The sequence below is a fragment of the Ruditapes philippinarum genome, unplaced genomic scaffold (genome assembly GCF_026571515.1).
Source record: "Ruditapes philippinarum isolate M1 unplaced genomic scaffold, ASM2657151v2 ctg5421_1_1_1_1, whole genome shotgun sequence".
Lineage (NCBI taxonomy): Eukaryota > Metazoa > Mollusca > Bivalvia > Venerida > Veneridae > Ruditapes > Ruditapes philippinarum.
Window position 1 is genome coordinate 86,866 of NW_026859801.1, and position 121,533 is coordinate 208,398.

General features: G+C 32.4%; 2 protein-coding genes across 2 annotated transcripts; one reads left to right on the forward strand and one right to left on the reverse strand.

Annotated features, from left to right (window-relative positions):
* Positions 1-5,731: 5,731 nt before the first annotated feature.
* LOC132757958 (uncharacterized) lies at positions 5,732-73,192 on the reverse strand. Its single transcript, XM_060749455.1, has 9 exons — positions 73,102-73,192; positions 58,198-58,550; positions 55,513-55,738; positions 9,635-9,732; positions 8,672-8,743; positions 8,400-8,490; positions 7,615-7,715; positions 7,197-7,265; positions 5,732-6,027 (listed from the first exon to the last, which is right to left on the reverse strand). The coding sequence occupies exons 1-9, from the start codon at positions 73,160-73,162 to the stop codon at positions 5,890-5,892; spliced, it is 1,209 nt and encodes a 402-aa protein (XP_060605438.1). The 5' UTR covers positions 73,163-73,192; the 3' UTR covers positions 5,732-5,889.
* Positions 73,193-81,939: 8,747 nt separating this feature from the next.
* Positions 81,940-104,418, forward strand: LOC132757960 (uncharacterized; the record flags this gene model as incomplete). Its single annotated transcript, XM_060749457.1, has 4 exons — positions 81,940-82,053; positions 88,560-88,883; positions 103,852-103,982; positions 104,193-104,418. Coding segments are annotated over exons 1-4 (742 nt in total), but the record flags the coding sequence as incomplete, so codon positions are not given.
* Positions 104,419-121,533: the final 17,115 nt, after the last annotated feature.

Consider the following 121,533-nt stretch of genomic DNA (forward strand, 5'->3'; position numbering starts at 1 on the left):
TAATCAAAATTTGTACTGATAATATGCAGTGTTTGATTATAAAAGTATACATTTCCATATATACTTTGAGAGGAAAATGGTAAACTAAACAACAATGTTAAATAAGAAAAAAAAGTATCTTGAAACATAACTGAACCACTACAGTTAAACTATAACCCCCCTTCTCCGGGTCTCGTATCCCCTTCCCCTATGCTCCTTTATTTTGTAAGCTTGTTAAGCAGTCATTTATGTTTTTTCTTTGTTTTCCTTGTCAGCTTTTATGATTTCTTTTAATGTTTCATTTTAAAATTAGTGATTGACCTGTCCGTGCTTCGCAATTCGCCATGTCCTGTTTTTGTTTGAGGGCCTCCTGGGCTCCTTGTCACCGATTCTTGTTGCTGGGTCGCGTGGGGGTGGCGTTCATTGAACGCCGCCTTTCCTTGTTAATCTTGTTTATCATATTTCATATCCTTAGAACGACCGACACTTTGTCAACCATTTTCATAAAGATTCCCCACCTTACAAAAGTATTTCTATTTCAAGAAAACGTGGTTTTTTTGTGTTTGATCTGAACATGTACGTTAGAGCTATTAATTACAGAAAGTCATAGTAAAATGAACTCGGTAGTAGTGATCCATTTTATGTCCCCCGTGTATTGCATGATTTTGTCTCTGTTCTGATGTTGTCGAATTTGCACGGACACACGTTTTTAAATGTACATAACCGTGTCAAAAATCATGATTTGATTTCTGTGATATTGGTCAGAGGTTCGGCATTTAGGACTGCCCTGACTTTTGCGTCAGCAATTTTGATGCCATCTTTGGACAGTATATGACCCCTGAACTTAAGTTTAGTTTTACAAAACTCACATTTGTCACGGTTCAGAGTAAGATTTTTTTAACGCAACCTTTGTAAGACACGGACAAGGGCTTTATCGTGTTTTTCAACAGAGTCTGCATAAATTATTATGTCATCAGCAATACTTTGTCAATTTGGAATAATTATCTTGGAACAATTGCTGGATGATTCTCTGGTGTGTTTCTGGGGCAATATTAATACCACAATTTAATACTTTGTACTGGTATAAACCCTTGTGACATACAAAAGTGGTAATATATCTTGATTTTTCATCTAGTTCTATCTGGTGAAAAGATTGTTTTAGATCTAATTTTGCAAATATTACAGATCCATTCATCTGCATCAAAAGCTCCTCTATATTTGAAATATAGGAAATCTTTCCCTCAATATAGCTTTATTTGCCACTCTCATTTCAACGCAAAGTCTTACATCATTATTTTGTTTTGGGATGGGAACTAAATTGGACACCCAGGAAGTCGGACCCTCTACCTTTTCAATAATATCAAGTTTTTTCTAATTCGTCTATCTTTTTCTCAACTATTTGTGTCATTTTATATGGAATTCTTCTGACATTTTGTGCTACTGGCTGAACAGATTCATCTATATAAAGTTTCAATTTAAAACCTTTAATTCTTCCCAATCCTTGAAATCTATCATTAAATTCAGACAAAATAGATTCTGTTGTTTGCTGTTGACCTAATTTAATTTGTGCTGGTTCAAGAGAATGAAATTTTCTAGGCGGCAATGGGCCAATATGAAGTAAACCCAACTTTAAAGCAGTGTCATGGCCTAAAAGTGGTTTGCCTGTACCTTTGAGAATTCGAAACTCTACACTGTGTGTTTCATTATTTACCCTTATGTTGAGATATGCCATACCAATAAGTTTTATTGGTGTTTTGATACCATAAGGATATACCTTAGAACTTGTGGGAAGTAAGCTAGTGTGTTTATGTTTAAGTTTACTAAACAAATGTTCATCAATGATATTGACAGATGACCCACTATCAATTAAAACATCAAATGTTTTATTTTCAAGGACAATTTGAGTGGCAGCATTCTTACCAGAAATTGTGAAATTGTGTATATTTCCTCACTGCTTTATCCATCAAAATTATCTTTTTCTAAAACATTTACACTTTTACTTTTACACTGTTTTGCAAAATGGTTCTGTTTTCCACATTTGAAACATGTTACACCTACAGACTTTTTACACTGTTGACCATAATGTCCGATATCCCCACACCTGTAACACTTTGCTGTGCTAATGTCATATTTCTTCCTTTGTTGATGATAGTTTTGTTGGTGGTGTTGTCGTCTTGACTGTATTTCAAAACTCGAGGCTGTGCTTGTCTTCTTGATCTAGAGCGCAATTTGTTAACTTCTACTTCGTCGACTAAATCATCTTTCTTGTTTAACATTAACTTCGCTTGGGTGTCAGATAATTCTAAGGTTCTTGCTACTTCTTGGAGTCTTTCTCATGTTAAGGTTTTTGTTGTTAAAAATTTTTTTCACAAATCGTCAGATACACAAGATTCTAAAACATGATCCCGAATTTGGTTGGGTTTGGTCAATAAACTCACAGGACACTGCCTATTTCGGCAAACGAACAACATAGTTATCAATTGTTTCACCACACATTTGATTTGATTGATTAAACACATGCCTTTCGTATTGAATATTCTTTTTGGATTTGAAATAATTGGATAGATTGTCAGCTGCATCCTTATATGTAGTTCCAGGGCTGCCTAAGCTATCAAAGACATCTTCGTTCATTCAACGCTGCCTTCCCTTGTTGATCTTGTGTATAATATTTTGTATTTTTGACCCACCGACATGCAGTAACAATGCTCTATTTTGAGAATCTTTAGTAACTCCAGCTGCTTGGATATATATTTCAAATCGTTTTTCGTATTGTTCCCAAGCTTTTGATAAATTTGTTTGCTCCCCAACTACTATAAATGGTCCTGGTGTTGATAGTTCAAATTTGGCTGCCATCAGTTTATTTCATGTAGACACTGTTTTAATTGTTTTCTTTGCTTATGTATTTAAATTGTTTCACTCAGATTTTTGTTTTAAATTAATCTGCTTAATTCCACATTTATTGTTTTGGCTTGCATTTTTTTATTGAACTGTTTAACATGAACTATTGTTTTACACTTTTATTGTTTTTAAAACACTATTATTGTTGTTTTTTCACACTTAAATTGTTTTCAATTCCATTTGTTTGAAGGAATTAAAATTGATTTATTCCAACTGTTTCAAGATCAGAATATTTGTTTTAATCCTCATTTATTTGTTGTCTTTAAACTTTATCTTCATTCTCGTCGCCAATGTAACATTATGTTTATTTGAGGATTATTAAAAATCAACACCTTAACTTACAATACAGCTTTATTGTTTTACATTCATACATACACAGTAACTCTCTCTAAAATGCATGATATACATAACATATTAAACAGCAATCTAAAAAGCTCCACCGCTTGGGTGTGTACTAAGTGTCAGTCATCACATAACCTGTCACCCGTAGCTGGATTATCCTGTGTGCGATGCTTCATTGCACTTTACATATTGTCATAGGATACTACATTTACTTTTATATTTTGTAAATATTTGTTATAAATATATATCTTGTATATTTACAGGTTGGTTATCTTACATTATTCGGAGTTAACATATAATAGAATGTGAAATTTGTATACTGTAAATCCGGTATTTTTCGCGATGTTTTAATTTTTGCTATATGTATGCAAGTACATTTTGTATATAAAATAAATAAATAAAAAACGTCTCTTATTAACACCATTAACATTGACCTTGTATAAGAGCGACACAGTATAGGATTTACCTTCAACCTACCCTGTTATATTGCGGAAATAAAATTCAAATAATCGCGAATATAAATTTCTGACCCTGCCTTCGCGAATTCATGAATTCGCGAAATAATCTGGGTCGGGGTTTTCGCGAAGTAAAGATCACGTGAATATTAAGCAATTTTCAGTATAGTAAATAAGAGTAAGATAAATAGAGATTAGTTTACTCACCTTTTTGACTTAGGATATGTACATGTAACCTTCATAAGATGTTAGTACTTTATCATATAAACAAACAATTCATAGCAATTGATGTAATTTTCTGTAAATTGCTCCATACATTTTATCAAAGCATATGTACTAGGTTTATTATTATATTTTGTGAATAATTGTTATAAATATCTTTGATATTTACAGGTGTTGCGTCCTTTGTCTTATATACATGAACCAATACAAATAACTGCCGACTGGCCTACGTCGACACTTATGAGTAAACATATTTTTTTTTTAATTATAACTAAATATTTTGCGTTTGATGTCCAGTGACAATGCTTTTCTTATATAGAGAAATACAAATACGTTTAGGGACTTTGAGATAAATCATCTTATCAGATTTGAACGACCCTTTCTACTGGTAGCATATTTGCAATCGTGCAGAAAATACCAGGGATACTCTTTTTATATATTTTTAGATAACTTGTCAAGATTTAAACACAAAAATTACATTTTTACGACCAAGAATAATCCCCCTTTGCTTTAGAAATAATAACAGTGGCAAAATGGCATTTTACAGTTTAGTTATCTTGTTAAGTACCATTCGTTGTTTATGTCGGATCCTTCATATGTGTCAGTTGTTATTATCGAAACTTTGTCTATGGTTTAACTCATTTCTATAACACATTTACGACAAGCGAGGTTTAACGTACGCGTAAAATGGCTGCGAGGGAATGATTGCATTGCATACCTTTAGAACAGTCGTATAAAATGCTACCTAGAAGAATGTCTGTTTAGATCTGCGCAATTGTTGAAATCAAAGGCACGGAATTCCACGCTCGTACTTGTTAAACTCGTTTTATAATGTGACACGACGGGTACTCTTCAGTCAATGTCGTAATGTGCCAGGAATCAGGCAAATTGTGTCTTAATTATATATAGACAATGTTGTAATGATTTATCATAATGCCTTGCACATTAATTAATTACAAATGTATATCCCTATTAAACGATATATAAACTTAAAATAAGCAAATGGCCAACGATAAAACATCAAATTTCAGCATAAACGTAGTATATAAGACATTGCAGACATCAGACCCGTTTACCAAATACAGCACACGTGTGACCTCGATTTACTATAACAAACGCGGCTACCAGAAATAGGTCCGCATAGAACTATCAAAATCATATCAAAAGAGAAAAAAAAAGATAAATTACTTCAAAACGAACATGTTTCCTTGTTTAACAGTTCCTCTTTAGGTGGAGGCAACGTGTTTACGCATGATTTAATTTTAGCCTGGTTATAATAAATTTCGGTAAACTTAACACAGTTGCACAGTGAACGTTTTTATGTACTCGTGTTTTTCTTATTGACGACTCGCAAAAAAATCGTCATTCCGCAGTAAATCATGCGTCTTATTCAAAAGCATATAAGACTCGGCTTCTCTCATTTACATCAATCATTGAACTTTAAGTTGAATACATACCTGTATTTTTTAGTGTAAAAGTATTTTGACATCAGTTAGCAGTCTGTTTCAAATTTGCCTTCACCAATCTATAACATCTATATGGATCGATGTGTAAATGTAAATGCTGTTAAGGTTGGGTAAATCGAGTACATTCAGTCATAAACAACCTTGTTTTCTCAGATTTATTGTACCGCAATCAATGAATTTGTTTTGATAAAAAAGAACTTGAAGAGACCCGTTCATTCAAGAATTAAATCCCTCTTTGAATAATACATCAAAACTAGATTACTATAGGAACTCTAAATCTGTGTTTTGTTATGAGACATGTTAAAAAACTCATCATCAATGATTGATTGAGAAAGTCATTCACCTGCTCACAAAATAAGCAAATAACTATTGAAATTATAGCTGTTTAATAAAATATTAACTTACATATTTTTGTACTATATGTTTGTCAATGGTATTGCTTGTTTTAGCCATACTGAAAATATCATTTTTTAAATGGCCAAAGACAATTTCTTTTGCTAATTTGCAAATTAACTTTGTTTCGTTGCCTATCCAATTATTGTTTGTTGGTTAACTGGTAGATTGTTTGTGCAATTTCGGTTGCAAAAGTCACCGTCGCAACAAGCTCGACAAACTGGTACAGCTCTTGTCTCATGGACTAGTTGTCTACTTTTAGATGAGCAGTGCTAAAATAAAATTTTACATGATAACATTTTTTTTCATGAATAAATGATACATGTCAATTTGCGTAATAAATAAAAAAGATTTCTGGTCGTTTATGCAAAATGATTAAAAAAATATATCAATAATAGTTATACGTTAATAATACTGAGGCCCTAAAAGAATGTTGGTGACCGATCAGACATTTCTCGAACATATTGGTATAAGAAAATTGTATTATACTGAAATTGTAAAATATTTCTTGTGGTTACACGTCGCTTAAATGGAAGCGGTCTATAAGAAAGCAACAAGTTAGATATTTATGCTGCACATCCAATACCGCACCAAAAGATTTGAACAGACACAGGTAATTACAGTTGAATATCCTAAGCAATTATCACGTTTTCTTTGTATGTGCTCGTTGTTTGATAACTTGCATATTTTCGTGAAAAATTTAACCTAATGCAAAAATTCACAAAGTAATGTCATGTCTGAAACTCTGAATAAATAATTGTTTGTCTGTTTCGACAAAGATTGAAGGGATTGCTCAAAGCAAAATAATAAATCGCGTTAAAATTACAAAAATCCGCCGAGCCTTTAGTGTCAAGAAATGCCCTCCACCTTAGGCTTAATGTTTGTACACTGAATTTAAATTATTTAAATCAATCCACTTTTACTTTTAAAAGTAAGTTTACAGTTATTCGTGTTTGTTGTGCTTTGCAGATGCTTTATCTACAATTACTCTTAAATAATAATAAGGAGGCAACAATCGATTGAAAAAAATGCATAACGGTTGTTTAAAGAATTGCGATAAATTATACCCTAATCTCTGGTTCCCTGTCTAAAATTTGATTTCCGTCATAAAATATAGACTGTCTCATTGACACGTTATTAATTAGGTATATAAAAAGGATGAAAATCAAAAGACAATGATAAACATTATCACTTAAGTTTATTTCAGTTGCTTAATGCTTGGTGACATGTTGAACACCAGAAAAGCTATTTTTATTGGAGACTCTGAAAACAGTGTAATTGTTTGTTAAAACAAAGACAAAATGAAAAAAGAAAAACTTAAATGTTCCAAGTTGCTGAATGGGCGAATGCATATCTACTAGTCGCCACGTACAGCCACGTGCACGGGACGTCTAACAAGATTTTCTTCCATATTGCGTTTTAAATATTAAAGCTTACTTACTATCTTGCTTTCACATCCTAAGTGGTACTGGAATGAATCTCCCCATTTCACCTTTTCAATCCTACAGGACTAAGAATGAGTTGACAATTAACCATACAGTTTTTATTTCATTCACATTTTATTCAAAGTAGGCATACTATCTTGGATAAAAAAACCGTAACGATGTATAACATTAAAAAAAATAAGTGTGTATTTCATATATTTAAAGTTCTATAAGGAACATGCCTGCAGACGGAAATGAAATTAAACTTGAAATCTAATGAGAATGTAAGGACAAATGATTAAATCATTATAGCTTGTAAAGAAATAACCCCAACAGCAGATATTATAAGAAACCTGGTTATATATTTCACTGTTTACGTTATCATTGACTTTGTATAAAATATTTAATTTGCTGATTTAAATACAAGCTAAATACCTCGCTCGAAGAACACAATGCTATTTGATCGCAGTCTATTGGCTCGCTAACATGCGCACAATCTAAACAAAGTGGACCTCTTTTCTGTCGAGGTGGGAACGCTTTAAAAATCAATTTATTTGTTAAGTAAAAAGTGTTTTACATTGTAATTAACAGTCAGTTAGAGCCAAACCACATTCCAAACTTAGAACAATAAAAGAATAAAGAAAGTTTAAAGGTTACATTTGTTTATTAATTTATTATAGTAATTAGATCTCCGGATAAAAAAACTATGATTATATATTATGTTAAATGTATCGCATTATTTTATTGGCAGACAAATAATTGAATATATTTAAATGTGTGCATAGTTATAATAATGCAAAGTAATAATAAAACGAAAATTTTATCTATCTTGCGTTTGGAAAATCTTTAAGCTGTATATTTAACACTCCAAATACAGGACTTTAATTTCTCTAATTAGCTTGAATGTCAAACATACGTCCGACAATTAATACTAAAAAACAAAATACCAAAGAACAAATGAAAAATCAAAATCAATTGCATATATTTTGTCAATATCATTTATTTCTTAATTATCGACCACCATGCTAGTTCTTTAGTATATTCGATTTGAATGCTTCAAAGGTCGCACGTGCAATATAATTTCTTCCGATCCGGATCATTAACTCTTATGCATTAATAAATAATGCTATTTAAAGATAAACTCAGCATTCTGGTTACTGTTAACTTTTGTGCATCAAAAATATTCTCGTTTTTTTTTACAATATTTAGAAACATTTTACCTGTGCCACCACAACCTTGTGAATTACAAAAACTTGTCTCACAACATTGCAGACAACTAGATGTCCCATTAAAGGAATGCTGCATACATGTCTAAAATATAAAAAAAAGATTCTCTATTTGAAATGGGCCTGTTATGTAGGTTTTTGTTTTTCTTTCCTATTTATCTTCTTTTTTCACTTTAAGGGTAGTCATATATCCTTTTGATTAGATAGCAACATTGACAATTAAAATAATTGTATGCAAATGATTTAGATAAATTATATGTGTAAACCTGTATATCTTTACATCCAGAACTGTAATGTGTATGACCATTATCCAAGGTATACTTCTCAACAAAACATATCTGAAGTTCATAGAATATACCTTTTGAAATATTTTTGTGCTAATGACCAAAGAAAAATAATTAGATAAAGAAATGAATAAATAAATAAATAAATAAGTAAAATAAGTAAATAAAAAACTAACAAACCATTGTAGATAGTAAATATTTAAATGCAGTGCATATCTGAATTTTATCGATTCTACAGTTTTAAAGATTCAAGATTCCTTATAAAGTAACGTTCACAAGTTATTTTTGTTATACATGGCATAATTAACATAAACGCATGTAACATATGACAAATATAAAAAAGGATATGGATGATTAAACTTACTGAAAATAAATTAAGATAATGAACATATACTAGGGGATAAACTATGATAGATGCTACTAATATAACACAGGCATATTTCACATTACATTTACCCTACATTATCACATATTTAAATTAGAATACTATATGCAACGCGTAAATAAGTTTAGAAATTATATAAACATATACATGGTTACGCGAAACAGCAGCCTTAAATTGAATAATTATTGTTGTTAACAATGCTTTTATCTTATTATAAATGCTTCTCGTATGTGTGTCCATAGTTTAAATACTTCAGAATAGATTTCAATTGCATATGTTCTATAAATTTTCAAACACATGGTCTGTTATAATAGAAATAATATAAGGTTTGGGATATGATTGTATGCTGAACAGATACAAATAAAATGATATTTATCTTTGAGGTCAGCGCTGTTGCAAATCATACAATGTCTTTGGTTTCGTTCAATTTTACTTTTACCATAGCGGCAAGTTTGAATTCGAATAAAAATATCAGGATTGTTCCATAAACATTAAAATCCATTTTTAATATATTTCTAATATTATTATTTTATATATGATTTTGAAATAAAATTGTTTACCTGGTTGCCATGACAGCGGTCAACAGAGTCGCATAATTTCAGATCTATAATGTCATTGCAGGAGAAACATATTTTATCACTGTTACGCGCAATATTCGCTACAAACAAAACAATAAACAAGTTTTGAATCGATTACCTAATATAATAAGTATTACCCTATTCTAAACTTTCTTCTTATATTGTAATATATTTGTTCCATAGTAATGAAGGTTGGACAATCTGATTTTCTACAACTTTTTCTTTTGTGTGTCAATCTTATGAAACATTTGACAGTGAATTAAATTCTTTCTTTTTTTCTTCATAATTTTAAAGTCGACTCTCGAACAATTTGAAACATAGAATGTCTCTATTGTATAACACCTATAAATATTGTGAAAATAAAATGAACCGAAACATATGCTGCTATGTTAAGTACTAGTATCATTTTTACAGTTAAGCATTGATTTCATCAACGCGCCATTCATTTTTAAAGCAGCATGACCATTTTTCCTGAACATTTTTAAGTTTATCTTAAACAATTCACACATTGCAATGACAGTCATATTAATATATTCATTTATGAAGATTTCTTACTGTGAACGAAAAATGTTGCTATATTTGAAATGACAGCTTGAATCTCAGGTTGTGTGTTAAAGGCTTTACAGTTAGCCTGTTTATTATGATCGCTGTTTTGTGGGTTGAATGTAAAGGATATATAGGTTGATCTTTGTTTTTCTTCTGTACTAATATACCATACTATTGAAGCTGCCGATCTGCTTATACTTGTTGCACATGTCAGAGTTTTACTTACACCACTCATAACTCATACTATTTATTCTATCTTTAAGTGTACTATTTGATAGCTGAACTGAATAAAGGAAAGGCCAGTAAGTAAAAATATTTATTTATCTACCGCTATAAGAGGATGTAACATGATCAATTAAACTTACACCACAATAGAAGTAAATACGATGGCACATATAAAACAAGGTACAATGTATCATGATTATATAATATACTCTTTAAAGAATACATTGACTACTTGTAAATTACCGTAAGACAGTTCTCAATCGCGTATCAATTGATAGATCCCTACACTGAACTTTTATGTGAATGACAATAGACAATTTGAATGACACTTTGACAGATATGCTGTGGTAAAATAATAATTGTATCCACTAATTTTATGATTAGAATTAGACAGATCAAGGATCTATGCATAGCAATATCTAATCAAAATACTGTTCGATTATGGATAACAATCATGTTGCTTGCTTCTTTGTATCGGATATGGACCGAGTATGAGGTATTACTGCTGAAGAAAGACCTGGTCGACAATTTAATGTTTCATGAAATAATGTCTTTCTAAAGCAGAAAGACCGATAATCGAAGTCGATATCCAACATACACACCGTCATCCTTTTGGCTTGAGCAATGGCTAATCCGCAGCATTTGATATAATGCACAGATTATTTACACAGCGCATCTACAGTTAAATTCTATTACGTTATGCTTAAGAATAAACCAAATGTTGCATTTAACTCTGTTTTTCTATATAGAAATAACAATCTAAATGCTAAATATGCAATTTGCCAATATTTAAAAGAAAATTGGTCCGTAATATAACTCATTTAAAACAATGAATAGTTATGATGATAGTTCTTTGTGTCCGCATTTACAACAGACCACGAAATATGTACATGTAAGTACGAAAGGCCAGTAGGGTCATTTCAACTTCATGAATTCCCGACTTCATCTTCAAGAATTCAAATTTTTAACTTCGTGAATTCACGTTTTCAACATACGGAATTCACGAATTCACGATTTCAACTTCATGAATTCACGATATTCCACTTCATGAATTCGCGATTTCAACTTCATGAATTCACGATTTCAACTTCATGAATTCACAATTTCAACTTCACGAATCAACTTCGTGAATTCATTATTTCAAATTCACTATTTCAGCTTCATGATTTCACGATTTCAACATCATGAATTCACGACGAATTCGCGATTTCAACTTCACAAATTCATGATTTCAACATAATGAATTCACAATGTTAACTTCAACGTTTATGCCACGTGGCCATGATGTCATTTGTCGCCATATCGAATTGGTAATGGAGTTGCGTGAAAAAAATGTTTAGTGCTCTTTTACTTAAACAGTTTTATCTATCATTATTTTCATTATAAATCTGATTAAAGTATTTGTAGGAAAATTATTCATATAAGTTGGTTTTAAAAGTACATATATGGAGATCTAGAACACATACAACCCGCTATATTCTAAATAAGAAACCGTATCTAAACCAGAAGTTAAAATACTGTTTAAAATATACATCAGGGTTTAATCTCTGTGCATCTGTTTGTCAGAATTGCTTTTTTCATGTACAAGATATAATAGTTTAAGTAATTCTTGTGTTACATCCAATTGCAGACGCTGGTGTAATCTTTCATCATTATTTCTATGGCATTTCCTACATTGGCAACAGGAGAACGTATTGTGAATAAAGAAGCGATGATGGATTAGATAGTTCATTATTTCTCTTTGGGATATATATAAAACAAGATATGAGCTAGTCTTCTGTTTGTTCGTGAAATAAAAGTCGTTTGGATCATTGATGCCAGCACTATAAAGTGTTGATAATTAAGTACCGCTCAAGCCGGTGCTAGGGTGCGTGAGGGATGTTATTCATTATCCCTCGTGTATAAACCGAGTCTGCAATTCTCTTGTAATATCGTCGCTAAAAAAATCATAAAGAGATAAAGAGACTACATTTACATGTGCGAACCATAGAATCAAATAATGAAGATAATGTTTTCGTGCAATACTTGGATAACTATCTTAATGTGGTAAATTGTTTGGTTATAAAGCAATGTGAAAAAGACTTCAACTTCAATATGGTCTAAATGCACATCGGTCAACAGTGATAAGATTCTTGTCGATAGCAGATCAAGATGGCATGAAAGGAAGAAAACGCATGTGGATTTTTCGTAGGAAGTATTCGTGTCCGGGTCCAAACTTCATATGGCACATCGATGGATACGCTCAACTAAAACATTTTTGTTTTTCATGAGCCGGATAGTGTCGTAAAATACGGTGGCTTGAAGTTGGAACCAGTAATAACTAGAACTATCGCTGAATGCGATTCATACCCCAACCAATGTCCTTGACAGACGACGACTAGGAAAGGTGGTTAAGGGGGGAATAACTTAAATGGCACAAATATATATGCATAAAAAGAAATTATCTCTGGTTAAAAAACACAAATTGCACAGGAAGTAGTATAAATATATATTGTCAAATCATGTTCGAAACAATTACAAATAACTTTTCATTTTCCCAATGTACTAAAACAAACAAAAGCAGTGAATTTAAGAAAATAGCATGATTATGTCAAAATGTAATTAAGGGTGGAAAAACTTTGCATACTGAGCTTACTTGTGACCTTTCATATATTATATAGTTTCAAGTGAATATCTGTTCTAGTTTCAGAAACATTTAAGTATTAATGGTTATATCAGAACATTTTCTAAGCCTAAAAAGGGCATTGCTTGTGTCATAATTCACTGAAATTGTAGAATTTTCGTCATCTGAGCTTGCTTGTAACCATTCATATACATGTAAAGTTTCAAGTAAATATCTGTTCTGATTTAAGAAATATTATAGTAAATAAATTCAAAGACATAAAAATGGACTTAACTTTGTCAAAATACAATACAAAGTTATCCCCCCACTTTTTGTAGTTATAAATTTTACCTGCATATCTCACTTGCGACACTTCGTATATATTTGAAGTTTCAAATGATTATCTGTTCTAGTTTTAGAAATACTCAAGTACATGTTAAAATTTAAGAACATTTTCTAAGTCAATTTTTGACCTTCAAGTGTGACCTTGAACTTAAGCCGGCAAAAGGAAATCTTTCAATTAGTGTAGGACTTAAAGAGCGTACGCGACATACTGTCAAATATTTAATTGTTTGATATTTGAAATTCAATTATTACCTTGACCTTTAGCTTACACATGGGCAAAATGGGTTCTGCACATCCCCTTGTTTAGGTGCACAGAGCCAAGTTTGAAGAAAATCCTTCAATTGGTATAGGATTTAGAGCGCGGACACGATAATGGAAACGGACGAACGGACAGACCGACCGACGCGACAAAGCGAATCCATAATAGACCCCAGGACAAACTTCTTGGACACCATAACCAGTTTAGGCGGGATTGTTCTAAGAATTGATCGAGGAACTGAAAATGTCACTGTAGGCCAACTACAAATATTTTCCAGATTAGGACATACCGACGGCAATGCAGCAGACTGAGGTTTTATCGTTGGCAAAAGCACGACTAATTAACGGATCGAGTCATTGTGGATATTAAATCTGTTATAGAATAATTGTATATTACTGTTGCTTGAATTGAACTTTTCTTTTATTATTCATTTATTTCGGTTCATATTACATAATTAATCTTATCATTATATGACTTGCAATTTTGTCTTTTTAAGTAAAAAGCATAAAATGGTAGCCGTTATTATGATCTGGTTTAATAGTTTTTTATCTTTAAAGTTGAATCGTCTTTAATGGGTAAGTTTTCCAGTAGGTGTTTCATATGTATATAAAGACAGCAGTATTATATAACACTTTTGTGTCTCGTCTAAGAACCAGGTCCCTTCTTTGAAGATCTAGGTAACACTTATATTTTGAACGTCCACGCTATGGCAAGTAGAGATTATAGGTTCACATATTCGTGTCCGGACTATTAGTATGTCATGCATTTAAGACATTCTAAATAACTTGGCACACATGTCTACCACATCAAGATGACGTGCTGTGTACCTCCAAGGTCGGGGGCGTCTGTGGCCGAGTGGTTAAGGTCGTTGACTTCAAACCACTTGCCCCTCACCTCTGTGGGTTCGAATCCCGACAGGGACTTTAGATTCTTCCATGTGAGGACGCTTTCCAGCTAGCTTACGGAACGTCGGTGGTTCTACTCAGGTACCCGTTCGTGCCTGAAATAATGCACGGAAGGGCACCTGAGGTCTTCCTACACCAGCAAAGCTGGCACGTCACGATATGACCTATACTGTGTCGATGTGACGTAAAACCAAACACAAACAAACAAAACCTCCAAGGTCAAGATAAATCTAATAAATTCAAGGTACTTGTGCTCATAAGAGGATGTTTCCAAACTGTATATTTCTCTTAATTATACAAATGGTTCAATTTAATTAGCCATGATGAAAACAACTTGTCCAAAGCCAGTGAAATATATTTTACTCTAAATTCAACTGGAATTCATAAATTTGCAAACCATACACCTTTACAGAATAAAAGAACATGTATGTAAAGGCATCAGAATATGATTTTCTAATTGATTTCTTATGATATGATTTAATATTTTCTGTGATTTCACTGTTATTATATTAATAATGATTGATAAGAACGTGTTGTTACGCGTGATCTACGTGTTTGTGTCAAAACGAATGGAATCTGTAAGATAGAGTAGGTCATTTGAATGGTAAATAAAAGCTTTGTCTGTATTTACTTTTGTCTTTTCGAATATTCAGCCGATTGCCAAAACATTTGTATTTTCTTTTCTATTTCTTTAAGAACACTCTATTTGACTATGCTTCATAATGGTTGTTGCAGCTGCCTGTATGATCTAGTATAATATCGGATCGCTGCTTACAAAAACATCAAGTATAAAAATATGTTAAATAACCTCGTTGAAACTGAATTTGTTTTTTCTCCCATGCATATTTTATAACTTTAAACACACACTTTGGTTATGTATTTGGGTGCCAGTTGGTATCTCAAAAACTACTAAAACGAAAGATTGAAACGTATTTGGGACCATTATGTGCTATATACAAGGCCCGTTACACTAAAATGGATTTTGAAAAAACTATGGCCCTTTTTTGATCTTAGAAAATTCCACATTATCACGACTCTTGTTTTCCTACCGAGCACTAAGAATAATCGAGTGCACTGCTCTTGTTCATTGATAAGTAGCTACATAATACATTTTCTTTAAAAAGAACATTTATTGTAATAACTGGTGCTGTAAACAAAAAAATATGCGAGAATTAAAGATATACTATGCTAAAATTTGATATCAGAAAATATTGATAATTGCTACACAGTCTCTTTGTAAATATGAATAAATGTTGAAATGTCATGTTTAAAACTCTGCACTCTATAGGTTGTCACAATATGAATATATAGTGTCGTTAAAAAACTGGCTTGTTTTTTTAGAAAAAGCAAACTTTGTTTGTCCTATAAAAGAGAACGTGACTTCCAATGCATAGTTTATTCCTTATGAATTTCTATGTTTAAATAAATTTCTTTGATTAAAATATTTTACTCAAAGATGAGCATAGTATATCTTTAATGTTTATCATCGCGAAATATTTTACATTTTGATTCTTAAAAGGTTTAAGTCAAAAGGGCGACAGAAGACGTTCAGAAAAAAATAGCATTTCAATAGATGATATATAACTGACACAAACAGGACATCCACTATAATCCACTATAATCCACTATAACTACCGGCCACCATGATCAAAATGACCCATCAAAAATAAGACAAAACTAGAAATGTGTCTATAAAACACAGATGACACACTCATCCAATGCTACTAGATACAGGTATGTGCCTAGAAACTACATTTCTCAAGTGCGTAATTTGTATCTCTCTATTATTTTGTTATAAAAAGATAAACCCAACACTTCAATAGTTCAGTTGTACATACATGAGCTAAAAGAGAGGATAAAAATCATAATGAACCAAAAAAGATAAAAAGTTAATCAAAGATGCAAGTGTGTTAAAAAGGAATTATTAGATAAAATAATGATTTCAGAAAATGTAACTTGTAATTAAAGAGCGAAGGTAAAGATAAAAATACGGAATGGTTGATAAAAATTTGATGTATTACCGAGATGCACATGCTTATCAACATTCCTGTAAACATTTTGATGAGCTCGAGGACCTTTTGAGTTTCATGTGACACAATTAAAAAATTGAAAAAAAATGACATAATTTAAGGACTATATCTCTAACATTTCAATATAAATCTACACTCTAAATTTCTTTGCTTAACATGCTTATCAACATTCATGTGAAGTTTTTTTTACTCTAACTCCAGCAGTTTTATAGAGAAAGGCGACACAAGTTGAAATTTGCAAATTTTGACTAAGTAAGGGGCCATTACTCTAACAATTCTAAATTAATCCACATTTAAAACGCTGGAGTCACAACACCACACGCTGATCAACATTCCTGTAAAGTTTTTTAACTTTAGCTTCAGTACTTCAGAAACAGGCGACACAACATTTTTGGACGGACGGGCAAACAGCTGGACGGACAAGGGAAAATATAAATGCCAATAGTCTGAGAGGCATAATACAGGACAATCACCGAGGTATACGAGGGTTGTTTGGGAAGTTCTGAGAATTGTTTTATAGCACACGTTGTAGTCGGGTTAGCGTAAATATAAATATATACGCATTTTTTTCAAAATATACTGTACAGTATCTGAAAATATCATCATCATACACACAGAAACTAAAACATAATAAAAATAGTAAATAACCATATAACAAACACCCGGAGCACGCCGACGTCATTTGCAACGTTATGCGACGTTAAAGTCGATCGATCGTCGCACCTTTTCAACGTAATCACCTGCAATTTCGATGCATTTCCTGTGTCGGCTGATCCACTTATTGTATGTTCCCACGTTCCAGCTATCGGTAAAGGACGAGACTATAGCTTGCGTATGCTTAACAAGACCGTCAGCTGAGTCAATGCGTTTTCCACGCACCTGTGATTTGAGCTCCGGGAACACACAGAAGTCCATCGGAGCGAGGTACGGGCTGTATCTTCTTTAAAACGAGCATGCCATCTATACACTGTAGCCGGGCTGCATTTCTCGTATTTTCCTGTAGAATTGATCATTTTCATTGTTTCTGTGGAAGATTTTTCCAGCGCAACACAAAATTTCACGATGCTTCGCAATTCAACGTCACCTATCGACGTCATGTTGTTTACTCAATGGCTCTGGGCAACAACTTTAAAACAATGTTGATCCGTTGAAAATTTAAATAACGTTATGATATTTTCAGGAAATGACGTCATGACATTCCGCTGCTGACCAGCGTTTTCGCGCATTTTTTACGTTATCAAAATTACGAAATATTATTAGTGTAGCGCGTTATACCTTTCTTTAGAGTCGGACTGCTCCGGTGCGGCGTTATAGTGTTGCTATGGTTACTGCTATTTCCGGCTATTATTGTCTGATTCTATTTATTTTTAGGAATAGTTCCGTGATATGCTAATCTTAGTATGTGCAAAATATTACGTCTTAGAAACAAAAAATAAAGGAGATATGACAAAATTCCCAGAACTTCCCGAACAACCCTCGTATGTACAATGTTTGATTTACATCAACAATAAATAAAATCTTGGAACAAAATTGAAAAAAGAAAAACATTTCTAGCACAATTATTACAAAGGGGGAACAATTAAAAAGAACAGAGTTATGGTTCTCAGTTTCTCATGAAATTCCTCTGAGTGATATTTATTTCTTTTTTAGTTAAAATTAAGTTCTTTCACCTTTGTCTCGGAGCAGATGAATGGACAATCTGACCAATATGTACACCCTATCTCTATTAGGAGTATAATATACAGTGTCTTTATCCCTTTCTAAATTCTGATTTTGTAAGTGGTCAGGAATTGTTAAAAGATAAGTATCTTGTTCAATAAGATGCACGTTTGTACATGCGTCTATAATAAAGTATAATTTCTTTCGTATTTAATCATTCATGTGACATAATTAATATAAATCATAATTCAAAACTGCCACTGAAGGTGATTCATACTCTCATCCACCACTTTCAACTATTTGATATTGGAGTTTTCTGGAAATTTATCTAAACCTATATTTCATGGTGTTTCATTCGTGAATAATTACCATTAATTGCCTTGCTAAAATAGTATAATAATCGGCTAAACATGATTTTTTGTAAAAACAAAAGGGCAGATAACAAAGAAAACAATAATTTTTCTGACTCAAAATTGAATAAAAAGACATCAAATTTCATTTCGTTCTGTTGTTAACTTACCATACGGAAAATACTCAACCATTACAGTAACACGCAAAACTTAATAAGCGTCTAGATGATCATGATCAAACAGGAAATCAGTATCACAAGACGCTTTTAACTTCAGTTAAATTTTCTGCGCCATTGCAGTCGGACACGTGTTTTGTGGTCTCTTTCCTTTTCATTTTAGTGAACTGTTTTGAGGAATTATTTGTTTTATTTTATAAGTATAATATGGCAGAAGCCGTGTTAGTTCAGGAAAAGGAGAAATTATCTGAAACTGATTCGGAAATTTCGTCTAAAAATAGTACGAAAAAGAAAACATCGTCGAGGGGTAAGTCATCTGCTAAGTCTAAAGACTATGAAAATTTATTGGTTTTCTTAGAGAAGAAATTGAATGACAAGTTTGAGGAGCGTTTTTCTTCTTTTGACTCTAAGTTAGACATGTTGACAAATTTGTTGTCTAATAATATGTCTCAGGAAGGGAACGAGGACACTTGTATTGCTCAGAAAAGTTCCCAGTCTTTACGTACACAGGTCACAGACGAGGCAATTAGTGCTGCTCGCAGACCACTTCTATCCCTAGATAACAGCTTAGAAAGAGATTATGGTATTGCACCTGATAGGGGTGTACATTCACAGATTGCGCCTGATAGACAGACATTCAGTGGCTTTCTTGGGAGAGCAAGTTGATCCAGGTTCTAGCAATCGTAACAGCCGTTTCAGTAAGTATGTGACTTTGACTGAAGAGGAAAGAAATAAATCATTTTTGAATATGTTTGGTGAAGATGAACAAACTAGAAAGTTAAAACCTGATGTAGGACTTTTAGATGACTCTCAAGTGAACATTCTATCTCAATCTTACAGAAGTGAAAACCCTGATAAATTAACAAGTTTTAAAGACAGTTACAGGTATGATTTTCCAGTACATGAAAGTTTCGAAAGTTTTTTTCAAGTACCTAAATTAGATGATACGGTTGAATCATTGTTGATCAAAAAATATGGACACAATGCAGCTTTTGGCCATGCTCCTTCTTTGTTTAGTAAATCTATGCGGTCAATGGAACGATTGGCATTTCATGGATAGATGGCTTCACGCATGTGTATGATTATGTTTTGTTATTTACAGCAGATTTTGTGTTCCCTGTTAAAATGTTTACAACAGAAATATTGTAACTTGGATTTGGCTGTTCAAATGACAAGAGATGTTTTAGCTATTTCAACTAAAACTCTTGATCAGGTGGCTAGAACTGGCGCCTTTAATCATCTTTTGCGAAGAAATGCTGCTCTTCATGATACAGGCTTGAATGATTTGAAAGATTATTCTTCGACAATTAGCACTCTACCTCTCACAGCGGAAGGGGTGTTTGGGTCTACTTTTGATAAGAAGTTGAAAGCCAAACAGGAGCGAAACAAGTAGATTGCTGAGGTATTACCAGATAGTATTTTTAGACAGGCTAAATCACCTTCTGTTTGTATAAGAGGAAGTTCACTCCCAACAAAGAAAGGAGTTCTAAGAAACCAAAATATGAAGAGAAGTCATCCAGTGGACCTCGTAACTATTCTTCATATTCAAGTGGGGGTTTCAAAATCCCACGTTTGGGCTATAACAAGCCAGTGCAGAAATCAAAGGTGAGTTCCTTTCGTAATAGAAAATCATTTTCAAATAAAGCATGACGAGAAAGTAATGATGATGTTTCCCCATTTACCTGTTGGCGGCAGGCTAAAATATTTCATAAATCAGTGGGAAATGATAACAGACGACAAATGGGTGTTGTCAACCATCAGAAATGGCCTCAAACTGGAATTTACTCAAATTCCAAATTTTACAGGTATAGGAATTACAAAGGCACCTCCAGATCAGATGAAACTTATTTACTTGGAGGTGGAAAATCTTTTAAAAAAAGGGCTATAGAAAAAGTTCCATTGCAGGAACTAATGGACGGTTTCTACAGCAAGTTTTTCCTTGCCCCAAAAAAGAATTAGACCAGTAATCAATTTAAAGCCGCTAAACAGATCCAAGGTGAAACACCATTTCAAAATGGACACACTGTCGAAAGTTCTAAATTTAGTCAAGAAAGACCAATTCAGTTTCACTTTAGATCTAAAGGATCCTTATATGCACATTCCAATTCACAAGAATTACAAAGGTACCCTCGTTTTTGCATAAACAATCAATGTTACCAATTCACAGCATTATGTTTCGGTCCAAGTCAGGCTCCACGATCATTCACAAAAGTAATATCAGTAGTTGCAGCATATTTACGAATTTTAAATGTCCACCTAGCCTCGTATCTAGACGATTGGCTAGTAGTGAAATCTCAAAAGATAGCACTGCTGTCAGATCAAAAGACGACAGTCAGTTTGCTCCTCCAGTTAGGTTTCATCATAAATGTAGAGAAATCTTCTCTAGTTCCAAAACAAGTAATCATTTACCTTGGCAGTGTTTTCAATCTAAAGTTAGGTTTAGTGTACCCGACTCTAGAAAGAATCACAAAATTGGAGGAAGCTATCAGGTTATTAATTCAAGGCAAAAACAGTGCCTTCCAGTTTCTGCATGTGTTAGATCTAATGGCCTCATGCATAGAAATAATACCTTTTGCCCGTTTACATATGCGTCCTATTCAGTTGCATCTACTTGCTCATTGGAAACCAGTTTCCAAAGACATGACAAGTCTTTGTTATCTAACATGTGACTTGTGGAATCTGGCAATAAAACACAACTTCACAAGCAGCTTATGTTGCGGGCAAAATGAATTTGTTGGCAGATCATTTGTCGAGGGTCAAAATTCGTCCATCGGAATGGACATTGAACAATCAAATAGTTCAAATGCTGTTCAAACGTTGGAGTACACCGATGATGGACTTGTTTGCCTCAGTTCACAACCACTAAGTCCCAATATTTTGCTCATTGTATCAAAACAGTCAAGCATTAGCAATAGATGCTCAGTGTCATGGGAGAGAATGATAGCATATGTGTTTCCTCCCATTTGCCTAATTCCAAAAGTTCTACAACACATGTCTCAGTTCAATTGTCAAATAATTTTAATAGCACCTCAGTGGCCACGTCGTCACTGGTACACAACTCTACTTCAGTATCTGATTGCACCACCGGTTCGTCTTCCGGTTCTCAGGGAAATGTTGGTTCACCAAAAACAAAGATATATCATCCATCTCCAGAAATTTTCAAACTAACAGCTTGGTTGCTCTCAACAGAAATTTCAAACCAAAAGGCTTTTCTAAGGGAGTTAGAAAATTACTCACAGCCTCATAGAGAATTGGAGCTCAAAAAGACTATGGATGTAAATTCAGTAGCTGGTGTAGTACAAGGAATAAAGATCCCTTTACTGCATCTTTAAATGATTGTGCCGAATTCTTAACTTTCTTATTTCATAAAGGCTTGCAATACAGAACATTTGCTGGTTATCGCTCAATGCTCTCGGCTGTACTACCTCCTGTTGATAATATTCTGATCAGACAGCATCCATATATTATTAGATTACTCAAAGGGGTTTTTAATTTAAGACCGCCTGTTTCTAAATTGGCACCTGAATGGGATTTAGGAAAAGTCCTCAAAATGCTGAAACTTAGTCCTTTTGAACCTTTACATAAAACTTCATTGAAATGTCTAACCTTCAAAACTGTTTATCTTACAGCTACTACAACGTTCAAACGATGCTCGGACCTCCAGTCGTTAAGATTAGGAGAGGGTAATGTGACTGTACATAGTGAGGGAATTATGTTTTTAAGGCAAGGTTTGTCTAAGCAGGACAGGCCACATATGGGAAGAAATATTTGGGTTCCAGCTTTCAAATGTGACAAAAAGTTAGATCCAAAGAGACCTATAGCTATTTACTTGAAGAAAACTGAATCTAAACTTCAAGATGAAACTAGTCTATTCATTTCTTATGTGAAACCACACAAGTTTCTAAACAGACTTTAGCAAAATGGATCGTTCAAACTATTCAGATGGCATACAATACGTCAATTAAAGTGACAGCTCATTCTACTTGGGCAATAGGTACCTCTTGTGCCTTATTTAAAGGTGCTAGTTTATCATCAATTCTGGAAGCAGCAGATTGGAAAAAAGAATCCACATTTATTCGTTTTTATCTGAGAAGAATTAATCCCAGTGTTTTAATGTAGATACATTATTTTCCAGAGGAATGTTAACATCTTCTGCGTGTTGCTGAGAGATAGAAAATGTATGTTAAAGATGTTTCTAGACACAAGATATAGATTAGGAAGAAAATACACCCACCTCCAGCTTTGAGGTAAACTTTGTAATCTATCCTAATGTATTTTCGTATGGTAAGTTAACAACAGAACGAAATGAAATTATAAAATTTGTTTATCAAATTGTAATTTTATGAGTGAAGTTGTTAACTAACCATACAACTACCCACCCTCCTCCCCAGTATTTTCTATTAGGGACTGCAATGTCGCCTAAATATATTTAAGTGAAGTTAATAACGTCTTGTTATACTGATTTCCTGTTTGATCATGATCATCAAGACGCTTATTAAGTTTTGCATGTTACTGTAATGGTTGAGGAGAACTAAATCCTAATGTATTTTCCGTATGGTATGTTAACAACTTCACTCATAAAATTACAATTTGATAAACAAATTTTATAATTTTTTAGACAAAAGATAACTGCATCTTGATAAAAAGGTGATTTATGACGCAAGGTCATTGTAAGTCAACTTGAAAGTCTATCCTGAAAGACTGTTTGTTGTGTCCATGTTTATAGACAAATTCGTTTATGGATAACTTAGCTATCGCCAATTCGGTACATCTTTTGGTGATATTTTCTAACTTAGAAAATTCATATAATTATGTCAAACTTAAACTATCAAAAAAAACTTCACACGCACCCGCCCACGCACGCACGCACACACACGCACGCACGCATGCACACACACACACACTCACAGACGCATTGTAATTTTGTATTGAAATGCCATTTTGTCCAGGTATATATAATTACCATATACTATTGTCAATCATAGCAAACAAAAATGTGGATGTCAGGTCAAAGTTAGTTTGATCTTCATAAATGTTTTGTCTTTAAAGATGTTGAGTCTAAATATGAAGGCAGTCCATTCATAAACTAGAGCTGCCACAGGAGTGACGAATACTCCAACATGATCTCTTTGACACAGCCTATTTGGTAGTAAAATTTATAAAACAAAAATAATTAAATCATTAAAGGTGACCTTGATTCTGCACAGAAATGGTATGGGTTATGCAAATTGCCTTGTTAATGTAAACATTTAAATCAAGTTAAAACATCTTTAAAATAAAAGGATTTCTAAACTAATTGTCTGATAATTGAACTTTGCCTTGAGCCAGCATGACTGTGACAATGCTTAGGTATGTCCAAGTTTCATGGAAATCCATCAAGGGGTAACGGACTTTGAACCAGCAGAGTGGTGGCATGAGTTCTCTTTGTTGCATGGTCGTCGGTATGTCCGTATCTGAAACATGTTTGTAGTTTGTGTATAGCGACATTTTCAGTTCCTAGATCACTCCTTATTATTGTCGGAACGATCCCGCTGGTAATGGTGTCCAAGTAGTATTTTGCAATAACCTGTGGAACATTATTACTGGTTGCAACTTCATCACGCAGACTTTCACATGACTTTCGTTCATTGAACGCCGCCTTTCCTTGTTGATCTTGTTTATCATATTTCACGACTGTATTCGTCAACGGCGGTATGAAGTGCAACCCAAAGGGCTTTTATCGCATCAATCAATGTGGCATACGCGGTTTGGACCCAGACACGAATACTTCCTCTGCAGAAGCCGCTTAAGTTTTCTTCTTTCCATGCCATATTGATCTGCTATCCACATCTATCTTATCACTGTTGAACGATGTATATTCAGGCTATATTTAAGTTTTAAGTCTTTTCCACTTTGCTTTATTACCAATACATTTACCACTCTCAGATAGTTCTCCAATAAATGTACAAAACAATATCTTCATTGTTCGCCTTTGAAAAGTCTCTAAATGATTACTTTTAAGTGACGATAACTAACTTTTATTCCATTAATCAACAGAAGACCAGCTGATATCTCTTTGTATTTATATCCCACCGAGAAATAATGAACTATCAAATCCATAATCGTTTCTTTATTTAAAATACGTTCTCCTATTGCCAATGCAGTCAACGCCATAGAAATAATGATGAAAGATAACACCAGCATCTGCAATTAGATGAAACAAAACAATTACTTACTACATTATACATTATACACGCACATGCAATTCTGACAAACAGATGCAGAGAGATTGAACCCTGTTGTATATTTCAAAGATGATTTTAAAATAAAAACGTCTGGTTTAGACCCCGGTGACTAATTTAGGAAATAGCCAGATTTATGTGTTCTAGATCTCAATATATTTTCTTTGTAAACCAACAAATATGAATTATTTTCCAAATTATTATTTTAACCGATTTATAATGAAAATAATGATATATTTAAAACTTATATAAGTAAAAGAGCACTAACCATTTTTTTCATGCAACTTCTAAGCTATCCAATATGGCGACAAATGATGTCACGGTCACGTGGCATTTACGTTTAAGTTTGAATGGTGAATTCTAAAGATGACATCGTATATTCGTGATGTTGAAAACGTGAATTCATGAAGTTGAAATCGTGAATTTCAGTTTCACTTTCAGTTTATTTCTAGTAATATAGGCCTCAGGCCAAAATTACAAAGTACAACAATACAATCAAACAGTAGAGTGATAAATTGCAAATACATCTGTAACTAGGGGTAATGAATTGAATTTGTAAATAATTATACAGTATTTAGCTCTTTCTTTCTTACATTCATTGGATAATATATATATTCAGCAATAGATATTACTTCATTTGTTATTGTTGATGACATGAGAGAATAAAATAAATGGTGGGAATATTGATGTAACCTTGTATCTTTTAAATAGACAGCTCTGATATCGTTATATAGTGAACATTCAAAGAAAAAATGATATTCATCCGCAATAACATACATAGTTGTCTTTAGGCAATGAAAGCAATATCTTAAATCTCTATCTATTTCAATCTCTATCATAAGATTATGACATGAACAGAAGCTCTTCTCTACTTATATGCTAAATCTAAACTTAATTATCGTTCAATATTAAGTAACGTCTTTGTAATGAAATGCTATTTGAGAAGAATCAACTGCATTATGCCAGTTTTGTGAATAACAATCAAATAAGTGTTGCTAAAACATATTAATGAAATTTAAGTCATCACCGATATCATGGGAGATCCGTACGTATCCAAAACCAAATTGAAATGGCATATCTTTAATGTTGCCAGCCCATGTTTTCCGTCCAGATTCGTGTAGTCGTTTTAACATCAAACAAGGTTAGCTTTTAAAAAAGCTAGTAGCGACTTGCTTCGTAATTTATTTATAGGGGTGTGTTTAAATGTAAAAATGACAGTTCAGTTAGCTGAAGAGACTTCAGCGAACATCAAAAGAAAAGTGACATATAAAGTTGTGTCAATAAAACCGACTATAACAAATGTTATGTTCAGATGCCAAAACATGATCATTAATAAACGATAAATTATTTACAGAAACGCATTTATCAAAATTTTTATTCACCGATCGGTGTATGATTAAATACATCAATTTTTGTATTATGTACCAATTTGTGCATCATGCACTAACCTGGCAATATACTAGACCTGATAAAGTTATGGAAGCCTGTTCTCTCAGTTTAACAAATAGGAATATGACTATATATGAAGATGCATGTAAACAGATAGAATGAAGTCCCTATGTCTATTCACATTTAATTTATGGCCTGTTGACCTTGACCCAAAAATGTTAGATAGGTAGAATTCATAAAGATGTCTCTTTATACGAAAAGACACAAGTCCTAAAGTAAACACAGATTGTCAATCAATTCAGCGAGAAAGGCCGGGATCGTATTTAAAAAATATAGGGATCCCGGAAATTGACCTGTCTCAGAAGATGTTTTCAGATAAGCCGGGATCGTATTAAAACATATAAGAATCCCGGGAATTGACCAGTTCAAGAATATAGTTTTCAAAAAAGCAGGGATCGTATTAAAAATATATAGAGATCCCAGGAATTGGCAAGTTCAAGAATATAGTTTTCGAAAAGCTGGGATCGTATTAAAACATAAAGGGGTCCCGGGATTTGACCAATTCAAGAATATAGTCTTTGATTTTTCCAATTAATTAGGCATATAATTATAAGTATTGTGATTTCCGCATTTTCCATTTTCACCGAGAGCAAAATAGTTTGTTGTATTTTAACTTGTACAGATTCAATCTTACCAACATAATTATAACCCAAGATTTTCTGAGGCATAACACAATATAGGTTTTACAATTGAATCACAAATTTTGAACATATCAATAGGATCAATGTAACCAAATTGTCTTTGAAAATTGAATATACAAGCAGAAGCTCTTAATTCCTTGTAGTGCAAGCATCTCTTGTGTTTTAGATCACACTAACTTTGGATGTGAAAAATACACCTAAATATTTGTAAAATGGAACAACTTCAATAGGTTCATTATTAAACAACCATTCTTTAGTTTGTTTCAAAACACCCGCTATTTCTAAAAAATAATGATTTTCGTTTTACTTAAGTTTATCTTCATCTTAACAGATTTACAATAATCTTCAATATAATTTGATTTGCTGCTGTAGATTAACAACGGTGTCAAAAAAGCTAGACTCATCATCAGCAAACATAAGAGCAATTAACTCTTCAATGTCATTGGATACGAAAATACCTCTGTTACATTTGTCATGCAGAAAAAGTAACTAGATCATTAATGAAAAGTGAAAATATTATCGGACACAGCACAGCCTGCCTTGTTCCATTATTACATGAGAAGAAGCTTGTAAGTTTGTCATCAACTTTAACACATGATTTAAGTTTTGCATACATAGATTTTATTATCATTAAAAAATTTTCAATTGATCTTATTTCTAGAAAAAAGCGTCCCATAATTTTTGATGCTGAAAAACTGCCAGAAGCTTTGATAAAATCTATGTACACTGCGAAAAATATACTGATATCTCGACGGAATATACTCAGAGGTCCAGTATTTTTTGACATTAATACGGTGCGTGTACGGGATGTATTTTTGTCGAAATAACGGACAAGCTATTATACGAGTCCAGTATATAGAACACCGGGTATACGGGAAGTTCCGTATATGCATCAGGCATATACGGAATTCCGTTATTTGCCCCATATACATGTACGTATATTTGTTCGTACTTTTGAAGATATAACGTAGAATAAAATCCCGTAGCGGAATTTATCAAGGTTGTTATTTCCTAATTATACAATAAAATATCCAGGGATATAACGGATCGTATTTTCTACATATACAGAGGAGTATACGGACTCGTATTTTCTACGTTATACAGAGGATATACGGAACCTTTATATTTCTACATATACAGAGGATATTACGGAATCGTATTTTCCACATATACAGATGATATACGGAATCGTATATTTCTGCATATACAAAAGATATACGGAATCGTATTTTCTACATATAAAGGCGAAATATACGGAATCGTATTTTCTAACATATACAGAAAGATATACGGAATTGGTATTTTCTACAGTTATACAGGGAATATACGGGAATTCGTATTTTCAATATATACTTGGGATATACGGAATTGCATTTTTAGTTTTACACAGGGTATACAGAACTGTATTTTCGGAGATAAAAGAAGGTACAGATAATATTCAAAAGCATGCATTAACATATAAGTGACAACCTATACATGACCGAAATGCAGGCTTGTACAATAGAACATGTTTGATTACACATTGTGAATGGGAACTGTAAAGTCATATTTGCGTAAGAACTTTATTCTTCACAATTGGAGTATTTCAAATAATAAAGTTAAAAACCAAATCGAGTCACTCTTTAAATATTTATTATTTCTTAAACATATATTCAATATGTATACATATATAAACAATAAATAACATGTCTTCAACAGTCATATATTGTTGTAAGCCTTATTCTAGAGGGGACACATTTAATGTCAGGCCTTGCAACGGAATAGCGATATACCGGTATTGTTGCGATACAGAGTCATGTAATACGTACACAGTGCAACCAACATCCTCACCGCTCGATATTTTCTTTAAAGATCGAATTATACATGTACATGTTTCGATATTTTCAAAGCCGTAACCTTTTATGAATTGCATGTTGTTTAATCTAGAACAAACTATACCAAACTTTGAAGTTCTTTTCTGTTTATCTTAACAATGATTTTTATGAGCCACTTATATTTACACCCATAAAACATTTTAAAAGATATTAATATCATTTTTTTTCGTTGTTAACATTCACATATTATTTTAGGAAAATGAGTCTCATAATACACAAATTGATTTTATAACAGTTAAAGTTTTATTATAATAACCATCAAAACTAAAAATCCGTATTCACTGAAATTCGACATTCAAAACACTGTTCTTAAAAAGGCCACTTAAAAATATAATCAATCATCTATAATAGGAATGTTAGTAGACCAGTGTTAACGGTGTCTATTTCTTGACGAAGGAAATATGTTTCTCCAGATATTACAATCATCTTCAGCATGTGTGTAATCTGAAAATAGAGACGTTTAATCCTGTTTTAAACAGTGTCATGAAAATAGTCATTATTGCACAACTTTTCAAAAAGGGACTATAACACAAGCATTTTATTTAAGCGTATACATATATACATTTTTCTTTCTTACGCAAATTCAAAATTATTTCATATTATTTAGTGATAAGATGTCATTTTATTAAGCGACAATTAACACAGGACTTTAAATGAAATGATTAATTCTAATGACGGATGATAATATTATATTTTATGATATAAAACACTTTCGAATCTATATATAAATTTCACACATTTTATATGATTAGTACTAAATTATATTTAGTACAAAAATTTAATCATTGTTATTGGGAAAGTGCTGACATCCCTAATTATTTTTTGGTATTAAGTTAATTAATTCATATTTAAAGATGCATTGTAGTGCGATATGATAATAGAGAATCATTTAGTTCTCTGAAAAAATACAAGGTTGTAACTGAATATGATAACTCGAGGATGATAGCTCGTAAAGTTACCATAACTAGTTATAAACTAGCATGAACTCCAGATCGATAAGATTCCGAGATATGGACAAACAATAGATCATTCAAGCTCTTTATATGTTAAAATTGCGGGAATACCACAGTTTATAACCTCTCTGCGATTAATATAAAAAACGTAAATTTCTTAACCAAATTTGGCCTGTTATTTTGTTTGTTTTCCAGTTTCCAATTATTTAAAAAACTTCATCTTCATCACAACTTTCCACACGACAACGACCTATATTGAATACCCTTCTAATATTTAACAATAATAGTGTGTTTATAGTTTATTAATTATGTTTTGTTAAGACCTGTTAATTAACTTATGGTTAGTTTGACTCAATCCTGAGAATCTCTTACAGTGTGACATCACTTAAAAAAGTTTGATAATTCTCAACAAAATAATCAAAATAATCCTCCCTTGCCCTCGCTCACCCGCGTGTTAAATCCTTTGGTAAGTATGAAATCCAAATTTCCAGAATTAATAATATATATACGTATCAGTAGTGTTGACAATCGCATAAAATAACATAGGAAATATTTTGTGAGTTTAATTAACATAATGCCTCAATGACTCGGAAAAGTATTACGTGCGACGATTGATAACCATTTACCCATTATACAATCGCCAATAAGATATTCGACAGTGACGCACAAAAATTAATCTGTTGCTTTTAGTATATATAATTAAGTGACGAGGTGGTTTCAAGTTCCACTATCCAGGTGTAAAACACAATCTATTCATATTTTGCCTCGTCCGTTTATTAATAAATTCATAAATGCTACGCTATTTTTGGTTATAATTAATTTAAGTGCAAACTTATACGAATGCCATAGATACTTGCTTTGCCAGGACTGGTTTCAAACCTAGTTTACCAAAAGATTTGCAGCGAATTAAATCTCTCTTCACTTTTTGTGGGCAAAAGTACTAATGACATAACTTTCATTTACTTACACAGGGAAGGGGTGGGTGGGACGGGTGGGGGGGTCCTGTTTACTGCACACTCGTTCTTTACCTTCGTTTTTGGGGCGGGCGGTCCCCGGCGTGAAAATTTTCGCTGTTTCAATCCTCCGCTGCGGAGAGACATTAAGAGAATTAATTCCTCCAATCTTTTGTTTTTAATTTTTTCTATGCTTTTGATTATAAATTTAATGTATCATGCGTAAATTATTACATGTTATATTCTAATGTTGAACGATCAGTATTTAACGCATTTGACCTTTCAAATAAGCTAACAGTGTCTATTGGCGGCCTGCATAGGTTTTTATCGCCCCATTTACGCCACACTCCCGGTAAAAATAAAAACTCTTCCCTGACTGTTATCGACTGTTAAAGAAAAAATGGTTGTCTATACAAGGGTAAAAATCACTTATCACTCTGTACATGTATATTAAATTATCAAATTTGCCATACAAACAAAACTGCCTTTATATCCCAATTCAATTTTTCTACATGGTTAAAAATAAAAAAAAAAATAATGGAAAAGACAAATGCCAACAAAAGTGAGCTCGAAAACTTTGATTAAATTTAATGTGTATGCACATTTCTAATGATCTTTACTAACTTTGCATCAAAGGACATTTTTCAAATCTGTTTCTAATCTTACCATTATATTCGCTTCTGAAAACCTGTTTTACATATTCAGACCAAAGGTGTGGTTTAACTTTAGTGTACATGTACCAAAAAGAAAATTGTAAACGTCACTCTTCACATTATTCTAAAGGCGGGGCGCCACTTACTCGCTTACGTTCCACCATTTTGAATAGATAAAAAAAATACAATATCATTAATCATTATTGAGCCGCTTGTCTCGAAGGCGGATCTACCAATGTGGTATGAACTCATTAGCATAGTGGGTTTTTTGGCGTGACCAACATGTGATCCATTACCAAACCTGCCTCAATTCCGCCGGCAGTCTGATCAGATCCATGCTGTTCACATTACAGGACCCTATTAACAAGTAAATTAAAACTAATAGCGAAACAGCATGGAATCCTGACCAGACTGGCGCGGATGCGCAGGCTGGTCGGGATCCATGCTGTCGGCGAACCCAAATATATGTTGGTTTGTTCTATGACAAGCAGCCTCATATAAAGTTAAGATTTAAACATGTAAGAAAGTACAAATTTATCTTTTTTGATACAGTAATTATGTTTTAGAAATGAAAACTATTCTACATAAACAATGGCTTTGCACACCGGCTGACAATCTTTATTATTAAAACCATCTCTCGTGCGTTGGAAGTTGTTAATCTAAGATTTAAAATACTTGATTATATGCATATAATAAGTTAATGGATGGTTTTAGCATTTTTCAATCATGCCGAAGGCGCCAGCAAAATGGCTTAAAATGCCTAATTGACGTCATTTGATGAAAGCGTGTGTAACATCATATCCACCTTAAAAATATTGATTGATTAAGATATAAAATTCAATAAGAGAGGAACCAATGTATTTATAATTTTAACCCCATTTATTCATGTTCAAAATAAATTGCGTGTTAATTAAGGAAATTGACTTTTGCCTTTCCTGGAGGAAAAGAATAAACACATCTGTCAGTATCGGATCGGGAATATATGGAGTCTGGGTAACTCTTCTTTACAGACTCAGTACCTCGCTTTATTGTCTTATTTTATTCACAAAGTACAACACATGAATTATACGTGAACTTACAATCTTATATAACTTGCTTACCCATTCGTCGGATACCCACGTCCGAACCATAAACATTATTATGTTATGGTGACATGTTTATCAAATCGTGTGGGTATTCGCACGATGTTGCTTACCATTACTTTGCTTCATCTATAATTGTCTTGTAAAGATGGCACAGTTTCATTTCCTGGAAGATTTTAAACACCGCTTACTCACTGTTTCCCTGAAAAAATCATTTTAAATATTACTTATACACAAAAATATAATTATTAATAAAAAAATAAATAAGTTCACATTGAAAAATATTTTCATTAATTGCTATCACATGTTGCGAATAGTGTTATATACTGTAGAAAACATTGTTTTCATTTTTTTTTGTGCATGGTAAGTTTTGTGTTTTGTTTAAAAAATGTTTTCAGTTGCGTGCGTGGGCGTGTGTTAACAATTATTCGCTTTATGTAAAATATAAGATCAAAAATATGGAAATGTCGAAAATTTTGTGATGTTACAAAGGCTCAATTACAGTTTAAATTTATGTGTAAACGAAATATTAAATTAACTGTAACTCCTCATACAGGCGCTTTGTTTAGGTGACTGACTCGTGCTATACACCTTATAGCGTAATGTTTATCTTAAAAAACTAAACAAGAAAGTTTTATAATGTAATAATATAATAAAAAAAATATTCAAATTTTTAAATATGGGTCCAATTAAAAAAATCAAAATTGTAATGTTGAAAAAAACTTCAGTTCTAAGGTATGGGCGCGAATTTAAAAATACTGGAAAGGATATATCCTGATGAACCCGTAGACTATAATAACCCAAGAATTATCCGAAATGGAAACCCCAAGAGTTCTGTCGTTTCACTTTGATATTGCCGAATATGATCCCATCTATTCTTTTTTCCGGGTGAATGCTAACAAGTGAGCGAAAACAAAAACCCAGTTTAAAACTTTCTAGTCGGTTGCGATATTTTATATTCATCGAGTTAAAATTCTTAACACCGACGAGGAGAGCAGGGCTCCGTGAATCTTAGCTTAGTATCTCAATTATAAAATAATACTACTGTCTATTTTGTACGGAAACGTTTAGCGACCACCCCTATATGTTACTTAAATCACCACAAATTAATTTTTTTGACAAAATTTCTATTTTATACATATTTACTATACCTCCAACCACTTTTCAGCAAACTTATCTTCTCGATCTGAGATTTAATATTAACATTCTAGTAATATTACAAGACCCTCTGGCATCGCTCCTGCTATATAAAACTAAGATATGTGTAAAGACAAATTCTTATTGGTAACATACGATACCTTATATATTTGGAGTTTATTTTGAATCTTTGATAATTATCTCTTACATCATTTACTCAATCTTGCTGTTTAATTATGGCGTGCGATTCACCAAAATTTTATGTGACATTTTTCTGTTTCATTTATATGTTATATTGTTATATTATAGTGAGGTTTTGTACCTTCCGGCATACCTCTATCATATAATCAAATATAATATATAACATTTATTTTAACATATGCACATATACTATTTTTGGATAATGAGGACTCTCATAAAAAAACTCTCTCACCACCAGCTTAGAAAGCCCTTTTTTTATAAAGATATATATAAAAACTTTTGTTTGAGGCTGCCTTTTGAGATAATTCTCTCCCTTAGATGTGGATTGTATAATCTGTAATAACCTTGTTGCTTCAGGCGATAGTGTTTACAATGCTCAAATTAAAGATTATCATAAAAGGACGCAAACCTTTCCGTGGTTTTTAAGATAACATATTGATAATGCATAACCGAAGGTGCTAGTGAGAGTTAGTAACTGATGTAAAATTTAGGTTATCATAGAAAACCATTATATTCTTTGTAAGATATATTGAATATATATTACTTATAGGCTTAAAACTACAACTTCTGACAAATTTACCATTTTTGAAATGTATGTACAGAGTTAATGATACATTGATAACAAATATTATTAAAAGATTACTCACTTATTGTTAATTATGAGACCATAGATCCCAAAGCTTAATGTCTCGATATTTGTCTTATTTACGATGTGTGGACACGAGAAAAAGTCAATAAGACCTCATTTGTTATTTTAACTAAAATAAGTGTATGAAGTCAATTGAATTCGAGTAATATTGTAAATCATATTTTACGATACTTGTTTTAATAATGCTTAATTTCGTCACGTTTCTCTTTATCTTTTTTGGTTTATCAGAGATCATATTTTAACCATGTGTATTACATGCCAATTATATAAACTACTTTTAACTTTTTTTTTGATCAAAAGTGGATACAACATAAAGAAACAGCATTGCACTTTCTCAATATTAAATAAACCTTTAGTAATTTTCCATGCGCAATACATATTAATGACAAAACTATAACAAATATCATACTATAAAAAAAAGTCATTTTTGATATATAATGATCAATTATAGAGGTTGATTGTGATCGTCTATGGACGCTTGTCTCGCTCCGTGTAAAACATTTTAGACTATCCAGGAAGAAAGATAGTGGGGGGGGGTATTAACAAGTTTTAATTATGAATAAAATACTTACCACTGTCGGCTATCTGTATAGACATTTGCCTTAACTATACGAGATATGATAAAGTGCTAAGTCATAATGGCTTTGTATTAAACTGTAAATAAACCACATTCTGACAAATATTTTTCAAGTTTTTTTCATCACATCTTATTGTATAATGATTTAATGAAAACACTAAATATTTGTTTGCTTTTTTTCAGATTTTTATATCAATTTTAAGAGACTAGGTTAATAATAAATCTAAGAAATATTTATAAAACAAAAACATTGTGTTACAGAAACTTTAAAAAAGCTGTAATAAAAAATTAAAAAGCACGGCGGAGTCTTTAAAAAACTCACTTATGTTTGCATCAAAATAATTGGGGATTTTATATTTTGGGAATATTAAAAAACAAGTATTCTGCACGGTTGAAATAATTATTCAATAGGACTGAGAAAGACAAAATTTTATCTAAAAAATTTTATAAACATATTTCTTTAGAAGTACTAAGCAAATGTTCTTTTAAAATATGTTAATTTGTTCAAATCTGATAATTGTTCTTATTATTAATTGTTTATTATTATAAATTTAAATTACAAAAACAACTACCCTCATTTTGCGTGTATCAAAATTTCTTTACCATCAAAATAAAGTAAAATACATCCTTACGGCTGTTGTTCTTGTCCGGATACTATCGCATCATTCTGTCCGCACCCCTGTATTTTATGGTGATAATTGAGATCGCATCCAAGATTATTAAATGTCCAATCAGTTTGGGGTTCTGGGGGGTGGAGTGTCGGGGTGATGGTGTGGGCGAGTGGGGGACCAAATCATTAGCATAAGATTAGGTCGTGTCACACATTGCAATCGGGTATTAATACCATTGATCATCCGAATCCATTTCCATGGCGCCTCCTCGTGATTTACTTCTTCCGAATAAAATCATTGATATGGTTGAATTAGCCAGAAATCTTATGTGTTCTCATTACTCAGAGATATCCTTTCATCCACTTTAATTTAATACATCCTTCAACAATAAAGTGCTTTCTCAATTTTTTTCATCTGGGGTTATTAATTATTATCATATAGATAATCCTCCGTTGTTTGTGTGAACGTTAGTATGTGTGTCTTCTCTTCTTACCCTAAAGGAAGTTATTTTGTGCACTTAACAAATTAAGAATGCCCTTTCATTTTTTTGCATTTTTTAACACAAAATTATTAATAAATAACAGAGAGTACAGTGTATGATAAATCACTAGCTATTCATAAATACATCGTACACTGCTCCTTCCTCTCAGTCTAAATTAGGGAGTGAGTCAATACTCATCTGGCTTTAATTTATCGTTGAACCTCATCGCAAAACAAGTGCTGATCATAAAAAACTAGTCCCTTGTGAAATTGTTAATTTTACCTTTTACGCTTAGTTTGCCCATTGTTTTCTCGGTTTTAAGACACCCACAAACTCAGTGTTTCGAACATTTTTCCTAGAAACGAGAGACAAATCAGCTGTTAAGCACCATGTAAATAAGCCGCGCTCTGATCTCGACACAACATATTCTCTCTACACGCCTTATTCTAGAATCGCATGGTGATCTTACCAATTCTCAGATTTAATATTATAAAATATAATTTAAAACTCTGCGTCCACATTATCGTTTTTCTGGACGCCAAATTAGTCTAGATATAGTCTGCTGGAGATACTGAATAATTTCCATCATTTCTAATTACGTGTTTTCATATTAATTCTGTTGATTTTACATCTTTTTCGCGCCGCGCTATTCTCTGACTTGGTTTGTATGTGGAATTTGTTATTTCTCAAATACTGCCCCATTAAACAGTTGAGTAACAAAACCCAACTCTTCATTCTCATTTGGGTTGTTTTTGAAAACGCTAGTGTGATTTACCGCGCTTTCGTTGTAATAATAGCACCTTCTCAATCATTAGTATAATGCCATCAGAGAAATATTAAAATTCGCGTTTCCATAGTGCTTAATCGGGCGTGTGTTAGGAAACTAGCATACTAAGACCCTTTAATAGTTACCCTAAATTAAGACAATTTAATTGCTTATATTATTCATAATTTCAAAATCACACAATCACCTGTAATCCCCGATACATAAATGGATTAACTTTGCATATGGTATTATAATATAATGCATTTTGATACATTTTGGTCGATAGTGACTAAATAATAACTTTTATTCTCATGCTTAATCGGTTATTTATTTTCATATAATAATAATAATAATAATAATAACTTAATAATAATAATAATAATAATAATAATAATAATAATAATAATAATAATTAATAATAATAATTATAATAATAATAATAATAATAATAATAAAAGACGTTTAAGAAGCGCATAAAAAAGACGTTTAAGAAGCGTTAAGAAATATTAAGAAATATTCATGATTTACACAAATTTTTGTAACAACAATAAGCGGGTAAAACATGAAAATAAAAAATAACTTCTCTAGAGAATGTACTTTTTATATTTCTTTATTTTTTAGTCGAATTGTCAAAATTCTAAAATATTAAATTGTTTTAATAAAGGATTGATAATTAATAGTAAAATTTATCATATATCTTAGTTTGACAACTGTAATTAAATAAATGTATGTGTGTTGAAAGCTCAGTACTTATGTGGTGCGGGTTTTTTTCGGGATGGGGTACTGGAGGGGGGAGGTATGTTCCGTATCCATGATATTCTGTCAGAAATAATTATATCTGAGCCGTAATGTTCTCTGTTTTATAATAATATTCCGTTGACTTGAAATAGTCACTCATCTTAATTCGGTATTTATTTAAAGATCCTTTAGTTATCATAAACACAAAACTCAGTAAGTCCATTTTTCTATTTTTAATATAGTTTCCATTTATTTTCATATTCTGACCGGTCAAAATAACAAATATATATGTACATGTACATTAAAATGCACCGCAGAAAACTGCGGACTTAAACCGTCACATGTTAAGTGTCTGACTGCCTGAATCCCTCTATATCAAAAAATTCATCTCATTTTATTTATTAATACAAAAATAATTGTACAAAGGTTTCAATAATTAACCAATGAAAAAATGACCCTTAAACAGGAAAATATTAACCAATGAAAATACATTTTATCAAATATGAAATTAAAGATTTGACCAATAAAAATGGTTCGATTAAGACTGATTAACACGCCAGATGTCAAAAGTCAGCGGCCTGTTAATTCCTTTCTTTAAGTCAAACAGATAATCAGATAAGAAAACTTCAAATAAATGTTGTAGATAAAATTAATGATAATAATACATGTTGTCATACATGTGACGTAAAGATAAATGTGTCAGACACGTAAATTGCAATAAACATGTCAGAGATCTGGCTAATTGATAATTTACATATTTCTGAATTTCAATAATTTAAAAACTTTTTATAACATAAACAAGAAAATAAAATAATTTTACGAAAAGAATTTTGAAAGAATCAAATGAGAAAAATACAGCATAACACTTATATTAGAAAAAACTTTTTATTCATTACCTGCTCTTATGGAATAACTGTTCTGTTTGGGACTTTATTCATATTATGTCCTAGTTTCTATTATGCAGTAGACACTTCATTTCATTCAAATATGCTTTAAAGCCAATGAGGACACTTATTACTTTATGTAAATATTTTATGTTTATTGGAGGTGACTTATAGGCCCATTGGGCCGGGTGTATTTAATATGTTGTAAAATTAGATTTGTAAAATATGTTTACACACGTCACTAAAATAAATAAATTACTTACTTACTTATACACAGAATAAAAAAAATTAAAGATCCCTTCACATTATCTGCGGATTTCATAATTGAAATAAAATTTTACCAGTATAAGAATATGTGGAATATCGGTTACAATTCAAAAGTCCAATTTGAAAAATGATTTTACTATCAATATATAATTTATTATGTTCTTAACTTGATTTTTTTACAACAAATTGCGACAATTTTTATTTTTTAAACAAAAAATTACTTATACAAAAACTGTTTCCAAGATACATAGTTTATTATAACCAGGGTACAAATGTTTAATTTACATAGTACGGCCATGTTCCCCTGTCCTGAACAATGTTCAAGTCACCGAATTATGCAGAAACACGGCTGATGGGAGATGAGAAAACTCGGGAGATGATGATGATATTTTTCAAGAAATGCTATTTCGAATAATTTGACATCATCTATCAACAATACACGTACATACACCGCAGTGATATTCATCTGATTCTAGCTTTTTAACTTAGATATAATTGGACCTGGCGGCAGTGTACTTCAGAATTTACTTTAAGATATAACTTAATTGTGTCTTGTTTAAATGACGAAATCCGCCAGATAAAAGGATAACCACAACACGACGCTGCAAAAACATTGGCTATATCTGTTTCATTTTAATATGTCAGGTTAGTCTTTATAATATCTGGCATAAAATCACAAAAAGACTGTTATAAGATCCCAGTTTAATTCCATTCTTTCTTACAAGAAATTAACAGCGAAAATTACCGTTAAGAACTTACATAATCGGAGAAAACCGACACTCGTGATACCCTGCTGCGTTTATGATCAATATCCGGATCAATATCCGGCTTAATCAGTATTGGCTTCGATTATCGCAATACAGCACGTGGCTGTTACGCAATATTATGTCAGAAATGAGACCGCGCGAAAATAATAAAAATTGGGGTATTCGGAACTTCATAAGATTTCTATTCCAAACGTGTGTATAACTTTACATTGATGGTAAGGAATATATTACCCCAGCAACATATTCAAACTAGAGGTGTCATGCAGATTGTCAATTAAACATTTTGGCATGGAATATTAATGGTTTAAAAAGGAAAATTGTTGAAGAACATTTTATTTCATTTTTACAAAAGTATGATTTAATATTTTTGTGTGAAACCTGGTTATCTAAAAGTGATACATTTGACTTTAATATTAGTGAATATAATGTTGAACATTTATATGGTAACAAATCAAAAAATGTGTCTAAAGGACGTTATAGTGGAGGAATTTCTTTTTATTACAAGTCTTATTTGAAGCAATATGTACACATTGTTGAAAAACATGACTATGGTGTAATATGGGTAAAACTTTCACGTGTATTGTTTAATTTTGATCAAGATGTATTTATATGTCATGTTTATATTCCACCAGCTCAGTCTAAGGTACTTAAACATGTAGATTTTGATTTTTTCGAACAGATAGAATATGATATTATAAGATATAATGACCTAGGGAAAGTTTTTGTTTCCGGTGATCTGAATAGTAGGACTTCCGATTTCCCTGATTATTTAGTCTATGATAAGTATTTAGACCAAAATATATCTTTTTTGAATATACGTGATGTGCCTTTAAGAGTAAACAAGGATCATGTGATTGACAGTCATGGGCGGCGCTTAATAGATATATGCCAATCGACAGGGTTATTAATAGCCAACGGCCGAATTTACAATGATCGAAACAGGGGTGACTTTACTTTTTGTGCAAACGGTGGCCTCTCAACTGTAGATTATCTGTTACTGAATTTTGAAGATTTTGATTCGCTCAACGATTTTGATATTCTTGAATTTAATGAATATTCGGATCATGCACCATTGCTGTTTTCGTTTTCAAGAAAAAATGATAATAACATTTTTAACTGTGAAGAGTCAAATATCGAAAACGATACTAAACTGATATGGGACGCGGATAAAGTACCCCTGTTCAGGTCGAATATATTGAATAATAACTATGACGTTATACAGTCATTGAATGAAATTGTGCGCAATGAACCGATAGACCACGTGTTACAGAAATTTACTGATCTATTATTACGTGAAACACGTGCCGTATTTAATAAAGAATTTCATAGGTATACACGCGACACTGGTCATCGATCTAGCCAAAAATGGTTTGATGCTGATTGCGTTATTGCAAAACGCGACTTTAAAAGAAAGCGTAATATCTTTAATAGAGATAAGTCAGATACAAATATGACCCTTTTCGTTAGCGCGAGAACAAACTATAATCGTATTAAACGTAAAGCGATTAAAAAACATAAAATAGCTGAGGGTAAAAAAATTAACCAATTGTCCAAAACTCAGCCAAGAAAATTTTGGAAAATTATTAGAAAAACATTTAAAAAGAAAACGGCGGAAGCTGACGATCTAAATGTCGAGCAACTTCATGACCACTTCAGGTCATTATTTGGAGAACCCCCGGGATTGGATATAAATAACAATAATTTGACCATTGAGAATAATGTACGAAACGATATTTTAGATCGTGATATTTCTGAGGAAGAAATACGTGCGGCTGTATTTTCCCAAAATAACAACAAATCTCCCGGACCCGACATGCTTATATCAGAGGTTTTTAAATCTACTTACGATGTTTTCTCCCCGTTTTTACATAAATTGTATAATAGAATATTTCAATGTGGGGAATACCCACAGTCTTGGGGAGAGGGTATAATTACACCTATTTTTAAAAAGGGTGATACTAATGACCCCCAAAATTACCGCGGCATTACACTCATAAATATCCTGGCAAAAATATATTCCCAAATCCTACTAAATAGGCTCACGAAGTGGTCAGAAGAGAATGATATGATCTGCAAGAACCAATATGGTTTTCAGAAAGGAAAATCTATTGTAGACTGCATATTTATCTTACATTCTATAATATCAAAAGTACTTAACTCTGGTGATAAACTGTATTGCATTTTTATAGATTATGAGAAATGCTTCGATAAGATCGACAGGACATATTTATGGCATAAATTGCTTAAAGAAAACGTAAGTTCTAGACTTGTGAGAGCTCTCAAGTCAATGTATATGACGGTAAAATCGTGTGTTAAATATAAGTCGAATTATTCTGACTTCTTCGAATCGCATATAGGTTTGAAGCAAGGGGACCCGAGTTCCCCTCTGCTGTTTATGTTCTTCGTGAACGACATCTTAAGGTATATTAATACCGACCTAGAAGGTATTTTCTCTATTGATGAACTTCAGCTATTCTTAATACTTTTCGCAGACGACCAAGTATTGTTTGCTAAGTCCCCGCAGAGTTTACAGTCGATGATGTCTGATGTCGAGAGATACTGTAGTCTTTGGGGATTAAAGATAAATACCTCGAAAACAAAAGCAATGATTTTTGAAAAGGGCAGACATACACACCATGACTTTTATGTTAACGACACCCTTATTGAACTGGTGAATTCATTCAAATATTTAGGTATCACTTTGTTAAAGAACGGAAACTGGTATAGAACTCAGAAATATATATCTGAACATGCCTCATTTGCTCTTTATAACGTTTTTACCATATTTAATAATATTGAGTTGTCTGTTTCTCAGAAATGTAAAATATTTGATTCACTTGTCGGCTCAATCCTTAACTTTGGATCAGAAATTTGGGGAATGCATGACGGACGCGATGTTGAAAAAATACATACAAAATTTTTGAGACGACTTTTATGCGTTCGAAAATCAACTAACATCTCGGCGCTATACGGTGAATTAGGCCGTTACCCTTTTTCTGTGATGAGACAAATTAAGATGATTAACTTTTGGGTGAAAATTATTAAGTTTGACGATACAGAGATTGTTAAAAAAGTTTATTCAATGCTTAAGCAAGATGTTGATTCTGGGAATACATATAACTCAAAAAACTGGGCTTTTTGTATTAAAAACATTTTAACAACCCATGGTTTAGCGTATGTATGGATTAACCAGTTTGATATAGATATTCCCTTTGTCATTATCAGACAAAGAATTATAGATACTTTTATACAGATATGGTATACTGATATAAATAACTCTAGTCGCCTGCAAACTTACAGCATTTTTAAACATGATTTTAAATGTGAAAAGTTTTTTTATTTAATCACAGGCAAAAATCATAGAATCGCTCTTACTAAATTTAGAACATCATCACATAGCTTATGTGTAGAATCTGGTCGATATGAAAACATACCAAGATCAGAAAGAATATGTAAATCTTGTTTAATGAGACAACCTGAAACAGACTATAATTTTCTGTTAGTTGCCCACGTTATAGAGAATTGAGGAAAAGGTTTTTTAAACCTTATTATTGTCACTGGCCGTCTGTTATAAAATTCAACAGCCTAATGTCTTCTAATTCTAAGAAAACTATATGTGCTTTATCTAAATTTATTTACTTAGCAAATAGACAACGTATTTCATAGTATCTCTTCTAGTAATATCTGAAAATGTAATATATTCGAACCATAATTTATTGTTTAAGATGTTTGCATTTGCATGTATATCTTTCAAAGGAACTGACTTGCAACAGTGAATATTACGTTTAGTCTGTAGGACTTTAGTGTTCTTCATGTCTTTATATTTTAGAAAATGACAGAATAAGTTAAGTGCAAACTATTCAGGATATTGTAGGTTGGCGTCTGTTTATTTGAAACTTATGCATGCAAGTGCAACATATATATTAAACATGTTAAATATTGAATATTAAACATAATATTCTATGAATCATCCTATGTTTACTGGAAAATCTATGTTTTGATCTCCATACATTGTATATATTACAATTAATACTTGTTATAAAATTCGGTAGCCTAATGTCTTCTAATTCTATGAAAACTATATTGTGCTTTGTCTAAATTTATTTACTTAGCAAATAGACAACGTATTTCATAATATCTCTTCTAGTAATATTTGAAAAATGAAATATATTCGAACCATAACTTATTGTTTAAGATGTTTGCGTTTGCATGTATATCTTTCAAAAGAACTGACTTGCAACAGTGAATATTACTTTTAGTCTAAAGGACTTTAGTGTTCTTCATGTCTTTATATTTTAGAAAATGATAGAATAAGTTAAGTGCAGACTATTCAGGATATTGTAGGTTGGCGTCTGTTTATTTGAAACTTATGCATGCAAGCGCAACATATATATTAAACATGTTAAATATCATATTGAATATTGAACATAATATTCCATGAAACATCTTATGTTTGCTGGAAAAATCCATGTTTTGATCTCCAAACATTGTATATATTACAATTTATACTTGTTATAAGCATTGTACTATGCTTTATACAAATAAACTTTTCGTATTCGTATATTCGCATTCGTATAAAAATGCAAGTCTTTATGTTTCCTGAAATAAATGATTAAATAAATAAATAAATGAATGATTGATTGTTTGATTGGTGGTTGATTGATTGATTGAATGAATGAATGAATGAATGAATAAATGAATGAATGAATGAATGAATGAATGAATGAATGAATGAATGAATGAATGAATGAATGAATGAATGAATGTGAATTAATGAATTAATGAATTAATGAGATATCATTCACATTGTTGTTGTTTTTTACATATGCAAGTACATGTATTAAATTATTTATAGGATATATATAAACGTAAAATTTAAATACTGTGTGTGGACAATCCCGATTTCATCTTCGTGATTACATAATTTTACCTTTCACGATTTCAACTTCACAGGTCCACGATTTTAATATAATTAATTTATGTTTAGAACATCACAATTTTAACTTTATCATTTTCTCATGTTTGGTTTATCATTTTAAATTATTATAATGATAATGATAAAGAAATTACAAAATAACATGATTCACCGTAAATGCAGAATACAAAAAGTACTATCTAATCGTCAATCGCAATTGTAAAGTATTCGCTATTTATGCTAAAAAGCAAACCAAGCGGTATTGAGCTAGAATACCGCGTTGCCTTGTATACAAAAGAAGATATTTCAATATACGTTGTTGTTCTTTGTCTGCATGCTACAGGTGGATGTTTTACACGTTCTGTGCACTGACGATATTATTAGTATGCAAGTGACGTGTTAATACTTCCAGAAAATATTACATCGTGTAAAAGCGTTCCTGTTTTATGTTAGTTTGTCAAATGTCTGACAAATATTAGATCAGACTAATTCTTTCCTCTTATAGGTAATTGGCGATTTAGAAATAAAAATCATCATTCGCTATTTTTATATACAGAATCAGTATTTGCACGAATACGGAATTTCGTATTTTAGTAATTTACGGACTTGTTATAAAAATTCCGTATATCATTAAAATACTGACTTCGTATATCAAAGTTCCCGTATATTACGAGTGTACGGATCACCGTATATTGGTCGATATACCTCGATAATTATTTGGATCTGATTTAGAACCTTTTTTATGTATTGGAGTGATAATACCTTGACTCCATTCTTCTGGGCAGTTTCCGGTTTCAAAAATTTCATTAAATAGAGCATTCAAAAATTGTAAAAATATATTAATAGAATGTTTGTACATTTCTAAGCAGACACCATCAGGTGCAGGCGACCGGTTGGCACGTAAATGGTCTATACTTTGCTCTATTTCTAGGTCAGATATAGGAACATTAATTTCGTCACAATTTAAGTAAACACGATTAACGGAAAATCGTGAAGTTGAAATCGTGATTTCGTGAAGTTGAAATAATAACAGAAAGGTTCCTAAAACAAATTTACTTTTGCTATATCACTTAAAAGTTCATAGACATTTCTTTTTCAAAAAATATTCTGAAGCATATCACAATAATACATTTATATTGTTTATATCAATATTTGTAATACTTGTGAAAAATGTGGCACTGTAGACAATTTCATGTTAAGTACTTGTATGTGTTTACACTATAAGCGAGGTTAAAATTATATCAATTACAACATTTATAAAACGTTTTGAAACTAATACGGAATACTGTTAGGGCCATCGTGGTTATACTTAATAATCCAGAGGGCGACAGTACGATTGAGCGACGACAGTTCAATGACGACAATGCGATGACACGATGACGACAGTACGATAATGCGATAATGCGATGTCGAAAATGCAATTATGCGATGGCTACTGTGCGATAATGCGATGGCGACAATACGATAGATCGATAGTACTATGGCGTTGTCGCCATCGCGGTAACATACTGTCGTCATAGCGTTTTCGCACTGTTGTTATCGCACTGTCGCATTATCATTCTGTCGTCATCGCGTTATTGCACTGTCGCCATCGCACAATCGCATTGTTGTCAGCGCACTGTCGTATAGTCATCATTTCACTAATGCACATTTCACTTATGCACTTATGCACTGTTGCAATGTCGCCCTTTGGATTATATAGTGTTTTACATGATAAAATCTTGGGAAATAATTTTACTTTTGTCAATAGATTTCTCTCTTCCTTTTGTTTTTGTTTTTTTATCTTTTTCTTTTTTTTTATTCTGAAAACGTCTAAATGAAATTATAATTAATAAAAAGTAACTTTTAATATCATAAGATAGGAGAAATAGTTGGAGAGTTATTTATAACATACACGTAAAATGTAATAAATTGTGTGATACTTAAAAAAAGTAAATTCAGATGAAAATGATCATGTTGACATTTAAAAAATGCAAAATACATTTTTTTGGTCAGTAGTATATAGAGGATATTCATGTTTTTTCTTCTATAAATTCTTCTATAAGCTACTGATTCCCCTGGTGGACATAGTGAGACAAGATTTTTCAATGTTGAAGAACACATCGATCTTGCTTTAATTATATCCATTATATTTATTTTGGAAAAGTACATTCGGTTTTTTGTTCATGCAAAGTCCAAAGTACCGACTAGCTGCTGGTAGGTAGTTGGGGATTACGAATAGCCAACAACCAGTTGGCAGACAGTTAGTTATTCGAATATCAAACTACCAACTACCTACCAAATTGACGCCCATTGCATTATACACCTTAAGGTTTTTATCAATATCTAAGATGGGGCAATTTTGGGTACTTGAGGATCCTAGCGCGTTTATATTTCAATTAAACATATAGTAGAATATGTTGACAAATTACACTTACAGATAAAACTCTTTCAGTATCCCCCTTTTTAAATGAAATGTTACTTTTCACTAATTTTTAATATTATTCAGTCGCTTTCATTATACAAGAAAGGAAAAGAAACAACCAAAATAAAAAAGAAAGAAATCTATTGACAAAAGTAAAATTATTTTCCCATATTCTATCATGAAAAACACTATATAATCCAAAGGGCGACAGTGCGATAGTGTGATGACGACAATGCGATAATGCGACAGTAACGCAATGACGACAGTGCGATAATACGACAGTGTGATAACGCAATGACAACATTGCGATAACGCGATGGCGACAGTACGATACCGCTATGGCGACAACGCGATAGTATTGTCACACTTTCGTATTGTCGCCATCGCATTATCGCACTGTGTCAATCGCACTATCGCATTGTCGCCATCGCACTATCGCATTTTCACATTACCGTACTGTCGTCATCGAATTATCGCACTGTCGCTATTGCACTACCGTATCGTCATTGCACTGTCGTATTGTTGTTATCGCACTACCGCACTGTCGCCCTCTGGATAATAAAGTTTAACCACGATGGCCCTAAGGGTATTCCTTAGAATTCAGCAATGATTTTCAGTGTTTGTTTTCACACTTGTTGTACATGACTGGGACTTTCTGTCAAGATCAGACCTGTACACGTGCAAAAAGAAAGTAATAGCCATTGACCTACAGAGGTATTCCTTTATCTGGAATACTGTACAAACTATACACAAGTATTTTAAATGAACGAATTGTGAAATGGTCAGATGACAATGACCTTATTGTGAGGAGCAAAATGGGTTTCGTAAAAAACGCAGCGCTGTTGATCACTTGTTAATCCTCTCAAACCTTTTGGATACACGTAAATGGAATAAAAAGACGACAATCTTTGTTTTAATCGACTTTGGCAAAACGTTTGATTTCATTAATAGATGTTTACTTTGGCATAGAATGTCCACTTTTTGCATGTCATCCCGTACGCTCTCTGCAATAGGGTCATATTACAGTAATATATCCTAATGTGCACGTGCTAAAGGATAATAAACAGAATTATTCACGGTCAACACTGGCCTACGTCCATGATGCTCTTTATTTACGATTTTATTCTATATTTACATAAATGATCTGGCAGTTTCTCTTAACAGTATGAATAAAGCTGTTAAAATTGGAAGCCAGAAAATGTTTTACTTTACGCAGACGGTATTATCATTATTGCTCGAAATGAAACAGGAAATGTTAAACCATCTAAATGATGGGCGCCTTTAAAACGGAATGTTATTAAATGCCAGTAAAAGTAATGTTGTGCATTTTAGACCAAGTCTGTGCCTAGACCAGAATATGTTTTAAATGTGTTTTATCTGTAATTGTGTATGCTTGTAAGTATATGTATCTTGGTATTATGTTAGATGTATTCTAAGATTATAATGTTACAGCTAAATATGTTGCACAAAGTCTTTGTCGTCATTTAACCCTGTTAATGTCATAAAGGGGCTGCCTGATTTACGAGCAATATCAAACCTTTTGTGTAAGAATGTTAAAAAATACCGTAAATAATGCTTAATAGTCTCTTACAATTCTATTTTAGAATGTCTGGGTGCAATGAATATGTTCAAACTTTATGTTTTGATTTTATGAATTGTACAAAGATGAAACTTAAATAAAAGATTTAACTAAACTATCAACTTGGTTATATCTGATCAGTCTTTGAATGTAGTTTCAGACCAGTCATAACACATAAATTGCATCATCAATGCATAACGCCCAAAGAATAAATATTATCTAGTAGTGTTGACATCTGCCAAATTACATTAAGAACGACCAGACAACGAAAATTAAAAAAAACATACAAAACAACAAGGGTTTTCTTGACAAATTATAATGCTTTGCAACCGTACGCAGTTCTGAGATATTTCAGTTTGGTTTAATTTATATGTCATATTGGCCAGTCTTTATTCGTTTTGTAAATCTTCGCAAATGTTGGCATTTACTGCACAATACTGCATTTGGTTTTGCAGGTTCACATTTCCATTATACTCGGAATACATGGAGTCGAGTAAACATTATGAAATGGTCTAAGGCTTTCGTGTATCAAGCGTCATTAGAGTTCAATTACCGATCCTTTGTCCATGCTTTCAAGCGTAATTAGATGCAGTGTATGTAAGGTATTTATGGAGTATAAAATGAGAGTATTGAACAAAAATGACGTCACATCAAAGTGTTATAGCACATTCGTTTATTTTTGAGAAGATTACTTAGTTACCCGTGAACATTTTATAAATGATTGTTTTAGTGTTTATTTATTAAATAGCTTTATTACATTCATGCAAATAAGTGTATGTGATGATTTGCAAAATGCAAACAATGAATAAGGTGAACTTAAAGAATCTGGGAACATGAAATGTAAATGGTAACACTATTTTTCTTTTTAATTTTTTGGCCGGCAACGACGTATACATAAGTTAATCCTATGTTATAGATTTGTAAATACAAGCTTCTAATTTTGCTTCATTCGCATGCATTTAATCTCGCGAAATATAGTTGTGCTTCATTACATTTCAATTAACTACGATGTATGCGCGTGTTTCTGAAATTTGATTTCCTACATTAATTACTCTTAATTTGCTTGCAAGTCAATATTCAATATTTTGGGTTATTTAGCATTCATTTTGAACTTTTTTTTTCTAAAAGATACATCAAATTAGTAATACAGTGAAAGAAAAGTTTAATTGTTATATAAAATAATGCAATTCTCGTTTTGCATTCTGATACCTAAACATGGACAGAAAACAGTTATAAACATGTTAATGACATTAAAGATACATGAGACAAAAAGTGTGAAATACCGAGTACTTACATACCTTTTTACTAACCACAAATAAGAGAATTAAAACAAAATTAAATATATGAAAAACATCTTAGATAAACAAATTGAATTTGCTTTGCTGTGTCAGCAGATAAATAGGAACATGTTCATCAAAATTTTTGCTATAACATTAGATTCTTTAAAGTTAAATAAATGGCAAAATAACGACATTTTACCGTACACAAAAAAAACTGTTTTGGATTATCAATATACATGTATAGGGATTTAAAACAGAGTAAAGGTAAAGGGATTAAACTGGATGATAATTACATCAGATAACAGGACAGATAACAAGACATTTGGAGTTTTTTTAAATAGAAAAACTTATCTAAACACACAATGTCAGGTTAAAGTCGGGGTCAAGGCAATAGTAAGTTTCAAAATCAATTACAAGAGCAATAAATGAAAATTTCTCAATTTGCGGACGATACTCACTTCTTTTGGATGGTTCAGAAAATTACTTAATACTGCTTTAAATTTGTTAAACATTTTTACTGAAATTTCGGGTCTATAGATAAACTTTGACAAAATCAAGCTGATTTGAATAGGCTCTCTTAAATTTAGTACTAGATCTATTAAAACAAGGTAGAAACTTACATGGGGTGACAAACAGTTTAAACTGTTAGGTTAAACCTTTAATGTTAATTTAGAAAACAATGACTGATATAAATTTTAATGGAAAGCTGCAGAAAGTAAGAAATAGTAATAGTCATTGGAAAAAGGGTATTGAACCCACTAGGAAAAATCACTGTTGTGAAGTCAATATTGCTTCCTTTATTAATTTATTTTTTACAAAAATCTGGACAGTACAGACTCAATCAAACCGAGTCTGCAATTCTTATGTAATTTTGTTGTGATTAATGCTTCCGAGGGATCACTTTGTTTCCAGATTTTTATACTTCACAACAGCAGGTGTCAAGTGCTGTGTGGCAGCCGTAAAAAGTTGCCCCGTACTTCACTTCAGTGTTGTTATATTTTTCTGGTCCTTCGGGATCATTGATGCCAGCACTATAAAGTGTTGAGAATTGAGTACCGCTCAAGCCGGTGCTAGGGGGCGTGAGGGATGTTGCACTTATTCATTATCCCTCATGTACAGACTCAATCAAACCGAGTCTGCAATTCTTATGTAATTTTGTTGTGATTAATGCTTCCGAGGGATCACTTTGTTTCCAGATTTTTAAGTGATCCCTCGGAAGCATTAATCACAACAAAATAACATGAGAATTGCAGACTCGTTTGATTGAGCCTGTATATGAGGGATAATGAATACGTGCAACATTTCTCGCGCCCCTAGCACCGGCTTGAGCGGCCCTCAATTCCCAACACTTAATAGTCAACCTTTACACATAATACTGCTTTTTTGAAGACACTTAATGACTTATTTTATGATTTTATATGGGAAAGTAAGGCAAAAATAAAAACAATATGTTATCATTAAAAGATACAATGAAATAGATAAATACAGAATCCCTAAAGAAAGCCCAAACACGGCAAAAATGTTGCAGGCTCGGTTTGATTGAGCCTGTTCATGGACGGTACTGGAAAGTGCAAGTTACCGTCCACGCCCCCTAGCACCGGCTTAAGCAGAATTCAACATTTAAACATGAAATTGTAAAATTTTGAATTTAGAAACATCCGCAGATGTGTTCATACGGCGGTTATCATGGAACCTTCAATGCGACACTTCCGTGCCATTCCATGAAAAGCGGCGTATGGTCCCCAAGTAATAAAAAGCGTGTGCCCTAAACGAGAAAACAATGGGCGGAACTAAATAAAATGGAATTTTGAAAGGGGATCAGAGGTTATGAAGCCTGCGTATCACAGATTAGACGTCAAAAGACAAATTTAAAAAGCAGGCAACATATCCTAAGGGTGATTCAACATTATTCAAGTAGGAATATTGGAACCACCCAACTAGAAAATGCCGAAAAATTGAAACTAAAAATACCAAAAGCACAACAATAATGTCGTGCTGAACGATCTTCAAGGATCGAAAATATAACATCATTGATTAAATGTACGGGGAGACTTTTTACAGCCGCCACACGGCACAAATAACACGGATGTGATAATAAAATAGATAAATACAGAAGTTGGTCTTTACATGGTAGATATTAGTAGTTATGTTCATTCTTTAAAAAATATAATGGTTTAAAAGATGTTTTAGTAATTGTGATAGTAAATGTTCTTAGTTTGTGAACTTATCATTAAATATTGATAAAGTATTTAATTCTGGAAAAATGTTTGAATATAAATGAATAATAAGATTAAAAATGTTTTCCGGATTGATGTTTTAAAAGCTTATATGACGTTTGTTGATAAACTTTGTATAGATCGTTTCGCACAAATGTTACATATGCCACTGTTTTAAAACCCATGTTTTTCAATAGAATATAGATAAATCTTCATTAATCTTTTCATGATAAAGGAATCAGATTTGTGAAAGATATTCTTAATGAAAAGGGTGATTTTATTCAGTTAAACCTTTTAAATTAGTATGTAGGCAAACAAGTCATATTTTTAGAATATCGTGGTTTAAAACAGGCTATAAAATCATATATGCTAAAGCTAAATATTACCATTAATACTGATTTGCTAAATGTTCAATATCCTATTGCAAGCTGTTATATCAAACCTATTATTATTACAAATAGCAATGAGGAATACCTGTATGAAACTTTCGTTAGAAATACAGATGTACCAACAAGTAAGGAAAAATGGAACACATAACTTCATAGATGATAATATAAACTGGTCATTGATATATAGTTATGTATTCAAGTGCACCAAAGATTCATATATTCAGTGGTTTCAGACTATAATAATTCACAGAACTTTAGCAACAAACTCACTGCTGTTCAAAATTAAAATTATTGATAATAAAATGTGTACTTTCTGTAACTGTCAAGAAGAAACACTTAAACATTTATTTTGGGAATGTCATAAAATTCAGCCGCTATTTAAATATTTGTAGAGTTACATACATAATTTTGACAATATTTTTAAATGAATTTATTATTTGTGGTTTTAAAGATAAGGATTTCGAATATGACATATCGTTTTTAGAATTAAAAAAATACATATATTTGTCTAAGAGAAAAAATTTGTTACCCACATATATTGGCTTTAAAAATAGCCTTAAATCAGCTTGCACTATTCACAAAAATACCAATTTGACTGACACTGAAATTAAAAAATGGCAAATTGTAAGATTGTTACTTGAATAAATTACACTGACGTGATGTTTTCATTTGTTCTCGTTTAAATAAATAACTGGCATACATGTAAAAAAATAGTTGTATACCTCTATAGATATATGATAGAAATTAAGGTATTTTTATGATATTTTGTTTGTCAGTATTACAATGGGATATACATGTATAAATAATGTAAGGTATAAGGGGGATGACCCCGACCCTCTCATACCCATTACGGGATAATAATCGGGGTAACCCAGTAGGGGCCTCAAAATAAAAAAAAACAAAGTTATATTGTAAATGCAGTCAGTTTGTTGAAATAAAGAGACAAGAAATTTTTAAAATCGTATTCTCATGACTCCGAAATGGCAGTTCTCTTAACCATCATCAAACCACCATATTTCCTTCAAAAATGTTGTTCCATTGACTCGAAGACATTAGACTCTGTTGAATCTGTTGAAGATTTTTTTTAAATATGACAGCCCCTTTGTAGGAATGTAATCAATATCAAAGGAACCAAAGAAGACCATATTTTCTGCAGTTTATAGATATATTTACCTTAGTAATATTATGATAACATAATTTATCTTATACTGTTGTTTTGTAACTCCATAACCCGCCAAGTAAGTCAAATACTTATTTATAAGTCAACGTTTTAAAAACTACATTTAGATTTTTCATTTAAATTTATGTACATGTTAGGTTTCTTTAAACAAAATATTTTAAGAAACATACACATTGTCTTTAATTATGTTATTCTAGTTCTTATTGTACATGTTTACGTACTTGGAAAAGAACTTTCATACGATAAAATGTCTTTCCTTTTAATCCATTTCCACATTGTAAAAAGTATAATTCATTGCGTATTTACTGGAAAATATACTTTGAAATGTGCCAGGGCGTCAGTTTTTAAGCGTTAAGCAATTCATCCATCATATATTGATGTATATTACAAAACATATTCCGGTGAACGTGTTAATGAAAACGTTTTAATAGGGAAACGTACGCAATATTTCAAGATTTACATATTTTGATAGATATCAACTCATAACAAAACTTTGTTTGATCATATTTTTAATGATCTAGCTGAGTTCTGTCTTGAAAATTACTTTATCACTGCCTTGTTACGATAAGTTATTCAGTTCCCATTATTCTTTGTTAAATACTGCATTAAAATGAGTTTAATTCTGCTTTTTGAGTCTCATTATTAAGCATCGGATTTATGGTCGCTGATTCATTCCTCTGGAAATTTCAATCCGTGATAATTGGTCTCCGTAACTGAATCAAATGGTCATTTAGCTCTCGCCGCTGGCTCAGATATTATGTGAGATAAATAGATGGCCATTTGCAGAGGGTTGCTAATAATCGGTTAGTTTCAAGGAAATACGGTTAAGTGGAGTTATGACAAAGAATGGTTAGAGTTCGGCGGACATGAGCTAAAAAGAATAGCATGAAAAAACAAAATGCTTATAACAATGTCATCATATAGAACTACGTCAGTGTACAGATAAAGTCAATGTGAAATGAATTACTACACTATGTTCAGATTGCCGATTTATGTAAGGCAAAATGTAAAATCAAAATTAACAGTGATTAAGTCTACCCTTTTACGCACGGCGACCATGTTTAATTCTATAATCCTAGTATGGATCGCACATGAATATTATCATAAGTAAAAACAACAATTATAAGAAAAAATAATTAAAACTTTAATTTAAACTTTTAAATAAAACCATAAGAAGACAAACTAAAATAAGTAAAATAATAATCTTCGAACGATTTTTCATTAAATTTAATTTTCATATACCAAAAAAACTCAGAGTTATTGTAAAAATGAAAGATTTTCCATGGCATATATTCATATGCTCAGGATGACAAAAAAGTGGTTTTGAATTCAGTTGTGATCCAGGTTGTATAATGACATGATCAAGCAAAGCACGATGCTACAATTTCAATTAATAAGACAACAAGGTGACAAATATAAAACTTAAACATGCAATCATAATAATAAAAATGATGTCACAACATAAAAACGATTTTTTCACTCTAGTTAAAAGATGTTTTTGTACGGAAACTTGAGCTGTTTTTCTAATTTTATATTTTTGGTAGTTTATTCCAAACGGAGCAACCATTGTAGAAAAAGGAGTTTTTCCAAACCCTTCAATTCTAGGAATTCTAAATGCAATACCCTTTACTAAACCTGGTATTATGATTGTGTGAATACTGACTTTAGTGAAATGTTCATCCGTGTAAAAGGGGACATAATCTGTATGTACATATAACAGAAACAAACACAAAACATGATCATGAGTGATTTGCTCGACTCTACTTGAAACAGGTAAACATCCTCAGTGCTGAAAAAGCTCTACGTTAATATGACTTCTTAATGTGTTTCATATGTAGATCAAAACTTTCATATGTAGATCAAAAGATGAGAGACTGAGTAAAGATAAATGTGTACCTGCAAATCGAATATCTACGGATGTTTGCGTTAATAGTTGATCTTCTGCACCAGTGTCTGATATAGCACCACACTGAAACTTCACAGTGGTATCTGTATTGTCAGTAAACACTGTGTATCTTGGTAATGTTAACGTTGACGTATATATTTTCTCAGAGTCAGTACAATCACCAGTTCTATTAGTCACAGGTGCTGTTGTTGACCATTCTTGACGTGATCCACTAGTCTATAAGTGTAACATGCATTAAAATACAAAAATAAAAAACAATTATCTTTAACACCAATATCAATCATCAGTTGATTTACGAAGTTTGTTTTAAATACGTAGATAAACGATATATCGGCACAAGCTCCATTTTTCTTTGACACAGGTGCTATTGTTGGTCATTCTTAACACGACCATGACTCTGTAAATTTAATATGACATCTTATTTATTCTTTGATAACATGCTGAACATTAAAAGTTTTAAATAAATACACACACACACATCCAGTCAGTCTTAAAATGGTGATGTTTTAACCATCTGCAAGTAAACGCCCATACTGTTTCTTATAGCATTATATTTATATTTATAATTATATAATATATATAATATTATATATATATAATAGATATCAACCTACCTTAATATAATACCATCTAAAGTTTGGTGAAGGATAGACACATCCTGTGCTACATTTAAGGGTTACTGAATTTTGAACTAAGTCTTGAGCCTGGTTTGGTGGATGATCGTACTGAAGCGATGGAGTAATTGCTGTAATGGAATCGATGCAACAAGTTCCTTAAAAGAGATATATTTGAGAGCTTAACGGGTAAAATATGTCAGGAAAAAATCTTTTTTAAAACCATGTAGAAAGTCATATATAATTGAAAAAACCATGCATAGAGTAAACATTCTATTAAAAGGAGTACTATTCTTTTTTATGAAATCGTTTGTTTACCTTATTATATAATTATAATGTATTTACCTTACAAAATGTCACAAATGAACTTCAAGCATTTGGACTGTGTAATTTTCCAATTTTAATCATTATTGGATCTATTTATTTTTGGTTTTTCACACCCAAAAGTTCATATCAAATCCGTTTTACACAATCTAGCCGCGTTTTCAATTTCCTTGTACATTTAATATTGATTCCATATTACAATCTAGGTAACTCTAAATTCAATATCATAAGAAAACTTCTGGTTTTGAATGTTTTCTTTAATTAAATATGTTTACTTCTTATAATTGGTTGTGTGAAATGAAGATGTCATTGTACATTGCTAACTGCTATTTGACGATTGTAAATATGTAAGATCTATATTGGACGAGACAGCCGAGTCTAATATAGGTTAAGGAATTATGTACGAGTTCAACATTCATTTGGTAGAAATTTCATATGACTTGAAACATTAAAGATTCATGTATATCTTCTGGTAGTTAACTAAATGACCTAAATTAAGTTGAGCTGAATTGAATTTATGCTTCAAAAGACCGACTGTTAACATGGTGTTTGCCCAACAGTTGATATTGGATTTTTTAAAAATGAAATGATAAATCTGCTTAAGATATAAAAGACAGCCCCATTCTTTTTATAAAATGACTGTTGCAACGCTTTTCACTGAGATCAAGCGAAAGATGGGCACAAATATTTTAAACTTATTTTCGAGTATTTTCTTTTTTTGTTTTTCTTTTTTTGTTTTGGGTTTTACGTCACACCGACACAGTATAGATCATTTGGCGACGTTCCAGCTTTGGTGGAGGAAGACCTCAGGTGCCCTTCCGTGCATTATTTCAGGAAAGAACGGGCATCTAAGTAGAACCACCGACGTTCCGTAAGCTAGCTGAATAGCTTCCTCACATAAAAGAATCCAAAGTGCCTGTTTGGACTCGAATCCACTGCGGTGAGGGGACAAGTGGTTTGAAGTCAACGATCTTAACCACTCGGCCACGGACGATCGAGTATAATACTTAATTATCTGTCGTATATTTTTTGTTATAAGTGCCCCATATATTCTATGTAAGCATTTTAAATTTTATATTTAAGACTGTTGAACCTCAACGAAGTTTCTGAAGTTCCCTTTAAAAGAAATTATTTTGCTTAAAAGGAGTTAAGATTGTTTCTATCGCACGCTCATATTGAACGACTTCGTCATTCGCAACGTGTATAATTAATTGTGAAGTTACATCATTTGTTATCAATAATAATATATTTAAATAAAATATTGTTGCTAACGAGGTTTCTGTTGACATTTAGGCAACGTGATAATTGAACAAAACATACTTTTTACCACTTTTCATAATTATATTACAATATGGTAACAGAAATATTTTAAGCGACAATTGTAAAAGATAATGTGAGCAAATTTGATATGTTTTCTTCCTACATTTGACATAATAAATCTTACATGGAGAGTATTCAAGGAAGTCGTTTTGCTATCAGAAAACAACATATTCATAGTATCGTATAATCCTTAATCGATCATATATATCTATTCAGCTCAAATTTCAAATTGAGTAATGCAAATCTGCGCTTGTCTATCTTACTGAAAAACATTCTTGCGCTTTTTGAGGAATATTTGTCTTTACTTATGTAAAATCAAAGTGACGGAATCTACTGTAGTATATATAATTTTGGGTAATTATAAGCGAATGGAAAATATATGTATGTATATGTTTGCATCAAATGATTATTTTTAACCGATTCTTCAACGATAAACATACTGTATACAGTAAGCTCCATGTATTTTCTTTGGTAGTTGATGGCACATGTCCAATATTTCTGGTCTTCTGACCTATTGAGATTGGTGACTGTTATAGTGACACCCCTGCTGCTTGTGCTGAATGTATGTCTTGGTACAGTTCCTAAACACTGTGATGGGTTACACGCTACTAATGATGGAGCAGTATTAATATCTGCTGGAGGAATGGAGTCTGTCTTATAGACCCTGACAATACCACCGATGGTGAACTGTGACACCTCACATACAAGCTGTATATCATCTCCTTTCACAGGGACCTTGTTGTCCCTGGTAAATATTTGTTCGACAGTATCTATATTCCAAAAAGTAGAGAAAAAAGAGATGAAAACTAGTTTTATGGTTCCAAAAGATTTTAAAACCTGCTTACAAATTAAAGTTTAATCTATTTCTTAAAATAATGATATCAAATCACTAGATTTATTTAACAATCTAAAACATGGCTTTCAAAGGTCACATGCATGGCAGTCTATGTTGCACATTATACTCAAAATACCGAATCCATCAAACCTGTGTGCGTTTCTCTTCCGTGCCTCTATTCTATAGAATCAACTAAGAAATATTGTTCTAAATGAATGTTAATCGAAGAGAGCTATATCAAAACAATGAAATATTCTCTATACGTAGATGAAAAATTTACATCTACACTCAATCTGAACAAATATCGTATCTGTGTTACCGTGACTTACACTTCTGGTGCTTTCCAAAGTCATATTTTAGGTACACAATTTCTCTAATTTACAGAATAATGAGCAGTTTAGATAATGAGCAGTTTAGAATGAAAAGATAATTTAAATCAGCTAATGAAAATGTTATGTTTAGCATGAGCAATCATCAAAGCTGAGATAAATAATGTCATCGTCACAGATTAAGTCACTGTCGCGGATCCTTGTTAAAGTGGTAATGCGACGTACAGGGTTGCCTGGAAGTGCAAGTTCAATATCCTGTTCCGGCACTATTGAAACTTTAAAACTGAAGTTCCATGAGTTGGTGGTCTGCGTCAGACATGTTAAGAAATCTGGAACTGGACCATTACTGTAGTAAGCACTGTCTTGAAATTAGCAACTTTTTCAAGATACGTGAAACATGGGCAACAGCAGACGACTATAAAAAGTATGTGGACATTATTCTAGTTATTTTAGATGAGTCGTCATTCAACTGATTGGATTTGATACAAGAAACATTTAAAACATTATATATTATAATGATTATAGGGCTAAATTTATGATAGAATTATTTCCATCTAATTTTATTTCGATAGTTTTGATGATAACACAGACAGATACTAAAATCGGTGGCAAATAAGATACAAGGAATTTTCAAAAAATAATGTCATTTGTGCATTATCTCTTGAATATCGTGTACTATGTACTATAAACCACTTCGGACCGATAGAATATTCATAAAACACGGGTGAAAATATCGTTCAAAATCTCACTGACCTTGATACAGTGTACATTGATTAATAGCGTATTTATTACACTGTACATGCAAATGACTGGTAGAAGAGCTAAAGATGTGCTTGAAATTAGGGTTTATATGAAAGTTCGGACATTGCTCGGCTAAAAGCCTGTAAGGGAAGGGTTTAATTTCTTACAGATCTAAATTTTTAGGGGGTTTCTTAATTTTAAAAAAGTTTTGCCCTAATTTTAAAAGATCTTTCCCTTCCCCCGGTCGTCATACAAAAAACAAACAGCGAATGCAATGTTAGCAAAATGGGCCCAAAAAACAATGAGTATTTAACATTGGTTTTAAAAACCCTTTTTTAAACACGAGGGTTTATGGGATTCCCCCTTCTTCCAAAACGAACAAAAAAAAATCTTGTTACAATCCCCCAAAAAAAAGGGTTTTCCAATTGTGTCCCAAATATAACAAAAAGGCATTCCACAAATAAGTTACAGGTGATGAGACATGAGTTTACAATTTTGAGCCAAAGCGGAAATGTTAAAATAAAATTTGGGCCACTAAAATTGCAAAACACTCAAGTATTGCCAAGCGACGCACTGTTAAGAAAAATTTGTATGTGATTTTTGTGTCGCCTCAACGGAATAGTGGCGACATATAGGGATCACTTCTCTATCGTCTGTCTGTCCGTCTGTCCGTCCGTCACTATAACTTATCCGGACTACTCCTCATAAACTACTGGTGCATTCATTCACGCTTTACAGGAATAATCAGTACCAAGTCTAGTTGTGCATATCATCAGCATTTCCCTTTCAATGATTTGTGTCCGAGTAATGGTCTAAATAAAATTTTTTTAAAGTCTGTCCGGACTACTCCTCTTATCGCTCTGATGCAATTTCAATGAAGCTTTCCAGGATTGATCTGTGGCTCAAGTCCTTGTGCATATGGCATGGGTTTTCCGGTTGAAAGATTTTTGGCCGAGTTATGACCCTTTAATAAAAAGGTGCTGTTTCTGTGTTTTGCAAGATACACAAAAACTTGTCCGATCTACTTCTCAAAAACCACTGGTGCATTTTCATCTAAACTTTACAGGAATGATTAGTTTCACATCTAGTTTTGTATATTTTCGACTTTATGGTTCAATGAATTTTGTCAGAGTTATGGCCTTTTAATTATCTAATTTTTTTAAGTTTGTTCAAACTACTCCTTATATACCACTAAAGCAATTTCAATAAAACTTTACATGATTGATTGGTAGGTCAAGCACTTGCGCATATTACACGGGCTTTCAACTTGAATGATTTAAGCCTAGTTATGGCCCTTGAAATAATAAAGTTTTTCTGGACTAGTCCTCATATACCATTAATGCAATTTCAATGAAACTTTACAGGATTAATTGGTATGTCAATACTTGTGTATAATAAACAAGTTTTTCGCTTGAATGGTTTTTGGCTGAGTTATTTGTCCTTGAAAAAAACAGGTGTCTTTTTGTGTTGCCAGCTACACAGAATTTTGTCTGGACTACTCCTCATAAAATGCTGGTGCAATTTTATCAAAACTTTAGGAGAATGATCAATATCATTCTTATTTGTGCATTTCATCAACATTTTATGGTTCATTGATTTTTAACATAAAACAAAATATTTTCTTTAAAAGACAACTTCCTGCTGGTTTTAAAGATGATGATGAGATAAAACAGATAATGGAATATATCAATCGAATAAGGCAAAATGCCAAATGTAAGGAATACTACAAGTTATGTACGTTTGTCCGGTGTTGTTAAAAATGGTTATTAATTTTCAGACTTTTCTGAGTGTAAGTTTGAATAAACACAAATACTGTTTGTGTATAATAATGTAAGAGAAACGTAACAATTTATGTGTACAAGAAATTTTACAAACATCGACTGAAATGGTAAAGCAGGTCATATTGAAATAAACATAAAGGTAAGTTTGAACTTAAAAAGTAATTGTCTAGATGGTGAATTTGGTAGAGTCGTCGAGATAACAACAAAGGAAACATTGCCACGGGTTCGAGGACTACAATTTTTCTTTTTTTTCTCTTTTATTCTCTCTCTCTCTTTCTTGCTGTTGTATTCTTAAAATAAGATGAAAACATAGGTTTGATATATTGTGTACCTTTTACGCTTTATATGTATATAAAATATACCGATAATACGGTTAAATAGCGAAAGGATCAATCGAAATTTCTTATATTACGACGAAATGTCTAAACAATTCTTAATCATGTAATAAGGGTAATGCTATAAATTCATTTAATTATCAGTCCTAAAATGAGAAATAAGAAAATAAAAACGATATGAAACATGCATAATATATACAAAAATAAAACAGTTTTAAAATCCATGCACGGAAAAAAAAAATGTCGAACGACACATATGCCCCTCTTCCAAGACCTTGACTCACATTATTGGTAATTTTGTTATAGAAACTTGCCATAAATTGGTACATGGAAGTGTTCAGTTATGGAAAAAAAGAAAATAATGAAGACTTTATGATAAATAGTTGTAAAGATAATGAGACATTTAAGGTCACCGTGACCTAGACCTTTAAACTAGTGACCAAAAAGAATAATAGTTATGACCAATCAAGTTTAGAAATATGAAGACTTTGTGATAAATAGCTTTCAAAATAATGAGCGGAAAACATACTGACATTAAAGAACCATGTCACCGTGACCTTTGACCTAGTGACCCTAAAATCAATAGCTGAAAATTTATATTTCTGATCTATCAGTATGTAAAATATGAAGCTTTTGTGATAGTTTTCAAGATAATAAGCGGACACAATTCTTACATTTAAGGCCCATGTGACCTTGACCTTTGATCTAGTGACCCCAAAAGCAATACGAATCATCTGTTGGTTATGCTCACAATGTGAAATATAAAGACTTTGTGATAATTATCGTTCAAGATAAGCTAAAATAATACTACCATTCAAAGACGCTGTGACCTTGACCTTTGACCTGGTGACCCCAAAATCAATTTGGGTTATTTTCTAGTTATGACCAATCACTATGTGAAATATGAAGATTTTGTGATAGATAATCAGCGGAAACCATGTGGTCTACCGACAGACAGACCTACCGACATTATACAAGACAATATACCCCCTTTTCTTCGAAGGGGGGCATAAGAAAAAAATACATTTTTTTAAGTTTATGATGTATTTTGTGAAACTTAAACAGACCGGAAAATCTTCCTTTAGCCTGATAACATCCATACGTACGAAGCCCATTGAGGCCGTTTTGAGTAAGAAGTTAGAACTAAGATGTTAGATCTTAGAACTTTGATCTAAGAACTGAGGGCTTAACTCATAGAACTTAGAGGTTCTGTAAAAGCGGTAAAACGCCATATTAACTGCAAGATAGACAAGGAGATGTAAGTGAAATAAACTTTTTATAATATTTTTTAATTTTATTGTTCAATTTGAAGAGTTTCAGAGATATAGCTAATGCGTTTAAAGATTAATTAATTATCTCTTATATATTAGGACCGGGTAAAAAACAACCAATTTCAATAGGAGGCAATGGGCGACCGAGCTATCATCAACAGGCTTTAACTAACTCCGTTAATGGTTATTTTAGTTCTAGCTATTTAAGCCGAATCGTAGAGGGACTGTAGCGTCGAAACTGATGTGTTGCCTGTATCAATTTGTGTTATTCCCTAATTATCAAATGTGGTACATCTTTTTAAAATATTGTTTCTGTTAGTTTTAAAATAATTAAACATGTCAGTTTTCGTATGTGTATTGAAATAAATTGATTAATATTTATATTGCAATATCTTCTTTATCTCTTTCCGGACGTTGGTCACTAACTGAGCATGGAGGTTTTTAAATTTGACCGTTTGTTATTACACCAGTAAAAGGTGTTGTAATCACATATTTAGCAGTCATTCTCAGAGAGGTGCATTTAACAAAACTAGAACTGATTAACTTTGTGTGACATATAAATGATAACGACAAGTAAAAATATGTTGATTCTGCATCCACGGAGCGATCTGTACAGACGACTAATTTTATGGCTCGAAGTATCAAACAACGATAACTCTCCCGTAGTGATGGCGTCATACTACCTAGACATATTAAACAAAATAGGAATTGCTCCTAGGTTCTTTTGTTTCGATAGAGGAACTGAAGATTCAACTCTAGCATTGCTTCAACTATTTTTCAGATATAACGACACAGAAAGTGTATCAGGATTAAAAAGTCCTATGTATGGAAAAAGTGTAGCAAATCAGAGTTTTGAATCCTTTTAGAGATTTCATCGTAGACAAGGTTGCGCTTAAAAATTTCATTTTTTTTTCAAGTATCTTATTAATTTCAAAGTTTGGATAAAACAAATTACACATTGAATGCCAAAAATATTGATGTATGGATTTGATCCAGGCACAGCTCTACATAACCCAAAAGAATATTGAAATACATTAGGAGTACCTGATATTTAAAATGTATTTTGTACCTGGAATCTATTATTGGCATAACCTTGGTCATCGTGTTGATCGCGAAGCAAAGATATTCAAGAACTTTATGGATCCTTTAGTTGAACGGCTTCACTGTAACGAAACCTTTAAATTTATTACAGTGTTGTCTTCGAATAACAGAAAGCTTTCGACAGCTTTTAAACAAATCGTTAACATTGTACCTTGAATTTTTACAGATGATTGTGCTTAATTATGACAGGACTCTTGTTGAAAACCCATTGAACTGTTTCAAGATAACTGTTTATGAATAAACTCTGATGTAGTCAGAGCTTCTTTAAATAACCTGATCAAATGCTGTGTCTATTTTACATTTAAAATAACATGTATGTGTACTTTGCATCAGCGTCAATCCTTCCGTGTTTCCATTTCAACTAGATCAAGATCACAGTGGCCACTTAAATAAAAGATAACCATTGCCTTAATTTAAATGAATGCACTTCTGTATAAGTCCCCTTCCTAAAGCACTGTGCAAATATGGGCTGCCGAATTTAAGAGGGGCAGGGAGAGCATTGGAGATGATGAAAGACCAGGGTGGACAAAAGAGGCCATCAACGATGAAACTGCGGAAGCTTTGCACGATCTGTCATGTGTGACAGAAGGTGAGACCTCCGAAGCATTGCTAAGGAAGTGGGTTTTAGCTTTGGTTAAGTTCAGGCAATTCTGACTGATGTCTATGGTATGTCAAAACTTTCCACTAGATGTGTCACCAGACAGTTGACTGACGATCAGGAACGGACCAGGTTTGGCATTTAAAGGTATATTTTGTCTCGCTACGAGGATGCACCTGATATTATCTACAAGATCGTAACTCAGGATGAAACACGGGTCCATCAGTTCGATCCAGAGTAAAATAAAACAGAGCATTCAGTGAAAGCACTATTTCTCACGAGGGTGCTATTAGCAGTGAAGATGATGGCTTCATTTTTGGGGGGATAGTCAGGGGATAGTTGACTATCTTGCGCAAGGTTGTATCATATACGGTACGTATTATGCAGACAAATCGAGACGTCTGCGTCTAGAAATTGCGTGTAAATGGAGGGAAAAACTGACTCAAGGCGTCTGCTCCTGCACGACAATTCGTCCGCTCGCACATCCCAAGTTGCTTTGGCTGCTACAAGTGACTGCGGCTTTGAAATTCTTCCCAATCCCCCATTTTCTCCGGACTTGGTCCCCTCTGACTTCAATCTGTTTCCTAAACTGAAAACCAAGCTTTGTAGACGTTTTGGAAGCAATGAAGGTGTTATAGAGGCAGTAAATGAGTTCATCGAGAACCACAATAGAGAGCACTATTTTGAAGGGTTTAACAAGTATATTATTGTGTCACGTGACGAGCTTGACGATACAGTGTATATGTACTGTCATGGATAGAGAATATATGTAATAAATATGATTCGTCGATATAAGTATAGAATGATACTTTTATGTTGAAATTAAACTGTACTTTAGAAAGAGGTATCACACCGAGGTTGTCTTAAGTATAAGTATGTGATTCAAAGCTGCTACACTTGATTAACATTGTCATTTTTATTGACATCACGAACCTCAATTTTCAACAACATAGGGCAAGAAGATCAATGGTTTTGGAACATATTTCACGAAACTCATAACCTCTATCGCACCAAAAAAAAGACTGGCTCCAGTAATGCAAACAATCAGAAAGGCATAAAAGCTGAAGTAGCAATTGAATTAATTTCGTACCTGAATCACGAGCGCAATAAGGACAATTGTATTAAGATAATCAAATGGTATTGAATGTGTAGGATGGGAAACAGAAAATATGTAAAGCTTTAAAACAATAAGGGGAGGATGATCAAGCTAGTCATCTATTTAAACATGTCAAAAAAAGTTGAAAGAATGTAATTGTGTACCGACTGTTTGAATTGATCCATCGGAGCTTGACTTTCAATGAGGCCTCATCTTATGTTCATTCGTACACTTATTCATTTTAATAAAAGCTTTGTCCATATAAACATTTATTCCGTATTTATTTTGAGATAGATTTCATGCTATGCAAGTTACTTTCTTTTTAAGAACGAAACAGAGGATACACAAGAGGGCCATGATGGCCCTATATCGCTCACCTTAAGGAATAGATCTTAACTGGATTTTTCTTATTTAAAACAAGCAACATGTTTATAAAATACTTTAATGTTATTTAGTTAGTGCCAAATGTAAAGTATTTTTGGCCAACAGCAACAGGAATGCAATCAAGAGTATAGAAATACTTCTTTTTTCTTTTCTTTAAAGTATACATATAGGTTGCTAAAAATACACTCCCTGTAGTGTGTTTACATCATGAAAATTTTATCAGTGACATCATAATTAACAAGGCGAAGTACAAATTTGGATAATACTTCAATAAAAATGGGTCAAGGACAAAAATGGCCGGGTTGCATTTGTATACCAAATAACATGACTTATGAGTCTGTGATGTTACAAAAATGTACTACCATTGACCATTAATGTTGAAAATTTAACTTAGTCGGTAAACAGGAAGTGGATAAGGGATAGACCTGAACTTGGGACCAAATATTAATGCAGTCACATTACCAAATATCAAGAGGCTGTGTTATGTAGTTGCTGAAAAAACTGTTACGGAAATGTCCTTCTATTTACAATTAATGCCGAAAATTTAACTAAGTCATCAAACGGGAAGTGAATAAGCCACATACCTGAAATCATATCCCATTGTATGTGACTACATGTTGATGCTGTATAGGCTGTGATAAGTAGTTGCTGAGAAAATTGTTACGAAAAATTCCTACCATTGACCATTTTTTAACTAAGTCAGTAAACATGAAGTGGATGAGTGACAGGCCTGAAATCGAAACCCATGGTATGGAACAATGTGTTAATGCTGTATGATAAATATTATGAGGTTCTCTAGAGTAGTTGCTGAGAAAACTGTTACCAAAAATGACTCAACCAATTCGCCTGCCTGCCTGGAATCAAGTCTCAATACATGATGGGAAACAGTATTTTTTTTGCATATGATTATGTAAAATTTTTCGAAAACCAGTATTATATTTGTACCAGATATCCCATTTGATTTTAAATATTAAAATATTTTTGATAAAAGTATTTACTCAGGGGTATCATGTTAGGGACAGGATCTAACCCCCAAGCATCTGTGGTTTATCATATAAGGACACCCCTTTCTACAAAAACTTCTTCCTGTTCACATGAGTGGCTCTATACACAGTATTAATCATAAAATTAAATCATGTAAAATGTTATTAAAAAAAAACAACAGCAGGGATCTCAGGAAGGTAAGAATTTTCCGTGGCAGACTGTTTGACCAAAAATTTTCATGAGTCAAATAACTTTTTTCTTGTGTTATTTTTCTACACAAATCAATTTCATGTTTTCAGAAATTACTGTTTGGGAAGTCATTTAGAGTAGATTTTCAAGTTTAAATTGATAACTATTGTAAGGTTAGGCAATTATCAGCTTCTTGCTTAGTTAACATGATAAAGATAATTAAGTATTTCTAGCACCATGGATAATTACCATAATTATTGTTCCATTTTCACTTACATTTATTGAGGTGATTAACACATGTGTACATGCAGGGGTAAAAGTTACAGAAACTGAAAATACTGAAAGAAAAAGTTGGGGGCCAGGGGGCCGCTAGGACCCCCAGTGGGTCCAGGGAAACGCCCTGGCTAGGGGTCCAGGGGCTGGAGGCCCTCGGAAGCTTTTGCAATTTAGTGAATTTAAAAGCTCAAAAAAAGGCTCAGATACATACTCAAGTGCTTTATTTATCTTCAGATGTAATTAATCTGATATGTTAAAATTTACACAAATTCACTGAGCAATACTTTTTAAGCAATATATACACATTCCACATAACAAATTATGTTCATTCTTTTTACTATTTTCAATTTCATATCTTAAATTTAATCCTTTTCCATTGTCTTCCACTTGTTGATGCAGTACACTCTCAACTGACTTGACAATTTCTTCAGATGTGGAAACATTTTGAATTCTCTCAGTCCTAAATGATCCATTAACTCTTGACTAGTTTTATCATCAAAGTACTGAAAGATTATATTCAGTACTTTGTTATTGTTTTTTGTTAGTTGCCCCATACATATTCAAAGATATTAACTTATCTTTCACGTTTGACTTCACTCCATCCTACAGATTTGGCTACACCATGTGTTGTTTATAATAATAATGTACATTGCACTGGTTGGAGAAAGAGTAGTTTTTTCAAGAGCAGGCTTGTCTTCAGCTAAACGTTTGGCAAGATGTTAGATTAGAGATCGCCTGCTATGGAAAATGGCAGACAATGTTCACTAAGAAAGGCAGTTGTGATTGCTCTTTGTTTGGCAATGCGGTCTTGCATACTTTCAATCTTTTTGTGCACAGCTTTCGATGAGCCTGGCAGTACATGAAAAAGACAATTTTCAAATAAAAGATGTATGAAAACATATCAAATAAAATATCACACTCATTATTGTCAATTTAGTTTTGAAACAAGAAGATAATCAAACTAAAAAAACATAGATAAAGAAAATCGTGTTCTAATCCTTAAAATAATATTCAGATGGAAAAAAAATCTATTATTCAAGTGGTGAAAAAAATTACAAGTCCAGACCTATTAAAAATTTGGGCATAGGTTCCCCTGCACAAGGCCATTTTTTAATTTGCCCAACAACCCTTGCCCAGACCACATGAAAGTTGGGGCAAGACAGAAGAAAAAGAGGGTGGGGTAATGTGCATTGTTTATTAACTACACAATGCACAACTAAACCTCTTTTCGTTGCTAACACTAGATAGTGGCTAAACTACACAGACAAATGATCTTACTTGGTCTAAGATTCTTTTAGTGGTCCTCATCTTCAGCTCATCGTGATTAAGAAGCACCTTTTTTCTGTTCGAATTTGTGTAGTTGATTGTTTTGGAACAGACTTCACAAAAGCCCATTGCATTTGGTTTCTTCAACCAAGCATCCCATTTTGCACCTTTAAAGTCGTTTTCCGCTAACCACTTCTACCTCCATTTGTTTTTTGCACCTTTTTTTAGATCGTTAGTATTAACACTTCACTGTTATTGTCATTGTATTTGTACATGTATGTATTTTGACATCAAATGACTATGCAACAAACGATTTCATTGGCAGGTAAAAATAACGACGACCAATCAAATCTGATCTTGTATAAATTTAACTAGCTCAATTTTTCATCGGCAATCTCCGTATTGTAATTGTTTTGATTCGTATATTTCCCATTTTGTGCAAACAGGTATGAGACGGACACACGGTGCATATCCATATCGGTACCCTCTTTGCGAAATCTGCTCAAACGGTACCCTCTCTGAACATGCACAGGTCATTCTCTGCTAAAAACAAATTAGCGATGGATAACAATACAGTAAAATTTCATTGTAATAAGGAAAAGAGGTATGACACGTAGAAAAGATGTATTCCACGGAACACTAGAATGTTTTATTTATGTGCTGATTTGTCATGTGCCCGATTTTCATGTACTGCAGCTTCACAATAAGCTACAAGAAATCGTCTTGCTTCGCCCATCACCTCGACATATTTTTCGGGCTGAAATGAACCTGTGGCTTGATTATATATGCATCATACATATTTAATATGTTCATATACATATTAGAGAGGGTACCGTTTGAGCAGATTTCGCAAAGAGGGTACCGATATGGACATGCACCGTGGGACAAATTTATTTAAAATAATATATCAAGCATTATCAAGCAATGTGCACACGCTAATTAATGAGGCATCCACACACACCCTTCCCGATTTCTCATCGGATTTAAGTCATGCAGAAAAATGACCTCGGAGATCGCCGAAAATACGGAATTCCGTCAAACATATAAAATTTTAGAAATCATATCACGGGAGGTAATATTTACATAAATACTAAATGTCATCCCTTAATACTTCACAGATTGTTAACAAAATACCTGTTTCAACGTAGCCCACCGATAATTGTATTCATCTTCACTTCTTTGTTTTGAAATACGATTTTATGTTACAAAATTTCTCAATTTCCTTGTTCAAGGCCGCCATTTCGTCCTACTTCCGGTCGGTTAGTTTTGTAAATAGGTCAGATTGATACAGATGTTTTCTGGACAAAAATGTTGACTCAAGACTGATTGATATGCATTATTTAGTGATTTGAATTGTATGTTTATGATCAGAATGAAATATAATGACATTATTAAAATCGTTCAGCAGATTCTGTAAAACCAGCGTACACAATGTTGAATCCCGCAAACCGGAAGGAAGAATTTAAGTAATATCCGTACTGTAAATTAAACTTTTATCTTAATCAGCTTTTTTGTGAAAAAATACAACATTTTTGTTTACTTTCGTTTCTTTGTGCAATATCTTACACAATAATATGTGCAAGTCAATGTCAAGAACCAAAATATATTACATTTTATTTCGGAAATGACACAGTCTCCTTTCTGATGGTATTACGAAATTAATGGAAGAATCTATAATTGCATAGGGATCAACTTCACTTTAGCTCTGAAATTTGGGCTATTCTGATTGACTTTGTTTTGAATTAACATTCACATCCAACAACATTTTCATCTTTCTAATGCTTTAACAGAAAAATCCTCATAACAATGTCTGTTGAGACAAAAAATACAAGATACACTTTTTCAATTTATCCCTACAAAGACAGTCTATACAATCTTGCAATAAAAAAAACCCTTTAACCCCCAAAACAGAGACCAATTTTCAACTCTAGACCATAATTTTAATATATTTTGTAGAATCCAACAAGCTTATGCCTTGTGAGAAATATCTAAGCTCTAGCCCTTTCCATTTTGAAGTATAAGACCTTTTAATTTTTTTCTTTTAGTTGACATAGCAACCAGAGTTTAGCATGAAATGGAATTCTTTGAACAATCTTGATAGAGCTTCATACAAAGAGTATTCCTGCCAAGTTTCATTAACATTGGCCTTGCAGTATCATAGAAGATGTCCTGAGAATATTTAAAATGTGGACGGACAACGGACGACGGACGCCATTTGGTTGGCCATCCTAAAAGCTCACCTGCACTTTCTGCAAGGTGAGCTAAAAATATACACTTGTTTTCTCCAATAGATTTTATTTCAAACTGTAAGGTCAAAAAGCGATCGCATAAATGAGTATTGTTATAAATTAGGGCCGGGAATTATATTCGAATATTCGAAACACTACCTAATATTCGAACATTGAAACACGAATACGAATATTCGACAAAAACAAAAAGATTTTAAAAGATTTTTTTTTGTTATTACTTTCAAATTTCAATTAAGATCGTAAATTAAAATAGATAAATACAGAATCCCTAAAGAAAGCCCAACACGGCAAAATTGAAAATGTTGCAGGCTCGGTTTGATTGAGCCTGTTCATGGACGGTACTGGAAAGTGCAAGTTACCGTCCACGCCCCCTAGCACCGGCTTAAGCAGAATTCAACATTTAAACATGAAATAGTAAAATTTTGAATTTAGAAACATCCGCAGATGTGTTCATACGGCGGTTATCATGGAACCTTCAATGTGACACTTCCGTGCCATTCCATGAAAAGCGGCGTATGGTCCCCAAGTAATAAAAAGCGTGTGCCCTAAACGAGAAAACAATGGGCAGAACTAAATAAAATGGAATTTTGAAAGGGGATCAGAGGTTATGAAGCCTGCGTATCACAGATAAGACGTCAAAAGACAAATTTAAAAAGCAGGCAACATATCCTAGGGGTGATTCAACATTATTCAAGTAGGAATATTGGAACCACCCAACTAGAAAATGCCGAAAAGTTGAAACTAAAAATACTACAAGCACAACAATAATGTCGTGCTGAACGATCTTCAAGGATCGAAAATATAACATCATTGATTAAATGTACGGGGAGACTTTTTACAGCCGCCACACGGCACAAATAACACGGATGTGATCATAAAATAGATAAATACAGAATCCCTAAAGAAAGCCCAACACGGCAAAATAACCATTGACCTTTACTTGACCAGGTGTTCACACGTTTGTATGACGTGTGTATCGCCAATTAACTGTAAAAACTTTGGGGTCCAGTTGATCAAAAGGGCACCCGTTTCACAGTTTGGAATTTACCAGTTAAACAGTTTATAATGTAATTCTTTCCGATTTTAATAAACTTATTTAATGCTTTCTGTGCTAGGCCTAATCTTTCCGAATAATCGATAAATGTCCTAAATTTTGTGAAGACGAAAAAATCGACACGCATTAATCGGTGTTTTATGAAAGCATGCCAAGTGTCTATATTCCGTCAGAATATATTTATTCCGTAGAAATTAGACTCCGTGTGATAACCTGCGTTATAGCTAAATTTATCTGCATAATATTTTAAACCTTATCTTAAATTATAATAAATAAAAACAAATATTTAATACAAGTTAAGTTTCAATATAATTATTTGTTTTTGGGGCTGAGGCTACACTGTCAATTGAATCACGTGAGTTACCACCCGTTAATAAGACAAATAATCAGAAGTCGGATTTACTGAACCAAAGGCAATCAAATTATGACTTTATTTCAGAAGTAAACATATTTGACGATTTACAATATAAAAAATAAAAAAACTTTTACGTAGTAAAAAGGGAATTTTCAATCGTCGATTATTTCAAGCATATTAAAGTAGTATAGTATTCGACGCAATCAATTTCGGATACGTGTACGTCAAAGAGAAATATTGGAACAAACGTTGTAAAAACGAATATTCGAATATATTCGAATATGGAAAACGAATATTCGAACATGAATTTTCTTATTCGTTCCCAGCCCTATTATAAATAAAATGATAACTTCATTTTAAAATGTTTTTATTGAAATCAAAACATATTATTTAGCTTGAAAGCTGTATATATAAGAGAAAAAAAACACCTAAAATAGATAATTCATGGATATATGATATATTTTTAAGACAATTTACCTGCAGTCAAACAGGTTACACATCCAGTTATAAATACAAATATTATCTTAGGTCCCACCATTTTAACAAACCATCCAATTCAACTGTTCACGTCTGAGTAAGTTATCAGATATGACTATCATGGATCATGATGTTTAAACAAATATATAAATAACTAAGTTCGAAAATTATGTTATCTGCCATAGTACGCTGTATAAGGTCATGAAATTTGTAACGTTTATTTTGGATCTAAAAGCATACTTGTAATTCAAACGCTTTATCTATGTGTAGTATGATTTCCATAATTTAGGATGTGCTCTCCTTTTACAATATTTACATTTAAGGGCTTACAAGTAAGTATCCAACACAATTAAAAAGAATCTATAAAAACGCAACTCGTTCCGGTTTGGTAACATTTTTTTCAAGCTTACGATTGAGTAAATACATCTTCAAGTTGATGCAGTGGTACTCGGTTATAGCGAACTCGTCGGGAACTTTGAGTTTTTTTTTATCTATATCAGAGGTTTGTTATAAAACCAATATAAGCAAATAATATTTTATAAACAAAACTATATATAGCGAACATGCTATATAAACTGCTTTCTTCATGAACCACATTTCGAAAGTGTAAATTCTGATTCATTCTTCATATCATCAAAATGGTCTGATTAATTATGGTCAGTTGTGATACTTAGTTTTTACTGTTTAAAAAAATCCGAAATTTTTTATTGACTTTGCTGAAACTGTTTTCTGTATTTTCAAGTACAACCAAGCTAAGGAAACGGTTATTAGTGCTGCAAATTCATAGGGTAAAATGACACCGAAGTGGTCTATGTCAGCCAACAGCAAGTTTTATATACAAAATTGTTCGTCTTGGTCTGTAGTTTCCGGAATGAATATTCATTTGGTTCAAGTCCGATGCGTAGCTTAAAAATCCAAGATGGCGTCAAAGATGGCCGCCAAATCCCTAAATAATCTAGAATATTAATATTTGCTTATATTTGTTCCTGCATTTGTATTTCAAGTGAAATTTTTGCAAGGAAGATATCATTTAAAGCGTTTTATACGAAGAGATTTAATTTCATTTGAGAAAACAGATTGCTTTTTGCTTTTTTTTATACGTAATTAAGCAAGATAATGCTAAACTTATGGGTTTTTGCTATGATACTCTTGTCATAGCTTAAACAGAGAAATATTTATTACTTATTTTGTTATTCCACTATTGTAATGTATTCATGAGAGTAATGCTTTAATGCATTCATATCATATCTTATGAAATCTTTCTTTGTAATTATGCAGTAAGACATGTTAAATGAGAGACGGTACATTAAAATAGTTTTTCAATGTAAGGTTGTAACTGGTACTTATTTGTTCTATATCAAATATTTCCCCAAATTTTGTGTTTCTGTCAAATTATAGCTTCTTTAGTGCAGTCCATGTAACTGATTAACATAATAAACAAGGAATATGACAATTTGCTTCTGGTTATTTAATGAATTATTGTTCAAATCGTACCCCACCCACTATAAGAAACTCTGACCCCTAGATTAAACTGATTATATGGAATGACAATATTTACATAAGTTAATAAACATAAGGTGATTTTCAAAGTGTGATACTATTACAGGTATCCTGTCAGATTCAAAAATGTGTTACCAATTTAATAAGCATGATTTTGTTGTAAGTTCACCTAAGGATTTGAAAAAGTACAATGTATGAAAAACAACCTCTGCTCATTTATTTATATGTTACACACCTTTTTATGTCAAATGAAATGTAATTTATTTTTTTAAAGTTTCTTAAATTGACAAAATAGTCATTTAAAAAGTTTAATATTTTATCTACACAGATCATTACTCTGTTGACCTTCGGTTTCATGAAACATGCATAGTAGTCGGATAAAACATAATGTTTATATGAAAATCGTTCTTGGCATTATAATTGTGTTTGTGCTATTTTAATCCCTTCTATTTGACCTTTTTCGAGTTGTGTGGTTGTAGTATTTCTTTTAAATAGTGTATAATAACCCTTTGGATAAATAGTGTATAATAAGTCCCTGCTTTTAAAGATTATATTTTGACCTTTGATCACGTTATATAAATCCATTTTATTTAGTTTCGCCCATTGTTCTCTATTTCTTGTGGACAATATGTTGTATGTCGTGAAATTGCACGAACATTTTACATTGAAGATACCATGATCACTTTCGTAGGAATACATCTGTGGACGTGTCTCCACTTCTTTTAAAAGTGTACCAGTTGAAAATTTAGAATTTTGCTTGAGCCGGTGCTATAAGGTGTAAATGGTAGGTAACTTGCAATTACCACTACCGGTATGTTCCTATATGACGAAACAGTGTAAATAAAATAAATCCCCACCAAGTAAAATTCTAACAATTGGCATGGTTACATTAGACAAAATAAATAAAATACATACATGATCGTGTAAATATGTACAATTAAGGTACAGCCCAATTACCATAACCAAAGTACTCGATGCCTTAAAGGAAGGCAGAGCAACAAGAACATCACTTACCAAGACAGAAGAAGACGAAATTAAAACAATTTAGAACGCACAAAACGTCAAAAACAAAAATGTTGCAGTCTCGGTTTGATTGAGCCTGTTCATGAACGGCACTGTCAAATGCAAACTACAGTACACGCCCCCTAGCACCGAATTATGCAGAATTCAACATTTAATCATGGTTACGGTGAACTTTTGGATTTAGAAACAACAGCAGACGCGCTTATAATGTGGTTATCATGGAACACGTTAGTGTCATTCCATAAAAAGCGGCGTATGGTCCCCAAGTACGAGAATGTGTGTGTCCTAGACAAGAAAACAACGAGCGGAACTAAATAAAATGGAACTTTGAAAGGGGATCAGAGGTTATGAAGCCTGCATGCCACAGATAAGCTGTCATCTCCACATAAATAAGGCCTGCTTATACCTAGACAAAGTACAATTAAATTTTAAATATATCTGAATTACGACAACAGGACTTTGTAAAATATTTACGTAATTTATGATAGCGATAGCCTTGTTTACGTTTACTTAGATATATTTAAGATCTCACTTGATCAAATTTGATTATTCATGTTAAGGATATCATCTAGGTAGCGGTAAGTGCTATTTAATGCAACGTATAGCTTCCGGTTGTGAAATAGGAGAGAACATAAAATCCCTCTAGTAACAAAATAAAAGTAAATAAAGTAAACTAACATGTCATTGACATTATGATTGTAAACATCAGGTAAAGAGAAGATCCTTTGAAAGCAATTAAACATGGCAAAGTTGATATTTCAAACTCAGTTTGATGGAGTCTGTTCATGAGACACCATATCTCAAGTCTCTTAGTACCGACTAAGTAGTATCCAATCCTCAACCATAAAAGTTTTGCAATCAATGATCCCGAAAGACCAAGTCGTCCGGTTAGCTCAATAGGTAGAGCGTTGGACTGTGAATCGGGCAACCCGTGTTTGATTCCCGGACGGGGCAGGTCACTTTCGTTGTGATTGATCATGAAATAGTTTCTACGATTATTCGCACTGTACCACTGCTCTGCTATGTACAGAAGTTTCAGTTCCTTGCGAAAGTGAGGGCAACTAGAACTGGTAAACTGCTTGACAGCCTGCCCAGGAACGATTCGGTGGCTGAACTGTGCTCTGGTAAATTCAATGTGGTTACTGCCGTGATCCGGATTGAAAACTACCGACACAAACATCACCATCCCGAAGGGCCTATTAATATAACACTGTTAACCTGCTGTTGCAGACTCGGTTTGATTGAGCCTGTTCATGGACGGTACTGGAAAGTGCATGTTACCCTGCGCCCCCTAGCACATAGTATTACTATCAAGTACCCGCCAGGCAAAAGATTAGCTATTTTCGTCCAAGTGAAAGCTCTTCTTAATTCCTCCCATGAAGTTAACAACAAACTTGAAACAAAATGCTCAAAATCATACACAGGAGCTGTCAGTAGGACAGCATGCTCGACTATTCTCAGTGCTTGATAGTAAAAAAAAATGGGACATAATAATGTAAAAAAAGCTTGATACAGTAACCTCCTCTGTACACAGGTTGAAATTATGATGGTGAACAAGTTTGCAAGGTCTCAAAGCGATATGTCGATGGAATTTTGAAATTATCTGAGTACGTGGTATAATATTTAAAATCAACAGCCTGCATAATAAAGAAATTCTCTTATTCATAAAGTAGTATATCTCTTTGAAATAAAAACATGTTAGAGGGAAGTAACCTACAATAATGATGGTTGTGGAGATTAATCTTGTCCGAAAAATTTTGTAAGTTAATAAATAGATATTATTATTTCCTACTAAATGCTTAGCTTATGGGTCTTGAACAGTGACCTACAAGTATAATCAAAATCACATTTGAAGACTAACAATGAATGTTTATGGCTAAGGAGAAACAAACTTGCAAACAAATCCTTAACAAAAGGCAAGCACAAGGTCAACGCAAATACAGAATTGCAGGTCAGTAAATTAGTTCCTTATTGTGTGCATAAAACAAATAAAAGAGATATTTCAACATTTAGACACACATGCAGGACATTTTCTATGAAAGGTAAGATGTCTCATCACTAACCAATTAAATAAAATTGTTAATATTTTTAATACCACTATTATAATATAAAACAAAAAAGTATTTAATTTAAAGTTGACTTCCCGTTCGTAATACCCCACCCACTTTGTATATGAATTTAGATCAATAAAACACATTTACGGCATAGTTCGCTTATTCTAACTTATTCTAAATATGTGTAGATATAGTTTTAAAGCTGTATTAAACGAAATCATGAATGTTATTCAGTTTAAACAAGAATAAAACTAATAAGTTACACATATTCAGAAAGCACACCCAGTTTGCAACATATTTTTTCTTTTCTTCTTTCGTTTAAATTAGGCGATGAAAACTAGAAAAAAATCAATAAAGTCAAAATTTATAGCATGAGTAAGTTTAAAATAAGAAATTTTATGCAAAATTTCAAAAAGATTTACATAACTGAAAAAAAGAAATAAGCCAACGTAAATATTACTAGAATATTTAGAGATTTTGGCGGCCATCTTTGACGCCATCTTAGATATCTTAGCTTCGCATCGGGTTGGGCCAAATGAATATCCATTCCAGAAACTACAGATCCAGACGAACATTTTGGTATATGAAACTTGCTGTTGGCTGACATAGACCAGTTACCCCTCTAAATAGGCTAGTAAAATGGGCTAATTTGCAGCACTACATTGTAAGCTTCCTGAATCTGCTTGATATATCGTTTCAAATTTTCGTCACACACATTTACGTTGTATTTAGAAATAATTTATTGTGTGTCCTTATATAAAATAACCCTGATAATAAACAGTTATATTTAAACACAAAAAGGACATCTTGTATTTTCGGCAGGGTTGCACATGTGGGATTTGATTTCAAGTCTGTCGCTCTTCTACTTAGTGTTTACCGACTTAGTAAACTACTTATCACAACCTCTTGAAAATTGTTATACAGCACTAAAACATGGTCCAGAACCGTGGGAACCGATTTCGGGTCTGTCCCGCATCCACTCCTTGTTAACAGACTTAGTTTAATTTTCAACAATAATGATCAATGGTAGGAAATTTCGTAATAATTTTCTCAGCAACTACATATCACAGCCTCTTGATATTTGGTATACAGCATTAATACGTGGTCCCATATTGCTGGAGACAATAGTTCATTCGTACATCCACTTCCTGATTACCGACTTAGTTAAATTTTTAACATCAATGGTCAATGGTAAAACATTTTAGTAATATCACAGCCTCATGATATTTGGTAAACAAATTTAACTCTGCCTTTTCTGTCTTTGACCCATTTTTAATTTCATAATGAGAACAACCTTTCGTGCATACAACAAAATTAAGATGCGAGACCAATCACAGGGAAAATGAAATGAACTTTCCAAGTTTGCTGTAAATAACTTAACTTTAGTTGTAAATGCTTAATTGCGACTTGTTTCAAATTGATTTTGATTATCTCAGTATGGATATAATTACATTAACACGAGAGAAATAACGTGCCTAAATAAATATAAAACCATGACTACAGAGAGCATCGATGAATTATGAATACATAGAGGATATTTGTTTGTTTGTGTGTAAGATGAAATTTTATTTCATCGAATGGGCTTTAAAAACAGTATTCTCACGAGTGGCGTAGCCACGAGTGAGAATACTGTTTTTAAAGTTCACGAGATGAAATAAAATTACATCTTACACAACAAACAAACAAATTTTCTTTTTATTTTATGCTTAAAATCAAGTTAATACGAAATTTCCTTAATATTTAAGTTAATATTAAAATCTGTTTTCCCCATTGAGAGCCTCAAAAAAGTCGAATTTCTCATTAAATACAAGAAGTCATGGGCTGAAAAATAAGTTCCACAATCAACGTTAAATGGTGGTGATAGTATTCATTTTATTAAAAAAAATATGTCTGATCGCTTGTTTAAATAATAAAAACAAACAATTCTAGTTGGAGAAAAAGTCCAACCATCCATCCATATTTCTGTTACTGACTGCGAATTTATATTAGACCTTGCTTTGTTAAATGTAAGCGACCGCCATTTTTAAAGTTGTGTATTTCACTGGAGGAAAATAATTGTGTTTGATTCAGAGGGATATCATTTGGATTTCTTAGTCATACACCTTTTTAAAAGAAAGAAAACTTATTTGAGGATTGTAACAGACAATAAATAAGTGTTGACAGATGTGTAAACATTCAAAAAAGTGGATAGGAAATTGGAAACTTTGGAAGCCTTACGAACCCTGGGTTTTTTACATATTCTTCGAATGAAAGCTGCCATTGCTTTTCAAGTTTTCATAAAGCATACGGCAGTTATTGCTCGTAGGATACTTAAATATTCCCAAATGTCATCAAGAGCAGTTTTGCATGTGGAAGGAAAGATTTTTCAGACTGTAAAAATGAAACAAAAAATTAAAGAGACGATTTTTGGTGATTGGTATTTTGAATGAATAGAAGTAACATACTGTAAGTTTTCTTCTTTTTATTACTTTTGGCATATAAGTTATTTATCAATTTCACTTTTGCTTTTCTTTAAACAGCCTGACATTGTCGGAATAGTCAGAAAAAATAAAATTGAGGTACCACATGGGGAAAATCTTAAAAAAGTAGTTTCGTCATTGAAAAGTGTGAAATTATATTTTGATAATTTTCACTGCGAAATTACCAAATATAATTTTCACAGATAAATCAGTAATCCACTGAAAAGCATAAAATAAATGTTTGTCTTGTTTGGTATCACATATATTTTATCATTAAATTCTGGTGAAAGAAAATCAGTCATCAACAAAGAATTACCTTGGTATAAAATAAAATTGTTTACAAATATCTGCCTGTCAACTTCAACATTTTCTTTACCCGTATGATATTTTATTCCGATTTGTCGGCTGTTGGCGCACGCGTTATACCGTTACTGTTATTTACACGAACATATTTCCTTGGGTTGCCAATTGTATTGGGTCTATTTAAATTTTGGCACGCGTTTAAGTATCAGTGACAGTGACGCGATGCTTAAATATTCAACATCATTTGCTGACCAACGAAATCAATCAATTTTCAAATCATGCTCCTCTTAGTCCATAGCTATCGACAGGCAAATTGTGTCACTTCTTATTATATAGTTGAACACTAGAGAGGTTGGAACGAAGTGTGGAGGTGTATGTATGTAGCCTCGCCTCATTAGGACGACTTGACATTAGTAAAATTCTAAGCAATAACAATGGCAAATATTTCTTCATACAATCGATCAATTACCACTTTTACGGCGGGTCGTTTTGTTGATAAATCCATGGAGAAAATATAGGTAAACCTTAACATTTTGGTCACATATAAAAAAAACTTAAATCAATTTTGAGCTGTATGTTAAATGTCTAGCTAGTATTGGTTATTTTGAAGGTTTAGCTGATTGTGAACTCTTCAGCTCACCATTCGTTTGGAATTTTTATTGTTACAAAACGAATATTGAATGTTTTGCTAATTCTCGATTGTCTAGTTTCATATTTGGTAATTTGAGCGTCTTGCTGAGTGTTTATTGTCTATCTCAACAGTCATTTGTGCATAACATTGTTTAGAAATGTATATCTAATGTGGAGCTGAATGTTGATTGTCTAGCTCAATTGTTGCTGATTGCTTTGCCAAGTAATTGCACATAATTTTATTCGCATTTGAATATTCTCTACTCGATTAACTTCATGTGAAATATAGTTTGGAAACGCTCATTAAAAACTGCTGAAAAAAACAGGCATGCATAACAATTCTATCCAAACTTAAAAATATTACTATTTAATGATAAATGTTTGTAACAATATTTGTAATATTAATGACGAAAATGAAGTATTTTATGCAATTCTTTAGGGATGTGTGCATGCATTCAAAAGTAAACATGTGTCAATTAAAGATATCTTTAAGTCTGGTAGAAACCGCTCCATAGTTACATGAAATGTATTTTCTGATTATGGAAAAATTGTTTAATTAATTTGAAAGTGCCGTAGTAGAAAAACGTCGGATCAATTGCGTCTTTATGTATAATCAATTCTCCCATTTTGGACATACTTTTGTCATATAAATTTTTTTGCAATCTGCATTGTCATAATAATTAACACATTTACATGTTTCATTTTAACCAGTTTTTAACCGAATTTGTTAAGCAATATTTACGTGTTAACACAGTTTTTCTTATTGTAAACATGCGAAAGATGAATAAACAATATCAAGCCAGTTAGATCATCTTTAACCTTAATAATACTTGTTCTATACTTCCTTAATCGTTCAGTAAAGTTGTATACACTGAATACAAGTTTCGACATTTTAAAACTTTAAACAGTGAACAGTTGTGATATGGAGTTTTCACGACTTACGTTTCTTCTCCTCTCGGAACTTTTAACAACAATTAGTACTGGTAAGTCATTTGATTTAATTGTATTGACAAATATCTAGTAAACAAATTTTTCTATTGACAAAATGTGCTTATGCGTTATTGTTTTGCAATATTGACCTGAGACTCATTTTGAAAGGTTTTTGTTAGTTTCCTTAAACTGACATTATGTTCATATTTTCATAGTCAAGTTGAGCTGAATTGACTTTATATTTCAAAAGATTGACTGTTAAAATGGTGTTTGACCAAGAGTTGATATTGGAAAATGTTCAGGATAAAATTATAAATCTGCCTAAAATATAAAAAGACTGCCCCACTCTTTTTATAAACTGAGCGTTAGAGGTAAATTCTAATAGATATTTAAAGAATTTTATTTGGATCTGTGCATTATTTATTGTTTATGGGAAGTAAATTATTAAATTAAAAGGAATTATGGTAAAATGAAAACTTATTTTGATATTCACCTGTTCACTCACTTTATACCCTTGGATGGGCATAATGTCACTTTAAATTATTACGATTTACGCTTAGGGTTTTAATGAGTGTATATGATCTCAAAACTTTAATTCATAATTACGACGCGCCTAATGTAAGTAAGATGGCATCGTGACCACGTAATGTTTGGCAATATTGACTTGCGGCTCGAGACTTAATTTTCGAGCGGTTTTTTTGTTAGTTTCCGTAATGTGTTATGATGCACGCTTATATATTTCAAAACTGTATTTAATAACATTTTTTACAGTATTTGACCAACTAGATTTAAAGATTCAAGTTTAATATATAAGTAGGATCAATTTAAAATTATAGCGCTGAAGTGTTTGGATATTATGACTGTAAAATATTGAAATTGTACACTGTAAATACCTCCTCCATAAATCAACACATTAAGATGCATTTTATGGAGAAATAAGGAGATATTCAATGGCAATACAAATCAGTGTAATGTTTTAAAATTGGATATATATGCTGAACCAAATAGCTTAAATGTCTGACTTCAATAAGATAATATAAATATTAATTATATAATTGTGTATTCAGATTAAAATATTTTTTTTTACAAAATTGTGATTCAAACATTCTAACGGTATTCCAACTTACATCATTTTTGAAAATAAATTTAAGTGCGAGAAGTATTTAAGCATTATAAACAAAAATATCCATAGGAATTTATTAACCAAATTAGACTTTCAATCTCGAAATAGAAAAAGGATTACAAGGTAATATTCCAAGAGAAAATAAGAAATGATGGAATTGTTCATTAACTTTGGTAGCAGCAAACATCATTTCTTATTATTATGCCCAAACTATTACAATTTAGTACATAATACCTTTTTCAAACCATATTTCTAATGATGCATATTCAAACACTTATGTCAAGCACACAATTAATAACCTGGTAATGTATCTGTTTTATGCACTTATAGAACGGACTTAACTTTCTATTTTAGCCTATTACTATCGATTTACACTCACTTTATTTATGCATACTAGTAAAAGGTAGATAACCACAACAATAATTGCTTTGTTACATACAACGATTATGTCATCTTAGAAAAAAGAATATCTGCCGTTTATTGTCTAGATGTCAGCGTAAACTTAGCTATAACATAATCATGTGTGTGTTATTTACAAACTGTTAGATAAGACATGTTAGATAAGTCATAAGCTGGTTACTCTTGCCAACATAACTTTTCATCTAACTTACTGTAATTTATAACATTCGAACTGTATGACAATAAATTGTATGTATACAACTATAACATTCCACGTGATTTTGTCACTCAAGACAAAGAAGAAAAAATTGGGGTTAAACTGCCAATAAACACTGGTTAGGGACTTCTTGTTTATGCAGCTGTTATGTTTTCACCCTCGATTATATAGTTTACAATGCCTTTTAATGAAAAAAAAAATAAAAATCTACTAAACAACATTTTTTTTTCAAATGTATATGTTAGGCCATGTTTAAACATGGAAAAACTCAATTTTGGGTAATTTCAGATATTTTCGTCATTTTCTGTTAACCAATTACACGATATACACGCCTTTTTAACGCATTTTCTCAACTCCCCCCCCCCCCTTTGTTGTCTCAAATGGTGAAAATGCATTTGTTTGAGAAATGTTGTTTAAAAAAAGTTACCACTTTTTCGGCGCGCCCCCTATTCAAAAGATACATCAGGGGGTTGCCAGAAGTGGGGATGTGTCCCCTTCTGTTTGGGGGTTTGAAGTGGGCGGCAGTCACCCCTATCGCCGAGAAAATGTTGGACTTGTGAGGGGCTAAAAATGACACCAGATCGATCATAAGGTAACGTGTAACCAAAGCTGAAAAGCATTTGACTCTATCTCAATCCATTGAGAAGTTGCAGCAGTTTCATTGTCGTTTAGATGCGAAAAAAATCACCACTCAGGCCTACGTTGTCAATTCATCAAAACTCCAAACCGGTGTTATTATCACCGCTAAGACCGATATAATTTCTTAATTTTATGTTGAACAAAGTAGAATCCCAAAAGTAAGATCCCATAAAAACAAATCATTGAAAATATTTCGTTACATATTTCATATTTAAGGTAACAAAGCATCCTGGTTTACCACGCCGACATTTTTAATGTAAAGTTTGATTCATTTGAAAATAAACGTTTCATTCCTTAACCAGATTATGTACTCCAGTGTTCTATTGTGTTTGTATTTATCTAAGTTTATCTTTAATAATATAATATTAATCATGAGGTAAGCTAGTTATATTTTTACTTTACACATTCATTCTTTATAATGAAATAACGTGAAGTTATTGTAGAACTTCTTACAATATGTACACATACAACGACTATGTCAGCTTTAATTATTTCTACGCAACGCGTTTGGACTATTAATATTAGTATTTTTGTGTTCAGTGTATCTATTGAATACTAGCAAAATGATTATTATGAAATCGACTGTCAGTAAAATAGACATTATTTAAGAATTACAATTAATACGTTTAGCCGTGAATTATCGTTTGAAAAAGATTTACAACTTCTTAGCGCAGAGTATTTTGGAACATTGAACTGGCACTTTTGAAATATACATGCAAAACAAACAATGTCCGGAAAGTTCGTAGACAAGGCTATAAAATTATTATAAGCAGTCATATTAATATGATAATTAAATATTTTGCTGAAGTATATATTCTGCTACAAATTTCTAAATTAAAAAACACGATAAAAGTTGTATTCGCAAATCGCCAATACCATGGCAACATGATCAACGAATCACGGAGCACTTTGATTTCATGACAATAGCTCCTCGAATAAAAAGTTGCTAAAAGTTGTAATATTAACGCAAACTCTTGTTTTAGTGTTGTGACATCAAAGGCTTCTATTGCGTGATATTTAGTGAAAATAACGACGTCATACGCAAAGAAACAACTTGTTAACGACGATTATAGGCAATGAAGTTGCGTTAGTTTTGTGTCGCAAAAATGACGTCAAATTCAAGGACGGAGCAACGTAATGTAATTTTACTTCAAAGCAACGCTAATAATGATTATAATCGTTACTTGAAAAACAAAATGAACCATAAATTGTTAAGGGCAACTTGTGTTTAATTGTCAAACACGATTAAGAAGCGGTGATGACAGTATTTTGTATAAGAAACGTATCAGATGACCAAAAGTAGCATGGCCGAAATGTCGCAGATTGCGTTACAACAATCCTTGACGTCTCACAGACTGTATGGGAACCAGTGACACCTTTGTTGTTGTTTTTTTTTAAATGTAGTATATGAAATTCATAAAGTAATAGCAAGGGAACATAACATGTATTAAGTATACGCCAGGCAGGTTCCATGGCTGTTTAAAATGGATGAAATTGAATAGTGGATAAACATGAAATTAAATTGACGCCGTTGACGTTGTCAAAGTGCTCCATGACGATGTATATATGTTGTATGTAAATGCTGTAAAAATACATACGTAAGTCACAATTCAGTAATTTTTGATAAATGTGTTCGCTAGATATGTATATTTTTGCTGACAAAATTTGTACAACGTATGTATTGTTATACAATAAAAAATGAAGAAGTATATGAACTTTCCGGACATCCCTCGTATATGTAGAATGTCCGCACAAACCTGAATATCATTTCAAAAGTAAGTACTGGTAGAGTTTTTCATATTGTCATAACTTATGAAATAAACTCTGGATGTAATTTTCTGTACTGGGTTATATATTCATGATATTATACTCAGAGTTTAAACAGTTGAACTAACATTATATTAAAATCGGCATTACGTTTTTTATGACAACAATTAATCAGATTATTTCATATATATAAAGTTTTGATATACTAATTTGTTTATTACATTTTAACCATAATAATTGATGTTTTATTGCACTGTAATCAATTTGTATTACACATATGCTTTATTAATTGATTGAGCTGCTGTTGTTAAGTTATTGGTTAGTAAAATGAAAATTAAAATCTTCAAAAAACCAAACACTATACATGTACTGTCAGAGTTGGTTTAACGGTTCAGTGTGTCTAAGATAAAAAACAAATTCGTATGGTCTTACACATGTTTGCCAATTCAAACAACATTGTATGCCCATTTTACATTAACGGATAATTGGAAAACAGATCCCGGTGAATGTAATACTATTATTATTATTATTTTTTTTTATGCGTTTATTTAAGGTCGCCGCCGGAAAGCCCATATGGGCGACCGTACACTTAAGTCGGGCTATACTAGAGCGTCCCGCCGAGATTTTTCGTCGATTTTTTTCCAGCTTTATTATTTTTGTAACGGAATTATACATCTACATAGTTTTTCTTCAAAACAACTTGCATTGTTGGTACTAGTTTTTCTCATATTTTGATTTTTGATTATTTATTTTTTCGAGATAATTGCTGGGTAAAAAGAAAAGATTTTAAATAAAAAATAGATATGTAACCGGATAAACATTTTTGTACAACAAATACATGTGTTTGATAATAAAATGAATGTGTTTGCAATTTTATGTTATTACTAGCTTACATAAATAGGTTTTAGATAGCCTTTTTACATTTTTCATAAATGTTTATATTTGTCTTTTTACTACATATTCTAACACGACCCGCATTTTTCCCTATAGAACAAGGAAGAACCGAAAGTGTGTGTTATTAAGCAATAAAATCACAGTTTGACGTTCTATATTTAGACATATGGCGTAATTATTATACACGTGACGTAACCTCTTAAAATGTGACACGCTGAAAATATGTACGGAAACAAATCAGGCGAAATTTAAGTTAATATCAGGTACGGCAGCATTTTTTGTGTTGATATATATCGTGTTAGAATCAAAATAATATGTCCAAAATCAGTGATTTTATCGCTTGATAACATCCTGTTTGTCGCTTGGATGCGCATCATTATATCACTCGGGCTACACCCTTGTGATATAATTCCTCGCATCCGAACTCCAAACAGTAATGTTAGTGAGCGATAAAATCACTGTTTGGGATATATTATTTCTTAAATAACAATAAGCAAAAACTCTTAGCTGGAGAAATAAGCATTATGTATATTCATTCAATATTATACCATAATTTGCGAACAATCGTACTGTTTCCGGAGAATGAACAGTAACATATCATATGTAAACATTGCTATTAGTCCAAACAGAAGGAATACTGAAATTTATTTCCATACTTAGATTTATATCCTGCTAACTTTTGCATTCCGGAAATGCTGATTTCGAGGACTTCAACATGCGGGAATATTCCCCCTCTCTTTGAAAAAATCTATAAATGTGTTGTTAAAATTGTACGCTAAGAACAACCCCCGGAAAAGGAAATCTGGAATTTCTTTCTTTATTCCGGAAAGTTCTTCTTTTAATTTCTTCACTTGAATTTATTATGTCGAGTTTAGTTTAATTTGAGTATTTTGAAAAATTGAGAGATATACTTATCTCCCCATTTATCGCCATTTAATATTATTTTTTATAATGTATAATGTTCATTCGGTGTTTACCGGTGCAAAAGATCTGTACTCTAATCGTTAAACTTGGTATGGCGGAAGTAAGCGTATCTCATAACAATAAACATTCATTTTAAAACCATTTTTCTTACATAAGTCTTAATTATGCATTTTCCATTTTTGATGATAATACTAGAAGATATCGGTAGAAAACATATATGCTGAACGAACGTTTAAGAAAATAATATGTAAGGCGATGTGTGTTACCTGTACCTCTAAGCGCATGTCCATGGCGAAAGTATGAAGACAAAAATAGCGAAACAGGAAATTGCAAACTAACGATTACATAAACACGAAAATGACGATGACAAAATGGCGAAAGCACGAAATGGTAAATTATTGATGACATTAACAAAAATTTATCTCGTTTTCATCACTGTGAGGAGTACTATGAAGAAAGCTTTCTTCATAGTACTCCTCACATACCATTTGCGTTTCATCTTTTCTTAAAAGCAAATATGCCGATGATCGTTTTCATAATTCCGTAAAAATTTATTTATTTGCTACATAAAATTATTTAATTATTTAATTTTGTAGATACTGTGCAGCAGATTTATATCAAAGACAGCAAGGTACCTCTGAAAGGAGGTGATATACAGATTGTATGTGAGGTATCACAGTTTACCAATGACGTTGTTAGGGTCTATAAGACAGATTCCTTGCCTCAAGACATTAGCACAGCTCCTACATTAACACTATGTATTCCATCACAGTGTATAGGAGCTATACCAAGACATACATTTAGTCCTAGCAGCAGTGGTATTACTATTACAGTCACCAATCTCAATAGATCAGAAGACCAGAAATATTGGACATGTGCAATCAACAACCAGAGAAAATACATGCAGCCTACTGTATACAGTATGTATCATTTTAAAGCATCAACTTGTGAAAAAAAGTTCATTATCCCCTATAGCAAAAAGAATTAATAAATAAGTAATTAAGCAACCAAGTAAAATTGTCAATGCACTTATTTAACAGAATATTTCTAGTCACTTTTCCCGCAAAAACATATTGTTCTGTCCAATATGTATCAACTGTGTTATGTAATTCATCATTTCCCTATACTAACCTAAGTTTTTTATAAGTACTTGGATTTACTGAAATTACCAAAAAAACTGTCAGCTAAGTTTGTGATAGTTTCAAATTTATTTCAGCCTGAAAAAGGTCTCGTAGTTGAAAATGACCAATTTCTCCGAAAACAAGGTCAAATCAAGCGAAAATTGTGGTTGTTATAAGTAGCAAAAACATGAAAGAGTGACAGAATAAGACACTTTTTTCACACCTTTTTTACCTTTTGTCAGTATTTCGGCATTTCAAACTACGACAACACAATAAAGATAAATTGAGAGCGGGGAAACAATTTTTTCCATGCGGCAATAAATAATTTTCTTTTTTTGCCCCATATTTGGCTATAATCGCCTTAAATTTGGCATTTTATCATACTGTATTATGTGCGTCCCATCGATGCCACTGTCTACTCTTTACCATACTCTACCGACTGTAAACAGTAAATTTCTATAATTCAATAGTTGTGTTCTGTATTATACAGGAACATACTGTGTTTTCACTGTCTCTCCACCAATATCTCTTATGCAAGTTAATCAATTTTGTATAATTATATGCAACAAGATAAAAAAATTCAATGCATATGAAAAGTTAATGATTTTAGTCATATTTTATTAAATCTAATACATTTAGAATTATCACAAGACTCTTATGTCCTATAAACTCTCTCAAAACACATCTGCTCATGATTACTACCATCATCATACTCATCATCAGAATACAAGCAACATATTTCTGCTAGTCTTTAATGACTAAGATAGACGGAAAAGAACATACAATTTGTTAAACATGAATTACTCCCCTTAAAGTGAAGAAAAACTGAAATTCAAAAGAGATTGCCATAAATAACAAAATTATAAAATGCTGCAGGCTCAGTTTGATTAGGCCTATTGGAAGGTACTGATAATGATTTTTGGATAAACAATTAATCAAATGTTTAAATGATGTAATTTTACAGGGATATTTCTTATTTGTTTTACTTTTAATAATGGGTTATTATCAATAAAATTTTATGTTTGGATTTCTGCATATCTATGACTTCCATGCCCATGTTTGTAATATATAATAAATTAATGACATGGTTTCACTCACTTGAGACAATGCATGTCAGACACATTTCCAGGGTTACATTTTTTATTTTTGGAGTGTGTGTCTGCATCAGGTCCCTATAATACCTGCCAATCATACTTGCTCCACTTGAGCTAGAAATGTTAACATATGATGCAGTCCCATATTTAAACAATTAGTTCTGCACTTTACAGGGAAATTTTGTGCTAATTAGATATTATTGTTACAGTATAGGTTTAACTTTTATCTAATTAGGGGGGAATGAGAGATTGCGAGCTAGATTGGTTTGTACAGCCGTCATATGGTATTCGGAGGATTTAGGTTTTGATTCAAGTCAAGCGGTACATTTTTCTCATCTAATGTTATTTTGCACAAAATGTTATACATAGCTGAATAGTATTCATGAAATAAATTATTGAAAACTATCAATATGCTAGCGATATCACTGTATAAACTGTTAAATAATTAGAGAAGAAGACATACAAAAAAAGCCTTAAAGCTTAGTTGATAGGGCTGCGAAATAGTATTCAATGCATGCCAGGTTTGCGCTCCAGTCAGGATTCACAGTATTCTCACTCTGTTACTTTTAGAGTCCAACATGAGGCTATATGGGTTTTATATATTAACAGTATATAACTCCAAGTCTATTAACTGTGTCAGTAAAGTGCACAAATAAATATTTGGACACATTTAATTAAAGTTGAGGATTATTTCCATCACGTAGAGCTGTGGTATCTTGGTATTCCAAGGGTTCTGGGTCCATTTGGTAGTGCTGAGGTGTTATATTCTGATGGTTTTTGGCTCAAGTCTCTGTCAGGCTGCATAATTTTCTCACCCTTTGATATAAATATTTCTATTTCTATTCATTATAATTGCTGTTTGAAATTGACTAGACTGCATAAATTATCAATGATTTAGAATGTCTTGAATCAATATTGTTAAATATTTTTAAAAAATGTCTATAATTATATTGTATATATGTACCAGGAAATCACTGGCACAGTGTATATGGTCTCACAAAAAATACAGACTGCTATTAAAGTCCACGCAAAATGATAATGATTAGTTGAAGCTCATTCTAGATAAAAAATGTATTATATTCTTTATTGTAAACATAAAAAATGAAGAACTTTGGCATTTAGTATTGATATACATGTATAGCATATCAAGTGCATCATGCCGCATAAATTTCAACTTGGTGCTATGAATAGTGCAATCTGATGCACTTTTTTGTAAATCAACATTCTCTAATCTTTGGAGTACAACACTCCTCCCCAACTTTAACTCATGAGGTCCAGTATCTTACCTCATTTTGTATGATAACAGTTTGGGATGAAAAATGAAATATTATTATAAATATTATACAGCATTCATACAGCATAAATTAAATTCATAGGGCTTCAGTGGACACATCAAGGATGTAATTGTCATCTTATTGTCTTGAAAATGTGTTGGACTGCCAGTCTGATGAATGCATATTTTTCTTTAGTGTAAAATGTCACATTGATTTCGTTTGCTGCTATTTAAAAGACTATTATATAGATGATTTGATCATTGTTCTGCCAAAGGCGGTGTCAATGTAATATATGCCTATCTAATTAAGAGATATTTGGCCTTTTTTGAGTTCGTTCTAGCTTTTAGGGCATTTAGCATTTATATCTTTTAGCGTGTATCGTTTTGTGTTCTGCATATTTCATAGGTTAGAGCCTGCGTGTAATGTTTGTTTCTTTAGCGTGTAACGTGTTCCTTTTACGTGTAAACCAAAACGTTCACCTTACCGTAAAAAAATGAAAATCATATCAAATGTTGCTGTAAGTAAGTCTTGCTTGATGACTGACTACAAGCCTGCACTTATATTAATAGATAGCAACAATGAACACTCTATATAATAATTTCAATATTGTATACTGTACTTTATACACAGGTGTTTTGTAAACTGATTTCTGTATTGCTCTTCATTTTCGCAAAATATATAGCCTTGCATACTGTTAGGCAAACCTTAGCCCCGGTGAAAATTCCAGTAAAATGTGTTTTTTTTAAATATATTACAGCGTTTAAGGAACACATAGCATTCGCGCAAAAGTTATACTATTAGACGCGGAATTAATTTTGAAATACAATGATCGTATATAATTCAAGTTTGGAATGTATATAAAACCTTACGTGTGATTATCACGACACTACCCCCAACCGTGTGATTATATATCACGACACTACCCCCAACCGCGTGATTATAACGCGGCGTGGTAATATAAATATATATTTTTTTTTAAGTTTACCATTAAACGCAGAACACTTTTTTAAGAAAAAGACGTATCATGTAATAATGTGCTTTTATATAAGAATAATCGATATCTCTATTTGTCAATATTGATATAAACAGATAATGAAAGGAATGGCAAAGACTTCAAAAGGTATGTTTTGTGTTTTAGTGCATAATGTAAACTTTCACGCCAAATTGACACCTCCTTGCATCGATGCGTATTATTTATGAATTCCTCCGGATAGTACACTGATTATTTCGATCTAGTTAAACATTATTTCTTAATCATTAAATAACATTTTTCACATGAACAAATATAAGTAATCTAAGAAAAAATAAAACAAAATTATGAATGGACGCTTGAGTGTTTTTTAAATTATCAATCCATATTTATCTTTTTTGTTATGAAATTATTAGAGTAACTTTTATGTTTAATATATAACATATGTTGACATCTAAGTAGTCTATCCTGTTACACTGCATTTCATTGTAACGTTGTCGAATTGTACATGTGAGGAAGCTATCAACCTAGCCTTGGGAACATCGGTGGTTCTTTTCAGGTGGCCGTCTGTGTCTGAAAAATGTAAAGAGTGCACCTAATGTTATCATCCATCAGTAAAACCTAGAAATTCTCCATATGACCTATATTGTGTTAGTGCGACGTTAAATCCAACTAAACAAAAGTTCATTTTCAAACGTTATAGTTAAATCTATCACGCTTACATTGTTTCCTACATGTGTGTGTTTTTATTTATCTCGTGCCCACGAGATACTAAGTCGTGGGAACGAGATACTATGTCGTGGCCACGAGTTTCTCGTTTCTCAGTCGTGGTCACGGGTTACTAAGTCGTGGCAAGGAGTTATTAAGTCGTGGTCACTAGATAGTTAAGTCTCGGGAACAAGATACTTTGTCGTGGAAACAAGTTACTAAGTTATAGGCACGAGTTACTAAGTCATGCGAACGAGATACAATGTCATGGGCACGAAATACTATGTCGTGGCCACGATTTACTAAGCCGTGGTTACGAGATAATTAAGTGGTACGGACGAGACACTATAGCTGTACAAGACCTACCGACACCCACCAACCCACTGGGCACAGCCATTTTTCAATATCAGTGAAGTGATCATTTGAACAATTGCGGAGTTCTTCTATATAATACTACATGGCAAAAAATTGAAATATGGAATTTGCGGCTTTACATAAGAATAAGGCCCCTGGGGCAGGACCAATATTGATTCCAGGAGCATGATTTATATAAATTTTGTAGATGTCAACAAGGGATGCTTCATGCAAAATATCTAAGCGTAACATAAATATAATATTTTGGGCATATGAAAATTTGTTCTTATTACATTCTTTGATTTAAAGCTTTTAAAATTCATCAATTCAAAACTGCAGTGAGCTAAACTTAATATTTCGATATTTCTTCCTCGTATTAGTCTTTCAATTAGGGAAAGACTGTCCATGATATAGCAAAAGAGTATTCATGTCCAAAATTTGAAATGTTACCTTAAACAATTGACATTTTATATGCCTCATTTACAACTTATTGTTGTTTTGTGACTTTCTATATCTCAAGAAACATCAGTTTCAGTTACTAAGATTGTCTTATTTCAAATTAATTAAATTATATAAACCTATAAAAGCTCCTCAATTTCTATTATCTTAAGGTAGTACACCCCTAATGTACTATCTCCACTTTCAAATAGGCTAGAATCACTGCAAAGTGTATTAAAACTGAGGGGCGTGGGTTCAAACCCCAGAAGGGGCAACTTTTTTTTTCTTTTTCACATTTTTATTAATCTCTCAGATCCCTAATGGAAGAAAAAAGTGTTTTATTTTAATGATATAATTTTTGTAGGTATTTATTTACTAAATAATGCCAAATTTAATAGCCAATATGATACCAGATATTTTCAAAGTTTAATAAAATAAAAACTGCATGGTAAAAGTATTTTATATTTTGCAAGACCAACCAATATACATTTAAGAAAATAAGGGCAAACTTTGAAAACAGCCCCTTATTGTGGAAAATTTTAGGGATATTTTAAAAAATGCTTTTTACACATGGAAATGGTCAAATAAGTGTTAAAAGTGGGTGGGGTAGGGTTACATTTTTATACATATTTAAAACATTTAGTTTAAAAGCAATCATTTTGCTTGATTAATTTGTTACCTAAATGTCATTATTTGTTTCTTAACAATGAGCATTTTTCAAAATGATGTTATTATAGATTATTTAGAGTGTCCTCATTTCTGAAAAAAGCCCTTCTAATGGCAAAGTTTTAGTTCAGAAAAATGTCCATAACTCATAAATCACTCGGTAAATTTTGTTTAAATTTTGCATTCAGGTGACATTTAAGACATATAACTGTCCTATGTTGTCAGTTCCTTATAGTGCCCATTAGGGGTGTACTACCTGAACAGAAAAAAGTATAAAGGTTGATAAAAAATATTATAAAGTAATAGACTCTGGAAAATAAACCCGAGGAAGGTCAAACCTGCGCTCTGCATATCGTATCATTATGGTTAACATTTCTGCCACGTATTTTCAATTTCTTTTCACCTGTTCAAAACAAACAGACATGACACGAAAACGTATATGTAAAATTATATAAATAAATAAATCCCCGGGGCGGGGTCAATTTTGATCCTAGAAAGTCCGAACTTGTGTTCTGCAAACCGTCTTAATATAAGTAATATTCCTTTAATTTCGTTCACTCGGTTCCAAAGATACAGAGGGTACACAAACTTTTGATATTAAAACAAAATTACTAAGTGTATACATGACCTTGACGTGAGAACGGTCAAACCTGCGCTCTGTACATCGTCTAAACATTTCGGCCAAGAAGTTTCAATTTCCTTCCGCCGGTTCAAAAATACAGACCGGACAAAAAACTGCTAACAGACGGAAGGACGGACAACCAGGTGCATAGCAATATACTAGTACGCCGAAATTCTTTCGGGCGTAAAAAAGATGGCGACTACATACCTGCTTTATTTAATAGCCTGGTTTGTTTATACCTATGGATAGATAGTGTCTGGGACATAATAACCAGAAAGTGTGTTTTTTATGTATAGTCTGTGTACAACCTGTGACTGATGTAATGAAAATGTCAACCCATAAATCTGTTGGTGTCCGCGCCGTAGCGCGACGCCGTTTATGGAATGAAATCAGATTTTGTGAAAGGGCAATTGTAATTTCTCGGGCCTTTTCGTCGGTCACGATAGCCGATCATTCCGATTGGTATGTTTGATTATCAAAAATGAAATGTCACGATATGTACAATGAATAGCGAACTTGAGAATTTCGCAATGCAAACATATTCAAATGAAATTATCTTATCTGTCAATTAATCGCGCTCTTCGTTTTTTCTTATTAATCATTTTGTAGTACACAGTGGGTTATATGTTATTTATGTACCTATAAATAGAATGTGACCTTAACATTGCGAAAGTCCGAAAATCTATTTATAGACGTAGTTTTAGTTTAACGAAACGGTCATTCTTGTCGCGCGTGTGGTAATAACGAACTGGAGAATTTTGGAAGAAATGAAATGAAAACATTTTCAAACAATTAGATGCATTCTTTATAAATCTATAGAAAACAATTAAGCAGGCTACTTTTACGAATTGTTACATCATAGTATAATCATTATGAAATTGCTTTTTCCGTAGGTTCTTTTTGGATTATTTTTTACGGCCCTGATCCACTTATAACATTTTTATTGTGAATATTTAAATAGACCTAGTTTATAATTTTAAATGTTGCTTTTGTTTTGACGTTTTGCGACAGTTAACAGGTCTAGATAAGTTCTATATTTTTTAAGGCAATCGATTTTATGGTATTTAGATTGGTTGTTTTGCCGAGTATTGTGACATTTTAACAACAGAAACTTTTGCATGCAATTTTAACATGAGTTGTTATGGGTTTTATTGGTAGGAATGTAAACAAACTGGTGGATCAGACTAGGTTTTTTAAGTAATTTATTAAAATAGTTATTGACCTCCCAAATAAATCAATTAACAGACTTTGTTCATTTTGACCATTAAACTTATATGGACTGTTTAAAAAGAAAATACCACACGAACTTGAAATTCTATCAAATAACCAATATTAATGATTATATCCAAAAATAACCCTTTATAGTATAAATCAACTTAAAACCCATATAGGGGGGGATATATTTTGGAATTATTTATAGACCTGAATATTTTGGATATTATCGTCTTCTAATATTGACAGAATTGCAAGTTCCTGTGAAAAAAGCATTTTTTTAATATTTTTTTTTCTAAAATCTCTAGCAATGTCGGGGGACCAACAAAAAGTTCCATTGGATGAAAAATTGTCTTTTCGTCTGCCATCTCATAAATGATACAATTCTGGTAAAAATAGATAAATACAGAACCCTTAAAGAAAAGCCCAACACGACAAAAATTGAAATGTTGCAGGCTCGGTTTGATTGAGCCTGTTCATGGACGGTATACTGAAAGTGCAAGTTACCGTCCACGCCCCCTAGCACCGGCTTAAGCAGAAATTTCATAACATTTTAAACGTGAAATTAGTAAAATTTTGAATTTTAGAAACATCCAGCAGATGTGTTCATACGGCGGTTATTCATGGAACCTTCAATGTGACACTTCTGTGCCATTCCATTGAAAAGCAGCGTATGGTTCCAAGAATAATTAAAAAGCGTGTGCCCAAAAAAACGAGAAAACAATGGGCCGGAACTAAATAAAATGGAATTTTGAAAGGGGGTCAGAGGCTATGAAAAGCCTGCGTATCACAGATAAGACGTCAAAAGAAAAATTTTTAAAAAAAACAGGGCAAAAATATTAAAATTTTTAAATACCAATTTAAACCACTCCCAAAATTTTTAAAGAAAAAATCTGGCCCATCGAAAAAATATCTAGTATTTTTTCATCCCAACTTGCCGCATACCCTTCCCTTACGCCCTTTGATGCTTTGAATCAAGGTTTTTTCTTTGTACTTTTTTGGGTGAGAAAATATCAATTTTCCTGCCATCCAAATAAAAAGTTTTGGGGTTTTTTTTTAAAGCCGGAAATATCTAAATTTTAAAAGCTTTTTTTTAATGAAAAATATGTTTTTAAAAACCCCAAATTTCCACTTTTAATATGAATATAAATTTCGGGCGGGGAAAGGTTATCCCTTGGAAAGGGTGCAGTACCAATATTATCAATAGAAAGGGAGAGAATATAGAATAATATTTTTTTTCGTTAAAGCCCTTTTTTTTAAAAAAAACGCTTTTCACTTCATTTTTTGTATTTTTCTTTTTTTCATAATCGCCCGTCTTTTTCCACAAGGGAAAGATAATCTTGACTTTAAATTTTACCCCAAATTTTTATTCCCTCTTTTTCAATTTTTTTTCAGCCCAAGGGTTTAACCCATTCTTTTAAAGGTTATTCTAGAAACTATAGAAGTTTTTGACTTCAAACTGAATATACGGGGTTTTTTTTAAACATCAAATTTTTAGGAAGGCGGATTACGTTTTAAATTCTTTGTTAAAAAATTTCGGCCTTTTTCTCTTTTTTTAAAAAAGAAAAAATTTTAAAAATTTTTAAAAAAATTTTTTTGACATTTTAACAGGAATGCATTTCCAAAGGGCATTTAACTCTAATTTTATTTTTTTTATTTTTCTCAGTTATTGCCCCTTTAAATTTCTTTGTCAACTTTATGTTGAGTTACATTTCTCAAAATGTATCAAAGATATTCACTTATAACTTGGAAAACATGTTCACTATGAAACTTGAAATGCGTTTCTATGGAGCAGATTATCCAGAAAGCACTTTTCGCTTATTTGTGTGTGTTTTTTTTTTACTTTTTCTCAACATTTCAAAGTATTTGTCATCAAGGGCGGGTATATTTACACATTTGCAGAAGTTTTTCCCATTTTCGATGTTGATTTTATTTAACTGAGGAAAGTAGAGAGGTCTTGTGCCTTGTAGTTTTATGAAAAACACTTCCAACGAATGGAATAGAACATCAGTACAAATCTCAACAAAATGTTCTGGTAACATGCAGCAAGTCCAGCTACAAAAACGGTGAAATTTTGTAGGATATTTTTTTTCTTTAAATAATTATTTATTTAACATAATTACATCAATTGTAACAAAAGAGTATTTGAATAACAGATATCAAGCAAAAAATAGAGATAAATAAAGAATCCCTAAAGAACGCTTACAAGACAACATTGAAAATGTTGGAGGCTAGGTTTGATTTAGCCTGTTCATGGACGGTAATGGAAAGTGCAAGTTACCGCACCGGCTTTAGCAGAAATCAACATTTTTATCATGGTAGTGGAAATATTTTGAATTTAAAAACATCCGCATTGTGTTCGTACGGCGGTTATTATCTTCAATGTGACACTTTTGAGACCTTCCGTGAAAAGCGGCGTATGGTTTCCCAAGTAAAAAGAATCCAGTTCCCTAAAACAGAAATTCTTTAATGTTTATTTTTTTTTTACTTTATAAAAGAAATTGAATTATACATTTAAAACACCGATTATTATTTGTTTACAATTTTATCGGCAATTTTAGGAATTTTAAGACCAACTTTTTAATCATAATCAGAATCCAGGGCAGAATGGCACAATCTCACAGATCGTAAACCTGCAGTTGAAGATGTCATTTAGAGCAAGGGACCGTACCCGAATATGCACCTGCATGATCTTGTGTCCTGGCTTTCCACTCTCAATAAAAGGTAAAGCACCCTTGGCTCTAACCTTGAATGCACAGTATTAATATGTTTGTAAAATTATTTTTAAAACTAACCAGATCTTTTTCGGTTTAAAAAACAATAACAGCCATTCTAAAATAACAATTTATATATATAATTGTATAGCTATCAAACATTATATAGGGATGAGAATGCCCGTAGTTAATACTTGTAGATGTTTTTGCCGCACCCACTTATATTTAAGGGGCCGATCTCAACAGGGCCATTTATTTTGGTCAAATTTTGACACCGTTTCGTCTGTAAAACGGAAAAATTCTAAATAATATATCAATTAGGGTTTGTTTTACGGTTAACATGATTATTCTGTAGTTATTTTTGTGTGAAAACATTGTCTTTTGAGTTATGTTATGAGAAATTTTCTTTATATTGTGAAATCAGATATTTTGCAAGGTCAAAAATTTAGTTATTGCAATAAGGTAATACTTAAACGAGGATAATTTATTGAATTCGCAAATAAAGGGAAAATTAAACACTCACAACAATTTCTGATTTTACAGTAAGCAGTGCATGTTTTAAACATACCAGAAATCACAACAGAAATAAGATTGCACGACAATGCCAATCCATAAATGAGGTAAATATCTGGCGCACAGGTCCAGAGGAAAGGGTTAGGAAATCACATTTTCATTTTTTTTTATGCCACCCGCCAGCAATCTGCGATTGCGGTGGCATTTATAGCGATTCCACGTTTGATTGGTTGTTTGTGGTGTGTGCGTGTGTGTGTGTGTGTGTGCGTGTGTGTGTGTGTGTGTGTGTGTCTGTTATATATAGGATTATATAGTGAACTTAAAAAAACCTTCTTGTGAAAAAACCACTAGTCCAATTTCAACCAAACTTGGGCAGGATTGATCCTTGGGTGAAGGGCTTGCCCAAAGTTGTTTTCAAAGAATTACATTCCATGCAGAAATACTGGTTGCCATGGCAACCAAAAGGAAATTATAAAGAAATAAATTATAAAAAATCTTCTTGTAAAGACCCAAAAAGGCCTAGAGCTTAGATATTTTGCATAACGCATTGTCTGGTAGACCTCTACCAAAATTGTTCAAATTATAGCCCTGGGGGTCAAAATCGGCCACGCCCCGGGGGTCATTGATTTTCACTATATGTACATGTAGAAAAAACCTAAAATACCTTCTTGTAAAGACCCAAAAGGCCTAGAGCTAAGATATTTTGCATAGGCATTGTCCTGGTAGACCTCTACCCAAGACTGTTCAAATTATAGCCCCTGGGGGTCAAAATCGGCCCCGTCCTGCGGGGTCATTGATTTTCAACTATATGTACATGTAGTAAAACCTAAAATTTACCTTTCTTTTAAAGACCCAAAAGGCCTAGAGCTTAGATATTTTGCATAAGGCATTGTCTTGGTAGAGACCCTTACCAAAGATTGTTCAAAATTATTAGCCCTGGGGGTCAAAATCGGCCCCCCACCCCGGGGGTCATTGATTTTCACTATATGTTCACATAGTAAAAACTTAAAATACCTTCTTGTAAAGACCCAAACGGGCCAAGAGCTTAGATATTTTGCCATAAGGCATTGTCTGGTAGACCTCTACGCAAGATTGTTCAAATTATAGCCCTGGGGGTCAAAATCGGCCCCGCCCCGGGGTTTCATTGGTTTTCCTAAATGTATATAGTAAAAAACTTATAGTAAAAACTTTAAAAAAATTTCTTCAAGCAATTGACAAATGCTGGAGGTTAGATGTTTTGCATGAAACATTGTGAAGTGAACTTCTAGAAAGATTGTTCAAATTATAGCCCTGGGATCAAAATTGCCCCCGTCCTGGGGGTCATTGATTTTTCAATATATACATATAGTAAAAAAGTCAAAAATCTTATTGTCTGAAGGTACAAAGCTAAGAGCTTTGATATTTGTTAAATAATATCATCTATAGGTACTCTACCAAAGTTTTCAAAATTTTGCCTCTAGTGTCAAAATTAGCCCCGCCCCGGGGCAATAGGTTTTCCTTATATGTATATTAGTAAAAACTTACAAAAATCATCTTCTCTAAATTTACAAAGGCTAAAGTTAAGATATTTTGCAAGAAACATTATGTAGTGAACCTCTAGTAAGATTGTACAAATTATATAGCCCTGGGGTCAAAATTGGCCCCACCCCCAGGGGTCATTGATTTTCACTATGTACATATAGTAAAAAATTAAAAAATCTTCTTGTCTGAAGGTACAAAGGCTTAGAGCTTTGATTTTGGTATATAATATCATCTATGAGTCCCTCTACTAAAGTTGTTTTAATTATGCCCCTAGTGTTAAAATTACCCTGCCCCAGAAGCGATAGTTTTCCTTATAAGATAAAGTAAAAAACTTGAAAATCTTCTTCTCTGAATTGAAAAATCTTCTTCTCTGAATTGACAAAGACTAGAGGTTAAATATATGGCATGAGACTTTGCAAAGTGAACCTTTACCAAGATTGTTCAAATTATTGCCCGGGGGTCATTGATGTTCATTATGTACATATAGTAAAAGATAAAAAATATTTTTGTCTGAAGGTACAAGGCATAGAGCTTATAATGCGGTAGCATAGCATTTTTCTCAAATGCAATCTTGTTTCAAAATCAATTTAAATGTTTTTAAAAGAGTCGAGATGATACTAAAAAATGTATTGTGGTTGATTTGGTATGCTTTTGTGCGTCTAGTTGGAGCTAGCAACAACACGACAAAGCGCCAAACGGCGCGTTCTCGCGATGTCGCCCTGTCGCTTGGCTTATAAGCCAATTCTTCGTTTTGGAACCGAGCGACAATGTGACATCGCGACAACACGCCGCACGACAACGCGCCGTTTTGAAACGCACAAAAGCGTACCAAAATCAGCCACTATAGAAATGTCCTATTTTGTTCTATTCACATATCGTTTTTACTTGGCATTTGGATCACAAGACTTTCACAGTGTTTTACGCGATCAACTGGGGCTGTACAGTAGTCGGACCTGTTCAAAACCACCAAAGATATATTTTCTCATGACAAAGCTTATATTCAAAATAATTCTGAGATTCCTCTTTTGAGCACAACCTAAAACTGTGTTGTAATCGTGCTGTGGTTTGTAAAGAGTACATGTCATTATACTTACCTTTCTTCCTAAGGTCTACAACTACGATTTGTAATGTCTGTATTTCAGTGAATAATTTCTCCTTTCTGATATTAATTGAATGTTTTATAATCAAGCGTTTCATTACTTTGCAACGCGTTCTCGCTTATCCAATCAAAACATGTTGAATGTTAACATGATATGTTTTCTGTTCTCTATGTTGTTTAACAGTTTTGTTCAGTATGTTTTTGTTTGCTGTCCTAAATAAAGTTTATGTGTAGTTCAATATTGTTTTTGAATTTTCTCTATAGAAAATTAATGTTAAGTTAGCCTTAATAATCAAATCCAAAATAATCGAATCGCTTATAAATAATCAAGAATCAAATCAAGGAAAAGCTGAATAGTTGCGCCCTGACGAAGGAACATTTATTATAAACCTGTGATAAAAATAAAGAACTTTATATGCTTATATGTCTTCTCATTCTAAAGTTTTATAAAATATTGAAAATAAAGACATTTAGGGTTTTTTTAGACTATTACTATCAGTTGGTCAATACTAATAAATGACAATTATTAATTCCTTCCCATCGTGCTTCCATTACAGGGATATAAATGAACAGGGACCCAGTAGCCAATGGCTCCTAACCTTTGGGTAGGGCCCAAGCTTTCTGGAGGAAATGCCTATATAACTTATGTAAAATATTCTTTTTAAGCAGTCTTGGCTCTTAGATTAAAATTGAAAGAATATTAAATTTCAACTGATATTCCTGATCAATAAGTAAAATGCACAAATACACAAGAATTATAAAGGATTAAATACTAGGTAATAGAAAGAGCATCGAAACACGAGGCTATCTGATTTGTAACTACGACGTTCCATGTTGTCACAATATAAAATCCCGGAGAAAAGTAACCAATGAACGATCATCTAAATACGACATTTTTCTGCCGTCATAATAAGTAAACCCCAGCAAAAATGAACCACCCAATGGGCATGCTCTGGAGTGCGGGAAACTAATATGTATATGTATACGATTTAACTAGGACACATTTTCTACAGAAAGGTCCCCAAACTATGGTACAATTACTTTTTGAATTCACCAACCTTTACTTCCAGCTGGCTATATAAAGAATTATGGCCTTAATAACTAGATCAATTCTTGATTGTGTACGGAAAATATTTGTTTCATAACTGTCTCAAATGATCAATCTGTCATGTGGCATCCTGGTGGCAATGATTACAGTACTGATCGAAACGTTTGATTTTTTTGAGCATTATGGCGTTACGTTATTTATTTGAAATCACGCCAATTATATGGTCTGATGAAGCTTTTGAGCGAAACGCGTAAATAATTATTCAAGATAAACTACGTTTTCGAACATTTTATGTTTAAATTCTTTTCCATATTTGCTTATCAGATATCGTGTGCTATTGCACTTGATTGCCCTGTGTCTTTAAAAGGGAAATAATGTGAAGCGTGTAAGAATTGTCTGTCACGAATATTTAGCATAAACTAGATATCTTAAGCATTTTCTCAGTTTATCTAAGTTTATAAACAAATTATTATTTATACAAATATTAAATGTTTATATTGTCTTTCAAAATACCACTCATTTATTCCATTCCAGCAATTACTCCTTCACTACAGTATGATAATCCACCAAGCCAGAATCAAGACTTAGTTCAAACATCAGTGACATTTAGCTGTAGTACAGGATGTGCATATCCTGCACCAAACTTTATATGGTATTATAATAAGGTAATTTGATCACTTATAAATAGTGTGGTATAGTAAGGTAATGTTAATCACTAACGAATTATATGTAAAAGTTGTAAAGAAGTTAACCATCTGAAACCAAATACATAGTAAAATATCGTCAAATAAAAAATATATTCATTTCTTTTGTAGTCATCTCTTTAAAGATTATGTCAATTATGCTATCAATGTAATACATTTGTTGCATTATAGACTGATGGATCACGTCAGGAATGGTCAACAACAGCACCTGTAACCGAGAAAACTGGTGTTTGTTCTGACTCTGAGAAAATATATACATCTACATTAACATTGTCAAGAAACACAGCGTTTACTGACAATACAGATACCACTGTGATGTTTCAGTGTGGTGCTATATCAATAACTGGTGCAGGAGATCAACTTTTTACTCCAGCATCTGTAGACGTCAGATTTGCAGGTAAATATTTTTTTTCATTTTCTTATTAACTTAATGACAGTTTAAGCAATAACATAGCTTTCATATTCATATGATTTATTTGATGATATATCAACCTGTATAGTTTATAACCAAACTCTCATTACTGTTCACTCAATGCATCGATATCTTTCATTTTTGAAACATACCTTTCCTTATAACGTTTGTTTTATTGTAAACAATTCTTGAATACATTGAAATCAAACCTACATGTTATGCATATTTGATACCTTAACAATTTGTGAGGTACTTTTTTAAAACATCGGGTGATTAAGCGACATTTGTAAACGGTAACATTGTGTTACCGCTAGCTCTGTTTGCTAGCTTTTCGTTATATATTTCAATGTTAATAAACCTAAACAATATTCAAGGCAAGTAATTCCATTGCTACACATATTTCTAATGTAAATATTGTACTTTTCCCGTTATGCATATATATGTATGCATACTGAAGCTAATTTATATAATATCCGTTATGCATACATATTTTTTTCTATGCGGGAATAGTTTGATAACAAAATGACACGATATACATTGGAAACATATGTACAGTTGAAAACAGAAACTATTTCCCTCGAACATGGTCTATGTATATATTACTCAAAAGTTTACACATAAATCTAAAACTAAGTAAAATTATAAGTGGTAAACCAAAGTTACATAAAAAAGTGTTATGTAATCATCCATCATGTTTCTATTTGAAACGTTTTTTTCCTGTCTAACAATTACTCGGTGCATATCCATATCGGTGGCCTCTTTGTGAAATCTACTCAAACGGTACCCTCTTTGCACATGCACGGGTCATTCTCTGCTCAAAACAAACCAGCGATAGATAAATATCAAAAGAAATTTCATTGTAACGAGGACATGACGTATGTCATGTGGTAAAGTAGTATACCACGGAACACTAGAATGTTAAAGTTTTTGTGTTGGTTTTTCATGTGCCCATTTTTCAATTACTGTAACTTCACAATAAGCTGCATAAAATTGACATGTCTTGCCTCGCCCGTCGCCTCGACATATTTTTGGGGTTTAAATGAACCAGTGGCTTGATTATATGTGCATCATACATATTACATATATCTGCTTCCAGAATAAAAGAGGATTTTCCGAGTGTCCCTCTTTTTGGCCCGTTTTAGAGTTATTTCTTTGAAAAAACACACTAAAAAATACTGCTTTTTGGGCAAATAGAACAAAAACAGAAAAGTTTTAGTAATATATCTTTATTTTTCAACAATTTTGTTCATACGTCTGAACAAAAAAACAAGAATAGTGTAAAAAATAACAAAAATATTAGCAGTTTCAAACTTGTTCATACGTATGAACAAATTTTTTTCTCAACTTGTCAAGATTTTGTTCATACGTATGAACACTGAATAAGTTCAGCAATATTTAGTATCTTTTAACAAAATTTTGTTCATACGTCTGAACAAATTACCTCACATACTGAAAAACAGCACATAAATAAGACAGACGCTTCAATGTTGTTCATACGTATGAACAATTTTGTTTTCAACTTGTAAGGTTTTTGTTCATACGTATGAACACTGCATCACAATCTTTTGTGGTCATTTTGAAACAAATTTGTTCATACGTCTGAACAAAAACTGACACAGAGCAAAAAACAGCCACTTCGATTTTGTTCATACGTATGAACAAAACTATTTTTTTTTTAATTGGCAGGTTTTTGTTCATACGTATGAACACTGGCATAATTTTGTGATTATTTTGAAACAAATTTTGTTCATACGTCTGAACAAAACTAACTCACACAGCGAAAATAGCACATTAAAGTAATTAGCATTTCAATTTTGTTCATACGTATGAACACTGCATTATTTCAGTAATTTTGTGGTTATTTTGAAACAAATTTTGTTCATACGTCTGAACAAAACCAACCCGCACAGTGAAAATAAAGACAAAAATAAGCCGCTTCGATTTTGTTCATACGTATGAACAAAATTTCTTTTTCAACTTGTGAGGGTTTTTTCTTACATATGATAATGATCACTGCATAATTTTATGGTTATTTTGAAACAAATTTTGTTCATACGTCTGAACAAAACAAACTCACAGAGCAAAAATAAACGACAAAAAATTAGCCGTTTCGATTTTGTTCATACGTATGAACAAAATCTTGTGAGGGTTTTTTCATAGTCATATATGATAATAAACACTGCATAATTTCATAATTTTGTGGTTATTTGAAAACATTTCATACGTCTGAACAATTGTTTCAGACGTAAGAACAAAATTTGTTTCAAAATAATCACAAAATTATGCCAGTATTCATACGTATGAACAAAAACCTGCCAATTAAAAAAAAATAGTATTGTTCATACGTATGAACAAAATCGAAGTGGCTGTTTTTTGCTCTGTGTCAGTTTTTGTTCAGACGTATGAACAAATTTGTTTCAAAATGACCACAAAAGATTGTGATGCAGTGTTCATACGTATGAACAAAAACCTTACAAGTTGAAAACAAAATTGTTCATACGTATGAACAACATTGAAGCGTCTGTCTTATTTATGTGCTGTTTTTCAGTATGTGAGGTAATTTGTTCAGACGTATGAACAAAATTTTGTTAAAAAATACTAAATATTGCTGAACTTATTCAGTGTTCATACGTATGAACAAAATCTTGACAAGTTGAGAAAAAAATTTGTTCATACGTATGAACAAGTTTGAAACTGCTAATATTTTTGTTATTTTTACACTATTCTTGTTTTTTTTGTTCAGACGTATGAACAAAATTGTTGAAAAATAAAGATATATTACTAAAATTTTTCTGTTGTTGTCCTATTTTGCCCAAAAAGCAGTATTTTTTAGTGTGTTTTTTCAAAGAAATAACTCTAAAACGGGCCAAAAAGAGGGACACTCGGAAAATCCTCTTTTATTCTGGAAGCAGATATAATATAAAACATACTTGCAAACATGATTGATATAAAAAAGCTTTTCGGTGATATAACATATAATGAAATTTCCCTGGGAAAATAAATATTAATTTGATGAGTTCTGAAAAAATTATCAGCTGTAAAACTACATGCATATATTTATTTTTTTTTATTTCAAAAAATTAAATTCCATAAAAAGATATTGATAAAATATGTTTTAATATAACAGATAAGAACGATTATAGAAGTGTGAAAAGCCTAATGAAATTTTAATGAATTAAAGTGTTATATTAAGAATAAACTTCTATTTTGGGCCCGAAACTGTAAGCGAGAAAAAAAATGAGGAAAATGGAGAAACTTGTCAACCAGGTCATGCACCGCGATCCATAAGTGCCAGGAGGGGAGGAGTGTTGGACTCCAATAATTTGTGAATCATGTGTAAACTGTAAAGTATATGGATTTACCAAAAGAGCAGCGCATCAGAAAATATGTTTCATAGTATTGAAATTGAAATTTATTGACATTTTATGCTCTATATGTTATAATATGCTATATTATTATTAAGGAACATTAAATGCCTAATACCTTCCTTTTTGTTACTGTCACAAGTTAAAAAAGAAAGGTGCTGCTTCACCAGGACTTTAACCCGGGACCCTTGGAATACCGTTCCGCCACTCAACCGACTGAACTATATTGTATTAGGCTGCTTACGCATCATCTCCCTATATAGTGAACAGTTCGGAACCATTACATATTCCCCTGCTTTATTGAAATTCGTCATTGAATGGGTACAGTGAACAATGTGAAATAGGACTTTGAGTTTTATAACATCCATCACAGTCCCCTTTGGAATAGGTGATGGTATGAAACTTCAAGGCCAATTTCACATTGTTTTATTACTAACTGTTGGGAGTCAAATGTCAAAGGGTGTAAAAAATATGCAGCCTGACTGGGACTTGAGCCAGGGACCCCTTGAATACAGTGTCGAAGCTGACTACCGGCTAAGCTATCAGTCTGCTTGCACATCTTCTCCCCTCAATAGTGAACAGTTCTGAGCTGTAAAAATGAAAAAATCAGTTTTACAGTATCTTTTTTGTGATTCCATATACCATGCAAGTAATGGTCCTCTGACGGGGAAGGGAACACTTCCTTACTGATAGTGGATCTGAACCCCTCTGTCTGCATAATAGGACATTTGTCATACTTTTTTTTATTTTTCAATGAAATTTGGTGGGTTTTTTCCATATCAATCAAACAGATGTAATTGTTACTCAATATTATAGTAATATGTTGCCTTACTAACTTGGTTTCATTTCCAAGGAGGTTTTAATAAGGTAAAATTACCCCCATTTTCTAAAGATGTAATGTATTTGCTTGAACAAATAGGCATCATAGAAAATTTACCCTATCTTTCTTCATTGTCAATATAATTCAATGGGGTTTTCTTATTTTAGTCAATTAGATGTAGTAGTTACTTGATAGTATAACATTATTTGGCTTTACTTACTTTGTTTCAGTGACCAGAAGGTTATAACTTGGTAAACTTACCCAAATTTTCAATGATTTAGTGTGGTAAAGTTATTAATAAGGCATTATAGAAAATAAGCCATTATTTCTTAATTTTCAATGAAATTTGTTGGGATTTTTTCTTATATAAGTCAAATTGATATAGGTATAACTTAATATAATAATACTATGTTGCTTATATAACTTGATTCATTTACCATGAGGTTATAATCAGGTAATATTACTCCCATTTTTAATGAATTAGTGTGTAAGCTTGTATAGTTATACATCATAGGAAATAAGCCATAATTTTCTGAATATTCAATGTAATTTATTGAGATATTCTTATTTTAATCAATTAGATATGCTTGTTAATTAATATAATAGATTTATGTTGCACTAATAATTCTGTTTCATTTCCTAGGCTGTTATAATAAGGTAAAAATCCCCATTTTGTAGTGAATTGGTGTTCTATCTTAAGACAGTAAGGTATCTTAGGAAATTTGCAATAACTCTTATAGTTTGTAATGAAATTTGGTGGGACTTCCTTACTTTAGTCAATTAGATATGTTTGTTAATTAATATGATAGATTAATGTTCCTCTTATAGCTTTGTTTAATTTCCAAGGCTCTTATAATTAGGTAAAATTTTCATATTTTGTAGTGATTTAGTGCATTATCTTGGACATTTAGGCATCTTAGGAGATTTGCCAAAATTCTCATATTTTGTAATGAAATTTGTTAGGACTACCTTATTTAAGTCAATTAGATATGTTTGTTAATTAATATAATAGATTTATGTTATATAAAAAAAATTCTGTATCATTTCCTAAGAGGTTAAGTTTAAGGTAAAATTACCCGGTGTATCAACATTTTATGTGGCACTGCTTTCTTTAATAGTTGGGGTCCACATAGAATTTACTATAACATTTATAGTTTTCATGGACAATAATTGAAATCTTCTTTTTTAAGTCATCTTTTTAAAGCTTTTAATTGATAAAGTTTATTTGGATTGAGTTATCAATTACATTACTTTTCATATGGATCTTGTATTATGCTCTTTTTAATGAACTGACCTACCTATGAAGCATAAAATTGATATTGTAGGAAAATTAAAATTACAATCAATTGAAATTGTACAGGTCCCAAAAGATATATTAGTATGCAAAATGGGTTTTTGTTAATTTATATAAATACATAGGTGATATTTAAGTATATTATAGATAGAATTTTATCAGTTATGAGGTTTATAACTTACTTGAGGGAAGTTAAACAAGTGACTTGGGACTACAGCATACCTATCTAAAAATCTTCAAAGAATTATATGGTTATATATGGAAAGGTTATATACTTTTAAGTTAGCAAAGGGCGACACAGGCTCATCTCAGGTATCTCAAAGGGGTATTATGTTAAGTAATGATTACAGATTGATAAACCTTAAAAGTGATTTTAGATAATATACAGAAAAAAAATCAAGTTCTAAAGCTATATATGTTTATCAAAGTGGGTTATATTATGGACCTCATATAAGATTAAGATATATTTGAGCCGTGTCACGATAAAACCAACATAATGGGTTTGCGACCAGCATGGATCCAGACCAGCCTGCGCATCTGTTCGCTATCAGTGTTACACGGTTTGTAAGTGAACAGTAAAAGCCCAGGCCACATACAAAAATAGTAGTCTTTGCCTTGATTATGAGCTGTCAGATAGGGGAGTTTTGTAAAGGGTGGCTTAGCCTGTCTGTTGTGATTACATGTCTAAAAAGTACAACATGGTATATATTAGCCACCATAGAATTTTTTATCTAGAAAAAAATCTAGCTATTTTTATTTGTACAAAAATATAGAAATAATACAATGTACAATGTATAATTATTAAAATGTTCACTATACATGTACAAATAATGAAACTATTAACAAATGTCGGTACAGCTGCGGTACGGTATTTAGAGGGTCACGGGTTCGAGTCCATGCCAGGATGCACTTTTTTCTCACCCTGTGACTGACATACATTTAATTTGTATAGCCCAGCTAGAAATTAATTCACAATGCTAAGTAACCCTGGGAAATTCGAAGAAATATTTGCATACACAGTAGGTTTATAACTATTCAGTATTTAAACAAGTAAAACGTGTAAGCGGCCGAATAGCTCGATCAGAGGAACTCAAGAGCCGCGGAATCGTATTCCGAGTGTCAGGGGTTCGAGTCCCTGCCAGGCTGTTACATATCAATATAAATCTGTCAAGAAAAATAGGAATGAACCGTCTAAAATAATTATCACCCTAAATAGTATTCGGATAGAATTAAAATTAAATTAAAAATTAAATTCGGACAGTCTTTGATGAAAAGTCAGAAGATGAACTTGTAAAGGGGTGGGGTGCTAGTCTGATTACCATCATTTGATGTCTGACGAACTTCATATCTAATATATATTGGTACGCATATAAACACCTGTTTGCTGAATTGAATATCAAAAATGTTGCAATTAATTAGTAATTATATCTTATGCGTATGTAAAATAGGATAAAAACTAATTAATCTTCGGCGTAAAGCATGTAGAAATCTGACCAGTATTCACCGCGAGGTCACAAACTTTCAAGCTTTAATGTAAATATCACAATAATACTTCTTTATATAATATTTCTATTCTTTGACAGGGACACAGAACATCTCTTACATGTTTAAGAAACAAGAAATTTACATAATATATCTAAGATATTCTTTTACTTCTCAAAAGTAAGTTAACAGACGCAAAATGCTTAGACGAACGCAGACGCACGCTAAACGTTTCTGGGAATAAGAAACGCACGCTTTCAGACGCACGATAAACGAAAAACGATACACGGAAAACGATAAACGTTAAACGCTTGTAAACGATGCACGCTTGAGAAAGCGTTTCAGCAAACGCACGTTGCACGCTATACGCACGCACGTTACACGGAAAACGGACGCACGAAAAACGCTATTTTTGACAACCGAAACGTTCACCCTACTGTAGTTGCTTTATCAAAAAGAACTGAAGAACTAACACTGCGACGACTATAATGTTTTTCCCCTTGGAGCATACACAAATCATAATGAATGGACATTTTACTGTTATATTTTACCTAATTGCTTAAAACACGTTATTATACAGTTGATGCGTTGTTTTGCGTAAAACGATAGAGATAAACATGTTACTATTATATTATTCTCACATCTAAGGTATGTAGAACTATAAATATTGTAAGCTTTATATAGTATATTGTTATTCTAGGCGTTATCCAAACGAGAAAAAAAAAACATCATGTTTGCTTTGAATTGTTTTTAAGCCCGACTGTGTCTCGTTTTAAAAAATCAATTTATATACAATATTTATTTACTTTCGATGCAGGCTTCATAACCTCTGATCCCCTTTCCAAATTCCATTTTATTTAGTTCCGCCCATTGTTTTCTCGTTTAGGGCACACGCTTTTTATTACTTGGGGACCATACGCCGCTTTTCGTGGAATGGCACGGAAGTGTCACATTGAAGGTTCCATGACAACCGCCGTATGAACACATCTGCGGATGTTTCTAAATTCAAAATTTTACTATTTCATGTTTAAATGTTGAATTCTGCTTAAGCCGGTGCTAGGGGGCGTGGACGGTAACTTGCACTTTCCATTACCGTCCATGAACAGGCTCAATCAAACCGAGCCTGCAACATTTTACAATTTTGCCGTGTTGGGCTTTCTTTAGGGATTCTGTTTTTCACTATTTCATTGTCACATCCGTGTTATTTGTGCCGTGTGGCGGCTGTAAAAAGTCTCCTCGTACATTTAATCAATGATGTTATATTTTCGATCCTTGAAGATCGTTCAGCACGACATTATTGTTATGCTTGTGGTATTTTTAGTTTCAACTTTTCGGCATTTTCTAGTTGGGTGGTTCCAATATTCCTACTTGAATAATGTTGAATCACCCTTAGGATATGTTGCCTGCTTTTTAAATTTGTCTTTTGACGTCTTATCTGTGATACGCAGGCTTCATAACCTCTGATCCCCTTTCCAAATTCCATTTTATTTAGTTCCGCCCATTGTTTTCTCGTTTAGGGCACACGCTTTTTATTACTTGGGGACCATACGCCGCTTTTCGTGGAATGGCACGGAAGTGTCACATTGAAGGTTCCATGACAACCGCCGTATGAACACATCTGCGGATGTTTCTAAATTCAAAATTTTACTATTTCATGTTTAAATGTTGAATTCTGCTTAAGCCGGTGCTAGGGGGCGTGGACGGTAACTTGCAATTTCCATTACCGTCCATGAACAGGCTCAATCAAACCGAGCCTGCAACATTTTACAATTTTGCCGTGTTGGGCTTTCTTTAGGGATTCTGTTTTTCACTATTTCATTGTCACATCCGTGTTATTTGTGCCGTGTGGCGGCTGTAAAAAGTCTCCCCGTACATTTAATCAATGATGTTATATTTTCGATCCTTGAAGATCGTTCAGCACGACATTATTGTTGTGCTTGTGGTATTTTTAGTTTCAACTTTTCGGCATTTTCTAGTTGGGTGGTTCCAATATTCCTACTTGAATAATGTTGAATCACCCTTAGGATATGTTGCCTGCTTTTTAAATTTGTCTTTTGACGTCTTATCTGTGATACGCAGGCTTCATAACCTCTGATCCCCTTTCCAAATTCCATTTTATTTAGTTCCGCCCATTGTTTTCTCGTTTAGGGCACACGCTTTTTATTACTTGGGGACCATACGCCGCTTTTCGTGGAATGGCACGGAAGTGTCACATTGAAGGTTCCATGACAACCGCCGTATGAACACATCTGCGGATGTTTCTAAATTCAAAATTTTACTATTTCATGTTTAAATGTTGAATTCTGCTTAAGCCGGTGCTAGGGGGCGTGGACGGTAACTTGCAATTTCCATTACCGTCCATGAACAGGCTCAATCAAACCGAGCCTGCAACATTTTACAATTTTGCCGTGTTGGGCTTTCTTTAGGGATTCTGTTTTTCACTATTTCAAATATAGCTATATTATTTTCAAATGATTGCTATAACTCCTGTGTCTGTCTGTAAAAAGTAAGAAATCGAGAAGGGTTGCAATGGAATTGCTGAACTATTTTCCTTTAAATGATGTGTCGGAAGGAGTAATTGATGTTCCTTCTCTTTTGTAGGCAAATAAAAACACTTTCTAAGTCGTTACAATGTGAAACTCCGGAATAAAAAAACAAATAATATGATTTCTTAACTCTATTCCTTTCCCTGTCGACATAATAAGTAAACCACAGAACAATGTAGTCAGTCAACGAGCATGCTCTGTTTTTATCCCAGACAGACAGTGCAGTGACTGGAGTGCAGGTAACTAATTTGTGGTATGATTTATAGACACAACTGTTTAATTCACTAAGTTTCAGCACAGCCGAGACAACATGCATCAAATAACAATCTTATCAACTAGCGAAACACCCCTCGGAGATACTATTAACCTCTATATTATTCCTTACTGGCAGACAATATACGAGCATTGTAACTGGTATTTTACAATCACAATTCCTGAAATTAAACTTCATTTCTCACAAAATTCCACTTGGAAAATACTTGTAGGATTTCATTCGGAAAAATAACAATTATTTACACCACTATAATAACGTGTTTTCGATGTATAATGCATTCACTTTTAAATTAATGGAAACAACTTGCTACTTAGTCATTCTTTCTCTTTTAAATTTCTCATGAGTGTAATTGCTTATTGATAAGAAAATGTATATTTCTTTAAATTAAATTTATTTTAAATCATAAGCGATTGCATTGAAATGTATACCATTTGTCCTCAGTTTAACTTATTTACCAAGTAATTCTTTTTAGTCAGTACAATAACAACGCATTATTTGTTATTCGCATAAACATCGGTTTAAATAGAATCAATAGATTCACGATATCATAATTTATAATTCAAAATTTTTTATTTCAATGAAAAAAAGATGTAAAATAATATAGAATAAAGCGGAATCCCTTAAGATCGCCCAAAACGAAATAAAGGCAGCATTGTCATGTTTCCAGCTCACAAATATACATTTTCATTACATCTTTTCAAGTTAAAATGTATCCACAGAAATAACGTTTGCATGATAAAAAATGATATGTTTTTAAACGTAAAAAGTCTGCCTGATTTTCAATTATTATTTCAAGAAATCTACAGCTTGTTCAGATTTTTGAAAGGGGATATTTGAATACATGTTAATGATGCAGAAAATATTACATACACATTTTATATCCATTTTATTTTAAAGGTTTGTAACAAATACATATACCATTGCATATAGATTGATATCAAGCTTACATTATACAAAAGTCTGGAAACAAAGTGACCCCTCGGAAGCATTAATCACAACAAAATTAAAAGAGAATTGCAGACTCGGTTTGATTGAGTCTGTACATGAGGAATACTGAATAAGTACAACATCCCTCACGCCCCCTAGCACCGGCTTGAGCGGTACTCAATTCTCAACACTCAATAGTGCTGACATCAATGATCCAGAAGGACCAGAAAAATAAAACAACACTGAAGTGAAGTACGGGGCAACTTTTTACAGCTGCCACACAGCACTTGACACCTGCTGTTGTGAAGTATAAAAATCTGGAAACAAAGTGATCCCTCGGAAGCATTAATCACAACAAAATTAAAAGAGAATTGCAGACTCGGTTTGATTGAATCTGTACATGAGGAATACTGAATAAGTGCAACATCCCTCACGCCCCCTAGCACAAGTCTTGCTTACTGTTACAATTACGTAGAGGATATTTGTTTGTTTGTGTGTAAGATGAAATTTTATTTTATCGTGTGGGCTTTACGCCACTCGTGAGAATACTGTTTTTAAAGTTCACGAGATGAAATAAAAAATACATCTTACACAACAAACAAACAAATTTTCTTTTTATTTTATGCTTAAAAACAAGTTAAAACGAAATTACCATAATATGAACGTTAATATTAAAATCTGTTTTCCCCATTGAGAGCCCCATTTAGTCGGAATTTCTCATTAAATACAAGAAGTCTTGAGCTGAAAATTAGTTCCACAATCAACTTTAAATGACGGTGATATAATTCATTTTATTAAAAAAAATATGAATGATCGCTTGTTTTAATAATAAAAACAAACAATTCTTGTAGGAGAAAAAGTCCAACCATCCATCCATATTTCCGTTACTTACTGCGAATTTATATTAGACCTGGCTTTGTTAAATGTAAGCGGCAGCCATTTTTTAAAGTTGTGTATTTCACGGGAGGAAAATAATTGTGTTTGATTCAGAGGGATATCATTTGGATTTTATTTCAGGATTGTAACAGACAAAAAATAAGTGTTGACAGATGTTAAATCAGTTAAATAGCAGCAAGGAAGATGGAAAACTTCAAACTAATCAAAGGCTGGCTCAGTCAGGAACGCTGGGTTGTTAACATATTCTACGGGGATAGCTGTCATTGCTTTTCAAGTTTTCATAAAGCATACGGCAGTTATTGCTCGTAGGATACTTTAATATGCCCAAATGTCACCAAGAGCAGTTTTGCATGTGGAAGGAATGTATTTTTCAGACTGTAAAAATGAAACAAAAAAATTTAGAGACGAAATTTGGTGATTGGAGTTTGAATGAATAGAAGTAAGTTTTCCTTTTTTATTACTTTTGACATTTAAGTTATTTATCAATTTCAGTTTTGCTTTTCTTTAAACAACCTGACATTGTCAGAATTGTCAGCAAAATAAAATTGAGGTACCACATGGGGAAAATCTTAAAAAAGTAGTTTCGTCATTGAAAAGTGTGAAATTATATTTTAATAATTTTCACTGTGAAATTATCAAATATAATTTTCACGGATAAATCAGTAATCCACTGAAAAGCATAAAATAAAACTTTGTAACCGGTACTTAATGGCGATTATCTGTGTAGTCATTATGCATGCATGCACGTTCATTAAAGTTGCTGACATGGTTAATTTGCTTCATGTTCACACGCTTTCACCAATTCCGTGTTTAAAAGTTGAATTTTGCTTGAGCAGGTGCTGCGGAGAGGCGGGGTGGGGGCGTGGACGGTAACTTGCACTTTCCAGTACCGTTCATCAAAACGAGCCTGCGGCATTATCAATTGTATCGTTTGTGCGTGCTTTAAGGATTCCGTTTTTATCTAAAACATTTCAACTAATTTGTTTTTGTGCTAACAATGACAGTTCATTGTAGGGTAATGGTATATCTCATCATGCAGTGGCTATCTTGATTCATATAAATGTACTGTAACACATTGTGCATTCTAAATTGCGTATTTTATTTACTTAATTCAATTTAGAAATACTTCATATATATGCTGACAGTATACCCTTCCCTCTGTTTATAATATCAGTGAATATATAAACACTGCTCTAATTCTCGAAAGACTCGTTCAGTATTCGTCTATGAAAAAAATATTTATCCTAATCGGAAATGTCACTCTCTAAACTATTTCTAATATCACTGTGTTCAGAGATTTAATGATCATCTCCATCATTGATGTAGGCCGTATTTCTCATTTAGCCCTATAAAGTGACAGCTGAATAACGTTGATTGGATGTGACAGAGCTTTTTAGATTTGTCAGCATTTTTTAGAAAGAAACTGATACTTATTTCAACACTTCCCCCGTACCATCTTCAAAATACAAGATGAAAATTGATTTAAACTGACATGAACGTCTGTATCTGGGATAAAGATAGAGCAAGTTTGTTGATTGACTACATTTTGCTGGGGTTTACTTATTATGTCGACAGGGAAAGGGACAGGGAAAGGAATAGAGATAGGAAAATCATATCATTTGTTTATTTATTCTGGGGTTTCATATTGTAACGACTTTGAAAGTGTTTTTATTTGCCTACAAAAGAGAAGGAACATCAATTACTCCTTCCGACACGTCATTTTAAGGAAAATAGTTCCGAATTCCAATGCAACTATTTCTTACTATTTACAGACAGACAGATACAGGAATTATAGAAACTTACAAGCGCGTAACACGATTTTATTTCAATTGCAAACACAAAAATCCGAATTAATCAATTAAAGTTGATTAATGACATTTCTGTTCAGACCATAAATATTTTAATAATATCAAATAATTGTGCAAAATTTGCTTTGTCTCTACTAGTGTTGCCTGATCGCTGATCTTAAAATGCAAGAAAGATAAGTTTTTAGTATTAAACATGATGGCTTTCATTGTTGTTATTTTTGTGAAAACGCTTTCTTGTACAATCAAATGCTAAGATTATCTCCTAATATCAACATATATATATCATTTGAAAATAATATAGCTATATTTGAAGCTTAGGCATCGAAAGTAAATACATCTTGTATATAAATTGATATTTTAAAACGAGACACAGTCGGGCTTGAAAACAATTCAAAGCAAAAATTGCAGTTTTTATTATGATTTTAATTTTCTTTTGGATAACGCCTAGAAAAACAATAAACCATATAAAGCTTACAATACTATTTGTAGTTCTACATACTTTATATGTGTGAATAATATAACAGTAACATGTTTATCTCTATCGTTTTACGTATGTAAGCAGAACAACGCATCAACTGTATAATAATGTATTTTAAACATTAAGGTATCTATAATAGTGAAAATGTCTATTCATTATGATTTGTGTATAAAACATTATAGTCGTCGCATTGTTAGTTCTTCAGTTCTTTTTGATAAAGCAACCACTTTGTTTGCAAATAGTTTCAAGTGCGAAAATATTTGTGTCTGCTAAATTAAATGAAGATGTATGTAAGAGATCTCTGAGGGTACTACTTATTTCTGTTTTATTAGCAAAGCAGACACAGTAATAGGATATTAGCTCGAAGTTAAACAAAGATAACATTGATATCTATTTTATGCTATTTTGGGAACGTAGTGTCTAAAACAAAGTGAAAATTAAAAAAAAATTCCAAAACTGCTAAGGTTGCTTTTGATTCACATATATTACATACAAACATTTTATTTTCTTTATCAAAACGTGACATTATTAGACTCGGGTAATAATTATGTAGATAGAGATACAATATTTGCTCCTGGTATTATTCAGTATATAACAAAAGACATTTATATCGTGTTTTTAACAATTATAGAAATTACCAAATACATAAGTATACTAAGTAAAATTTCTTTAAACTAGTGTGCGGTCATAAAAAACATGGTTCTTTGTCGACTTCTGCAGGCCAGTCTGTACTATTATCTTGAAAATAACAGACAAAGGACGACAACTCTATTATATCATACTTAATCTAATATTGAGACTTTTAAATGTATAGCTAGTCAAAATATGAAATAGGGATGTCATCGAGTTAATCATATTAAGAGAAATTTCGAAATAAAGAAAGTATACGAAAATCAAAATTTGATACTTTAAAATAAAATTATGTTTTCAGAGACTGTTCGTGATCGGAATAAAAAATCTGACATTCAACATTTGTGATTTAGATATGCTGACAGCTGATGTTTTTATGCAAATAAAGAAACTAGGGCTGTCAAATTTGCAGCAAAAATAAATGTTGAGTAAAAAATGTGATTAAATTATCAAAAAGGCTTCTACATAAGAAATGATAAACATACTAAAATAATCGGGCTTGGCAGTTTTACCATTTGATTTTCCTTCATTGATAGGGATTTTCCCTTTTCCAGATTGTTAATACTTACAACATCAGGTGTAAAATGCTGTGTGGCAGCTCAAAATGTTCGTCACAATGTTAAAATATTTTCTGGTTTTCTAGAATAATGATTTCAACACCATTTGGCGTTTCCATCCTCTGTCATAAACATGAAAACGAATTCTGCATATTTTACATCGTCAATTGTTTCCATTGCTCCCGAGTGATGCCCCCTTTTCCGGATTTCACGAATAACTTCGACATTCTTTTTATTATGCTTATATCTAAAAATGATCAAAAAATATAATGATAAGTCCTACCATTTTTGACCATTTAAGATACATTCAGAATTGTATCAGAATAGAACAAAGGGCAACAGTCTATAAAATAACACCGGGCATTACTGAATAATTATTTCATATAGCAATATCACATCGCACATACAGTACTTACAAAATTGACAATTTCCGATTGTGAGTATAATATTGCTTTAAATTGATTATTTGAACAATTTTATAACAAGTTTCTTCTATTTAATGTCAACTTTGTTGTTTACACAAACAGTATTTTGACTTATTGACAAACGTCATCTTCCTTATAATACAATACAAAAAACACAGAACTTCATTTGTGAGCCGGTAGCCACTTTCTGTCGGATTATAATTGCTTCCTTGGTTCTTTATACAAATTTGCATACAACCTTATTAACTGACAAAATGAATTATTAGAAACTGTCTGTGTTTAATAATACTCATGCTGAATCTACTGAACTAGGACTATCCTTTGAATATCCGATTTGTATTCAATGTAAGTACAGATATTGCTAAGTGTTGTCAGGAAGGTCACAGAATGGACACACACTTTTTGGTGGGAATAGGGACGGCAAAGTTAAGATCAACAGTCATGATTTTAAGAGAGAAAGGCAAAAGCAATGGAAAAAAACAACAATTTTGTCAATGAATTTTGTTGTATAATGTGTAAAATTGGTTCTCTTAGGACGTCAAGTTTTTACATTTAAAGCGACCTTCAGCTTTTCTTATGGTTTAATATTTAAGTAGATAAATTGTTCCATATAAATGTCAAATCAAAAGAGTTAAGTTGGAAAATGAAATTTGCGGACGATAAACCACATTAATAATAAGGAACCAGTCGATATTTATAATCTACCGGACCACTCTATATTTAAATTAGTAAAGCGAACGATCCGTTTTCCGATCTTATATTTTTAGAAACGAACGTCTCTTACGCGTTATAGATAGCTCTTTGGTAGGTTTAACAGAGGTGTGATGCATTTTTCTAAGATAGAAATACTGAAATACATAGTTTGTAACAACACAAAATCGTTTTTCCAACAGAAAAAAGCTGAAGGCCGCTTTAAAGTGTTTGAGTTAACAGAATAATTTATTGAAAAGAAACTTTATTTTAGAAATTAAGCCATTAGTGTATAATGTTTTCTATGCCTAGGCATAGAACTTGACTTGTTTTATAATATAAATATCGTTTCCTTAACACGGCGAAAAACAAATATTGTTTACTTTCAAACAATTTAATTTTAAGTACAAAATCATTACGAACGTTCTCCGTGGAATAAACGAGGTGAGGTTTGATTATTTTAGAGCCGTTAAAAAAGATATAACAAAATTGCGTTTAACACTTTGCTGTTTCCCCTACCTTTTTTTTTATTTTGTTCATTTCTCATTATTTTATATTCCAGAAGGGTTATAAGTAGAAGTGGAAGTCCCAAAAGTCATTATTATTTCAGGAATCATTCAACGATCATTGCACACAGCTGCATGATGATTTGTTTTACTAAACTTCCTTGACAAAGCCCTTGGATGTATAACATTTATCATCAATACAAAATACTATATATCCAACAATGTAACGATTTTGAAAAGTAGTGTCTTGATAGTGCAAATAGTTAAATAAAGATGGTTGTTACTGTTCTATTGGCGGACATTTTTTTTTAAGTTAAATTTCTCATTTCAGCATTTTTCAGGGGTGGTTAACAAATAAACATAATTATTTGATGACAGTCTATGACAGCATTACTTCTTTT

Bases quoted from the DNA above. Each gene is read 5' to 3' on its own strand.
- LOC132757958 (XM_060749455.1), bottom strand. From the start codon at position 73,162: ATGGTGGGACCTAAGATAATATTTGTATTTATAACTGGATGTGTAACC. The intron at 58,551-73,101 runs GTAAATTGTCTT...TTTGGAATATAG, and splicing joins TGTAACCTGTTTGACTGCAG to ATACTGTCGAACAAATATTT. The intron at 55,739-58,197 runs GTTAAAAATAAT...TTACACTTATAG, and splicing joins TGTTTATCGTTGAAGAATCG to ACTAGTGGATCACGTCAAGA.